The sequence below is a fragment of the Armigeres subalbatus genome, chromosome 2 (assembly GCF_024139115.2).
Source record: "Armigeres subalbatus isolate Guangzhou_Male chromosome 2, GZ_Asu_2, whole genome shotgun sequence".
Lineage (NCBI taxonomy): Eukaryota > Metazoa > Arthropoda > Insecta > Diptera > Culicidae > Armigeres > Armigeres subalbatus.
The window spans coordinates 273845132-273989310 of NC_085140.1; the positions used below are offsets into that span (position 1 = coordinate 273845132).

General features: G+C 40.2%; 2 protein-coding genes and 1 long non-coding RNA gene across 5 annotated transcripts in view; 1 reads left to right on the forward strand and 2 right to left on the reverse strand.

The window, feature by feature from the left end:
* Window positions 1–1736: 1736 nt before the first annotated feature.
* Window positions 1737–120885, reverse strand: LOC134216364 (uncharacterized). Its single transcript, XM_062695270.1, has 2 exons — window positions 119857–120885; window positions 1737–3167 (listed from the first exon to the last, which is right to left on the reverse strand). Exon 2 carries the CDS (start codon window positions 3165–3167, stop codon window positions 2292–2294), a length of 876 nt encoding a protein of 291 aa, XP_062551254.1. The 5' UTR covers window positions 119857–120885; the 3' UTR covers window positions 1737–2291.
* Window positions 73387–74515, reverse strand: LOC134209737 (uncharacterized). Its single transcript, XM_062685752.1, has 3 exons — window positions 74077–74515; window positions 73451–74014; window positions 73387–73400 (listed from the first exon to the last, which is right to left on the reverse strand). The coding sequence occupies exons 1-3, from the start codon at window positions 74393–74395 to the stop codon at window positions 73387–73389; spliced, it is 897 nt and encodes a 298-aa protein (XP_062541736.1). The 5' UTR covers window positions 74396–74515.
* Window positions 120886–139528: 18643 nt separating the features above from the next.
* Window positions 139529–144179, forward strand: part of LOC134216367 (uncharacterized) — a 101561-nt gene continuing 96910 nt past the window's right edge. For 2 of the 3 annotated variants that reach the window (XR_009980634.1, XR_009980635.1), the window contains exon 1: window positions 139529–139673. This is a non-coding gene — a long non-coding RNA (uncharacterized LOC134216367). The remainder of the gene's footprint in view (window positions 139674–144179) is intronic. The other variant, XR_009980636.1, reaches the window with a different exon arrangement.

Consider the following 144179-nt stretch of genomic DNA (forward strand, 5'->3'; position numbering starts at 1 on the left):
CACTGGGACAGAGCCGCCTCGCAGCTTAGTGTTCATTAAGCACTTCCACAGTTTTTAACTGCGAGATTTCTAAGCCAGGTTACCATTTTTGCATTCGTATATCATGTGGCTAGCACGATAATACTTTTATGCCCAGGGAAGTCGAGACAATTTCCAATCCAAAAATTGCCTAGACCGGCAGTGGGAATCGAACCCAGCCATCCTCAGCATGGTCTTGCTTTGTAGCCGCACGTCTCACCGCACGGCTAAGGAGGGCCCCTAATACATACAGACATACATTATCTAAATTTATCGATTAATATTCAGCAGTCGGCTTTCCATGCCTTTGAACCCCTTGATGTCTCGCCAAAATACTCCGATTTGAATCGGAATGTGTCCAACATTTCGTTGTTAGATCAATATAATAAAATTTTCAGTTTTAGCAATCCTGCTGCATTTAAAAAATATTCCAAAATTATTCAATCACTGTTTTGCTTGTATGTTGTATATCTAAAAACCATTTTCTTCGAATGTCCAAAAATTTCATAAATAAAAATGAACAAAAAATATTTTCCTTGAATTTAATTTTTTGGTAGGCACAGCCCTAACATCCCCTAAAATAGGCCAAATGTTACTTTAAAACATTCTATGCCCTCTATATGGGGTCCAGATAAGATAATCTAGTAAAAAAGTGTTGAAATTAGTTTTGGCCAAATTTCGTCTTTTTCCGACCATTGTGCACTGGTTTAAGCTGTGCTACTCGGGCTGACTTACCAGCATCGTCAAAACTTTATCAGCATGGATCGTGTAGAACTGTTCCCGTGGAAGCATCTTATAATCGAATTTCACTCGTGGTTCCTCATCTATAACCTTGTATAACGATCTTCCGCACACAAGTCGTATAACTTATGGGCCCGTGTTTTGACATGCGCGGCTTGTTATTCACTTCTTTTTATCCTTTTCTGCTTCCTGAAAGTCCGGAGTGCATTTTGCATCTTGTTCTGACGACTTTATTCTTCGTTGTTCTCAGTTTTTTCCACATCTTCAACAATAGAACCATTTTTACGGGAAAAGCTTGAAACTTTATGTTCAAATTTCTTCTTGTACCGCAACAAAAATTCATGACAATACTTCCAAATAGCATTACAAACTGCTCCGATGATTATAATATGTATTATATTTTCGCCATTTGGCTAAGTGATTATTGGAAATAATGCACAATTTATGCACAGTCTATTTGGGCTTTTCAGGGAAAGGCTTCGCATTTTTGAATTTTCTATTTGCTTTTTGTCGATTATTCCCATGTAAGAAATGGGCTACCAACTCCGCTAAGTGAGTTCATCAGTTTTGTTCAGTCTACCCATTAGAAATTATTCATCAAGTTCAATTCTATAAAAAATGCTCCCATTACTGAGTTGCGCATAAACAGCTTCCACACGCAACCACAGGGTACCCGCAGCTACGAAATACAAAAAAGAAAACAACCACAGCATGTACTGCGCACAGTCGAGCAAGCAAAAATTACCATTAATTTACACTTCACCACGTTGTTCTTCAACAAACGGTCGACAACGCCACGTGGGATGAAAGCATCCAAACACCGACAGAACACCCCGGCATCCGAGATTCAAGATGACAGTTGAATAATCATGAAGGTGATTTGAGTGGAAGAGCGGAAATAATAGCAACATAGAAGCAGTAAGGGGATAATGGATAGATGGGGTCGATTAACTTAATCTTTGATGCAAATAATTTAATTAAAGTGGCACCAAACATTTGTATAAACACACAACTCAGCGCAAATTTGGATTTAACTTTGAAAGTGTTGAATCAAACCACAACCCTTTTGATCCTAATTTTCTGACTCCCTGTAAAAAAATAATACTATGTCCTAAGATCCGTTTTTAAAGTTGAATAAATAACCACACCGTGCCGTCATGAACCGCCAAAACGTGACACTGTCGGAAATCGTAACTGCAAACACACACATCATTTCTATATGTACTTAAAAACAAAACGACTTAAAACAAAACAGACCTATTAAATATAATTAAAAAATAAAAACCTAAAACAAAATAAAGCCTACTCTCATTCCTGGTTTCGCGCGCGCTTCCTCGCCAGGTCGCCAAGTGCAAGGCGGAAAGAGCGCTCAATCATCCGCACCCACACAAAAATACACATTTACATATTAGGTACCCACACTTTCACGTCGCATCATCATCATCATCAAGCAGCAGCGGCAGCAACCAACCAACGGCAGCGTCGACAACAGAACCAATAATACCAATAATAAGAATACGAATAACAGCTCTCTAATTCAACGGCTCGGCAATGCATTTGCACTGTTTGATGCGTTGGATGCGCTTCCGCCGCAGTTGGGGCACCAGCGAGGGACACCGCAGCGTCACCGTGATCCAGGTGAACTTTTTGGGCTTGCAGAAGGCGCACGAGCGAAACGCCGGCCCGGTCAGGTCTTCGTCTTCAAAGTCCAGATCGACCTCCCGCGCGCGGCCCCCGTGATGGCCGTGGCCACCGCCGTGCCCGTTGCGCCCGCCGCTGCCGCCGACGCCACCGTGACGCCTACGTCTCGGCGACTTTGGAATGTAGAACGAATTGCACTGCCCGTAGCAAAATCGATTGATGATCGTCCGGCTGAGGCATCCCTCCTCCCGGATTCGCTGCACCAAGGGTTCCGTCTTGCACCAGTCCTTCTTCAGGTACTCCTTCCGCGTCACCACCAGGGCATTCTTGCTCGATTTGAGCAACTTGTCTCCCCGGTACGCCTGCAGGTCGGTCAAAATATCTGCGTTGGGGGCGGATCCCGTTGGATGGTACTGAAAGCCGCTTTCGTTGGTAAATGATGTTACCGTCGAGCCGCCACCGCCACCACCTCCACTGGACTGCCGCCGCCCGTTGAAGTCGAAATCGATCGCCACCTCGGGCGTCTGATACGTGAGATCGCCGGTGCTGTCCTCGGTTGCATCGTCGTCTATCAGCTCGTTCTGCTGCACCATCGTGTAGCGTTTGTCGTCCCGCGACGTGGAATTCATTCGCCGCTCCGCCATGATCCGCTCCACGTGTCGGGTGTTGATGATGTCCAGAATCGAATCGGACAGTTGTATCCGGTGGCCGGACGAGTGGATCAGCAGGAATGAGAACAATAACAGCACCTTCATCGTCAGATTCATCTGCAAACGAGACCGGAAAGAAAAGAGAAAGTGGTGTTATTACAGTGTTTTGGCTTCTGCGGTTTACAAGGATGTTGTATTTATTGAGTGTGTCAAGTACAAATGCAAGGAAAACAAAAGCTATGCCGAATGTAATCAAACAGAGTTTGATCCATGATGAATGAAAATAATCGTCATTTGATTCGATGCAACGCCCGTCCGCACTAATCCTGCCACCCTACGAAGATCGCTGGCAGTTGCTTGGAATAGAAACTGTGAATACAAGACGGAAAACGCACAGGTTGTCATTATGGCACAAATCTTATTAGGCGATGTGGACCCCTCGAAAATCGTAGACTTTTTCAATCCATATGACTAAAATAAAAACTTCCCTTAACAAATGAAAATTTTCCCTGAAAAACAGTAATTTGCCAATATAGCGTAGAAACAATAAAAAAAATATAAAATGTCGCTAAACAATGCCAAATCTTCGAGAATCTAAAGAGAATTTTACAAAAACCTATGAGATATAAGCAATTTTAGACGTAAAAATTATGCAAGAAGTAAACAAAATTTCCATAAATAGGGATTGTGCGCAAGTAAAGGAGTACAGTAATTTAAAAAAATTTCGCATAATACCCTTATTTTTATTTATTTTTATTTAAGGCCGTTACAAATATTAAATTTATTTTATGTCCGACAGCTCTTTAAAGGTACGAGGGGGGGGGGGGAATAAAAAAATAACAAGTAAACGAAATAAAAGTCCAAAATGCAATTATTCCATGAAAAATTTGATATTTTAAAGGAAAATGATAGCAATGAATGTTTAGAGAAAGCAAATAATATGAATATTTGTAACATATTTACCCATTAGAGAATTTAGCACAATCTTTATATAACTTAAAAAAATATTGCAACTTATTCCTGTAGAAATTTTTGTTTATTATTTTTGTTGAATAAATAACATTTTTCTAGATTTTTGAAGAACTGCTAGAATAGATAACTTTTGCTTAAGTCAAGTATGAAACTCAAACTGGTTTAATAAAAAGGGACAATAATCAGATGTACTTTTGAAATTACAGATGTGTTGTCTGCACATGGCTGTTTTATGAAGTTCTTGCATACATTCGGAATTGCAGACTTCCCGGACTATAAGGAATACATAGGTTCCTTAAATGATTGGAATGCCCTACTTGTTTGCGTCATAGATATGATCTCGGACAAAACCCTAGAGAGGGGACAATGCTAGCTAGCTTTGACTGACTACATATATCTATAGTAGCTACTCCGTGATTGACCAGAATCAGTGAAATTACACAAAGAATCAACTGAATGATAGTCTGGGGTTGTTCAGGCATTCTCAGTGTGCAAATTTCAGTGGCTCAAATATTCAAATGATCAATAACGGCGCCGGCCACGTCTTTGTAGTCAGTTACGAAGAGGGAAGGAATATTAGTAGGTGGTTTTTGCTATTAGAAGAACGTGTTTACCTCTGCGTCTGCACAAAAATCACAGGAAGGGTTATTAGCCGTCATTTTTTAACACAATTTCAAACGCGTATCAATTGATTTACTTTTCGACCGCACAAAGCCCAACTCAACCAGAGCGTTTCAAGTGTCGATAAACCGAGCATGAACATTCCTTACCATCACTATGTAAAAATAGCTAATAAAAGTTACACAATACATTAGCTATACGGCACTGGGATTGGGATTCTCACACACTCACTCTTGTGTTCTGAGCAGCTTTAGGGGTACATAGAGCTAACGTTGAAGATCTTCATCCTTGACTTGGGACCAAGTCTGATTCCTATCGACTTTGTTCATTTCTCTGTTAGGGTTTCGTCACCAGGAGATCCTAGGTCTGCCTCTCCTGCGATGTCCTGCCGGATTCCAGTACAGCGCTTGCTTACAGATTTCGTCTCCGCTCTAACGTTATGTGTGTCCGGTCTAAGTTCATTCACACTGTGGAGTTGCTGTTGATATCGGATTTCAATGGCATCGTCGTCTAGTTGTGAGGCCACCAGGCCCGAGCTGTAAAACGTAGACGATTGCTCTATGATGGTGGGCTGCTTCAGCGGTCCATGATTACATCGATTACGATGGGCAACAGCAACAGAGATATAATTCAATCATCCTTTCCTCATACTAGCGATTCCACTATGCAAGATACTAGATTTGGTCTAGATCTCCCTTGCTTCTACCGACGCCCTACAGTTTTTCGTCATTCAGGCAACCGAAGGCTTTTCCGAGGTCAATCAGTAGTACGTTTCAGCTGATCAGTTTCTATGGCATCCACGGATTTGTCCTTGCTCCAGGCGTCGTGAAATATCGTAGATGCTTCTCCTGTATGCGGGTATACTCCGTTAGGGGTATGCACGTTAGGCTATACGGTCATTCGGCATAATGGACGTTAGGCATAAAATGTCCCAAAGAACAGCCCACGACATAAAGAAGGCAGAATTATGCCTAAGGTCAATTATGCCCAACGTACTTAGCGTTTGACTTACTTCACTGAAGCCGCTTTTAGTTGGCAGGACTAGTATCTGGCTCGTCTGGAAATGGATCAGCTAAAAATGGAGACGGAGCCTGCTTGAGTCCGTTGACCGTTATAAACGCAGTTCTGACTTCGCATTTGACTATTATCTTCTAATTGGCAAAATACGAAAACGCATTGCTCGGATTCATCCGATCGTCGATCGGTTGTCGGTGGAGGTGTTCAGGGCTGACCCTATGCTGTCTGTGTGAATGTTGTAACAACTATTATGCAATATTTTGCCCCGCTCTACATCATTCTGAAGATTAACAATTTGGAAGTGTATTTGAAGTATTTGCTATTCATTGACTACAGAAGGGATTTCTGTTGTCTGAATCATGAAAATCTGTGTGGCTCCCAGGGGTGCCAGGTATTTTCAGATAGAGTCGAAGCTTTGTCTGACCCCATTCGGAAGTCGCTGATGTGATGTAATGATGCATTTTATCTACGCTGTTACTTCTCAGTGTAATCGATAAGATCTTGGTAGGTGCGATTGACCGAGTACCATACCTTGAGCTTTGGCAGTTAATTATTGTGTAACATCTATACGACTTTGATTTGGCTAATGATCTCGAAACGCTATATTAGCACTGCGACGCTGTTTTATGTTGAGTTTGCTTAACGAGCTAACCGTATGTTGATTTGCGGCGGGTCACCATGATACATCAGCAGGGCCAGCAGGGTGGTTGAATGTCAACGGAAGCACCCTTCAAACTTTGCTATAGCCGGACGATCGCAGGATTTCAATTTCTTGACAGTCTGATATCATCAGATGGCGAAATGAGGGTCGACATGGAAGTACGAGCTAGAAAGGCTGGGGCTATCTTCGCGAGTTTCCGAAATATTTGGAAACCAAACTGGATTGATCCAAACACCAAAATGCGAATGTACTAATTTATGGAGATACATGTAATACACGACAAAGATAACGCAGATGATGTCTAAAATTTATAATTTGGACGGCCTTACAGCTGGACATCGTGTGCCGAGCAAAATAAAAGCCATCAAATACCGATAACAATTGATGTTCGAAAACATGGAAGGAAATGGGTCGGCCACATATTGCAAGGGAGCTTAGACGGAATCTGTTAGCAAGAGTCCCCTTAATATTCGTTACCTGATAAAATATAGAATGCTCGTATTTTCATTTTAAATACTCTTGGTGACGAATTTGTCTTGTAGACAAAGCTAAATCCCGGGTTTGTAGCTTTACTGGTCAGCAAGCTTTACTTTAAGTCAGTTTTACTTTACTAGCAAGACAACGATGTGGCTAGGGCTCCGTTGCATGGCCAAAAACAGTATTACTGTTCTGTTTTCTCAAGAAAGGATTGATTTCCTATTGATAAGGGGCGCGCCTTCAATAGGATTGCTCTCTGTGAAGGGTCTAAATAGCGGGACCTTGTCATAGTGCTCTTAAGAAAACAAAACAACAACTGTATCGAAATCGATACTGCATTGCTTTTTAATAGCACTGCAGTAATTCGACATGCACTTAAACACTAAGGATACGGGTAACGCTACAATAGATCTAATAACTGGTCGCAGTGGCACATTGGGGGCAGCAGCGACTATGTCCAAGGGCTTGACGATTCCTCCCCAGGCCATCTGCGAGTTGTGGGGCTTGCCTAGGATGTGGTGGGGTTTGACAGTGGGCCTTGTTAAATTCCTATAAAAAGCTGCATGTATCCGCAAGTAGGCCCATGTGCCGCTCAAAGCGCACAAGCCCAAGTCCTGGTGTTAGGTGGGACGCTAAACAGCCCTGACACGACGGCCCTCCGACGAGACAGGAGGTTTGCGCAGGCCCAATAAGCCGCCTTTAAAAACAACCATTACGAACGACATAGAAGATAATACGACTCGATACAATCGGCAAAGACCTAGGTGACGAATAAAGGATCACGATTGGAAGCTTGGAACATGGAACTGCAAGTCGCTAGGCTTCGCAGGTTGCGACAGGATAATCTACGATGAATTACATCCCCGCAACTTCGACGTCGTAACGCTGCAGGAAATCTACTAGACAGGACAGAAAGTGTGGAAAAGCGGGCATCGAGCGGCTACCTTCTACCAAAGCTGTGGCAACACCAACGAGCTGGGAACCGGCTTCATAGTGCTGGGAAAGATGCGCCAACGCGTGATTGGGTGGCAGCCAATCAACGCAAGGATGTGCAAGCTGAGGATTAAAGGCTGTTTCTTAAACTATAGCATTATCAACGTGCACTGCCTACTCGAAGGGAGACCCGACGACGAGAAAGAAGCGTTCTACGCGCAGCTGGTGCAGACATACGGCTGGTGCAGACTGCGGGACGTCAAAATCGTCATCGGTGACATGCACGCACAGGTATGAAGGGAGGAAATGTATAGACCAGTCATCGGACCGGATAGTCTGCACGCCGTATCGAATGACAATGGCCAACAATGCATAAACTTCGCAGCCTCCCGCGGAATGGTAGTCCGAAGCACCTTCTTTCCCCGCAATAATATTCACAAGGCCACATGAAGATCACCAAATCAAGAAACGGAAAACCAAATCGACCACGTTCTAATCGACGGAAAATTCTTCTCCGACATCACGAACGTCCGCACTTACCGCAGTGCGAATATTGAATCCGACCACTACCTCGTTGCAGTATGTCTGCGCTCAAAACTCTCGTCGGTGTACAACACGCGTCGAAGTCGGACGCCGCGGCTTAACATTGGGCGGCTACAAGACGGTAGACTAGCCCAAGAATACGCGCAGCAGCTGGAAGTGGCACTCCCAACGGAAGAGCAGCTAGGCGCAGCGTCTCTTGAAGATGGCTGGAGAGATATTCGATCCGCCTTTGGTAGCACCGCAACCGCTGCATTTGAAACGGTGCCCCCGGATCAGAGAAACGACTGGTATGACGGCGAATATGAGCAGTTAGTAGAAGAGAAGAATGCAGCATGGGCGAGATTGCTGCAACACCGCACGAGGGCGAACGAGGCACGATACAAACGGGCGTGGAACAGACAAAACTCGATTTTTCGGAGGAAAAAGTTCTATGAGAAAGTTCTATGAGAAGTTAAACCGTTCACGTAAGGGCCACGTGCCACAGCCTGATATGCTTAAGGACATAAACGGGAACCTTCTTACGAACGAGCGTGAGGTGATCCAAAGGTGGCGGCAGCACTACGAAGAACACCTGAATGGCGATGTGGTAGACGAAGATGGCGGTATGGTGATGGACCTGGCGGAGAACGCGCGCAGGGCATAATTTTACTGGCTCCGGATCTCCAGGATATCCAGGAGGAGATTGGCCGGCTGAAGAACAACAAAGCCTCTGGAGTTGACCAACTACCAGGAGAGCTATTTAAACACGGTGGTGAGGCACTTGCTAGAGCGCTGCACTGGGTCATTACCAAGATTTGGGAGGAGGGAAGTTTTGCCGCAGGAGTGGATGGAAGGTGTCGTGAGCCCCATCTACAAAAAGGGCGATAAGCTGGATTGCTTATTATTGTAGAGTTCGTGGGGCAGTACCAGGCGGGTTTTATGGGTGAACGATCCACCACGAACCAGGTGTTCGCCATTCGCCAAGTACTGCAGAAATGCCGCGAATACAACGTGCCCACACATTATCTATTCATCGACTTCAGAGTCACGATACAATCGATCGGGACCAGCTATGGCAGCTAATGCACGAACACGGATTTCCGGATAAACTGATATGGTTGATCAAGGCGACGATGGATCAGGTGATGTGCGTAGTTCGAGTTTCAGGGGCATTCTCGAGTCCCTTCGAAACCCGCCGAGGGTTACGGCAAGGTTATGGTCGTTCGTGTCTGATATTCAACATCGCTTTGAAAGAGGTAATACGAAGAGCAGGGATTAAAACGAGTGGTACAATTTTCAATAAGTCCGTCCAGCTATTTGGCTTCGCCGATGACATAGATATTATGGCACGTAACTTTGAGAAGATGGAAGAAACCTACATCAGACTGAAGAGGTTAGCGGATTGGACTAGTCATCAACACGTCGAAGACGAAGTACATGATAGGAAGAGGTTCAAGGGAAGACAATGTGAGCCACCCACCGCGAGTTTGCATCGGTGGTGACGAAATCGAGGTGGTAGAAGAATGTGTGTACTTGGGCTCACTGGTGACTGCCAAAAATGATACCAGCAGAGAAATTCGGAGACGCATAGTGGCTGGAAATTAGAGATGGGCAAAATGGCTCACCTTATTGAGCGATCCGGAATCGTTCCGCTCAATAAAGTGAACTAGCTCATCTGAACGGTTCATCCGCTCACTACATTTTATAACGTATATTTAATAAAGCGAAATATAATAGATTTTTTAGTTCAGTTCAGTATATAATAAGAAAGAGATTAATTATTTTCGTTGAGACTTCGCCTCTATCGTATCAACGCATGTTTGTTAATTACCCTAATAAAATTATAATATTTTACCGCATAGGGTAGACCACTAAAGCACTACATGACTACTAAATAAGCTGCAGTGCACCAGAACTCCTTTTAACAACGCCTGTCTGTCTTACTGCCTCTTCTTATGTCTCCATTGACTTTCACTCATATAGAAATTAGACAGATGAAATAATATGAAGGACATATTTATCAAGCAATAATCATTGACGGAAGGTTATTCTTACAAAATTCATTCTTGTTATTCGCTGTTATAAATAACAATAATTTATGCAACGATTTGACAGGGCAAGTCAATTGAACAATTCAGTTCAATTCAATTGACTTGCCAAAAATTAAACTTTTTCAACCTTCTTTTCGTTCAAGTGAGTTGAATGAAGGCGTTTAGACGTTCAATTCAAGCGACTTGTTCCTCACTTCACTGCCTTGTCTAAACATAGCATTAGTCTTATATTGCGACATTTACTCCTATTTAAACTTACCCTGAATAATTTATTATCACAGTCGAATTTCGCACACGATTTCGCAGTCCGTCAAGGTTACTGCATATAAAGGTTATCTAATTTTCTCATACAATATTTATTTTTGAAATACCTAATTTTGATTAGACTTGCATCTTGCAGTGATCAATTTCTAGAATCAACAACAAAAATAGTTTGTGTATACTGTATACTGGAATACACGACAGCACGCTCGCACTCCACTCTCTTTTTTCGTGTGAAAGTATTTCTGTTGGTTCGTTCGTTCATTCAAAGAACCATTTCTTCAGCAAAGTAAGATCTACATTGTGTAAAAAGCGCGCTGCCGCTCCACGCTCTTTCGTTTTGGTTCGTTCGTTCGTTCAAAAAACCCTTTCCACGGCTCAGCCAGACTGCGCTGGGTAAGTAGCTCTTTTTGCGCTCCCGCTCCACGCTCATTCATTCGTTCGTTAGTGTGGCGCAATGAATAAACTACCAGCAGTAAGCAGTTTCAAGCGTTTGTGTGGAAAGAGCGAAAGAACTACCGTTCGTTCAAAAGGAGCGAGCGCTTTCTCAGTCGCGTAGAAGAACTCTAGGAACTTTTTTCAAATGGGCGTACATGATTCTAAGCTTGATTTTTGGAACGGCGACTGTGCTCATAAATTAAACTGTTTTGGTGAACTTATGTGCCTAACAGAAGGAATAGATTCCGATCTATCTGATAGTACCGTTAGCTGAACGAAATATGCTAAATTGAGAGAGTATTCGCCATTTCAAATTTCAAGGTCAAACACAGTTACGCCTATTTGAAAAAAGTTCCTAGAACTAGTTCTTTTGAACCGTTCACGAGCGGGCTGCCCACCTCTACTGGAAATCGTACCTACTTTGGACTCAGCAAGGCGCTCCGATCGAATAGAGTTCGCCGCCGTACCAAACTGTCAATCTACAAAACGCTCATTAGACCGGTAGTCCTCTACGGACACGAGACCTGGACGATGCTCGTGGAGGACCAGCGCGCACTTGGAGTTTTCGAGAGGAAAATGCCGCGTACTATGTATGGTGGTGTGCAGATGGCGGACGGTACGAGGAGGAGGCGAATGGACTACGCGTTGCATGAGCTGCTGGGAGAACCCTCCATCGTTCACACTGCGAAAATCGGACGACTGCGGTGGGCCGGGCACGTAGCCAGAATGTCGGACAGTAACCCAGTGAAAATGGTTCTCGACAACGATCCGACGGGCACAAGAAGGCGAGGTGCGCAGCGGGCAAGGTGGATCGATCAGGTGGAAGATGACTTGCGGACCCTCCGTAGACTGCGTGGTTGGCGACGTGTAGCCATGGACCGAGCCGAATGGAGAAGACTCTTATATACCGCACAGGACACTTCGGCCTTAGTCTGAATAAATAAATAATAGTGGCACACCCGAAGAGTAAAAAAAAGTGCCCTTAAAATAAAGAAGATAAAAAAAACTACACTTAAACATAAAGTACTTAAAAATTAGTCAAAACGGAACTTTTCTACTCACATCACGAAGCACATTTTTCACTTCGAAAGTTATTATTATTATCTTTATTAGTGAGATTTTCGGCTCTGGCTTCGAAAGTCTTCATGGCACATGAATAAAAAATATTTTCATAAATCTATTCTTTCCATCGGGTAGCGAAAGAATAGAATTTTCATATAAGCGTTTTATAATCATATTTTATTGATTGTAACTATCAATACTGAATGATTTTATTCGTAAAAATTGTCTCAAATTCCGAACACCACCTGAAATGCACTAAAAACACAAAATTTAAAAATTTTCACAATGTTGGACAATTATAACACAGACAAACAGACATAACACATTGAACACTTGCTCGTCAAAATCATCGTCGTGTAAACACTAACGACATCTGTTGATTTCAGTTAGTTGGGCAAATCACGAACCAGATGGCGGTAGTGAGCAAACGTCAAACTCGAGCAAATCCGATGCGCGCGCCACGAGTGGTCGATTGGCCAACTAATGATTTTTTAAATTAACCAGTAAACCAGTGAACGATGGAAATTTTACGAGTGTTATGTCTGTTTGTCTGTGTTTCTAATATCCTTTATCTATATCCATGTCGAGAAAATTTCTTTTTTATTTTTGCAATAGTATCGGAATGTTTCAGATTAATCTTTATGTAACTGAGTGATGAACTTCCCATAATAACATAATGTAACAGGTGTTTGTTTTCATATAGTCATATTTTTAAATATTTTCATTTGTTTCATATGGTAATCCATTAAGGATTCTTCTCCGGATATTACGAAAAACTTAAGAAGAAGATGTGATCATATTGATGATGATGATGATGATGATGATGATTGTAGCAAGGCACCTACCGCTGCAATTTTTTGACCGCCCAGCCGGTTGAAATAATTCGGTTTTGAGGGTTCATATTCCTCCCACAATTAGTTAGAAGAAAAATTTAGTTCAAACCGTTATACATTAAAAAAATTTCGGTTGCGCCGCTGATAAAAAAACCTTGTGCATTAAACCTATTTTTACGTCACTTATTAAGAGGATGTAAAACATAAACGATGGAAAAAAATTTGTGTTCATATTAGTTGGTTTTCACTTAATTCATGGATCTTTGGATTGTTCATGATACGCAATTACAGTTATCCAAAAACCCAAATTGGATATGTTATCGCCAAATGTTTCAGGTCTTTCAAGAATTCCCTGGAGTTTAGGCTTCCACAACTCCACGCGTAAACTTATATCTTCCAGCCTGTTGGTACATGCTGTCAGCGGACCATATATCAATATTCATGAATCCAATTGGACATACCCTCAACATGTGTTCAATCCCAGTTAAACCAATTATTCTCTGACGTATAGGCCTTAAAATCTATACACATAACGAAAGATCTATTAGCTCCTTTTGGAAAAAAAAAACATGCTCTTAGCGAGAATTTGAACCAAATTGGATTTGAATTGAATGCATGTTCCATTCCAAGGAATCCAAGAATTGGAGTACAGGCCTTAAAATCAATACACATATCGACTAATCTATTAGCTCTTTTTAGATATGAAACATTCACTTAGTAATCATTTCAACCAAATTCTATTCAAATTGGCCTATCTCGTAAAAACAATTTATTTGCCTAATCGATTCTTTAATTTATTTACGATAAATTTTCCAAAGAATCAATTCTTACGCCTCTAACTATTAAAAAAAATTAAAACAAAAATCGAGAAGGTGCTGTTTTTCAAGTTTGGCCTAATATTTGCCCAATCTTGAACCAACAACACTGCAATTCTTCAGGCCGGTTCATGCAGCACTTTTCATGTTTTGTTTATTTTTAATAGTTGGAGGCAAGGATGTTATCGATCATTTAGTATTTTGCTTTCGATCATTTATTAGTTTTGCAATAACTCATTCTAGAAGCTGAATTTTAAAATGTGTTATATAGTGGACTTCTAGTGCGAAGGTTTTTCTACAATTTTGCCTCATAATTTGTTGTTAGAATTCAACTAATAGCAGAGTTATAGCGCTAGTTGCAGTAGCTTAAACTAAATGATTGGAATTTTGTTATCATTTAGTCTAAGTTACTAATACTATAGCAATAACTCCGTTACTAGTGGAATTCAAACAACGAATTATTTGGCATAGTTGTAGAAAAACCTTCGCTCTAGGACTCTACCATACAAAACGTTTTGAAATTCAGCTTCTGGAATGAGTTATTGACAAACTACTAAATGATCGAACGCAAATTACTAAATGATCGATAACATCCTTGGTTGGAGGCTTCAAAATGTTTGAGTTCCTTGGGAAAGTTGACCTTAAACAAGTCAAAGAATCGGCTGAAGCAATGAAAACATAATTTTTGACGGGAAAGGTCAAATGAATGCCTGTTCCGTTCATCATCGTCTAAGATTTTCTTCAGAAATGCACGTAGTTAGCTATCTAGCTTGGATTCCGCCTTTCAAAAGGCTCGGATGCCTTCTTTTAAGAAGCTCGGAAGTCTCTGTTCAACTTCGCTGTACGAGAAAGGCAAAAACATAAGTTGTGTAGGGGTTATCACGCCTATCTAGCAGAAGAGCGTAGGAGGTTGAGGGTTCGAGTCCCTCCAAGACACGTGGATTCTTTTTCGCAAATTTCATATCAATTTGTCCATTTCGAAACATGTGCTGTGCATATGCATTAGGGTGGCTCAAATTAGTATGGGAAAAACTTTTTTCAATTTTTTTGATGGGCCGCCCTCTCATTCGGTTCTATTTGATGCCTTGATGCTCTGGACAAAATTTCAGCCAAGTCGGTCAACGTTTGGGCGGTGCTAAACTCGTTGGAAGGTTATGTGCAAAAATGTATGCACAAACATCCAAAAACAGTGAATTGCAGTTGGACGGCACAACTTACGATGAAGAACTATGATACTCATTCAGATCTTGAAGAATTTAATACATAATGTTATCCAAAAAACCGCGAGAAGATTACAGTTTGCCCGGCTAAGTTAATAGCATTTCTCTGAAGTGGGGTTTGAGCAAATTTATTTTCTTTTACCTTTGAAAATTTATTTATTCACCCCTACAATATTCCAGTAAAATGCTAATATCTTTTCCTGATAAACTCTAATCTTCTCGCGGTTTTCAGCATAACTTCTGTATTTAATTCTACAATAACTGAATGAGTATCATGGTTCTTGATCGTAAATTGTGCCATCCAACTGCAAATAACTGTTTTTGGATGTTTCTGCATACAATTTTCCATATACACTTCCAACGAGTTTAGCACCGCCCAAACGTTGACCGATTTGGCTGAAAATTTGTCCACAGCATCAGGGCATCAAATAGAACGGAATAAGAGGGCGGCCCATCAAAAAAATTGAAAAAGTATTTTTTTAGCCATCCTAATATGCATAATCAAGATATTTAACCAAAAAATGATTTTCGTACGGCTGAGTTGCCGAATAATATGCAATTAAATGGTAAGTTTTCCATCAGAATTTTTTATGGGCGAATTTCAAGTTTTCCTAAAAAAGGAAAAGAGGTGGAGTTGCGAAATTATTGAGAAGTTTGGAAAGAAACACACTCTGAATGATTTGCCGATATCCAGGAAAGGTAGAGGCCGTGACAACCCGTCAACAACATAGGTATAAATGTCAGGAGCTGTTGAAAATGTTGAAAAATAAATTTAAATGATAATGAACTATAATATTTTCGTAAAAATAATTGAATCAGAAATAATTGAATTTAATTTTTAGAAAGTCAGATGATGTAATCACCATACAAAGAAAAACGATTTCTAATTAGATTAACAGTTTAAAGAATATTTTAAAAATCTCGAGGGTCTAAAAAATAAGGATTTTTTACCATCTATGGAATCAAAACCATTGGAATATATTTTGAAAACGTTAGACAATGACAATGATCTAAATCGGATGGATCTGAGTCAGCACCAAAATCCGAAAAAAAATGTATATCAGAAAATGTGTAAATCTGCAGCGTCCAAAATAATCTAAAATATGCAAAATCAGAAAATCATCAAAATCAGTATCTCGGATTGGTCCAAGAAAAATGTGGTCACTTTTACATAAGTACCTAATCCTTGTTCAATGGCAATGGCCTAAATTTTATCCTGGCTTACCGAATGCACAAGGACTAGGAACGATAGAGCACTTGATTCGGCATCAGGGAATATTTTGATCTATGAAATATGGTTTTTATTCGTGTTAGGAATCAGATTCGCTCACGTCCTAAATAGGTGATGAGATCAGTCGTATTTTGCTACGTCTTTGCAGAAATATCTCTGGAATGCGATTTTTCATCCATCACCATCCATCCATGCATACACGGGGTTAAACCATTTCAACACAGTGTAATCCTTCAAACGCAAACGACCAGCAAGCTGCTGCTTCATCATGCGTGCGAGCACACCAGCAATGCAGTGTTGACTCTTTTGTCTTGTAATCTATACCCGTCCAAATGTTGGCGCTCACCTGACTGAAAACTTCTGCTGATGCTGCGCCGGAGATAAAACCGGCGCGGATTAGCATGTCCCCCTCGCGAACAGCTCTCTTAATACATATATTTGTACAAATACTCATATTTCCATTGTTTGGCGTGCTTGGGCTGTAATTAAAATTCCATACGTGATAATTGAGATAAATTGCGATAATGTGGAGTAGGTATCTATAGGTTTGCTGTCGCGGCTGTCAACTGGAGTCAGTGTGCCCTCACATACCGCATACCAACGTTGGGTTCGCAAATGTGTCGTTAAAATTTATTTGAAATCGTTACGACTTTGACGAGAGGATCAGATATGCAATCGAGACAGGGGACCCTTGAAGAATGTTTGTTTCACTGTCATAAATTGACTTGTTGGGTTAGGTGACAACAGGTTAATGAGGAATTTGAAATGCCCAACGGCGGAATAAGGTTGGAAGTCTGCGAAAAAAATGTCGGAGTTCGGTACAGTTACAATCATTTGCTATAAACGAAATATTATTACAAGTTCGCTGATCTTGATCAATTAATAAAAAACATTACCATTTACAACAATTGCAGTCTATCCACCAAATCCAACCAATTATTTTCATATTGCAAACAATATTTCATCAAATAAAAAGATAATTTCATTGAAAATTCAACTCGTGAATGAAATAATCACGTCATCACTTCCATAACCAGTTAGTGTGGGGTCTCTCATCTTCAAACAAATGCCCACTCAGCGCAAATGTGTCTCCTCCCTCGATCGGTGCCGGCCTCTACGCCATAGGCAATGCGATGTGCAATGCGATGGTGGTGGTCATTACAGCCCACCTATGCCTATTTGCCCGATTCCGACAGTGACGACGCTTTGATCGGATGATTTCCCTCCCATCCACGGCACGACTGTAATGAGCAAAAGGAGGTTTATTACTACCGACGGGATTGGAGCTTATTTGCTTAAATTACTGAAAAAAATAAACCGCACATCGAAAGGACGTCAGACCCCACGACACGTATTCACGCGCCGTATCAACCCACCTAAGCCAACGGCGGCTGCGCCACGGAATTACGAATTCTAATGACCGTACTTTGTAACTTTGATGCAGCGAAAAAGTGTGAAGTTTGCAATTAGCATTAATCATACACTCATTTGCATTACATCAATAAATTAATCCCCCGAAGGGAAAAGTGTAAATTATCTGTCCATGTGCGACGATGATGCGGCGCCGGTACGGTCCCATTGATCGCGGGGCTACTTCGCCCAATTGGCACCGTGTTCTACCTGTACGCGTTCCGTCGTCATCATCGCACAAATCCACCGGAAAGCTGCCTGCCACCCGCCAAGAGCCTCCAATCGGTTTGAGCGCATCGCACGATAGTAAAATTAAACAGGGCCAAAAGCACGTGGGTAACAGGCCAGCAGCGTTGTAATCGCGCAGAATGATGACTCTCCCACACAAGCCGACTTCTACTTACCTACCGTGTCGTCGTCGTCGTTGTCGGGTGATTTTGTTCGGCGACGGCGAATCCGCTGCTGCGGTTCATGCCATCGATCGATTTGAACCAGTCAGTGTTACCCGAACTGCGGAGCGGCGTCTAATGATGCATTGTATAGAGATTTTTCAGGTGTTTCCAGGAAGAATGCAACCATGGAATGTCTTAACCTTTGTCTCCTTTGCCTCCGCATGTGCTTCAATCTACATATTCACAAAGAAAATTTCTTCAAACATTCGCTGTTCGATTATTGTCAATACCTGCTCTACATCTTGATGCTCCATTTAGATCAATGCTGGAATGTTTATTAAGGGTTGTTAAGCCAAGGTCCCATTCTCTTTGACTTGCAATATTTTTACGTCACCGCAGAATTTTAAAATGTTTTGAAATCATCATTTTTTTCTTTGTTCAGGGTGTACCACTGTGTATTTTACAATAAACTTTTGTATATACCCGTATATGCTTCTGCTCAGAACAAATATCTATTGGTAATGGGAATCGACAATTCGATCGTGTACCGTGTGGCAACATCGTCCAAGAGGACTAAGACGACCCTGCCCTGCGGCCCTAGTTTTCTAAAATATGCCGGTTTCATGGTTTTTGGGCCAGGAAAAAATTATATTTTGCAAAACGAAAAATGGTCGACTGATAATTTTTCCTTGAAAAAGGCAGAATACATTCTGCAGAAACGTCGGACAATTCAAAATATAGCCGTTTTGATCAACCAAGAAAGCCATACCCTTTAAGCAAAATTTTTCCAGTTAATTAATAACATCTTCAATAATGCCATTTATCTTTCATCTTTCCTTTTTCGTCTTTCGCCTATCGTGTTTTGTCTTTTGTCTACCGTCTACCGTTTTCTGTCTTTCGTCTTTTGTCTTATTCCTGAATCCCTTATTATTTGTTCCCTTTTTTGATCTTAATTTCCTTATTCCTTACCCCTTACTTCTTACACCTCCTTCTTACTCCTTACTCCTTATTCCTTACTCCTTACTCGTTACTCCTTACTCCTTACTCCTTACTCCTTACTCCTTACTCCTTACTCCTTACTCCTTACTCCTTACTCCTTACTCCTTATTCCTTACTCTTACTCCTTACTTATTACTCCTAATTCATTACTCCTTACTCCTTACTCCTTATTCCTTACTCTTTACTCCTTACTCCTTACTCCCTACTCTTTATTCCTTACTCCTTACTTACTCCTTACTCCTTACTTACTCCTTACTCTTTACGCCTTACTCCTTACTCCTTACTTCTTACTCCTTACTCCTTACTCTTTACTCCTTACTCCTTACTTCTAACTCCTTACTCCTTACTCCTTACTTTTTACTCTTTACTCCTTAGTTCTTATTCCATATTCCTTATTCCTTATTCCTTATTATTTATTCCTTATCCGTTATTCCTTATTCCTTATTCCTTATTCCTTATTATTTATTCCTTATCCCTTATTCCTTATTCCTTATTCCTTATTATTTATTCCTTATTCCTTATTCCTTATTCCTTATTTATTATTCCTTAGTCCAAGGTTCTTAGTCTTTAGTCCTGGGTTCTTAATTTTTAATCTTTAATCCTTACTCCTTGGTCTGGCATTGCGCGGCCGAAAATAAAGTTAATCAGTTCAGTGCGTGTTTTTTCGGAGTAGCTATCGAGCAAGCGTTGTGCAATGCGTGTTTAAGTCGTCGCGAAGTAGTTAAGATATCGAATCAGTCTTCAGTGCGCTCATGGAGATGCAGAGGATTCATCGGTCTCTTGTAACAATGAGTGTCGAACTAATTTTCCTCCCCTTATCATCCTCCCCTACTAAAGAAACTCCGAAGCATGTACAGTGAGAATAGCTTTCTAGTCCCGAGAAAACTATTCAATTGGTGAGCTGTGCATTATTTGTTGTTTCTCGGCCAATCACGACTAGCAACTACCATGGGATCAAGCTAAGCTAAGCTTTAGTTCTTACTCCTTAGTCCTTAGTTTTTAGTCCTTAGTCTTTAGTCCTTAGTCCTTAGTCTTTGGTCCTTAGTCCTTACTCCTTAATCCATAGACCATAGTCCTTATTCCCTAGTCATTAGTCTTTAGATCTTAGTCCTTCGTCCTTAGCCCTTAGGCGTTAATCCTTAGTCCTTATTCCTTAGTCCTTATTCCTTAGTCCATAGTCCTTGTCCTTCATTTCTTTTTTGTCTTGTCTCTTCAAATTTTCTTTCTTTCTTCCTTAATTCTCATTTTTTAATTTTTTTATATTCTCTATTACACCTTCTTTTCTAATATTGTTTTCCTTCGATTATTCTTCTTTATTCTTTATCCCCATTTTTCCACCTCCTATCCTTCTTATTTCTTCTTCACTTTATCTATTTTTTTGTTTTCACTCCTTTCTTCTTTCTCCTCTTTCTACCATTTTTTATCTCCTGCTTTCTGCCTTTTCACCTTCTTTACCGCTTTCAACTTTCTTTTTCAAACTATTTTGCCTTTATCCTCATTATTTCTTCCTTCGTTTATTCTTACTTATTCTCCTTCTATCTTATCCTCCTTTTTTCTTCATGATTTTTTCCTTTGTTTCATCTATTTTCTTTCCTTTCGTGTTTCGATTCTTTCTATTTTTCCTTTTCTCTCATCCCGTTATCCTTTTTTCATCTTTCTGTCTTCAACTTTTCTTATTTTCTCTTGCTTCTGCTAAACTTTCTTCCTTCTTTATCCTCCTTTTCTCTACTTTCTTTCTTTCATATTTTTTCCTATTCCTTTATCATTTCTTGCCCTTTTTCTTTTTCGCATATTTTTCTTTTTTTCTTCTTCCCTCATTATTCCTTTTACTCATACGCTTGCTACCTTCTCTCTCCTACTTTTTGTATTCGTTCCATCTTTCGGTTTCGTCCTCCTTTTTTCTTCATGCTTTTTCCTCCTCTTCTTTATTTTTCCATTTCCTACCTTCTTCCACTTTATTTTTTCTTATTTTTTTCACGCTTCTCCTTTCTTCCACCTTCTCTCTGTCTTCTTTCTTACTTCTCTTGTCTTAATCTATGATTTCTATTCAAGTGGCAAGTTGTTTTTTTAAATCACTTTGACAAAGGGCAAAAAGCATCCGATGTTTTTTTACATTTAATGATTGTTATAAATCACAGATACTGCAAGTAAAATAACGTGTGGGTCAATTCTCAAACATCACGTCCGCAACAAAGGTTTGAAATTATTCGATTTTTACTGTTTTTTGTTCTTCTTATTATTTTTCTTTCATATTGTTTTTATTTTGCCTGCCATCTTATTTCTTTTTTACGCTTATTTTCTTCCTTCATTCACTTCATTTAATTTTACTGCAGAGATACTGCTTACTTCCTTTTGTCTTATTTTCAACTCGTTTCTTCCATTTGCAGCTTCCTTCTCCTCTTTTTTTTTCTTCACCGCCTTTCTCCTCTTCTATTTCTCTTTCTACCTTTGTTCTGTATACTTTTCTCTCTCTTATTTTATCTTCCCAATGAGTATTTCTTTATTTATGCTCCTACTTTTTCTATTATTTTCTGATTTTTTTCTCCTGATCTTATTCTTATTTTTCCGCTTTCTGTACTCCCTATTTCTTTCTTCCCTCATTTTTATTTCTGATATTCTAATGTATTCAATTTCTACGCATTGTCCATGACCGACACAAAAAACTCAATTCCTAATTTTAAAATATCTTGCGCACCATAAAGGATTGACATCACACTTTCTTCTTTCCTATTTAGCGTTGCTCCTACATTCTTCCACTTCCCCCCAATCATTTTCCCTCATTTGATCCTTCTTTCTTCTTCCTATCTCATTTTAATTTCCTTTTTCTTCTCTTCTCTTCCGCTATTTTCCTCATACTTTCTTTTTTCACCAATTTCCTTCATACTTTCGTCTGTCTCCTATTTTCTTCATGCTTTATCTTTTCTCTTCTTTCTTTTCCTACTTTACTCTTTATTGTTTTTCCTAATTGGTTGTTTCTTCGTTTTTTTATTTTCTGCTCTTCTCCTCTTTTTCCGTTTTCTTTACACTTCATATTTCTTTATTTTAAATTCCTATCATCTATTGTAAATGTAAATGTAAAATAAAATGTCTGATGAAATATTTCATCACCAAGCTTCAACTTTCTCCCATTTCATTTCGTTTTTATCTCTCCCTGCTTCTTTTTTCTCCTTTTATCATACTTCCTTCTTTGTTCCGTTTCCTTCTCTATTCTTCTCCTGTTATTCTCATTCTATCTTCATCCTTCTCACTTACTCTTTCGCTATTTTCTCCAATCTTTCCTCTGCCACTTATTTTTTGTACTTTCTTCTTTCACTTATTTTCTATTTTTTTTTCTTTGTCCCATTTTTCCTCATGCGCCTTTTTTCTCCTTCACACTTTTTTCTTTTCCCTTGGTTCCTTCTTAGTTTTTTTGTTCTGTTTTGTTTTGCGTTCTACTGCATTAGATATTTCGACATCGATGGGAAGATAAATGAATAGGGATTGACAGCTTTCTTCTATTTTCTCGTTTGTTTTGTTCTTATCCTGCTTTCTTCAACTATTTTTGGCTATTATCTCTTCCTTATTTGTTCATTTTTACCCTTTTTATCATTATTCCTCCTTTGTTCCATTTCTTTATATTTCTGTTTTCTCGTTAACTTATGTTATATTCCCTTTTATCCTCATAGTTTCCACTATTCTCTTTATACTTTCCTCTTCTATCTTTTTTCTACATTTTTTATTCTTTCTTTCTAATTCGTTTGTTTTTCTTTTTTTTTTCTCCTCCATACTTTATTCTTACTCCTCTTTAGTTCTTTCATCGTCTTTCTTTTTTAAGCTTTTCTCACTTGCTTGCTCTTCTCTTTTTCTTGCTCTTTACTTCATGCTTCTCCATACTTTTACTGTCTTTCCATATTTTCCATTATTTTTACGTCAGATTACGTTTTCACGTCAGATATTTTATCACCAATAATGAAAGGAAAATGAATTCCTTATTCGTTCTCAAATATCGTGCCTACATAAGGAATGAAGAAATAAACATCATTTCTTCTTCTTCTCTTTTTTTCCTTCTTTCTGTCTCTCCTGTTTTCTTCCCTCATTTTATACTTTTATTCTACGTTTTTTTTTCTTTTCAGATTTCAACAGGAAAAAAGATCTGACAGCGTGAAAATAAAAAAATAAAAGTAATACCAATAAGTTTAACAGCAGGTGTGCATGTTTGTTTTGGTCTGGTTTGGTTTTGGAGAGTTCAGTCTGACTCTGGTGATGATATTGTCTATATTTCAAGTATACGGTAGAAAAAAAAGTCTATCCATTATGAGCGACAGATGACATCGGATAACCGAAAGAATCGAAGGAGTAACAAAAGCATTGGGAAACACTGATTTAAACAATAAAAACATCCGAGTTTACGACTGGCTCTTTATTGTGACAAACTCAAGCCACAAAATCTCAAACTGTCATCGCAGTTTTGCAAGCAAGGACCGACCGCCGAAAGACTCCAGCCGATTGGCCTGATTGACCTTTGCGGTGGATGCGTTGTGCCTTGCCAGAATAGATAGACCCCAAAACCTCGCGAAAGGCGGCGTCATTCGTCGCAAACCCGCCACTTCCGCCTCGTTCCAATCCTACTGTCCTACTGAGAGGACTGGCTGAGGAGGAAATCGTCAACCCGCCAGCAGACTGCCGCCGTCGCCGCCGCCGGATCGGGTTTCTGTGGGTTGCAAGTGGTTGGCGTTAACTGCCGTTGCTCTCTCGTGTGGTGGACTAAAATACGATGAAAATAATCCCCGCCATGCTCTGCTGCACCCAGTCTCCCTGGGCTACGAATGGCTTTTATGCTTCGCGCAGTTTGTGCTTCCAAAGGCAGTTGTAGGTCTTTATTTTCATTCATGTCTTCGGCGCAACTCGACCGACGACGATGCGACGAATGGTCGTAGTAAATCCGGCGGAGACGCAAGATAAGACGGGAGAGCCACAGACCACGCGAAGCGACGACGGTTGGGTTGGCGCCTTTCCTTTTCAACGCTGTTGAAGGGGCGCGTGCGCGGCCGTGCAACTCCCCGTGGATCGATTTCCGCTGTGCGGAGGCCGGGCGGAGGATCGGTGAACGAGATCAATTTGTCGCCATTCATAACGATGTCTGCCTGGCGGGGATGTGTCATTACTAATGATCTGTGTCTCTGGCTCTGCGCCGTCAGATGAGGCGAGAATGACTCGGGCGGTTACTTGCAGTACGTACGCAGCGTAATGGGGTGACACCCGCCCGGTGAATTACTATCGAGAAGAACGCAAATGAGCCCAGGTAATATGCGCATTGTTTCCTAACATTGTTTGACGACTGATTATCGTGATGACATGAAGGTTGTAATCACGTGCAATTCAATGTAGATCAATGCACATGTAATCGAAGTTGATGTTTAACTGCGACGGTGGGACGTTTTATCGCTTTTGACGCGGATTGCAATGGGGTCGGTGAAGTTTTAACACATTCTACTGTAAGTTGTGCAACAGTAACGAAAAAAGATCACTTATGAGCGACCCAGAACCGCGCGGGTGCTGCAAGTTATTGTAAGACCGTCTCTGGTGACCCAAATCTCAATTAATAGTCAATAAACCTTGGGGTCCCACAGTGTTCTGTTCTTCAGATCTTCGCTTTTGAATACGCAGCAGTTTGCTTAGTTGTGCAGTGGGGTTCAAACTCTGGAAGCTGTTGAGCTATTCGTTAACACCAGGGTTCGTAATGCTCACTCAATCTCAGGAGCACATGATTTTCCCTCACGAAAGTTTTCGGGGAGAAATCGCTTTTCGGGAAAGAAAAACAGCCTGGAGAGTGATAACAATTTTTCGCTCACTTCGATTGCCGCTAAACGTTGGTTTGCTCTTTTTCTTTCATATTCGAGTCTTTTCGTGGCATCATAAATGCAAATTGTAGTAGCTTATGTGGAACAAATAACTTAATGCTTTCATACAGATAGCGTGGTGGTGTGGCTAGAGTAAGCGCATCCCTAAAGCTATTATTGTTACTATTCTGGGTTCGAATCTTGGCGCATCCATACAATTTTATAATTGTTCTGGGATAATTCTCGCGAAAAGTGAGTAAGAGGTAAAAATGATGAAACAAAAAAGGATTTTCATCTGATAGGCAAGATTTTCGTTTATCTTCCAATGCTAATTCTAGAGAAAAGATTGATGGGTGAAAGATGACCCTCAACATAAACAACGAAACAAGATTTTCCCTTGGCCCGAAAAACGCTTGCTTTGGTCTCATTGAAATGAAAAGTCGAAACCCTGGTTAACACCATTATTGGAAAATGGCATATACGTTAATTATTCAGATTACGGCAGTATTGTTCTCAAAATCAACTTGTTCTATCTGTCTGTTTCGCTATTCAGTGTGAAGCATCTACAAATATTCAAATTAAAACCCTTTTTGTCATTGCAAAAAGTAGCGTCAATTTGTGTCCATTATTACAAATGTGCCATCTATGTAAGAATGTGCCATCTCCGTCTCGACCTTGGCGTTGTTGGTGGATACCACTGTGCAGCGCATCATGAATGACCGCAACAAACACGTGCGATCGATCGAAGAAGCTCCGATAGGTAAACAAACCGATCGAAAATAGCATTACTTAATTCCTGAAATGCTTGACTGACAGTTTGAAGATGTTATTTTTAGTCGGCTGAGGAATCACCATGGAATGGGAAAATAATCTGCATCGACATCAACAATAGCGCTCACAACGACGATGACGACGACGACCGGTGGAAGCGCCACCAGCGGACCAATAATTCCATACCAGACAGGTATTATAGCTAGCTAGAGCAAACTGTGTATTATAGGACCGATTTCCATCAAGCGAACAATCCGTTCCGGCGAATGATTTAGGGAATTGTTTGCATCTCGTTTGGAATGTGCTCGGATAAATAGCAAGCAAAGTGCGTCATAACTTCGGTTGCGATCATTCTTCGTGATCTATGAGCTGGTTGTTGAACCTTCATTCAAAAAGAATTCGATTTTTGAGAAATTGAAATGAACCAGGTTTCACTCCCAAATTGAAACCTATTAACGAAAAATTGTTGCGAAATCGAATCGCACACATTTTATACTCCAACGCATGAATTAAATACAACGTATGGAAACAGGAGAGCGAGGCTGTCGCACAATTTAACAGTCTGTAGATTTGCGATGTCATGTGGACTTTTTTGGGAGAATGTCGAATCATAAACGTCGAACGAAATCAAGCCAAATCTCAAACGCCATGTGAAATATCAAATTTCAAAATTTGCCCACAGTTTTGAAGAACTCTAACAAGACCCGAATGGTGGGATCCCATGAAGCATAATAATACTAACGACTGGCGCGATGTTCGTATTTCCCGTAAAACAACGTTGTGTCGTTGAAAGGCTATTGTTTCACCCCAAAAGAAAACATTTTATATGCATATCTAGGGGTCAAATTTCGTGTGAAACTCAATAAATTTCGATTCAATTCTTCAATACCTATCAGTTTTCAAGAGTAACTTGCAAGAAAAGCAGAATCACTACAAGGTGAACAAATGAGATTTTTTATTTCCGTCTCCAACAGTGGCTGCTAGCTGGAGCGGCGCGACGGAAGCTGATGCCGCGTTCCAGATATTGGACAAATCAACGACCATAAAGCTAAAATATGTCGACATTCGGTAGACGCCAACCAGCCACCGAATCATTTTGGGATGGAACGACGTTCCATTTGGAATTTCGGTGCAGCTGATCATTATCGGGGTTTGAAATACAGTGATCGATGCAGTTCAGAATGCGTGCATACAAGCTGCAGAACAACCGATCGTAGAACATGGTGGTGGGCTTTAACTGTATTTGCCTTTTTCGTACTAAGTATACGAAAAGGCTATAGGATCGCTTCAAAATTGAACTTTTAATGAAAGGTTTGACCAATTAAGATGGTGTTAAAATGTGTGTGTGTGTGCACGAGTACAAAAATGTGGAACACCACTTTTCTGACGTAATCTGACAAAGTACGTGTCAAATTACAGCATGCATGTTTTCTATTTTTCTGTTAAAGAGCTCGTCGACACCATTTTTGGAAAATGGTGGATACGTCACATTCTTCAGATTACGGCATTTTTGGTACTCAGCATTATCCGATTTGCACGCAACAAGTTCAACAGGGAAGGTCTGTTTTATCGCTATTTAAAATCGGCTCGATGCGTTCCGGAGTTATATGGCTTTTTCCTAAACAAAATTCTAAATCGATTTTTTTTATTGCTGCAATGCATTCAAATAACAGTGCAGAAGTCTATAGCAGCACACATATGCAGACCCAGACGTGAATATTATCGAACTTTCATGAACCTTCGTGGTTTTCTCACGAAAAGGATACCGAATGATTATAATCTTTCATTGGTAAAATTTTGAAGACGCTCTATTTTTCAACCAAAAGCTTATTTAACCTTCCTAACGTGTTCGGGTCAATATGACCCGAATCGCACTTTCAAATTGTAATAACTTTTTAACGCAACAATGTGAAGGTCTAAAACTTCTTGACTTTTCCTATTTCGTGGAAAACAATGTTCCTGATGTTCCTGAACGTTGACAAACTTTGTACGACGTTCCTGAAGGGCTCAAATAAAAAACTCACCCGGATTTGGCTTAGCAATAACTCAGGCATGTATCAGCCAAATTCACATGTTTATATACCCAAAATAATCGTCAGCTTAAAAAAATTTCGAAACTAGCCAGATTGATGATCGGCCACACCTATGTCCTGTAATCGTCGCAGGAAGGATCGACGAAAATTGCACATGAATATCACATAGAGGGAATTTAATTTGCTGTTTATTTTCACAAAAATGTACCCAAAACTATTTCAGAGATGACGAATCATGAATGCAGACAATATTTCCACAGATGTTTTTGGTTCTCCAAACCATTCTGGATTTCAGAGCCTTGGTCTACTAGGTCAATTACACTTGGTACGAAACCAATAGCAACCCATGGTGCCCATACAATCCCTTAGACGCCATGTACATGATTTAATATCTAGATATTTCCACACCAGATGTTCTAATTTCTAATAATGTTCTAAGTCTTAATAGCAACCAATGGGGTCCCTAGTAACATTTTAGTTCTATTCTGGTTTTATAGAGCTTTTGTAGTGCAAATAATGGTTTTTAAGGCCGTTATAAGACCAAACATGTTGCTTGGGTTCATACATGCCCTTGGAACCCACGGGCATGATTTAAAAATTGGATATTCTGAAGCTCAGACGAATTGGTCTATCAAGACAACTGGGCGCAATGCAAAGTCAATAGTAACAATACAGACTCTTAGAGGTCATGCGCATGATTTACGATTTAGATATGTTCAAACCGGATGTTCTAAGTTCTCCAAATCGTTCTGGAGTTCAGACGAATTGTTCTACCAAGTCAACTGAGATCGATACAAAATCAACAGCAAGCAATATTTTCCACCCAGGCAAAGACTCACGATTCAGATATGTCCAAGCCGAATGATCTAAGTTCTCCAAATCACCTAGGAGCTCAGACCAGTTGATCTACCAAGTACACTGGGCCCATGGAAGCCATGCGCATAATTTGCGATTAAGTTATGTCCAAATTGAATGTTCGAAGTTCTCCAAATCTTTGTGAAGTTTAAACCAAATGATCTTTCAAGACCACTTGGCTCGGCTTAAAACCAGTAGCAACCAATGATGTCCCCATAGACCCTTAGAGGCCAAGCTATGTCCATATTGGATATTCTAAGTTCTTCAAATCTAGAGTTCAGATCAGTTGTTCTACTAAGTCAATTGGGCTCAGTACAAAATCAAAAACAACCCATGGTACTCATATAGGTCTTGAGTAGCCATGCGATTTACGATTTAAATATGTGCAAAAACGATGATCATAGCTCACAAAATCATTTCGGAGTTCAGAGCAGATAGTTTAGCAGGTCAACTACGCTCGGTACAAAATCTATAGCGACTCCTTGTGATCAATCAGGTCCCTGATTATTATGTGTATGGTTTATGGTTTAGAAATTATCGAATACAACATTCTAAGTTCTCCAAATCTTTGCAGTTAAGACCAATTAGTCCACCATACCAATAACGCTATGTACAGAACCGATAGCAAGTTATTACGTCCATTTAGGTCTCTGAAGACCTGTGAGAGCTCAAAACATCATATTTGGACGAACATAGATCGTAAATCGTAAGCATGGTCGATAGAAGCCTGAATATCAGTTTTGCCTGAGCTATCAGTTTTGTACCGAGTTGACTTTGTGGAACAATTCATCTAAACTCTTGACTGATCTGAAAATTTTGATTTCGATTTTGACATATCTCCCACAAGACTTTAAGTTCTTTTGGAGGCTTCCGAGCCTCCTGAAAGTAGGATTCCGAATCTCTTGACATGAAGTTTTCAATTCTCTTGAAAGGAGGCTTTCGGGCCTCTTGGAAGGAGGCTTTCAAGCCTCTTGAAAGGAGGCTTCCGAGCCTCTTGAAAGGAGGCTTCCGAGCCTCTTGAAAGGAGGCTTCCGAGCTTCTTGAAAGGAGGCTTCCGAGCCTCTTGAAAGGAGGCTTTCGGGCCTCTTGGAAGGAGGCTTCCGAGCCTCTTGAAAGGAGGCTTCCGAGCCTCTTGAAAAAAGGCTTCCGAGCCTCTTGAAAGGAGGCTTCCGAGCCTCTTGAAAGGAGGCTTCCGAGCCTCTTGAAAGGAGGCTTCTGAGCCTCTTGAAAGGAGGCTTTCGAGCCTCTTGAAAGGAGGCTTCTGAGGCCTCTTGAAAGGAGGCTTGAGCCTCTTGAAAGGAGGCTTTGAGCCTCTTGAAAGGAGGCTTCTGAGGCCTCTTGAAAGGAGGCTTCTGAGCCTCTTGAAAGGAGGCTCTGAGCCTCTTGAAAGGAGGCTTCTGAGCCTCTTGAAAGGAGGCTTGAGCCTCTTGAAAGGAGGCTCTGAGGCCTCTTGAAAGGAGGCTTCTGAGCCTCTTGAAAGGAGGCTTCTGAGCCTCTTGAAGGAGGCTTCTGAGCCTCTTGAAAGGAGGCTTCTGAGCCTCTTGAAAGGAGGCTCTGAGCCTCTTGAAAGGAGGCTCTGAGCCTCTTTAAAGGAGGCTTCTGAGCCTCTTGAAAGGAGGCTTCCTGAGCCTCTTGAAAGGAGGCTTCCGAGCCTCTTGAAAGGAGTCTTCTGAGCCTCTTGAAAGGAGGCTTCTGAGCCTCTTGAAAAGGCTTCTGAGGCCTCTTGAAAGGAGGCTTCTGAGCCTCTTGAAAGGAGGCTTCTGAGCCTCTTGAAAGGAGGCTTCCTGAGCCTCTTGAAAGGAGGCTTCCGAGCCTCTTGAAAGGAGGCTTCCGAGCCTCTTGAAAGGAGGCTTCCGAGCCTCTTGAAAGGAGGCTTCCGAGCCTCTTGAAAGGAGGCTTCCGAGCTTCTTGAAAGGAGGCTTCCGAGCCTCTTGAAAGGTGGCTTCCGAGCCTCTTGAAAGGAGGCTTCCGAGCTGCTCCGGATGGAGCCTCTTGAAAAGAGCCTTCAAAGCTTTTTGCAATGAAGCTACTGAGCTTCTCAAATTGAGGTTTTCGTACCTTTAGATTCTAGATTCTAGTCCAGCAGAATATTATTCAACATTTTGCCTCAATCAGGTAGGTTTGGTGTACCAATCGTCGCCATAGTTAAGAGCAACTGCAAATGCACGGGACGATCACAACTACTATCAGCCTAGCCGCTCCTGGGTAGACGTTAGGCGGAATAGCATTTCAATTTCGTGTTGTGTTCTTCAATGGCCCTCTGCTACCTTCTATTGTAGAATAATCTTGCGAGGCAGACTAAATTATGATATGGAAATGCTAATATCATCTTCCAAACTTAGACGTATTAAGACTAAATTATGATGGCCCTTTTGTTCGAATGACTAAAACCGGGAGGGAATTTGAGATAAATTTGCTTACTTCATTCAAAAAAATCCGAAAAAAGATCATGACCGCTTTAGACTCAGCAACATTTCGGATTCCAGCAAACCAGAAACTTATATGATTGGAAATAAGAAGCCAATCCTTCCAATCCTGAATATTCGATGGGTATTCATAGTTTGAATTTATTTTTATTTTTACTGGGGCTTATAATCGTTAAAGAGCTTTGAACGAGGGTGCGTAATTGAAATAATGGCAACTATTTAACATCTTCATCGATAGATTTCGATAACCCTTTGGTTTTCGGTGGCAATTTTGGCCACTCAGAATTGGATTATTTTCTCAACAGTCCACATCTTGGTGACCTAGAAGCTAGCAGCACTTGTCAACGGCTCATTTGATAAGCATCACCCTAATCATTAATAATCTCACCAAAGATTTGTTTCGCTTCCGAAATGTCGTTTGTCACAGTCCAAGCGCAGAATAACGAACTTTAAAATATTTTTTTGTTAAATATCTTGGCTGTGCATATGCACAGCACATGTTTCGAAATGGACAAATTGATATGAAATTTGCGAAAAAGAATCCACGTGTCTTGGAGGGACTCGAACCCTCAACCTCCTACTCTCTAGATAGGCGTGATAACCCCTACACAACAAGACCACTTAAAGGTCACGTTTGCGGAAAAGCCATCAGAATCCGAGTACCAATCTCCACCGCGGGTAGCTCTCTTTTTTGCAAGAGGGCTATCACGCCTATCTAGAGAGCAGGAGGTTGAGGGTTCGAGTCCCTCCAAGACACGTGGATTATTTTTCGCAAATTTCATATCAATTTGTCCATTTCGAAACATGTGCTGTGCATATGCACAGCCAAGATATTTAACAAAAAAAATGGTTTTCGTACGGCCGAGTTGCCGAATAATATGCAATTAATTTTAAAATATTGAAATTTACAACAAAATCAACGTTCCCTCAGAATATGCAAAGCAATCCTCGCCTCGATGAACAACAATGGCATCGAATCTACGGATCGTTTGATTGCTCCTCCTTCTCAGTGAACGATCTCATCTCTATGCGAACAGACGCATCCCGAGCAGAAGAAAATGAATTAATAATACCTAAATCTGTTTTTGATACTCAACACTGTTATAACTTGGTGTGCATAAAAGGTGAAATACGGAAAGAAACAAGAAAACCAAATCGACCACATTCTAATCGACGGCAAATTCTTATCCGACATCACATCACGCACTTACCGCAGTGCGAATATTGAATCCGAGTTAAATTCTTCAGATAGATAAACCCCTCGTCAGTCATACAGGAAATTCCTTTTATGGACCCCTCGATTCTCATTTTGAACTCACTAAAACTCAATCTCTATCTGGAATAAGGGCGAATGTCGCAAGAGAGGATTCTCTTCGTCGACTTCCCCTCTTTTAGATAAAAATGACAAGCAGCGGATTTATTTGTGGTTTATCACCTCAGCACGATAGAAAACATCGCGAACTTACATTCTGAGGTGATACACAGCAAAGAAATCCTTTGCTTGTCACTTTTATTTAAAAGAGGGGAAGTCGACGAAGAAAATTCTCTCTTGCGACATTCGCCCTTTTACCAGATAGAGCTTGATCTGTATAACTCCAACATTTTTCAACCAATCTTAAGCATCACCCTAATCATCCTAATCCTAATTTTGCAATAATAAAAATAAAGGCAGACATATTGAATTTGGCTATCATTTTGGATATATTTTTAAAAACAATTTTTCCGCTAGGTTTGCAACCACCGACTTTGAATTTTAATTCATCGATCGAAAGCTTAGCCTATATTGTTCTTTGTGTCAAAAATTCTCAGACGTATGTATTTTCTATCAAAAGTTATGTACGACTTACCAAATTATTTTTTAAAGCCCATTTGACGAACAAAAAAAATTTTTTTTTTTGGTCTTTATTAAGGAGACTTTCAGCCCTAGGCTGGCTCCCCAAACCACCAAACATTATTTTTATAGTTAATATGATACTACGACGTCAGTTCCATGATTTCATACACTATTCTACGCCAACCATGTTTTAAAAATGAAGAGCATTTCTACAACAGTATTTTATTTGGAAGGCTCAAAAGTTTTGAGCATTACAGAGCTGTATTCAAGTTATTGTATTAAATAATTCAAGAATATTGGTATTGATGATTGAAAAAGTAAGTTTATTTTGATTATTTTGAGCTTATTTTTCCAATCATGTCATCAATGAAAAAAGCGCCTTTCAATGTTATCAGGAAATGCTTTTTCTAGCAGGAATTCGCCTTTCAATGTTTGATTACAAGATAAGTTACGCCCAAATCGATTTTTTCATATTTCAACATATTCCATAAAATAAAATCCTGGAAAAATCTTTTAACATTTTCCATTAGTCTAATAAAATATAGCCACGCCTATACACGCCTTCGGCTAAAATGACTCCCGACGTGACGCTAAAAACGCGGACGGTTGCTGGAGCGGCACAAAACTCTACCTCCAGCAGGTAATATCGGGAAACAACCTTGAACAATAATACTGCACTTCGTATACATACCCTCATTAGTTGAACAGTTTGCGAAAGTAAATAAATTTCTTCTGGAAGTATGAAATTTTCTCATCACGAGTGCTTTTCCAATGAAAGAAGACCAACACGAGGTTTATGACTTTTCCCTTGTTCATGACAGTACTGGCTGTCAGATGTAGTACTTTTTCTGAAAGCTCGGTGAATGAAAATTATCAGTAAATAGTCGCTTTGCTTTGAGATGTTCATTATTTAATATTTACTGAAACAAGTTTTTGGATTTTGGTGTGTATGAAAATGTCAAATGAGAGTTCAATACGGATAATTCTATGTACCACAATAGTTTACTAGATCCCTACTCATCTTACTAATATGGCAATAACCTCAAAAAATTCTTCTGAAAAACCTGTCAAAATCACCTGGCTCCCCCGCGTGCACCCTGCGCCATCGCTGAGTAAGTTCATGTAAGTGTACTGTAGCCAATCCCACGGCTTCTTCCGAAAAAGTTTGCCCATCGATTGTCGCATCTCGAATCAGCCGTCGGAGTCGGAGCGCGCGATCAACCCCACGATCGAACCAAGCGCTAGTAGAAGGGAGCACGCCACACGATCGTAATCGCGCAAACCAATTCAGGTGGGCAGGCGAATCTAAACCGAAACGGCAAACGATGACGACAACGACACAAAGCCGATTTGTTTTTATAAGGTGTCAAAAGCGTTATTTGTTCGGGACCGGCGCGGCGGCGGCAGCAGCGGTGGCCCAACCAGTGCCAGTGGTGATGTGAATGCTTCGCTCTCGGTGCGGTGGGTAGGCGATGATCGAGAGAGTTGTACTCTTCTGTTTTTGAATTGCGACTTGAAAAGTTAATGAATGAAAATTGGTTGTTTGTTGGGTCAGGCGGGCTGGGAGGCGCGGACAGCAGCGGGGACCTTTTCCGGTGATGTTTTGTGGTGAAGGAAAGAGCTTGAGGTGACATTAATCATGCCAGCAGAAGTTGGTGTTGCTGACTGAACATCACAAACATTTTATGAAGGGATCGATAATCCGCACCCAATGGCGGAAATGCTGTGCATGCTTATGATAAATAAGGTCGCAGGTTAGACCCATTTTTCATCTCTAACAGAATGAGATAATGCTGTTCGCGTTTCACCCTATTGGAATTTTAAGCTGAGCTCGCAGGCGGTCGTTTCGCGGCGGGATCGTGACTTTAATTGCGGAGTTCCTGGAATATTAAAACCTGATCGTTGTGGCCATTATTCGATAAAAGGATCGCCGAGCAATAAACACCACAATGCAAGAACAATTACCGCCAATAGTCGAAAGTCCCAAATAAAACAATGCAAAATATCACACTTGAGAGTGAATGAGGAGGCGCTCAGCGCTATAAACGAAACCCTCGGAATATTGGTGGATTGCGTAATCCATTCGAATCCGATGGACGTTGACTGGGTGTTTATTGAGTTCAACCGCTGCCTACCTCAATCGACGTCGGATGGGACACCCCACGGCAGACTCGACGGACTCGAATAGCATTTTGGATCAAGGTGGGAGTTCGGCTCAGCACAGAACGCTGTTTTACCCAAAGCCCTGCTCTAGGCGGTTGGTGAGCCTGAGCAATGTCCACCTGCAGTCAGCCATTCAGAAGAGGTTGTAAACACGCGAAATTATATCATCGCCATTTCTAGCCGCGCACTGTTATGTATGTAGTTTAAGTTATTTAGATTGACACAGCAGGTATTTCCTTGGGGAAACGCTAGTTCTACTGATCGTGGTAGTGTCGCTTACGTGAGATTCAGTGATACATGTTTAGAATTCTCATCAATGCATTGACTACGACTCATCCCAGTTGTCGTCAAATCAAACACCCCAACTTCAATAACGATCGAAATTCTCGGAAATCTCCAGTTACAAAACCCAACTCAAATTCCCCGATTGGATGGCTAATCCGAATCACAAATGGAGATACACGTAAACGGTAACAGGATTAAACAATTGAATGGAAAGAAACGCCCCTGGTACAGTGTTTCCTGACATGAATGCACCTCGATGAGAAACGCATTCCATATCGGCTTAGGACTTATCCATCAATGAATGAATCCCAGAGTTTCGATTGTAGTGACAAATAATGTTGTTTGCTTGTTGTTTTATGTTCGTTCGATCCCTTTTATCTGATGCTGTCTCGCACTCTTGGAACGATCTTTAAAAAAGTGTGATTGCTGGATAACACGTAATCAAATTCTGCTGAGCTCGATTCTGTGCGTAACAAATTTATCGTGTTCGGAATTAGCCCTCTACTACCTGTCCCAGGGCAAAAAAATGAACGGGTCCGTTCGGATGGAATTGTAATCAGATGTTCACACCTTCTCTTGTCGGGCGGTCGGTACGAAAGCAGGTCAAAGCAAAAGGTGCACATGATCTTCCCAGAAAGTGCAATTGTTCCGGATGATACTTCCTGTGCGCTTCGTCACATAATTACCGTAACGAACGTGCCGTTTCTGTTGTTTTCAATGGAAGATTTTATCGGAAGGAAGTGTGCATTTACGTGACAAAGTGGATTGGGAGATTCTCAAGCGCTCAATTCTGAGGACCAGTTTGATCTTTAAAGGTACAAGGTTATAGAACTTAATAATTAATAATTTGGATTATTCAAATTTCTTAGTGGTGAACGGTTCAGTGGATTCAAATGAACTTGAAAATTGATTCAAATGAAATTAAAAATTATATGCATTGTCCACAAACCAGAATTTTACGATTGCTAGGTACTGGTTTTTATCGTCTTCCCAGATGTTTGTGGAACATTATTCTTTATGAAAAACATACGTCCATTTACTTTATGGGAAATTTCGCATCTATTTAATACTTAATTTGATTAATTTATTGAAATATAGCTTTTTGCCTTTCACGTACAACAAAGTTGTACCGAAAGTAGAGTTTCGGTACAACTTTGTTGTACGTGAGAGTCAGTTTTCGGCACGCCGCCGCCGCCGACAATTTTGCATCAGCACGCCACCGTTTGAAATTTGTCACAAATTTGTTAACTCCACTGAAATATTCGTGAAAATATCAATAATTTCCTTCAAGAAAATTATTTCGCTCTTTTTTAGCACTTGCATAATGTTTTCACTGTCATAAGACTAGTTTAGTACAATTCCATTTAATTCCACCACCTCGTATTACTTTTACATATACGTATTTACGAATGATTTCCTTGAAAAAACTAATAAGAACTTCGAGTGCAAATTCTGAAGGATTAACATTGTTTTTAAATTTTAGTAAAAAAACGGCCACTTATTCTTCAGTTAGTGAAACGAGTATGTTATTTACCCAACGTTTCGACACGGGGATTGTGTCTTTCTCAGGGGGAAAATACTGAGGAAGACACAACCCCTGTGTCGAAACGTTGGGTAAATAACAAACTCGTTTTACTAACTGAAGAATGAGTGGCCATTTTTTTTTACTAAAATACAAAAGACAGTCACACAAACAGTTTTTTTAACTTTATTATGGTGTTTTAGGATTTCCGCTTTAATCCAAACAATTTCTCGTTGAAATAGAATTTTTGAACGAAGAAGAGCAGTTTGACAGTAAGACATTTCATGTATGTGACATAGTTCTTACGTTAGCACAATCTTTAAAAAATGAGTGAAATACATTTGGTCGAGACCCAAATGTTGTTTGGCCAAATATGGCATTTGACCGAACGTACCATTAAGCCGAGGCCCATCTAGCCTAAAGTTGTTTCGTCAAAAATGTCGTTTGGTCGAAAGGCACATACTGTCAAAAATCTCATTCGGCCGAACAGTTCCTTTGGCCGGAATAGCTCAATTCTAGAGTGCTTTGAGAATAGGTCGTATGCGCAAAAGGACAATTATTGTCCTAAATGGTCGATTGACAGAAAGGACCATTTGGCCGAAATAGAAATCATGCCTAAAATGTCGGAGTGTTTTTTCGGCTGAATGATCTATTCGGCAACGACATTTTCGGCCAAACTATTATTTCGACCAAACGGCAAATTGCATTTTCGGTCTTCGTTTCGAACAAACGTTTACATAATTCCGCCAAATGGAATTCGGCTCACCGTGTTATTCGGCTAAGCGACATTCGAACAAATGGCTTTTCGCCGAATGACTTTCGCCCAAACGATATGAAAGGTTATTTGGCCGAAAGGTATTTGGCCAAATAAATCATTAGACCTATCTGACCGAAAATGTCATTAAACGAAATGGATATACGACCGAAAATATCGTTTAGTCATTTGACCGAAAAAATCGTTTGGCCGAACACATCATTTGACCAAAAATATCATATTGTGGACGTCATTTTTGAACGATCCCTTGCCTAAAAACTCCTTTGGCCGAAAAGGTCATTTGACCGAAATGGCCGTCTGGCTGAAAGGCCATTTAGTCGTATGATCCGTTCGGCCAAATGGCCCTTTCTGTCAAACAACCATTACGACCAAACGGGCATTTTCGGCCTTTTGACCCATTCAGCCAAACGACCATTTCAGCTAATAACTAGACCTGTGCGCCGCCGCCGACACTTATTGGCCGATCAAGGTGATGGCGGCGCGCCATACGCCGGTTGGCTCCACGCCGCCGAATTTCGTACTTCACGCCGATGATTGGCCAACACAAAAATCACAGTATTGCTGTTCCAGAGATTTTTTTCTTTTTCCGGTTCAATTCTAGACCAACATTTGAAAAGGGCGTAACAGCTAAAATTTATTCCTTCTGATTCCTCGTCCACATATATAGCTATATATGTAGATGAAGAATCAGAAGGAATAAATTCTGGCTGTTACACCCTTTTCAAATGTTAGTCTAGAATTTTCAAACTACCGAAGCTGTCGCTTCATACTTTTTCTCTGCTATTTAGCATGGCATTCTACGATGACAACGCCAATTACCAGGTTTTGTTTCAGTGTATTGAAGATTTGCAGGCTGGCGGTAGAACTTTGACAGCTGCGGTAGAACTTTGCGGAATCCGCAAAATGGAAAATTTTGAAAAGATCTGCAATATGCAGTGCGTTTGCACCTGCCGAACCAAGGCAACCCATCAGGCATTAATTAAATAAATAGCTATTATACCATTACCACATTTTCTTCACTCTCCTTGTACTTAAATAGCTAGAATTGTTTTAAAAATTACGGTTTCGATTTATTTTGATAAACAATTCCCAAAGAAATGTCTTGGTTTTCCTGAAATAATGTCCGAAGGAAGTCCTGGAGGAAGTTCCGAAGGAATACTTGAAGAGAATTCTTGGAGTCTTGAGGAACTTCTGAATTTATCTTCGTCTGGAAGATTTTCTATAGGAATCCCTGGAGAAAATTCCGAAGGAATTCTTGGAGGAATGTCCAAAGAAATTCATCAAAAAATTTAAGCATATCGGTAATTCCTTTAGGAGTTCTTTTGGAAATCTCTCTAGGAATTCGTTCGGAGATATCTGAAAATTCGTCCTAGCATTTTGGAAGGAAATTCCTAGATGATTTTCCGAGGGAATGAAATGTCTTACTTGGAAAAATTCCAATGGAATTGTTAAAATAATGTACGAAGGAATTTTGTAGAAATTTTTAAAAGTTGATGTGTATGTATGTATGTAGTTATCCACCATCCTAACTTGAGTCTTGCTCTGCATACGGCTCCATCCAATATTACAGTCGAATTTAATTACCATTCTGCTTTCTATGTACTGCTGTGTGAAAGGCAAAAAACGGAGGTGGTGGGCCCGTAAGCAGAGATACTAGCGCGAAGCCCGCGGGATAGAGAGAATCTCCTTTCGACAGTGTAATCCAACAGACTAATAAATAGATTCGCAATCTTTTTTGAGCTTTTCAAGAGATGGCTTTTTTGAGGAATGGCGCGTCAAATCCATTGCAACTGAGAGGAAGTGTACCCATCTACAAGGGTAGAAACTTTTAAAGGTATTCTAAAAAGAATTTCTGAAGGAATTTGTGATGGATTTGTCAGAATTATTATTAGGAGAGTTTTTGAAGAATCTCCAGAAAAATTGGTTTCATTTGTGTTGTGGGTTTTTTTAAAGGAATTCTTGGAGAAATTCCTGATCGAATACCTGACGGAATTTTTGAAGGTATACTAGAATGCGTTTCTTGATGACTTACCGAATAAATTCCTGAATGTATTTCGTAAAGAATTATTTAAGGTATTTAAAAAAAATCTGTAGAAATTTTCGAAGGAACTCCTGCAGTAAGTCCTCCCAATCACGTCCCGCAATCACGATATTTTGGGAGTTTGTCTTGGCATGTAGTTTTGTTTCTAGAGTTAAAACTGAGTTTGTTTTACTATTGTCCGGATTTTTTAGGAAATTCCTGGAGAAAATAAAAATTTCTATGTAAATTCTAATAGCTGTTTGGAAAATCCATTTAAAATTCCTTTGTAAATTACTTTAAGAATTCCTTCGAATATTCCTTCAGAAACTCATTTAAATTCCTGTTCGAAAATCTTTTCAGGTTCTTTTTCGGTTATTCCTTCAATAATTGAGTCGGCAATTCCTCCAGGAATTTCTTCGAAAATCTCTTTAGAAAAGCCACCAGGAATTAATTTAGACATTCATCCAGGATTTCTTCAGAAATCCCTCCGGAAAGGCATTTGGAATATTTTCAGAAATTCTTCTGGAACTTCCTCTAGGGAGTCTTTAGAAAATTCCTTCAGTAAACCATACAAAATTACTGCAGGAATAGTTTCGAAAGAATTCGAATTTGGAGAAATTTCTAATGGAATTTTGAAGAAATTTCTAAAGGTATTTGAGTATTAAACTAATTTTCAATTAAAAAACACTTGAACAACGATTGAAAAAATGAAGGAATTCACAAACAAAATTTCCGAAGATTTTCCAATAGAATTTCTGAAGAGATTCCCGAAAGAATTCTTAAAGTAATTAAAAAGAAAATTTTCAAAGGTCTACAGGAATTTCTGGAAGAGTTGCTAAAGGAATATCCGGAGGAATGTCCGAAGGGATTCCTATAAGAAATAAATCAAATTCCGAAGGTTTTCTCCTAAATGGATTTTCGAATGTATTTCTAAAACAGTGTCCGTAGGTATTCGTATAGAACTTCTTGAAGGATTTTTATGGGTATTTTCTAAGGAATTCTTTAATGAATTTTCAAAGGAATCCTTAAATTTACTTAAGAAATTCACAAAAAAAAACTCCGTAAAAGAATTTCCGAAGCAATCCCTAAAGTAGAAGGAAATTCATGAAGGAACTTTTGAAGAAATTTCGGAAATAATTTTCAAGGCAATTCTTGGTGGAAGTTCTGAAGGGATTTATTAGAGAAATTCTAAATTAATTTTTAGAATTCCTTTCTCGAATTTTTTGAGTAATATCTTGAGGAATTTCCACAAGAATTTCTGGATTTATATCCGAAGTACTTTCCAATGAACTCATGTGCTGTGATGCGGAAATGTGCTAGTGGATGATGTAATAATGTACACTTTTGCTATGGAGATACAAGTTATAACTATTAGGATGTTCCCCCCATTAGTCTGACTGTAGCTAGCAATTGTACAAAAAACCCTAAAATTCATAAAAAGCATTAGGGACACGGCAGGTATTTTCGTCTGTTCGTCATAGTCTCGAAAACCAATAAAAAGACGCTTTTTTGTAAAACTCATACGTACCAAATCGTAAACTCAGGAGAAACGTTCTACTATAGTGGAGTTCTAGTAAATGGACGTTGCTTTCGTAGGTTTTAGCCCCTACGACGGAGGACGGAAATACCTGCCGTGTCCCTATATGCCTTGCTGCATGATTTTTTCTCAGCTCAAAATTCTTCACGCCGATTCACGCCATCGCCACCGCGGCCGGTGTAAAAATGGCCTTACGCTGCCGTTAACAAATACTTCGGCGCACAGGTTTCCGGCCGATTGTCGCCTTGGCAAAATGAAATTTTTGATCAAACCGTCCTTCATTTATAACCATTTCGTACGAAATGCCTTTCCGTCGAATAATTTTCAGCCAAACGATCGTTTCCCATTTTTTAGTAATTTTCTGAAGAATTTTAGAAAAATTTCCTATGAGCAAAACAAAGAATGTCCCGTAAAAATCCAAAGAAATTCGTTCAAAATTCTGAAAAACAAAACAGCTATTCGTAGAAATTTAAAAATTGAATGTTTAAATTCTGAAAAGTTTTAGTGGAAATTCCGAAAAATTCCTCGTGGAAATTTTGAAAAGTTTTCTATACACGCAAAAGAATCTTGTACGATTGAAACAACTGTTTCGTTTGTTGCATCAAAAAAGAGGACAAAAAGACTCGAATATGAAAGAAAAAGAGCAAACCAACGTTTGGCGGCAATCGAAGTGAGCGAAAAATGGTTTTCACTCTCCAGGCTGTTTTTCTTTCCCGAAAAGCGATTTCTCCCCGAAAATTTTCGTAAGGGAGCATCATGTGCTCCTGAGATTGAGTGAGCATTACGAACCCTGGAAATTAAAAAAACACATCATGCGCACATCAAAGATTAAGGCTTTCTATGATAGTTTTGTTTTTAATGGACCGCATTTAAACCGATTGGAACCGATGAACGGATTTACCGAGTGCAGGGGTCAATTTTGGGAAATAAGTAAACCGCATCATATGGCACTTCAAACTCAATGATTTCAAAAGTTATGGCATTCTATGATAGTTTTGTATTTCCTGAACCGTATTTTAACCGGTGAACGAATTTATCGAGAACGGTTCAAGGGTCAATTTTCGGAAACATTTGAACCGCTACTCGGTTAATCCTCTTACCGGTTCTAATCGATTCAATATGGCCCCGGAAGTACAAAAATGCCATATAATGCCATAACTTTTGAAATCATGAAGTTTTATGTGACGCATGACGGGCTTTACTCATTTATCAATATTTGCCTTTGAACCGGTACTCGGTAAATCCGTTTACCGGTTCCAATCGATTCAGCTACGGCCCAGGAAGTACAAAACTATCATAGAATACAATAACTTTTAAAATAATGAAGTTTGAAGTGCCACCGATGGATTTTACTTACTTCTCAAGATTGACCTTTGAACCGGTACTCGGTTAATCCGTTTATCGGTTCCGATTGGTTCAAATACGGTCCAGAACGTCCAAAACTATCATGGAATGTGATAACCTTTGAAATAATAAAATTTGATGTGCCGCATGATGTGTTTTACTTATTTCTCAAGATTTACCTTTGAACCGGTACTAGGTAAATCTGTTTACCGGTTCCAATCGGTTCAAATACGGCCCAGGAAGTACAAAACTATCATAGAATGCCATAACTTATTTTTTACTTATTTCCCAAAATTGAACCTTGAACCGGTACTTGATAAATCTGTCTACCGGTTTCAAACGGTTCAAATATGCTTCCTTATTCTTGTTTACGTACAGCAAAATCAAATGGGGAAACGATTCGAGTGAACTGCATTCGTTTGAAAGTTTCGTTCGTCCGTAAACAAGAATAGGGGTGATGGTCTAGGAAGTACAAAATTATCATAGAATGTCATAACTTTTGAAACCATGAAGTTTGATGTGACTTATTTCCCAAGGTTTACCTTTGAACCGGTACTTGATGAATCTGTCTACCGGTTCCAATCGGTTCAAATAAAGTCCAGGAAGTTCAAAACTATCATAAAATGCCATAACTTTTGAAATAATAAAGTTTGATGTGCCGCATGATGGGTTTTACTTATTTCCCATGATTGAACTTTGAACCGGTACTAGGTAAATCTGTATACCGGTTTCAATCGGTTCATATACGGTCCAGGAAGTCCGGAATCCGGAATATAGGCCATATTTTTAACCGATCAAATTCCTGATATGGTATATTTGGTATAGTTTATGCATTATTTCCAATCAAAATATCTAAAATAATAATTTCCGAAGTATGCGTTCTGAGAAATAGCCAAAAGCTAACACCCATTTTAAATCCGGAATAACTCCGGAACCGAGTGGCCAATCCTGAAAATCCATAAAACTCCTAAAACTTGAATAAATTCCGCTTCTTTTGGTGAAAGTTGCGATAAAAAATGTTTAAAGATAAAAGTTACAGCCAAAAAGATTTCTATTTTCGTTTTCAAAAGGGGGGGTTGATAACGGAAGGGTTATTTTTTTATTTTTTTTATTTCTTTGTTAAAGAGGCTTGCAGCCCTAGGCTGGCTCACCTCTGACGAAGGGTTAATGAGAATATCATCAACACAAAAAAAAATCCCACGAACTTGCAAAAACTTCAATTCATCAAGTGAAAGTATTCCCATACCTCTGGTATCGCAGTTCATACCTTGTAGGTGGGTGGGAGCTCGTTACCTTATAGAGAGCAGTGCAACTAGCTTTGATGGGGTTAAGATATTTAATCATCCTAATGTTCAACCCGCCATTGTGCATCGCTTCCAAAACAGCTTCAAAGTGATTTAGGGTTCGCGTCACACTATCCTACACTAGATTCAAAGCCAGGCCATCCCTTTCGACTCGTTCGTTGTATGTATACCGTAAAATGAGGCCACATGATAATACGGCTAAAATTGACCGTACTTGAGAACTTGCATACGATGAATTCTACTGAAATCAATGTTATTTACTTCTTTATAATTATGTAACAATTGTTCAGAGAAAATTGAAACTACTTAGAACAGGTAATGCATCACGCACTTAAGGCTATTTGAATAAAGAAGAAAAATTATTCGATTTGAATATTCAGTAAACCATGAATGATACTCCACCGTACGATTCCAACAATGAGCGATCGTGGTACCACTTAAAATCTGGAATCGATCAGTGCACACAACCGCCCTCTCAATTCATTCAACCTATCCACAATGACGATGATGATGATGATGATGATAATGAGAATAGATCGCAAAATCAGCACGCGCAAATTTATGCGATTCCCCTCATCAAATAATGGCTTACATTATGACTCAATTATTGACGATCGAGCGATCAGTTGGTTGGGTGCTTTAAATAGCTGTTTGTAGACACTTCAAACTGTTTCGCTCGACGCTCATAGCGAAATGAATCAATCTCGCCGTCACCACACCCGCAATACAGCCAGCGCAGACAACTTGGACGTGCCAAATTGCCGTCGACCGCTATCAAATATTGGTGAAACTGAGTCAGATATCTTGGCTTGTCTGCATCAATTGCACAATATTTGTTTTCTTTTCCAAGCGCTGAAACGTATTGAAACCATTGCCGTTGAATCCGTGGATATTGGATTATATTGAAAGATCAGTTAGATAATTGGATCAGACAGTGCACTTATATGATAACGATCCTGGTTACATTGCAACGAATTAGCCCTGACCACACCAGATAAAAGTCAATTAGATGCAATCATATGATCTGTGCACCCTTGCTACTTGAGCGGTTCTGTGAGGGTATCATTGAGCATAGTGGAACTTACATATCAAGCTGGACTTATATGAGAAATATAAAGAAATAATAATTAATTCCACTGATCATGACATATAATTCTGATTCATAGAATATCAGAAAAGAAACTTATAAAATATATTTTTGATAAATAATTAGTTACACGTATCAGTTGCTAAAAAAAAATCTGGAAACAAAATCGTAGTTTTTGATAAATGAGACACAATTAAATTCATAACATAAAATATTTGGAGCTCTTTTGATAAAGAAATTTCATCTTCTAATCTAATCTAATCGTAATTTCCAGTCTATTTTCAGAAAGAAAGAAGAATTTTATGCAACAAATCAAAGACGTTCTTGAAGAAAAAATTAGAGAAAATGGTTACCCTAGCAGCACACATGTTCCACATAGGTTACTGCAATTCATATGTGACCAGATTTAGTCACAATCAAGTCGCTGCAACAATCTTTGTTCTACTTGTGCTGTTCGGGTAAAGTTCTTGTTAATATTTTTAAAAACAGTTTTCGACAAATTCGTTAGCTCAACCGTGTATCTACATGCTTGGAAGATTTTTCATTGGACATTCTGGAGGAGACTGTAAAAAATATGTTTTTGAAATATTTGATTCGATTATTCACATAGATGCTAAATATAAGAAATTTAAGGTTCTTTGAACAAATTTCAGAAACAATTCTTACATGAGATTTGAAAAGTACACAGTTCAAACAAAACCTGTAAATTTCCGTACAAATATATGTAATAAATTGTTATTGATAAAGTTTTGATAATTGTGTTACTTTTTTATTACAAAACTTTGTCTTGTACATAATATGCATGGCATGGTAAATTAAAGCCTATGTAATAGTGCCCTCATAAACTAGCATAGTTTATGAAGGGCTGTGTGACAAATGATCAAAAGGACAAAACGTTGAATGAACAAATTTTAAAAATCTTCAATGCAATCTACCAATCCGAAACAAAACATTGAATAACATGTTAACAACATACTTCTGAACTAAATTCTAAAGTCTGAAGGTAAGGAAGCCTCCATTTGAGAGACATAAAGGCGTTCCAAGAGAATTTGAAGCATCCTTCTACGCTTCTCGGAAGCCTCCATCCAAGCAGCTCGAAGCTTTCTTGATAGAGGCTCGGAAGCCTCTTCTCAAGAGGTTTCGAAAGTCTCATTTTAAGAGGTTTGGAACCCACATTCAAGAGACTCGTAAGCCTCCTTTTAAGTGGCTCGGAAGCCTCTTTTCAAGTGGCTTGGAAGCTTCTTCGAAAGGCGTGGTAGCCTAGTTTCAAGAGGCTCGGAATTATGTTTTCAAGAGGCTTATAAGCGTTCTTTCAAGATGCTGAGGAGCCTCCTTTTAAGTGGATCGAAAGCTGCCTTTCAAGTAGTTTCTGCAGCTTCCCTACAAGATGCTCGGAAGGCTCCCTTCGAGAGGCTCGGAAACCTTTCTTCAAGAGACTCGGAAGCCTCCTTTCAAGAGGCTTGGAAGACTTTTTTTTAAACGCGAGGATTCCTACTTTCAAGAGGCTCGGAAGCTTGCCTTCAATAGGCTCGGAAATTTTCTTTCAAGAGGCTTGGAAGCATACTTTCAAGAGGCTCAGAAGCCTCTTTTCAAAAATCTTAGAAGTCTCAAGTCTCAGAGGCTCTGAAGCCTCCATTCGAGATACTCGGTAGCATTCCTTCGAGCGGCCTGGAAGAATCTCTTCAAGAGGCACGCAAGCCTCCTTTCAAAAGGCTTGAAAGCCTCCTTTCAAGAGTCTCGGAAGCTTCCATTTAAAAGGCACAAAACTCTTCTTCCAAGAGGCATGGAAGTGTACTTTCAAGATACTTGGAAGCCTCCTTTTGAATGGCTCGAAAGCTGCTTCGAAAGAGGCTTTGAAGCATGCATTCAAAATGCTAACAAGCCTCCTTTTAAGCGGCTCGAAAGCCTCATTTCAAGAGGCTCTGAAGCCTGTCTTTAAGGGCTTGGAAGCGTACTTTCAAGATGCTCAGAGGCCTCCTTCTAAGTGGCTTGAAAGCCATTGTCAACAGGTTCTGAAGCCTGCCTTCAGGATGCTCGGAAGCTTCCCTTCAAGAGGATCGGAAGTCTCCTCTCAAGAGGCTCGAAAGTCGCCTTTCAAGAGGCTCGGAAGCCTCCATTCAAGAAGTTGGGAAGCTTCCCTTGAAGAGGCTGAGAATTCTTCTTTCAAGGGGCTTGAAAGCATACTTTCAAAAAGCTCAGAAGCCTCATTTCAAGAGGCTCTGAAGCTTCCCTTCACGATGCTCAAAAGCCTCTCTATTATACACAGTTAAAATTTCTGAAAAATACACGCTATGGAAATATTTAAACCCGTATTTTTGTGTTCAAAAGCCTCTAATTGTACATCTAACTTTCTCTTGTATGCAATATTGAATACACGCACCATAGTAACGACGACCTGTAATTTTAAAAAGTGATGGGAAAATGAGACGAATCAAACGGAGCCTTTTTGTTACATCATGGACTGAGGAAAATGGACGTATGATTTTCAATCAAACGCCTTATGAAAATTTGCCACAAGGAATCGGTATGAATTTCAATATCTACGCTTATTTTTATTTACAGCAGAAAAAAATAGGGGGTACCTCTTTTAATGCAGAAGTTCGAAGGGGTACCTCTCAGGAAAAAGGTGGAGAACCGCTGTCCTATTAGATCCATAAAACCAAATTGGATATGCCTTCAATACTCGTTCAGTTTCAGGTCATCCAAGAACTCCAAGAATGGAGTTTAGGCTTCACGATCTACACGCATACCCAAAGGGTTGTTATCTCTTTTAAAATCAGGTTTATGTCTTGTTTGATCCATACCACAAAATTGGATATGTCTTCAATAACTGTTCAGTCTCAAATCATACAAGAATGTCCTGAAGTGACCAAAGAGTTGATATCTTTTTTCAATTGTGCTTTCCCCGTTTGATCCAGGAAACCAAATTGAATTCGCCTTCAATAACTGTTCCATTTCAGGGCATCCAAGAACTTACTGGAGTATAGGCGTTGAAGTCTACACGCGTAACCAAAGGGCAGTTATCTTGTTTTTAAAATAGTTCATCCCCTATTCGATCTAGTGATCCAAATTGGATACTCTTTCAATAGTTGTTCCTTTCCAGTTCATCCAAGAATTCCCTGGAATATAGGCCTCGAAGTCTACACGCATAACCAAAGGGATGATACCCTTTTTTAAGGGTTGTGCCCTATTTGATGAAGGAAACCAAATTGGATTCTCCTTCAATAACTGTTCGGTTTAAGTTCATCTAAAAATTCCCTGGAGTATAGGCGTTAAGGTCTACACGCGTAACCAAAAAGCTGTTATCTCTTTTTTAATGGTTCATGTCCTATTCGATCTAGTAAACCAAATTGGATACGCCTTCAATAGCTGTTCCTTTCCAGTTCATCCAAGAATTCCCTGGAGTATAGGCCTTGAAGTCTACACGCGTAACCAAAGGGTTTATATCTTCTTTCAAATGGATCATGCCCTATTTTATGCAGGAAACCAAATTGGATTCGCCTTACTTAACTGTTCTGTTTAAGGGCATCCAAGAATTCCTTGGAGTATAGGCGTTAAGGTCTACACGTGTAACAACCCTTCTGTTATCTCTTTTTTAACATTGATTATGTCCTATTCGATCTAGTAAACCAAATTGGTATTCAATAGCTGTTCCTTTCCAGTTCATCCAGCAAATCCTTGAAGTATAGGCCTTAAAGTCTACATGCATTACCAAAGGGCGTTATGTCTTTTTAAAAAATGGTTCATGTCCTATTCGGTCTAGTGAACCAAATTGGATACGCCTTCAATAGCTGTTCCATTTAAGTGCTTTCACCTCCTTGAGAGCTGTTGGCCTTTTTTGATCGTTTATGCTGATTGCGATCCATAGAATTGCATTGGATAAGCGTTCAACAATTATTATTTTTCAGTTCATTCAACTATTCAAAAATTCACTGGAGTTTAGGCCTTGATGTCGTCACGCGTACCCAAAGGGCTGTCTCTTTTGTAAATGGACCATGGACCTTTTGTAAATGGAATCCATAGAACCAAATTGGATAAACATTAAACAAGAAATCGAGTCCTACTTATTGTAAATAATCACTAAAAGCACGCTGAATTCCTTAAAAAAAAAGGAAAATAGATGTTTTATAATGCTTATTAATCATAAGACCTGACTCCAATTCCTGGAATTTTTGGATGGCGTTGAATGGAACATGCATTCAAGTCATATCCAAGTCGGTTCAAATTATCACTAAGAGCCTGTTGCTTTTGTGAAAGAAGGAAACAGATCTTTCGTTACGCGTATTGACTATAAGGCTTGTGTTCCACTTCTTGGAATTTTTAGTATGGTCTGGAATGGAACATGCATTCAATTCATATCCAATTTGATTCAAACGATCTTTAAAAGCATTTTTGATTTCTAAAAGGAACAAACAGATCTTTCGTTACGCGTATTCAGGCCTGAGATCCGATTCTTAGAATTCTTGAATGACCGGGAATGGAACGTGCATTCCATTCATATTCAATCTGGTTCTAATGATTATTAAGAGCATGTTGCAATTCTGAAAGAAGCAAGCGTATCTGTCGTTACGCGTATTCAGGCCTGGCAAGTATTCCTGTACCTGTGTTCTTAGAATTCTTGGATGGCTTGGAATGGAACAAATGTTGAAGGCATGTCCAATTTGGGGAAGGGTCGTTTGGCCAAAAACCATTTGGCCGAAAACTATTTAGCCGAAAGCCATTTGGTCGAAACCCATTCGGCGAAAACCATTTGGCCGAATGCCACTAGACCAAACAAACCATTAAGTCCGAAACCTATCTGGCCGAAAGGGTCATTTGGTCGAAAATGTCATTAGGCCGAAGGGTCATTTGGCCGAAAGGGTCATTTGGCCGAAAAGGTCATCTGGCCGAAAGGGTCATTTGACCGAATAGGTAATTTGAAAAGTGAGAAATTAGAAATGAGAAAAGAGACGTCTCACTTCTCTCTCTCTCTTCATTTCTCTCCTCTCACTGTAAAAAGTGAGAAGCACGAAATGAGTAGTGAGACGTCTCACTACTCACTTTTCGCTGTAGAAATGAGTAGTGCGAAGTGAGTCGTGAGACCCTTCCGGACAAGTGACCCTTTCGGCCAAATGACCCGTTCGGCTAAATCAGTTTCGGCCAGGTGGGTTTCGGCCTGATGGTTTGTTCGGCCTAGTGGCATTCGGCCAAATGGCTTTCGGCCGAATGGGTTTCGGCCAAACGACCTTTCCTCCTTTTAAGTACAATCATGCAGTGCAACTGGTGGAGGCAAGTAAGTGTTTAAAAAATGAAATATATTCCTGTCATTACTATGGAATCGCTTGAAAATGAATCACAAGGTAACATTCTACAAAAAACCATGTCCTTGATGCAGCTAAATAAAAACCAAATAAAATTTGTTCAGCATGTGCTCTACTACAAAATGGCTACAAGGTTGTATACTATTTCGCCGAAAAACATTCCGCGGAATTTTTTTTTCGCGGTGCTACATTCCGCGGAATGTATAAACTCTCCGAAACACGTTTCGCGGAATGCACTTTTTTTTCGAAAGACATTTCGCGGAATGTACCTTTTCACCGAAAATGATTCCGTGGAATGCCATTTGGCGGAATACAGTTAGAATAGGGTAAAACGTCCTATCGTTGTGGTATGCCCTAATGTTGCGGTAGTGTTAAAGTAGTCCATTCTGGATATAATACCATTGAAAACAATTATGGGTACGCTAAAACTCTTCGAATTAACGACTAGAACAGCTTTTGTTTGACAAAATTTCGTTCAAAATGTTGAAAAATCAACATTTTTCGTTAAAAATTTGAATCCCTTGAGCCTATTATTGCGGTAGTGCTAAGGTCCTATCGTTGCGGTATCGCTCTCCATAAGAATTACATGCAATACCGCAACAATAGGACTGACCTTCAAAAAATATCGCAACGATAGGCAACTGCGTCCTATTATTGCGGTAGTTTGTTTTTATTGTGATAAAAACAAAACAACATAAGTTCAGCACAATTCACGTTATATTTACGAAACTATAGTTAACGAGCATCCTATTCAACTACTACAATGTGGAATTCGACCAACAGGTAATTTTTGAAGAATTTTTGTAATCAATTTTATTTTGAAACGGTGCTTAACCCCTCCATAATAGGTCGTTTTACCCTAATTATCATTTAAAATCATTGAAAATATTTAATTATTTTTTTTAATTTCTGCTTAATTACATGCAATCCGAGCTAAATTCGTTTGGATTGTGATTTAAAGAATTAAAGAAGGTAATGCTTACTTTGAATGACCGTATCCGGTCGATAGAACGCAAAGTGAGAAAACAATACCTTCTTGAAATGGACACGTTTGCTCGGTATAAAGAAAAGAAAGGAGGTAATCCCTGGTAATGAATTAACACTTCTGTCCGGTAAAAAAGGGAAAAGATAATGCCTATTTTGAACGGATGCATCTGCCCTAGAAATGGTCGGGTTTCACATTTTACAAACCCGAACCCGACCCGAACCCGATTTGTAAATTTCCTTCAATCCCGGACCCGACCCGTTGGGTTCGGGTTCGATTCGGGTTTCGGGTTTCAAAAAGAATTCGTCTGCTCGGTATGAGGCGAAGGGAGTGGTAATGCCTAATTAAAATAGATGCGTCTGCCCGATGTAAGATGAGAGGAGATGTAAATATATTTTTTTTAAAGAACGCGTCTGTCCAGTATAAGGCGAAGGGAGAGTAACTCTTTCTTTAAATAAGTGCATCTGCCCGATATAAGGCAAAAGAAGATGATAATGCCTGCTTTAAAAAAACGAGTCTGTTGGTATAAGGCGAAGTGAGTTGATAATGCCTGTTTCGAAAGAACGCGTAAGCCCGGTATAAGGCGGAGGAAGGAGTAATTACTCCTACATTTTGAACGAAATTTTGTCAAACAAAAGCTGTTCTAGTCGTTAATTCGAAGAGTTTTAGCGTACCCATAATTGTTTTCAATGGTATTATATCCAGAATGGACTACTTTAACACTACCGCAACATTAGGGCATACCACAACGATAGGACGTTTTACCCTATTCTAACTGTATTCCGCCAGATGGCATTCCACGGAATCATTTTCGGTGAAAAGGTATATTCCGCGAAATATCTTTCGAAAAAAAAGTGCATTACGCGAAACGTTAACGCCTTCTTAGCATGGATGCATCTGCCCGGTCTAAGGTGAAAGGAGTTGGTAATGCCTTCTTTGAGTAGTTGTGTCTGCCCGGTATAAGGCGAAAGGAGTTGATAAAACCTTCTTAAAAAGAACGAATCTGCCCGGTATAAGGTGGAGGAAGGGGTAATGCCTTCTCTAAATGGTACCGTATGCGGAGTTAGGATATGATGCCATATTTGAATGAATACGTTTTCTCGCTATAAGGCGAGAGGAATAAATAACGGATTATTCATAAAAAACGTTTATCCGTAACAAAGTAAAGAGAAAAGATGATCTATTAACTATATCTGGCCCGTCTGCCACATATAATAAAGGATTTGTAAGGGGCAATTAAAATTTTGAAATCTACTTCTACATATTCTGGGAGGCATTCCGTAGCCGTGCGGGAAGATGCGTGGCTGCCAAGTAAGACTACACTGAAGGAGGCTGTATTCAACTTCTGACCCGGTCTAGGAAATTTAACGAAAAACAAATTTTTCGGCTTTTAAGGTATAAAAAATTCAACGTGTAAATCTCGTGTTATACGGATGCAAAAAAAATGCTAACTTGGATTAGAAACTTGGCTTAGGTAATAATTGTGGAAGTGCTGAATGAACACTAAGCTACAATTATTGATGCTTCCCGCGAAATGTTACATACCGCTAAAAGTCTTTCGGCGAAAAGGTACAAACCGCCAAACGTTATTCCACGAAATGTTCAAACGCGAAAATGAATTCCGGGAAATAGTTTTCGGCGAAATGTTATACAATCTGCCTACTATCTTTAATAAAAATCTCGGAAAACTTCAGAATACCTACACCCAAACAACGGATAGCAAATTGTAATACAGCTATGCAGAAGAACCTTTCAGAAACAGCTTATAAAATTTTGGCATATACAATTATGGACATTAATGTCTCCATGACGGCGAAAATCTAATATTTGTTTATTTTTTTTAATTAATGTATAGTTCTCACATGATAAACTAAATTTTTAAATCGTAAAATCATCCTCAGATAGTGAGAGAAATGTAGACTATCGAAGTAAGCATTAATGATTAGTGATATACCCATGGGAGAGGCAAATATTGCACTCAAGACTCGACCGTAATGAGACCGTTCTTCTGTTTTCAAGAGCCATGCTTTATCAGTTTTTGTGAACTTTTGTCTTTTTCACGTCTTGTCTGTCTCAGCGAATCAATGGACGGCATGGCAGCAAATAGTGCTGACGATTGCTGGATTCGATGCCCGGCCCCAGTCCACTTCAATTTGTCCAAGTAGTACCATCGTAAGGTAAACCAAAAATAATGGGTAGCTTCAAATCGCTTATAAAACACCTTAGTGTACATTCCATTTTGGCCACCTAACTATGCTCCCACTATGCTCCGCTCAACACCCCGTAATCCGCTAAATGGAATAATATTTTTGAGTCGATTATCCAATGAAAGAAAAATTTCTCAACCCATTGATTAAGCCCCGTGCGCTGCCATCCGCAATCTGTGTTCGTGGCTGGTTTGGTGCGGTCGGCCGTGTCTGAATGATTCAATCCCAACAGCAACAGCAGCAGGAAGACGGCTCCATCCAGAACTGGGACAACCTGCTCCATCCCCACCACCGACCGTTCACGTAGGTACTGATGACTGACTGACTGACGGACTGGTGCCATGTCTGCTGCAACTTCGCTCTGCGCGCGCTATCAAACCTAATCTCGTCCGCTGCCGCTGGCTGGGGCTGTCCGTCCGATGCTAATGTCCCCAGATTGCGTCCAATCGTCGCACAGTGTCTCAGTCGTGATTTGGAATATTTATTCAAATTGGCAATAAATCACGGCGAATCGCATACAATATAGTGTCTCGCATGGGATCATGTATGTCACCCGAGGTGGGTACTCACATTAATCGCAATTGTGGAAGACCGCCAAGTGCCGGGGACTCTTGTCATGTAAATACAATAAGGACGGAGTGTTTTTCGTTTCCTCGGGCGGTTTGGCCGACAACGGGGGATGGTAGTTCACGACTTTTATCCCAGGAGATGGTGGCGCGGCTGCAGGGCAGACAGATATGAAAATGGCGATTGACTGTTGTTTGTCAAAACTTGCTCGGGAAATGGTAATAAATAAAATATTGATGGGTTACATTTGCACTGCGTATGGGGAATACTGTGGGTAAGCATATTGCGATTAGCAATCCACCAAGGGATAGCCGGTGGTGGTTTATTGTGTCATTTCTATTTTTTACAGTTTGAGGTCATACATTCCGTAATCCGGATTGTAATATAAAAGTTGTTTTCGTGCAGTGCAATTGTATTTGTATTCCAATCATAAAGATGTGTAGCAAAACTTCTTATTTGCTAGTTTAGATAATACAACAATTAAAATGATTCCATCGTACAGCTTAAAATAAACTCACCACCTGTACAAAAAAAAACAATTTATCATATAGGTAGAGTCATCATCTGGAGCAACTGCATTACCAATATTCATTCCAGTTCTATTATAACAAACCAAAATGTAAATTTTGAAGTCCTAACAAAAAACCTTTTCCTGAATTTTAAAATCTGTGCCGTCGGTTAAACTAATGCTGAAAACTGATGCCGTCACCCTACATCGACAGTTGCTTGATGCCAGTGGAAGTTCATCTATGCCAACATTGTTTGTTTGCTTACTCTGGAATTCAGCTACATGCTTTGCACTACTCTTCTTTGGCGCAATTTCATTCACATCACGCCGTCTAGGCACCACGGTTGCGTGGAATGTGAATAAACTCGCAGTCAATTAGGAAAGCATCCAAAAACAATCAATTTTGGCGCCAGAAGCGATGCATTTTATTTCACTACCGATTCTTTTGTGATCGACAGTTTAAAAACAAAAACGAATATATTGAATGTTAGAAGGATTTGAACGTCTAAGGAGTTGGAAGTAAAACCGACACAGCGGATCAATTTTTGTTGCAGGCGGTATTGCATAACAATCGAGATAAACAACTTTACATAATGAGATCCGCAAAACGTGGTAATATATTTTTATATCGTATTATTAATTTGATTTTAGCTTGCTAGATTATTGGCTTATTGCTAACGGATGGTCACTAAAAAGCGGGAATGGAAAGAATGACTAGGGATGAAAACTACAAATCAGTACAGTTCAATATGATATACGTATAAAGAGTTGGCCTTAGTCTTTCAATCAGATTAATTAATAATAGGATATGGTCCGTGGTCCGCCGTGTGGCGTAGTTTAATCTTGCAGGTATCACATGACCACTGGACAGCTGCCATTGCCGGATGATTTAATTCTGCTTATGATCTTATTGAAGAGCTGCTTCATGTCATTGGCCTTCCCATATACAACGGAGCTCAGTTGACCAAAAATCCTTTAACAGTTTTCGAAACATTTTCACGTTTAAAATTTTCCACTGTGTACTTTTCCCACGATTTTTCATCGCTTGAAAAAAATATGCAATGCACGCCGCAGTACTTTCCGTTTTGACGACATGTTTAAAAAAACAGAACATGTTGGAGTGAAAGTGTATGGGCGACATTTTCTGAATATTCTAAGGATTCATTCACATAAGAAAATATTTCTCAGAAAGCATTAAGGTTCTCAAAGAAAAGTATTTAAGTATTGAAATTCCCGTTTTTAGTGGCCACCCGTTATTTGACTTCATAACGTGAAACCATGTCAATAAAACGCGAAAAAAAATTGGAGCGCAAATTGCTTTGATTATTATTTTTGTGATTTTTTTAAACGGTTAGCACGCATGATAGCAAGAAAATGGCACAGATTGAGCCGAAATCGTCTTTTTGGTACATAATATTGATTTAGTAACATGTTATTAATAATCTTCCTTAGCCGTGTGGTAAGATGCATGGCTACAAAGCTGAAAGTGGCTGGGTCTAGGAAATTTTCGGGTTGGAAATTTTCTCGACTTCCCTGGGCATAAAAGTATCTTCGTGTTAGATTCATGATATACGAATGCAAAAATGGAAGCTTGGCTCAGGAACCTCGCAGTTAATAACTGTGGAAGTGCATAATGAACACTAAGCTGCAAGGCGGATATATCCCACCCAACAAACATTGAAGAACAAATACAGCCAAATGTAGGCTTCTTCAGATCAAAAACAAGCTTATTCAGCTGAAATTGTTTGTAGGGCAGTGGGTGTGTAATGCCAATAAGAAGAAGAAGAAGATGTTATTAATTCTCAAGGACTCGCACTGTTGTTAAAAGTACAACACTAGCGAAAAAACGAGAAGCAAGACTCGAATATAGGTTGCGAAACGTAAATTTTCAAATTTGAGACCGTCACGAAATAAGTAGAGATTTCAATCGTTAATAGCGTCTTTATCTTTCGATGGATTTTCGAGATTTTCTCATCAATCCATTCAGAAACTCTCCAGCATGCCAATTCCATCGATACTCTTGATTATCAACGTTAAACTATTGAAAATGTTATTTTTTCCAAACCCGGTAAAAATTAGAATTAATCAATCCCGTTCATGCATCCCCAACACGGACATCAGATTGATGTAAGGTATGGGCCTTTTAGCTCACTGCTTCGTTTCTCCTGTGTATGAAAAGACCCGTGTTCGCGTGTGCGCGTCATTTTGAATCAGGATTTAACGGAGAGAGGACCAGGGCGTCCAGAAGTGGTCCTAACGACAATGACTGTCGCAGCGGTGGTTGAGAATTTTTTGGCAGCAGCAGCACATCCTTTACATCCGTGTTCCAATCATCATCTTCGGCGTATCTGGCAATCAACTGGATTTATTTTTCCAAAGTGCAACCACTTCTTCTTCTTCTTCTTCTTCTTAATGGCATTACATCCCCACACTGGGACAGAGCCGCCTCGCAGCTTAGTGTTCATTAAGCACTTCCACAGTTATTAACTGCGAGGTTTTTAAATTCGAAAACTGCCTATACCGGCACCGGGAATCTAACCCAGCCTCCCTCAGCATGGTTTTGCTTTGTAGCCGCGCGTCTTACCACACAACTAAGGAGGGCTTCAAGTGCAACCACTTGTGACCATCAAATTATAGGCGTCCAGCGAAATTCTAGCAAGATTCTGAGCTTGGTTATGTGCTGTCTGTTAGTTATTTGAAAAGCGTAATATAGAAAAGATATACTATAGAACAGCGGTTCTCACTTGGGGTACATGTACCCCTCAGGAGTACCTTCACTGGCCCCAGGAGGTACTTCGAACAAAAATGCCCAATTGCGTATGTATTACAATTTCAATAAAAATTTATTGAAAAAGTTTTAAAATTTCTTATTCCAAAACTTTGTATTGTGCATAATATGCATGGCGATCAGTAAATCAAAGACTTTTAAATCCTGTTTACCCCAAGCAATACAGTGCACTGCAGTGTATGAAGGGCTGTGAGACAAAAGATCATATGGACAAAACGTCGAATTAACAAATTTTTAAAATCATCAATGTAATCACCTGATCGAGACTAAATATTGAATAATATGCTTCCGAACTAAAATCAAGAATCTAAAGGTTTGGAAGCCTCCAGCTGAGAGACATGAAGGCATTTTTCCGAAAAGCTAAGCAGCTTCGTTTTAAGAAGCTTGGAAGCCTCCTTCCAAACCAGCTCGTAAACCTTCCTTGAAAAAGCTTGAAAGCATCCTGCCAATACACAGAAAAAAATAATGAAAAATAAACAGCGCGTAAAACTTGACATGCAAAAATTTACGCCATTCTACGCTGAAATGCTCCTCTTGCTAACAAGTTTGCTTACAACTTGTATGCAATATTGACGATTCACGTCGAATATTGTATACATTTAGGCTATAACCCGTATGAAATTACGCTAATAATGGCGTTCCATTTATGTGCATGAATTTTAGCGTAAATTTCAGTGGATTTTTCTATCTGTGTAGGCTTGGAATCCTACTGCTCGAAAGCCTCGTTTTAAGCGGCTTGAAAGCCTCATTTAAGACGCTTGGAAGCCTTCGTTCAAAACGCTTGGAAGCCTCGGATACCTCGTTTCAAGAATTACTCGAAATTAATCTTTCAAGGTTTTCTTTTAATATATTTTTGTGATCTTTCAAGGAGCTTGGAAGCCTCCTTTCAAAAGGCTCGGGAGCCTCATTTCAAAAAGCTCGGAAGCCTCCTTTCCTTTAAAGAAGTTCGGAACTCTCTCAAGAGTCTTTCTTTCAAGATGCTGAGAAGCGTCCTTTCAAGATGCTCGGAAGCCTCCCTTTTAGGGACTCGTAAGCTTCTTTTTTAGAGACTCGGAAGCCCTCTATCAACCGGCTCGTAAGTCGTAATCCTACTTTCACGAGGCTTGGATGCTTCCCGCCAATAGGCTCGAAAGCCTCAGAAAGTTCTGTGGGAAGCTTGATGTATAACAATAATTTGAATCGGAAATTGCTCTGAATAACGAAAACTTCAGACAGACAGACTGTTAGTTTTGTGGTTCGTTTTTAATATATCTTATGAAATACGCTTATTTTCATTTACAGCGAAAATAAAATAGAGGGTACCTCAATAAAAGCATAAGTTTGAAGGGTACCTCTCAAGAAAAAGTTGAGAACTGCTGCTATACAATAGAAAATTGACTCAAGCTGAACTTAGTTCTAAGTAAGAAAAACAATTTCTTGGCATCAGTAGCGGAATCATTGCGTCAGTATTGGTTCTAGAGACGGTCGTTGGTGGCCCAAAAAAGTGCCGTAGGTAATAGCGTCCCGGATAACATTTTCAAGGAACACTTGCAGCACACCGCGGGTTTGCTCGTAGTTGAACCCGAAGATTCACTTGACTCCTCCACGCCGAGCCAGCCGACAGATTGCGGGTTAAGAAATGTCTTGTATGTTGTCGTGCAACACCTACCGATGTCGCTTCGCCTTTGCCGAGTCCCTTGCCTCCTTTGCCACGGCCAACCAATATGATGTTGGTGATCTGGTGGGTGTGCGTGTTTGTCTATGTGTTTGATCTATCTCTAAGACTCCCAGCAGACCGCGCGCGATGCTATAGTGCGAACTGAAGTAGCGTGCGCGTACCAGACAACAGATTTCTTGTTTGCAATAACCATTAATTCCGCCCCTTTGGTAACCGTTACAGGTGCACATTTTAATTCACTGTTAAAGTTTAAAAATTTTAAAAAAATAAAAATTTAAAAATTTAAAAACTTAAAACCTCATTTAAGTTATTATTTTATTAATTAATTTAATTTAATTAATTGAAACTTAAAAACTAACTAACTAATAATTAAAAACTACTTAATTTAAAAATAATTTGAAAATTTAAAAATCTCTAAATGAATCTCTAATTGAATTTTCAAAACTTTAAAATTTAGAAATTTAAAAATATAAAATTTAAAATTTAAAATTAAAAAAAATGAAAATTAAAAAAAAAATTAAAAATTTAAAGATTTAAAAACTTAAAAATTTAAAAATTTAAAAATTTAAAAATTTAAAAATTTAAAAATTTAAAAAATTAATAATTTAAAGATTTAAAAACTTAAAAATTTAAAAATTTCAGGATTTAAAAATTTAAAAATTTCATTTCAAAATTTCAAAATGTCCAGATTTCCAAATTTCAAAATTTCAAAATTTCATAATTTCAAAATTTCAAAATTTCAAAATTTCAAAATTTCAAAACTTCAAAATTTTAAAATTTCAAAAATTCAAAATTTCAAAATTTCAAAATTTCAAAATTTCAAAACTTCAAAATTTCAAAATTTCAAAATTTTAAAATTTTAAAATTTCAAAATTTCAAAATTTCAAAATTTCAAAATTTTAAAATTTCAAAATTTCAAAATTTCAAAATTTCAAAATTTCAAAATTTCAAAATTTCAAAATTTCAAAATTTCAAAATTTCAAAATTTCAAAATTTCAAAATTTCAAAATTTCAAAATTTCAAAATTTCAAAATTTCAAAATTTCAAAATTTCAAAATATTAAAATTTCAAAATTTCAAAATTTCAAAATTTCAAAATTTCAAAATTTCAAAATTTCAAAATTTCAAAATTTCAAAATTTCAAAATTTCAAAATTCAAAATTTCAAAATTTCAAAATTTCAAAATTTCAAAATTTCAAAATTTCAAAATGTCAAAATTTCAAAATTTCAAAATTTCAAGATTTCTAAATTTCAAAATTTCAAAATTTCAAAATCTCAAAATTTCAAAATTTCAAAATTTCAAAATTTTAAAATTTTAAAATCTAAAAATTGAAAAATTCCAAATTTTAATAAATTTCAAAACTTAAAAATTTAAAAATTTAAAAATTTAAAAATTTAAAAATTTAAATATTTAAAAATTTAAAAATTTAAAAATTTAAAAATTTAAAAACTTAAAAATAAATTTAAAAACTTAAAAATTTAAAAACTTAAAAATTTAAAAATTTAAACATTTAAAAGATTAATAATTTAAAAATTTAAAAATTTAAAAACTAAAAAATTTAAAAATTTAAAAATTAAAAAATTTAAAAATCTAAAAATTTAAAAATTTTGAAATTTTAAAATTTAAAAAATGTTTAAAGATTATAAAATACAAAAATTTTAAAATTTTGGGATTTAAAAATTTTAAAAATTTTAAATTTACTTTACCCTATAATAAAAATCAAAAAGATTAAAAAAACCCAGATTAATCCACCTAGCGGTGATGGTGCCTTTCTCGCTCGTTCAAAAGGTTTGGAAAAATCTCAAATAACACCAATATGTGGATTGGTCTTATTTTTCATATTTTCAATTGAAAACAACGGGACAGGATTCTACGTCAAATGCAACTTGTTGTGAGCAAATCGGTTAAGGATATGTGCCCGAAAAATGAGTGACATTTTTTACGCGATGTTTTTGTATGAATTTGTATTTTGGCCATAACTTTCGATCCCATAGTTCGATCTGGCCAATTTCAAATAGGAAACAATGGGACAGGATTCTGCGTGGAATGCAACTTGTTAAGGATAAGTGCCCGAAAAATGAGTGACATTTTTTACGCGATTTTTTCGTATGAATTTATATTTTGGCTATAACTTTCGATCCCATAGTTCGATCTTGCCAATTTCAAATAGGAAACAATGGGACAGGATTCTGCGTCGAATGCAACTTGTTGCGAGCAAATTGGTTGAGGATAAGTGCCCGAAAAATGAATGACATTTTTTTCGCGATTTTTTTGTATGAATTTGTATTTTGGCCATAACTTTGATCCTATAGTCCGATCTGCCCAAATTTAAAAAAGGAAGTAATAGGACAGGATTCTGCGTCGAATGCAACTTGTTGCGAGCAAATCGGTTGAGGATAAGTGCCCGAAAAATGAGTGACATTTTTTACGCGATTTTTTTGTATGAATTTGTATTTTGGCCATAACTTTGATCCCATAGTCCGATCTGCCCAATTTCAAATAGGAAATAATGGGACAGGATTCTGCGTCGAATGCAACTTGTTGCGAGCAAATTGGTTGAGGATAAGTGCCCGAAAAATGAGTGACATTTTTTACGCGATTTTTTCGTATGAATTTGTATTTTGGCCATAACTCTCGATCCTATAGTCCGATCTGGCCAATTTCAAATAGGAAACAATGAGACAGGATTCTGCGTCTAATGCAACTTGTTGCGAGCAAATCGGTTGAGGATAAGTGCCCGAAAAATGAGTGACATTTTTTGAGTAGTTTTGCGCACACACACATACACACACACACACACACACACACACACACACACACACACACACACACACACACACACACACACACACACACACACAGACATCACCTCAATTCGTCGAACTGAGTCGATTGGTATATAACACTATGGGTCTCCGAGCCTTCTATAAAAAGTTTGTTTTTGGAGCGATCATATAGCCTTTACCGTATACTTAGTATACGAGAAAGGCAAAAAAGAAATTCTTAAAACCTAGAAACATAAGAATGCATATTTCTAAAACTAAACGAAATCCAAAAAACCTAAAGTTTTGAAATCTTATAGTTTATTAATTGTAAAATCAGAAAAATTTAAAAAAAATGGAGAAAAATCCAAACATTGAAAAATCTAGAAATCTTAAAATTGTGAAACCAAACTTTAAAATCTAAATATTTTAATTCTCAAAATTTACAAATCTCAAGAAAATTAAAATTGAAAATAAAAGAATAAAGTAGTCCATATAATTTTAATATTCCGAAGCTCCGAAGCTTCTTCTGAATGTGGATCAAAGAAGGTTAAAATCATACATACAGCGTTGGTTGTTTAGTTCAGCATATGCGTTCGGTCCGCATCGATTACCTGAAAATGTAGAGAAAAAATTACATTGTTATAATCGATTTTTTTTTATTTTGTGATAACATTTTTATTATTACACGCTTTATTAAATGAAAAGAATGTTTTATTTTGTGGTACATCTTTTCATTGCTATTCACTTATTGCCTTTCTAGTATACTAAAAGAGCGTTAATTTAAACGATATTATCGTCTGAATGTATGCAATTTCCACTGCATTATGTCAGTTTTTATTTGATTCATGCTATGGGAATTGACATAATGCTATAGAAATTGCATACATTTAGGGCGTACTTGTTGGAAAAGATCCATGTCCGCCCGGAATAGTGTAATTTTCCGCGTCTATATTTTTACGCGCTAATTAGTTTTCAGATTTTTTTGCCTTTCTCGTATACTAAGTATACGGTAAAGGCTATATGATCGCTCCAAAAACAAACTTTTTATAGAAGGCCCGGAGACCCATAGTGTTATATACCAATCGACTCAGTTCGACGAATCGAGGTGATGTCTGTGTGTGTGTGTGTGTGTGTGTGTGTATGTGTGTGTGTGTGTGTGCGCAAAATTCCTTAACAAAATGTCACTCATTTTTCGGGCACTTATCCTCAACCGATTTGCTCGCAACAAGTTGCATTCGACGCAGAATCCTGTCCCATTGTTTCCTATTTGAAATTGGCCAGATCGGACTATGGGATCAAGAGTTATGGCCAAAATACAAATTCATTTGAAAAAATCGCGTAAAAAATGTCACTCATTTTTCGGGCACTTATCCTCAACCGATTTGCTCGCAACAAGTTGCATTCGACGCAGAATCCTGTCCCATTGTTTCCTATTTGAAATTGGCCAGATCGGACTATGGGATCGAGAGTTATGGCCAAAATACAAATTCATTTGAAAAAATCGCGTAAAAATGTCACTCATTTTTCGGGCACTTATCCTCAACCGATTTGCTCGCAACAAGTTGCATTCGACGCAGAATCCTGTCCCATTGTTTCCTATTTGAAATTGGCCAGATCGGACTATGGGATCGAAAGTTATGGCCAAAATACAAAATCAAACGAAAAAATCGCGTAAAAAATGTCACTCATTTTTCGGGCACTTATCCTCAACCGATTTGCTCGCAACAAATTGCATTCGACGCAGAATCCTGTCCCATTGTTTCCTATTTGAAATTGGCCAGATCGGACTATGGGATCAAAAGTTATGGCCAAAACACAAAATCATACGAAAAAATCGTGTAAAAAATGTCACTCACTTTTCGAGCACTTATCCTCAACCGATTTGCTCGCAACAAGTTGCATTCGACGCAGAATCCTGTCCCATTGTTTCCTATTTGAAATTGGCCCGATCGGACTATGGGATCAAAAGTTATGGCCAAAACACAAAATCATACGAAAAAATCGTGTAAAAAATGTCACTCATTTTTCGGGCACTTATCCTCAACCTATTTGCTCGCAACAAGTTGCATTCGACGCAGAATCCTGTCCCATTGTTTCCTATTTGAAATTGGCCAGATCGGACTATGGGATCGAAAGTTATGGCCAAAATACAAATTCATACAAAAAAATCGCGTAAAAAATGTCACTCATTTTCGGACACTTATCCTCAACCGATTTGCTCGCAACAAGTTGCATTCGACGCAGAATCCTGTCCCATTATTTTCTATTTGAAATTGGCTAGATCGGACTATGGGATCGAGAGTTATGACCAAAATACAAATTCATACGAAAATATTGCATAAGAAATGTCACTCATTTTTCAGGCACTTATTCTCAACCGATTTGCTCGCAACAAATTGCATTCGATGCAAAATCCTTTCCCATTGTTTCCTATTGAAAATTGGACAGGTCGGACTATGGGATTGGAAGTTACCTTTTTTCATAAAAATCACAAAAAATGTCACCTATTTTTCGGACACCTAACCTTAATCGATTCACACGAAACAAGTTGCATTCGACGCAGAATCCTGTCCCATTGTTTGCCATTAAAAATTGGCTAAATTGGATTATGGGATCGGAAGTTATGGCCGAAACACCATTTTAGCCTTTTTATACGAAAAGGCTGTATGTAACCAAACTTTTACAGAAGGCCTGGAGACCCATAGTGTTATATACCAATCGATTCAGCTCGACGAACTGAGATGATGTCTCTGTCTCTCCCACTTCATACGGGAGTTTGGCAGAAAGACGGTCATGATATTTATATCATAACAAATGTTGCCCTCCGCTCGCGTGATGGGAATGACATTTTCGTTTTCTTTTGTGTAGTCGGAGCTTCAGTTCAACTAACATCCAAAAGTGATATCCTTAAAATATATGGCTGGGTGAAATAAAACAGGGTTATGTACGTCAAAAGATTGGAAAAGGAAACAAAATGTCGATATTCTTCTTATCATATTGTAGGTCAAGCTGAAAACCGAACCGAGGTCCCGCGAAATCGCATTTTCTCGCATTTCCGGATGTTGCAACTGCATCGCGAGTAGTGCGCAACTGTGCCATAGTCGGGCACCACTCGCGATGCAGTTGCGACATCCGGAAATGGGACAAAATATGATTTTCGGTTTTCAACTGGATCTACAATATCTTTGCCATAAATAATCTGATTTTCATAGAACGGACAAAGAAATTTGTTTTTTTACTCCTAGCCACTAGCTCATCTTTTTTCAAGCACACACATTTTACGAAGGTCGAGAAAGGCACCATCACCGCTAGGTGGATTAATCTGGGTTTTTCTGTGTATACTAAGTAACCGAACCGAATTTTTGATAATACTCAGCTATGAATTGATGGAAATAACTGAATCTATCTCCCTAAAGTGTAATTTAGACCTCTCTTAAGTGCTTTTCTCCTTACATTTTATAATACAGAAGAAAGGCACCATCACCGCTAGGTGGATTATTTTGGTACTCTTTGAATACCACCGTCTATCACTACCGAAGGCGAAACTATTTTGTTTTCTTTCTTTCGTTTCTGCCTTACTCGTAACCGAACTTTTGATAGAAGACTCGGAGACCCATAGTGTTATATATCGACTCAGCACGAAGAATTGAGGTGATGTCTGTATGTGTGTGTGTGTACAAAAAATGTGAGACACAATTTTCTGTACTTATCATTATCCGATTTACTTGCAACAAGTTGCATTCCACGCGATATCTCTTTTTTTTTTGCTATTAAAAATTGGCCCAATCGGCCATTGCGTTTCGGACTTATTAAAAAAACCCAGATCAATCCACCTAGCGTTGGTGGTGCCTTTCTCGCGCATTAAAAAAATAATAAAAACACATAAGAGAGGTCAAAATAGCACTTTAGGGGGATAGATTTTACTTTTTACATCAATTCATATGCATTTGCGGTCATTTGAATGCATTGCTGCAATCCTTGAAAAAAAAATTTCGTTTAATTTTTTTCCTAAGGGGACCCTTGGCAGAAAAACAATGATTTTCAATAACTTTGGAACGCAATGACCGATCGGGCCAATTTTCAATAGGAAACAACTAGACCACAATCCACGTCGACTGCAACTTGTTGCGAGCTATTCGAATAATGCTAAGTACCAAAAAGTGTGTCTCACATTTTGTACACACATATACACACATACATACACACATACAGACATCACCTCAATTCGTCGAACTGAGTCGATTGGTATATAACACTATGGGTCTCCGAGCCTTCTATCAAAAGTTCGGTTTTGGAGTGATCCTATAGCCTTTACGTATACTTTGTATACGAGAAAGGCAAAAATGGTATAATTTTCGATCCCATAGTCCGATATGGCCAATTTTCAATAGGAAACAACAGGACAGGATTCTGCGTCGAATGCAACTTGTTGCGAGCAAATCGGTTGAAGATAAGTGCCCGAAAAATGAGTGACATTTTTTACGCGATTTTTTCGTATGAATTTGTATTTTGGCCGTAACTTCTGATCCCATAGTCCGATCTGGCCAATTTCAAATAGGAAACAATGGGACAGGATTCTGCGTCGAATGCAACTTGTTGCGAGCAAATCGGTTGAGGATAAGTGCCCGAAAAATGAGTGACATTTTTTACGCGATTTTTTCGTATGAATTTGTATTTTGGCCATAACTTTTGATCCCATAGTCCGATCTGGCCAATTTAAAATAGGAAACAATGGGACAGGATTCTGCGTCGAATGCAACTTGTTGCAAGCAAATCGGTTGAGGATAAGTGCCCGAAAAATGAGTGACATTTTTTACGCGATTTTTTCGTATGAATTTGTATTTTGGCCATAACTTTTGATCCCATAGTCCGATCTGGCCAATTTCAAATAGGAAACAATGGGACAGAATTCTGCGTCGAATGCAACTTGTTGCGAGCAAATCGGTTGAGGGTAAGTGCCCGAAAAATGAGTCACTATTTTTGAGTAGTTTTGCGCACACACACACACACACACACACACACACACACACATACACACACACACACACACACAGACATCACCTCAATTCGTCGAACTGAGTCGATTGGTATATAACACTATGGGTCTCCGGGCCTTCTATAAAAAGTTTGTTTTTGGAGCGATCATATAGCCTTTACCGTATACTTAGTATACGAGAAAGGCAAAAATGGTATAATTTTCGATCCCATAGTCCGATATGGCCAATTTTCAATAGGAAACAGCAGGACAGGATTCTACGTCGAATGCAACTTGTTGTGAGCAAATCGGTTAAGGATATGTGCCCGAAAAATGAGTGACATTTTTTACGCGATTTTTTCGTATGAATTTGTATTTTGGCCATAACTTCTGATCCCATAGTCCGATCTGGCCAATTTCAAATAGGAAACAATGGGACAGGATTCTGCGTCGAATGCAACTTGTTGCGAGCAAATCGGTTGAAGATAAGTGCCCGAAAATGAGTGACATTTTTACGCGATTTTCGTATGAATTTGTATTTTGGCCGTAACTTCTGATCCCATAGTCCGATCTGGCCAATTTCAAATAGGAAACAATGGGACAGGATTCTGCGTCGAATGCAACTTGTTGCGAGCAAATCGGTTGAGGATAAGTGCCCGAAAAATGAGTGACATTTTTTACGCGATTTTTTCGTATGAATTTGTATTTTGGCCATAACTTTTGATCCCATAGTCCGATCTGGCCAATTTAAAATAGGAAACAATGGGACAGAATTCTGCGTCGAATGCAACTTGTTGTGAGCAAATCAGTTGAGGATAAGTGCCAGAAAAATGAGTGACATTTTTTACGCGATTTTTTCGTATGAATTTGTATTTTGGCCATAGCTTTTGATCCCATAGTCCGATCTGGCCAATTTCAAATAGAAAACAATGGGACAGGATTCTGCGTTGAATGCAAATTGTTGCGAGCAAATCGGTTAAGGATAAATGGCCGAAAAATGAGTGACATTTTTTTAGTAGTTTTGCGCGCACACACACACACACATACACACACACATACACACACACACACACACACACACACACAGACATCACCTCAATTCGTCGAACTGAGTCGATTGGTATATAACACTATGGGTCTCCGGGCCTTCTATAAAAAGTTTGTTTTTGGAGCGATCATATAGCCTTTACCGTATACTTAGTATACGAGAAAGGCAAAACATTGTTTATTTTCTACATTTTTCCTTTGGAAAAAAAATCAAAATCGTACATTTAAAAAAAACTGATGTCATGCATTTAAATGAATGCAAATAAATGTGAATTGATGGAAATAACTGAAACCATCTTCCTAAAGTGCAATTTTCACCTATCTTAAGTGCTTTTCTCTTTACATTTTATAATACAAGGGAAAGGCACTATCACCACTGGGTGAATTATTTTAGTTTTTGCCTTTTTGCCTTTCTCGTATATTTATCCTACATTTCACACCTAATTAGGAGTATTTTAACGTATACGGTATATGTAACCAACCCTATCCGCTTCAAATCACAAGGAACGCAAAAGAGAACATTCTAACGCCCGTTCGACGCCATTCCAACTCAGGTGGGTCAGTCAGATGGGTCTTCATCAGCCCGTACATAGGACCAGCAGCAAGTCGTCGTTGCTGTTTTTGATCCGTTTCGTTTTTGGACTCTTTTCTTTGTATCGAAACCGGGTAGCCGGCTGGCGTCGCGTCGCGTCTTCACATTTGGCATTGATCCCAGGTCTGCTACATTCACGGCTATCATCTCGCACGCGCACGAGATGAACCCGTGACAGCGGCGAAGACTTACTCACGTCGATCGCCGTTGCCAGAGGCTTAGCTGGTCGCCATCGCATCAACAACATTGTAGACACGATCCACGGCTCGTATAGCCATCCACCCATCCCACTCTCAAGAAGACTGTGTGCTGTCGCCGGCTATTGGATTTTCCTGCAGAGCGCAAGCACAACTTCTCTGTGGAAGATGTCGTCCGATCGACCCACAGTGTTCATTTATTAAAATCGCTCTTATGCAAATTCACGAAAAACTTTATAACTTTCTGAGTTATTAGAACTAATAGAACAACATCATAAACGATTTATGCGAGATAGGTTAGGATTCATTCAGTTAGGCCAGTTTACTAGAAACAAAACTTCTAATAGAAAGTCGATACAAGTCAAACAGGTGACATTAGACCACGAATTTCATGCAAGACAAAACTTCTCAATAAAAGTAGAATTCTAAAAAACATAGCTACTATTGTATTCTCATGATCTACTCGAGCTTGATTTGATCATCGGACCATCACTGGGGAACCACAACAGAAAAAAAGGGAGTGTGCGGAAGAATCGTGGCGCGGCTTTTCGACGCAGCGTGACTTGCCATGGCGACGACAGCAGACGCCGCAGTCGGCTTCTAAAGTACCTTGTAGAGAGGCACAGTGGCGTCGCTTTATACCTACAAGTATATAAGCGAATTTATAGAAAAAAAATCGTTAACTTTCGAGATAAGTCAGATAAAAAATATATTTTATCATTTTTTAGCGTCAATATTGTGAAAACAAAATCGCGTTAAACCAAATTTCTATAAATCGTGTAGAAATCAGATGATTCTTTTCAACTTGATTTTTTCAGATACAAATTTCTGCAAAAATGTAACCTTGCTAAATACAGCTAATGATTTCGAGACATTAAAAAAAGTAAACATACCTGTTTAGAAAAATATAAAAAAATAGAAACAATGGGACAATAATTTTTATCATCTCCATGCGCCACTGTACCAAGACGACTTTGGTTGGCTTAATACCGCACGATTGCCCACTCCCCAGCCACAGCACAGTCCGGCAGTTAGTCATTTGGCAGTGTGTGCATTTATGAGCATGATATCAGAAATTAATTTTCCATTTTCGATTACAATTATTTTATAAATAAATAATGGAAATGTATGCGAAATGGAGCTTTCGCGGGGAGACCGGCGACACCGGTGGATGATTCGAAGTTCGCGTGATGAAGTGGTCAAAATCACCGACGGCGACGATAATGACGGCAGTGAGGGTTCCAATGCGATTGAGCATTTTCATTCGTTACGTACACATGTAGTTATATCGAGATCTGTGATGCGTTGGGGTGAAGTGAAGTCGGGGGTGAAGTCGAATCAGTGTGTAAGATATTGGGGCTTTTGGGAACGGGAATGAGCGAAGACCATCGCGGGATCAACAGATGCTACGACGAAAGTATTCTGTTTTAATCACAAACAGACATTGTCTGTCGGTTGATGTCTGGTGTCTGGCGGAAGACTACACAACAGTGAGCGAGATACTGATGAGTGATGATTCAAACCGTAGATCATAGTTCTACAGACAGATGTAATGAAAGATGTATGCTTTTGGATTTCAATTTGAAATCGGTTTGGGATTAAAATCTTAATCTCATCAGTTGCCAAAATGCAACTTTCAGAGCTGACCAAAATCTCCTGGATGGCGATAAACATCCGCTTTTTATTCCTTACAGCGAACTTAATACGATAATCATGCACATGCTCATTTATTCCTTTTCCGTCAGGTCCGCTGCCGCGCCACCCAACCCATGTGAAGTGTCAGACAAAAATAAATCTACGTTCGCTGACTGAAATCGAAAAAAGGGAAGCCCTCATGTTGGCGTATAGAGAATCCGCCTGCAACGAGAATAAGAATGTGCATCGAAAACAACTTGTTAAGCGCCACCGGGCTCGGTGGTGTCTCATTCGACGCGGTGATGTGGAGTGCAGTGGAAGGCGATCGATGACGGACGGCGACAGGTCACCCAACCAACCAACCACAGTGCCGCCGTCATCATCATAAACGGTTGTTGGCGCTTTCGTCTCCACTGAGCGGGCAAGATCCGGGAAAAGATGCTTAATCAAATTACATGTGATGGGAAATAAATGCACTTTGTTTCAGTGGTGTACGATGGTAGGTATAATGGACATTAGGCCTAATTGACGTTACGGATTATACGAATAATTACCCCAAATAACTATCAAGAAGATACAGTAGGGGTATTCACGTAGCGCTTGGTATTCAGGGTATTTCTTGTATACGTGGTATATTTAGCCAAATATTTACGAGCTGGTATTTCTTTCAAAGGAAATCAGACTTACGCGACTGTATGCCGATACACTTCGATTTTGATGTGTATTCGTTTACACCGATTTACAATACCATGTTCAAGGGTATTGATATGATATTTTTCAGAAAATAAATAACAAACGTGGAATCTTGCTCTTAATAATCGAGGTTCGTCAAGTTCCTATGTGCGTACCGGTTTGGGTTGTACATGACATTTGAGCGAGGCTGCTTTTCTCATTCTTATATGCTGCGTTTCAACAGGGCAAGTGAATTAAACAACTCAGTTGAGTTCAATTGACTTGCCAAAAGTTGAACATATTCAGCTTTCTTTTCGTTCAAGTGAATTAAATGAAGGTGCTTACACGTTCAATTCGCGTTTAATTTACGCGACTTGCTTAATTCACATGTCTTATCTAAACTTAGAATTACGGATAGCGCTAAATAATAGTCTAAATATATGTTGCATGCATGCATATTCATCAGTGCGCCCGGGGCTGATTGGGGAGATTGAAATTATCGTTGACAAGAAAAGAGAATGACCCATTTTCACGCTATGGGAGATATAGGCGAGAAAGTGAGAAGCGAGCAAATACTATCTTCTCACAACACTTTTCATGAGAATAAGATTCCCGATACAATATTTTCGTTGATCAAGAGCAAGTGATAAATCGTTTGTTTATCTGTGAAAATAACAACCCGATAATTAATTTTCATTGTTTTCATCGGTTTGATCTTTGACTTTATCGCACACTGTGGGAAGTGTAAAGCATAATAGGAACATTGAACAGATGTAATTTTTTTTAGTTTAGTTTATTAAATTTATTTCAAGTAATACACTGCCGTTCTACGCATAACTGTTCCATTGATAATGAAAATCAAGCTAGCGTCAATTTGTTCAACTTATTTTAGAATTGATTGGATCTGAAAAATCTACCAAAATTTCTGGAACGTGATAAGCGTAGGCAACACTTTTCTAGAGCGTACCACTGACTACTACTTATGTAAACGTCTTTCAGTCTTCATTATCATCAAACGACAACTTTTTTTTTTTCAGTGGAACAAATCTACTCGAGTTTGTCATCAAAGATAACATAGGACAATTATGCGTAGAACGGAAGTACACTACCTGTAATTGCATATCTGTCCTATATGAATAGGAGTCCCAGCAAAGATAAGACAGATATGCGATTACAGGCAGTAAGCTCATCACTAGTTTGGCGGGCCAATAATGGGGAAGAAAAACATCCCGAGACGGAACTTGAAAATCATTTTTTTACAGGGGGTCTAGTACAGGACATATTCAGTCCGACTTTCAGATGTAAATATCAACGAACAACGCCATGAATTTGAGCTTTTTATGGATATACCATGCAGGGGAGAAGCAGAACATGTTATAAACTTAGCGAAATAAATTTGTTGGAAATTTTTTTGGTTTATGGTATAGCAAGTGCAAAGTTCTGCTACTAGGGAACCACTATTGGTCATTTCAACCTAGTTCAGATGGCAAAAACAGGGATAGACAAATAGGTCTCACTTTTTTTTCTATTACTGCTTGTTCAGATATGTACATATTTACTGCTACAGGTATAATCAAACAAATAATTGGAAAGTTTTAAAAATTCATTTAATAACAAAACCTTCAAAGATATTCAGCAATGCAATGTTCAATACAATTTTGTTTAGAATATTGCTTATTGTGCTCTCTGTACCTCCCTCCGTAAGCCGTAAAAATCCATTAAATCGGTGAACTCCCCCTTATTCTGTATCATTGGCGAGTGATCTGGCGAGAGCCTTCGGAATAATACTCTTATTTGATCGTATTTTCAAAATATTTTCCAGGTTGGCTGCACTAATGCGATTTCTGGACTTTGTAAACACCAAATTGTATTGGCTAAAATCTCGCTCAACACTACATTGTGTGGGTGCCGCTCCAAGAATGACTTGAACTAATTTCCAAAGCTCAGGATCTTCAAAACGTTGCTTCGCCCAATGATCAATGACACTGAAGCCTTTTTGATCAGCATCCTTGCGTGACTGATTTGCAATGTTCCTGATGCGCTGCTCTAATGAAGAGATTTCTGTCGAAGTTTGAATACTTTGCCCAATTTTTCTTGATATGAAATCATTCAAACTGAATTGGCTTGTTGATGCCGATGATACTGGTTCACTTGATGTGCTTGGAGGCGATGGATCAGAAGAAATGTCATCAAAGGCTTGCTTCGAGGCTGCTGTTATTTTCTGGTTTACTTTAATCAAAAAATTCTGAAAATGAGAAAATTGAATTTGTGTAGACAGTTAAAAACACGTGACCTAATAAAGCGACTAGGAGATACTACGTACTACAATATTTTCTTTCTGCTGTGGAGAAAATAATCCAGACCCACGGAAAGAAAAGCGTGGATCAACGTAAAGTGCAGCTTGCATGGCATAATTACTGAACAAATATGCTTCTCTTTTCTCCATCGATTCCAGAATTGTCTTCACAAACATGTTGCTCTGCACCGACGCTACTTGCCCATAAGCTGTCATCCAGTGGCCAAAAAAGTCGCTCAAAGTGCAATTGAGCTTTTGAATTGCAATGGTGCAATCGTAGAGTGAAAGCTTAAAATGCTTCCACATAAGCTTCGACAAATTCCCACTGATTTGATAAATCTGAATGAAACAAATTGAGGAACATGAACAATAATTAATCGATCGGTATGAAATACTCGTCTTAGTCAAATATAACTTTAAAAATCACAAAAATAAAACAATATGTATAGTAATTGTTAAGTAGTAGTAACTGTTGAGAAAAAAAAACACATTCTTTTAATTAGTTTTATTATAACTTACCAAGTTCCTTGAATTCTTGACCAAGTTTGTCAAAAAAATCTTTTTGATCGAGAAGTGATACAGCCATTAAGTAGTTTGAGTTCCAACGAGTTGCCACCGGCGTTGGTGGATACCTTCCCCCAGATACATCAAAAAAGTTTTTGTACTTGACATTTTGGTAGGATACAGTTAACTTTGATAGCTTTTTGAGTTCGGGTTGGTACTCTTTACAGGCATCTGAAACCACGAGTTGCACGGTATGTGCTCCGCATCTGACAGTCACAGCTGTGTGGGATACTATCGATTCTAATTCCTGCAGCATACCTTCCACAACGAGATCTCGCTCATCTTCATCGTGATTCCCATCGACAATCTCTTCTCCCTCAAGGTCCTCTTCGAATTCATAAGTTCCAGTATCTTCTAAGGTCTCTTTAGCCATAAGAGATGCCATTTTGACCATATTGCTCCCATTATCGATTGAAATGCTATAAATCTGCTGCGGTCGAATTCCGAGATGATCGAGGATCCGAAACACTTCATCTTTAAGATAAGCCCCAGTGTGTCTTTCGGCAAGCTCAGCGACAGCTGCATGAAAATTGTGAAATAGTCAATTTATTGTTATTTATGTTTACAATATTGCTACTTACCAAGTGTACGTTTCTGCAATTCACCTTTACTGTCCACAAACTGCGCATTTAAGCCAAGAACACTCCGACGCATTTTGGATGCAATATCGGCTTTGAGGGACAACAATCTGCCCTCTACTTCCATAGAAATCTCTTTGTCAATTCCAGCTGCAACTTTTGACACATATTGACGCATGTTGTGGCTATTGACAGTCAAATTCATGGCTTCGCAGAGAGGTTGAATAACATCTTGCATTCCTTCCCAGTCAATTCCTATTAACGGTAATCCATTGACAGATATCATCTTCACAAGGCCACCCAACAACCGCTTCGGAGACATCCGTACAGGAATTACTGGATCTCGCTCTTTCTCACACTTGATAGAATCCACCTCTCCTAGACCAAGGAGTTGGAATTCCTTCGGATGATGCGTTTGTATGTGCCTCTTGAAATTCCCGACAACAAGCTTATTTTGCATGTAAACACAATCAGGAACAATAACACAACGATGCTCACCGGTGGGCAAGATTGTCTTTGCTTTATTAATAATTTCAGCAATACTTCGCCGTTTTTTCGGAGCAGAAGAATCTGCAACACCAGTTTTTTCGGAACTCATTATAAAAAAGACACTTCACTGCACAAAACTGTAATTTTAATTGTTGCACTTCACCACATCAAAATATGGCAAATAAGACTATGTTTACTTTCCTGTCATTTCTCAATACGTGAGAAAAATATAAAGAGCGCCAAATGAGAGATGAGAGAAGAGAGGTTTGCTACAAAGGATTGCACTGGTGTATACATAACCGACATAACCACATATTTTGACAGTTCCATAGTGGCGTTACATATTGAAATCATGTTTTATTTTTGAACTTACAAGTTCGGTAAAATGTTTCAGAATTTCATTTAATTTCTCTGAAAAATTTACTTTCGATTAACATTAATTCAATCCCAATTAGTTTGATTTGTAATCTCCAGGTTCATCGAGCGACGTCATCGTGCAACGCGATTGCTGCACTCTCTTTCGAGTTTTCTCTTACGACCGTGGATAAGTGTCATTATTATTATATATGAACATTCTTGGGCTGCAAAATGGTGGGTTGACATCAAGGAAGGAGCGCCCAACAGAGCTCTGGTCCCCACAAGTCCCTATCTCACGCTTCCACGGGTCGTCCGATGACAAAAGACCGCCAGCTAAGGGTTGTGTACTTAGCTGGTAGTGCAGCCTGGGCACTGTTGTCCTTCTGACATCAGCTAGAGTGAGAAGGTACGCCTCGAGCGTCTGTTCACCAGGAGGTGCGGCTCAAACAGCGTCTGCCTGGTACCCAGCGGCTGATTAACGAAATGCTGTATCGCGTCAGCTATACCTAAGGTGGCAGCCCCATCATCGCGATGTAGGTAACGCGACCCCGGTAAGGTAGCTTACTGAAGCCTCTCAAATACCACGAAAAATGGAGATAGAAGAAAAAGAGAACGTTATTTTTGGCAACCGACCCGGCAACGAAATAAGGACTATGATTGGAAACTCGGTACCTGGAATGTCAGGACCCTAAATGAACCTGGACGAGTGAGCCTTCTGGCTCGTGAACTGCAGAAGGTTGGAGTGAACGTGGCTGCTATACAAGAAGTCCGATGGCCTAGATCCGGAGAACGTGAATTCCGAGCCGTGGACCCCACGACCAATACTGCATTCAAGTATAGCATCTATCACAGCGGCGGTGAAAAAGCAGAGCATGGAGTTGGTTTCGTAGTGATGGGCAAGCAGATGAAGCGAGTGATGCTGTGGAAACCCATTAGCGAACGAATCTGTGTGTTGAGGATACGGGGCAAATTCTTCAATTACAGCCTAATCAACGTGTACGCACCGACAAACGATAAATCCGACGACGTGAAGGACACGTTTTATGAATGTTTTGATAAAGCCTATGGAGAGTGCCCAAAGTATGACGTGGAATTTTTTATCGGAGACGCTAACGCTCAGGTCGGTAGAGAGGACTTTTTCCGTCCCATAATTTGTACGGAGAGCCTTCATTTCGCTACCAATGACAACAACCTACGGCAAGTAAATTTCGCTGCTGCCAGAGGGATGACCATCAGTAGTACCTACTTCGCACGAAAGAACATCCGAAAGCACACCTGGAGACACCCAAATGGTGAAACTTGCAACCAGATAGACCATGTTCTGGTGGATGGGTGCCATTTCTCGGATGTTATCGATGTGCGGACATTCAGAGGTCCGAACATTGACTCTGATCACTACCTCGTTGTCAGTAAAATTCGATCACGGTTGTCAACTGTATCGAACGAAAGATCACAGCGAACGATGCGTTACAATATCCAGCGATTGTCGGCGGAAGGAGTATCGGCTGAGTACCGCCAGAAGCTCGACGAACGGATAAGTGCAATCAACGTTAGCGACAACATCAACGATCTATGGGAGTCGATCCATGGAGCGGTGAGCACAACAGCACGAGAAGTGGTAGGCACTGCACAGAGGCGACCCAGGACGGGATGGTTCGATGTGGAGTGCCAGAGAGTGACAGACGAGAAGAACGTTGCCAGAAGCCGGATGTTGGTGTCAGGTACCCGATCGAATAGAGATCGGTACAAGGAAGCAAGAGCAACCGAAAAACGAACCCACCGCAGGAAGAAAAAAGAGTACGAAGAACAAGTGATTAGTGAGGCGCAGGAAAAAATGGAGCAGAACGATATGCGGAGGTTTTATGAGTCTGTCAATGGCGTGCGGAGAAAGACAGCGCCATCTCCCGTCATGTGCAACGACCAACAAGGGAATTTGCTGACAGATAAAACTGAAGTGGCTGCCAGGTGGAAGCAACACTTCGAGACTTTGTTGAATGGAGGTAGTGACGGTGCATCGGTGAACAGAATAAATATTAGCGACGATGGACAAGCTGTGGAGTCACCTACACTAGATGAGGTTAAAAAAGCTGTCAAAGAGCTGAAAAACAATAAGGCTGCGGGGAAGGAACAGCTCCCGGCTGAACTTCTCAAACATGGCAGTGAGCAGCTTTATGAAGTTCTGCACCATATTATGTCGAAAATATGGGAAGACGAGGAAATGCCTGCTAGCTGGTTGGACGGCCTCATTTGCCCTCTCTTTAAGAAAGGGCACAGACTGGAGTGCGCCAATTACCGAGGAATAACCCTCCTTAATTCGGCGTACAAAATTATGTCCCGTATTCTGTTCAACAGATTGAGACCGCTTGAAGAGTTCTTCGTCGGCGAATACCAAGCAGGTTTTCGTGAGGGCCAATCAACGACGGATCAAATGTTTACCCTGAGACAAATCCTTGATAAATTCCGGGAGTACAACTTGCAGACACATCATCTGTTTATTGATTTCAAGGCGGCGTACGATTCAGTGAAACGGAATGAATTATGGCAAATTATGCTTGAACATGGTTTTCCGGCGAAACTGATACGGCTGATTCGTATAACGTTGGACGGATCGAAATCAAGTGTAAGGGTTGCGGATGAAATATCGACGTCATTTGTTACCTTAGATGGATTAAAGCAGGGTGATGCACTCTCGAACCTACTGTTCAATATAGCGCTCGAGGGAGCGATTAGGAGGGCTGGTGTGCAAAGAAGCGGTACCATTATCACAAAATCGCATATGCTCCTGGGATTTGCGGACGATATCGATATTATCGGAATTGATCGCCGTGCCGTGGAAGAGGCTTTTGCGCCTTTTAAGAGGGAGACAGCGATCAATACCAGCAAAACGAAGTACATGGTCGCTGGCAATCAACGTGGGTTCATTAGTGGTGGTGGTAGCGAAATAGTGCTGGATGGTGAAAAATTTGAAGTGGTAGAAGAATTTGTGTATCTTGGAACATTAGTGACGTGCGATAATGATGTTACCCGCGAGGTGAAAAGGCGTATTGCAGCTGCAAATAGGGCTTATTACGGACTTCGTAACCAGCTTAAGTCCCGTAGTCTGCAAACGAAAACAAAACTCGCGCTGTATACTACTCTGATTCTTCCGGTGGCTTTATACGGCCATGAGACATGGACGTTAAAGGAGGCTGATCGGAGAGCTTTCGGTGTTTGAGCGTGAGGTGCTGCGGACAATACTCGGCGGTAAACAAGAGAACGGTATCTGCCGGCGTCGCATGAATCACGAATTATACCAGGTGTATAAAGGGCTGGATATTATTAAGCTTATGCAACACGGCAGACTACGGTGGGCTGGTCACGTTGTTCGTATGCCGGAAGAACGACAAGCGAAGATAATATTTAGTAGAGAACCCGGAAGAGGCCGCAGGCTTCGTGGAAGGCCGCGTACACGATGGCTTTTTGCAGTTGAAGAGGACCTGAGGGCGCTCAATGTTCAGGGCGACTGGAAGCGATTGGCCCAGGATCGAGTCCAGTGGAGAAGGATACTCCATTCGGCGTAGGTTCATCGAAGAGCTGTAGCCCATCAAGTATCAAGTAAGTATGAACATTCTTTCTAGAATTATCGGTGAAACCATCTAGTTGAACACTGTTTCTCACTAAGTCTGCGAGAGAGATATTTTCAGCTAGCACTAGTGAGAAGATAAGTTATGATCAATTTGGCCTGAGTTACGAAAATATTCCTTTCTCATCGATCAGCGATAGGGAGCCATAACGATGAACTGTTGATAATGAAAATGAGTGATAATTTCTTTCCCGTGGCGCTAGTGCACATAAGATTTTGGAATCCTTTGAATATCTCGAAATCTGTCTGATAATAACAGACAGATTCCATAATGGAAATTTGTCGTGTTTCACAAAGTTATTCTAAAATTCAAAAACATCTGCGAGACGACGCGACACTAGTGTACGTGGCAGAGCTTTAAATATTCGATTATTTTTTATGAAGCCCATCGGCCTTCTTTGTCACTTCACTTCTAAACATATTCATTCATATTCGGCTCTGTACCGTCAATTTTCAGAATGAATATAGGTCAGTGAGTATTTATTTGAATATCACAAATTATTAAATAATCGTAAAACTAAACACATGTTTGATGATTTAAATAAAGACACGCATAGATCTATTCCCGATGTTCAATTGATGGGCATTTTTAGCGCCAAATGAAAATATAATCAAGGCAAATTTTGTTTTTTTTCCGCGCGCAGTTACCATACTCAGTGGTAATCAATTGAATGAATTTATGAAGAAGTAAACTGAGTAGGTAAGTCATTCATGGCGTTGTTCGTTGATATTTACATCTGAAAGTCGGACTGAATATGTCCTGTACTAGACCCCTGTAAAAAATGATTTTCAAGTTCCGTCTCAGGATGTTTTTCTTCCCCATTATGGGCCCGCCAAACTAGTGATGAGCTTACTGCCTGTAATCGCATATCTGTCTTATCTTTGCTGGGACTCCTATTCATATAGGACAGATATGCAATTACAGGTAGTGTACTTCCGTTCTACGCATAATTGTCCTATGTTATCTTTGATGACAAACTCGAGTAGATTTGTTCCACTGAAAAAAAAAAGTTGTCGTTTGATGATAATGAAGACTGAAAGACGTTTACATAAGTAGTAGTCAATGGTACGCTCTAGAAAAGTGTTGCCTACGCTTATCACGTTCCAGAAATTTTGGTAGATTTTTCAGATCCAATCAATTCTAAAATAAGTTGAACAAATTGACGCTAGCTTGATTTTCATTATCAATGCAACAGTTATGCGTAGAACGGCAGTTTATTACTTGAAATAAATTTAATAAACTAAACTAAAAAAAATTACATCTGTTCAATGTTCCTATTATGCTTTACACTTCCCACAGTGTGCGATAAAGTCAAAGATCAAACCGATGAAAACAATGAAAATTAATTATCGGGTTGTTATTTTCACAGATAAACAAACGATTTATCACTTGCTCTTGATCAACGAAAATATTGTATCGGGAATCTTATTCTCATGAAAAGTGTTGTGAGAAGATAGTATTTGCTCGCTTCTCACTTTCTCGCCTCCCATAGCATGAAAATGGGTCATTCTCTTTTCTTGTCAACGATAATTTCAATCTCTGCTAGTGAGAAGATAAGTTATGATCAATTTGGCCTGAGTTACGAAAATATTCCTTTCTCATCGATCGATAGGGAGCCATAACGATGAACTGTTGATAATGAAAATGAGTGATAATTTCTTTCCTGTGCGCCCCTTACATCTAGAAATATTTTGAAAACTTCCATCTTTCATTCTCAAATAGGCTACAACAAATCGTCCCAGACCATTTGAACAATATGCAATTATTCTCTCTTTTCGCTATACTTTGATATAGAACAGATAATTTTGTCCATTTACACATCAATATACCGAGTACACTGCGTGGAGCATTCACATGAAAGCAGTGGTAAACATTTAGCAAATACGCCTTGTTAAAAATACCACCCTACATGAATACCCCTAGTGACTATATTTTTTTCAAGACATGTATATTGGACATGTATAGATAGCCTAGTCTAGCCTAGAATCGAATCCGGAACATCAACAGTATTGAACACTTGCCTAGCCCATATGCTTGTTGAATTTGTGTAAAACAATGTAAAAAAATCATTTATCAAAATATATGAATTCTGTTGATGTTTCTTTTTATATACCACTTGTTGTGGATATTTTATGCCAAACAACCTTATGCCCAATGGGATAACCCAAAGTACTTCTAGTGACGGTTGGTGGGATGCGTTCTTCCATTGTTGTAACGAGAGCCGGTCTATTTATGCTGGGCCTGCTGGCTGCATGTGTAGTGCGATACCGACGAAAACAGTCCAGGAAGGATGAGTAAGAAACCGGAGCACTACGCGTCCATCATACCGTAAACATTCCACGCCCTGTTGATCGGCACTTGACGGGGCGCCCCGGTAGGAACAGATAGCAGCAATAAATTCGACGCAGACGATGAGGATTTCTGCGATTGCGTGTGGCAGTGATTTTCTCATGGCAACTTGTTGACATTTTAGCGAGTGAAACAACGATTGAAGTTGGGAACAGAGGGGTGTGTCACAGAAGAGAAAGCCTCCACGAGCTCGTCCTTCTGTGGCCAATGATGGGCAAGGCTCCCCATCAGTGGAAACTGATGGATGGGAAACAATTCCGATACACTGCTGTCTGTCGGACGGAGTCCCCGGCCGGGGTGCGTGTGAGCTGAATGAAGATGAGATTGTGTGGGAAAATATTACGATATCGTACCCAGGATTCCAGAAGCAACGTTGTTCCATCGCTTCAATCGCGTTCATTACGTAAAAGTACGGTCTTTAGAATATAAAATATTAAATTATGTATCATGTACTATCCTCCTAACAAACTGAGTTGATGAGGGTGAGCCATTCCTGAATTCATTTGTTGAGACCTGGAACTATGTCATTTGATCGGAAACCTTTTCTAGGGGAATGTTGTTTGTTCTTCTTGAATAATTTTCAAAAATCCTTGTCTTCTCAACTTTTCTTCCTCTTTTTACATCTTCATCCTTTTCATTATAACATCTTCTGCTTTTGTGTTCTCTTCCATCCTTTCTCTCGTCTTGTTCTTTTATATAATTCTTTCTTCTAATTGCCTTTTTCTCATGATTGTATCATTTTGCATTATTGAGTGGTATGGGCGTTTTGCATCATATTCTCCTGTAAAAAATGTAAACATTCAAAATTTGTGCAATACTATTGCGCAATAAATCAGTATTGGGGTAATTTGACACTGGAGGATAAATTTAGCACTTAAAAAGAGCGTCAAAATCCACAGTGAAAAAATTGGGTGTCGGTGCCGTAGTTAGAGTAAAATCAGTAGTGATTATGTTTCATTCCAAATTTTCGACCACTATTCTAGTTTGAATCTGGAGCAAAATAGAACAAAATTGCTGTTTCCCCACCATTCATACTAAATTTTCAATTAACCTTTGCATTCCCAACCTCTTTTGTTCATCAAAATTTTGATGATGTTTTTGTTCTAATTCATTAAATTTTTGATCGATTTGTTTGAAATTTTCAGACATGAACCAGAAACTAACATAGATTTAGAGGATCGATCGATTGTATATATCGGTCCAACGGTACCGGATATATACGAAATCCCTGTGGGGTCTGTCGGGTGGCCATTTAGGACATTTTTGACTTTTATTTTTGTTATTCGTACCAATATCGTCTTTTTGTCCCCGTATCGTGATGAAAACTTATTTGCGATGCTTCTGAACAAATTTGGAAGCATGATGGCCACACTGGAACCGGTTTCGGAGCTCTCACTGGGGACATATATCAGAATACTTCGAAATGTATCATGAGTAGGGTGGCTCAAATTAGTATGGGAAAAACTTTTTTCAACTTTTTTGACGGGCCGCCCTTTTATTCAGTTCTATTTGATACCCTAATGCTCTGGACAAAATTTCAGCCAAATCGGTCAACGTTTGGGCGGTGCTAAACTCGTTGGAAGTCTATATGCAAAAATGTATGCAGAAACATCTAAAAACAGTGAATTGCAGTTGGACGGCACAACTTACGATGGAGAACTATGATACTCATTCAGATCTTGAAGAATTTAATACAGAATGTTATGCAGAAAACCGCGAGAAGATTAGAGTTTGCCCGGCTTAGTTATTAGCATTTCTCTGAAGAGGGGTTTGAGCAAATTTCGTTTCTTTTACCTTTTGAAAAGAAATAAATTCACCTCTACAACACTCCAGTAAAATGCTAATATCGTTGCCTAATAAACTCTAATCTTCTCGCGGTTTTCAACATAACATTCTGTATTTAATTTTACAAGAATAAGTATCATGATTCTTGATCGTAAATTGTGCCGTCCAACTGCAAATCACTGTTTTTGGATGTTTCTGCATACGTTTTTCCATATCAACTTCCAACGAGTTAAGCACCGCCCAAACATTGACCGATTTGGCTGAAATTTTGTCGAGAGCATCATGGCATCAAATATAACCGAATAAGAGGGCGGCCCATCAAAAAATTTGAAAAAGTGTTTTTTGAGCCACCCTAATCATGAGGCATATCAATCATCGGCATTTTTTGGCGAAAGTTGTTTTGAAACCAATTTTAGATTTCTACTATCAATTTTGATTCTTTTGATCCAGTTGATCCAAACATCCCGGGACACCTGGAACCAATTCCGGAGACCCTGTGGAAGACTTGAATCCGGGTTTTGAAAAGAACATAGCATGCGACATATGAAACCTAATGCTTCTCCATGACAAAAATGTAGGATAACAGTTTTTAGATCTTGATTCTACCTTTAGCCACTTCCGGGAAAATCCGGAAGTCGAAGGAAGCGGTTTCGAAGTTTGTTTCATAAGTTGAAGTTCGCTACCAAAGCTCTTAATTGTACGCACATTTCAACTTTTTGAAATCAGATCGAGAAAAATACAATCATAGGTTTGCCTCTAATATAATTTTGAACCTTATTGGTCATGTTTCGGGCACCAGGAACCGGTTCCGGGATAGACCTGTGCGCCGCGGCGATCGACGATCGGCGCGCCGATTGCAATTTAACTGGCGGCGGCGTGATGAATAATTTTGAGTTAGCGATAGCGGCGTGACGACGTCCCACCATTGGTGATTGGAGGAAGCGGTGCGGAATTTACTGCATCATTTCGTTCGGAAGTTTTCAGGAATTCCACCGAAGTTCCTTTAGGCATTCCTCCGGAAGTTCTTTCAGAAATTCCTCCAGAAATTCTTTCAGGAATTCCTCCGGAAAATTTATCAATAATTCCTCCGGAAAATTTTTCAATAATTTTTCTGGAAACTCCTTCAGGTATTCATCCTGAAGTTTCTCCAGGAATTCGTCCAGAAGTTCCTTCGGAATTTCCTTCAGGGACATCCGGAAATTTCTTCAGCAATTGCTCCAAAAATTCCTTTAAGAACTCCTCCGAAAGTTTCTTCAGTATTTCTTTCGAAAGTTTTTTCAGCAATACCTCTGACAGCTCCTTCATGAATACCACAGGAGGAACTTCCGAAGGAATTCCTTAACCCGTTTCGGTCTGACCTAGAAATCAAAATTGAAATAACCCGTGTAGGCTCATTTTTCGTCCGATTGCCATGAAATTTTCAGGGAAGAAGCGTCATCATGTCTATTTTTTGGTACATGACTTGATTTGACCATGGTGCCAATCTGGCCGGATTTATTAAGGGGGGGTCCTGGGTCAGATGCAGTAAAAACGGGTCATTTTTTTAAAACCATTGATAAATGAACGAAAGTGACTAGAATGCTGATGCAAACGTGGTCAATCATCATTGACCAGCATCAGAAGTTAGTTTTGATACATTTGAATCACCAGGACATGGTTCCGGATGTTCCGGGAACCTGGTTCCTTGGGGTATCCCTGGGGTGATGGACACTTTTCAAGTGGACACAACCCAGTCTTGCGACATATCAAACCTCATGGTTTTGGAAGAGAATCCTAATAGATGAGTTTTTGGGAGATTTTGGACACATTGGCCACATCCGGAAGTGTTCCCGAGAGCCTGGTTCCCTCAAGGAAGTGGACAAATTTCGATTAGCACCGAAACCCATCTTGTGACATATCAAACTCCATGATTTTGAAATACAAGCTCAATAGATGAGTTTTTGAGAGGTTTTGGACAAAGTGGCCACGTTCGGAAGTGTTCCCGGGAACCTGGTTCCCTCAAGGAAGTGGACAAATTTCGATTAGCACCGAAACCCATCTTGCGACACACCAAACTCCATGATTTTGAAAGACAAGCTCAATAGATGAGTTTTTGAGAGGTTTTGGGCACATTGGCCACATCCGGAAGTGTTCCCGGGATCCTGGTTCCCTCAAGGAAGTGGACAAATTTCGATTAGCACCGAAACCCATCTTGCGACACACCAAACTTCATGATTTTGAAAGACAAGCTCAATAGATGAGTTTTTGAGAGGTTTTGGGCACATTGGCCACATCCGGAAGTGTTCCCGGGATCCTGGTTCCCTCAAGGAAGTGGACAAATTTCGATTAGCACCGAAACCCATCTTGCGACACACCAAACTCCATGATTTTGAAAGACAAGCTCAATAGATGTTTTTTTAGAGATTTTGGACACATTGGCCACATCCGGAAATGTTCCCGGGAACCTGGTTCCCTCAAGAAAGTGGACAAATCTTGCCTAGCACCAAAACCCATCTTGCGACATATCAAACTCCATGATTTTGAAAGACAAGCTCAATAGATGAGTTTTTGAGAGATTTTGAACACATTGGCCACGTTCGGAAGTGTTCCCGGGAGCCTGGTTCCCTCAGGGAAGCGGACAAATTTCGATAAGCACCGAAACTCATCTTGCGACACATCAAACTTCATGATTTTGAAAGACAAGCTCAATAGAAGTTTTTTTAGAGATTTTGGTCATTTGGTCATTGGTCATTTGCACATTGGTCACGTCCGGAAGTGTTTCCGGGAAATTGGTTCCCCCAAGAAAGTGGACAAATCTTGCCTAGCACCAAGACCCATCTTGCGATATATCAAACTCCATGATTTTTAAAAACAAGCACAATACATGATTTTTTGACAGATTTTGGACACGTTGATCACGTCCGGAAGTATTCCCAGGAGCCCGGTTCCTTCAGGGAAGCGGACAAATTTCGATTATCACCGAAACCCATCTTGCGACCCATCAAACTCCATGATTTTGAAAAACAAGCACAAATGATGAGTTTTTGAGAGGTTTTGGACACATTGGCCACGACCGGATATGTTCCCGAAAGCCTGGCTCCCTCAGGGAAGCGGACAAATTTCGATAAGCACCGAAACCCATCTTGCGACACATAAAACTCCATGGTTTTGAAAGACAACCTCAATAGATGGGTTTTCGAGAGGTATTGGACACATTGGTCACGTCCGGAAGTGTTTCCGGGAAATTGGTTCCCCCAAGAAAGTGGACAAATCTTGCCTAGCACCAAAACCCATCTTGCGATATATCAAACTCTGATTTTTAAAAACAAGCACAATACATGATTTTTTGACAGGTTTTGGACACGTTGATCACGTCTGAAAGTGTTCCAGGAGCCAGCTCCCTCAAGGAAGTGGACAAATTTTGATTATCACAGAAACCCATCGTGCGACCCATCAAACTCCATGATTTTGGAAAACGAGCTCAATAGATGAGTTTTTGAGAGGTTTTGGACACATTGACCACATCCGGAAGTGTTCCCGGGAGCCTGATTCCCTCAGGGACCGTACAAATTTCGATTAGCAACGAAACCCATTTTGCGGCATGTTCAACTCCACGATTTTGAAAGACAAGCACAATACATGAATTTTTGAGAGATTTGGGACACACTGGCCACGTCCGGGAGTGTTCCCGGGAGCCTGGTTCCCTCAGCGAAGCGGTCAAATTTTAATTGGCTCCAAAACCCATCTTGCGACATATCAAACTTCATTATTTTGCTTGACTTTCAAAATCATGGAGTTTGTTACGTCACAAGATGAGTTTCGGTACTAATCTTAATTTGTTTACTTCCTTGATTCCTCCCTCCCTCCCTTGAACCAGGTTCCCAAGAAAACTTCCGGTCGTTGCCAATGTGTCCAAAATCTCAAAAAAAAAATTCATATGTTCAATTTGTCTTTCAAAATCATGGAGTTTGATATGTCGCAAGATGGGTTTCGGTGCTAATCGAAATTTGTCCGCTTCCCTGAGAGAACCAGGCTCCCGTGAACACTTACGGACGAGGCCAATGTGTCCAATACCTCTCAAAAAATCATGTGTTGTGCGTGTCTTTCAAAATAATGCAGTTTGATATGAGTTTGAGATGGGTTTCGGTGCTAATCAAAATTTGTTCGCTTCCCTGAACGAAACAGATTACCTGGAACACTTCCAAACGTGGTCAATGTGTCCAAAATATCTCAAGAATTCCTGTATTGAGCTTATCTTTCAAAATCATGGAGTGATATGTCGCAAGATGAGTTTTGGTGCAAGGCGAGCTTGCATTTAAAAACCATGGAGTTTGATGTGTCGCAAGATGGGTTTCGGTGCTTATCGAAATTTGTCCGCTTCCCTGAGGGAGCCAGGCTCCCGGGAACACTTCCGAACTTGGCCAATGTGTCCAAAATCTCTCAAAAACTCATCTATTGAGCTTGTCTTTCAAAATCATTTAGTTTGATATGTCGCAAGATGGGTTTTGGTGCTAGGCAAGATTTGTCCACTTTCTTGAGGGAACCAGGTTCCCGGGAACTCTTCCGGATGTGGTCAATGTGTCCAAAACCACTCGAAAACTAATATATTGAGCTTGTGCTAATCGAAATTTGTCCACTTTCTTGAGGGAACCAGGTTCCCGGAAACACTTGCGGATGGGCCAATGTGTCAAAAATCTCGCAAAAACTCATCTATTGAGCTTGTCTTCCAAAATCATGGAGTTTGATATGTAGCAAGATGAGTTTCGGTGCTAATCGAAATTTGTCCACTTGCTTGAGGGAACCAAGCTCCCGGGAACACTTCCGAACGTGGCCAATGTGTCCAAAATCTCTAAAAAAACATGTGTTGTGCGTGTCTTTCAAAATCACGGAGCTTGATATGTCGCAAGATGGGTTTCGGTGCTAATCAAAATTTGTCCATTTCCCTGAGAGAACCAGGCTCCCGGGAACACTTCCGAACGTGGCCACTTTGTCCAAAACCTCTCAAAAACTCATCTATTGAGCTTGTATTTCAAAATCATGGAGTTTGATATGTCACAAGATGGGTTTCGGTGCTAATCGAAATTTGTCCACTTCCTTGAGGGAACCAGGCTCCCGGGATCACTTCCGGACGTGGCCAATGTGTCCAAAACCTCTCAAAAACTCATCTATTGAGCTTGTTTTTCAAAATCATGGAGTTTGATATGTCTCAAGATGGATTTCGGTGCTAGGCAGGATTTGTCCACTTTCTTGGGGGAACCAGGTTCCCGGGATCACTTCCGGACGTGGCCGATGTGTCCAAAATCTCTCAAAAACTTATCTATTGAGCTTGTTTTTCAAAATCATGGAGTTTGATATGTCGCAAGATGGGTTTCGGTGCTAATCAAAATTTGTCCACTTCCTTGAGGGAACCAGGCTCCCTGGAACACTTCCGGATGTGGCCAATGTGTCCAAAACCTCCCAAAAACTCATCTATTAGGATTCTCTTCCAAAACCATGAAGTTTGATATGTCGCAAGACTGGGTTGTGTCCACTTGAAAAGTGTCCACCACCCCAGGGAACCAGGTTCCCGGAACATCCGGAACCATGTCCTGGTGATTCAAATGTATCAAAACTAACTTCTGATGCTGGTCAATGATGATTGACCACGTTTGCATCAGCATTCTAGTCACTTTCGTTCATTTATCAATGGTTTTAAAAAAATGACCCGTTTTTGACTGCATCTGACCCAGGACCCCCCCTTAATAAATCCGGCCGGATTGGCACCATGGTCAAATCAAGTGATGTACCAAAAAATAGACATGATAACGCTTCTTCCCTGAAAATTTCAAGGCAATCGGACGAAAAATGAGCCTGCACGGGTTATTTCAATTTTGATTTCTAAGTCAGACCGAAACGGGTTAAAGAATTTCCGGAGGAATTCCTGGAGGAATTTCCGGAGGAACTCCTGGAGGACTTTCCGGAGGAATTCCTGGAGTAATTTCCGGAGGAATTCCTGGAGGAACTTCCGGAGGAATTCCTGGAGGAACTTCCGGAGGAATTCCCGGAGGAATTCCTGGAGGAACTTCCGGAGGAATTCCCGGAGGAACTTCCGGAGGAATTCTTGGAGGAACTTCCGGAGGAATTCCTGGAGGAACTTCCGGAGGAATTCCTGGAGGAACTTCCGGAGGAATTCCTGGAGGAACTTCCGGAGGAATTCCTGGAGGAACTTCCGGAGGAATTCCTGGAGGAACTTCCGGAGGAATTCCTGGAGGAACTTCCGGAGGAATTCCTGGAGGAACTTCCGGAGGAATTCCTGGAGGAACTTCAGGAGGAATTCCTGGAGGAACTTCCGGAGGAATTCCTGGAGGAACTTCCGGAGGAATTCCTGGAGGAACTTCCGGAGGAATTCCTGGAGGAACTTCCGGAGGAATTCCTGGAGGAACTTTAGGAGGAATTCCTGGAGGAACTTCAGGAGGAGCTTCCGGAGGAATTCCTGGAGGAACTTCCGGAGGAATTTTCGGTGGAACTTCCGTAGCAATACCTTCCGGAGAAATTTCTATGCCGGCGCACCGCATCCATCCGTAGCCAACGGTGTTACGCTACCACGATTACATTTTATTCGGCGCACCTTCGACATCCGGATTTTCCCGGAAGTGGTCAGAAGAAGAATCGAGATCTAAAAAATGTTATCCTACATTTTTGTCATGGAGAGTCATGAAGTTTGATATGTCGCTATGTTCTTTTCAAAAACCGGATTCAAGTCTTCCACAGGATCTCCGGAATTGGTTCCAGGTGTCCCGGGATGTTTGGATCAACTGAATCAACTGGATCAAAATTGATAGTAGAAATCTAATATTGGTTTCAAAACAATTTTCGCCAAAAACTGCCTCATGATACATTTCGAAGTATTCTGATATATGTCCCCAGTTAGAGCCCCGGAACCGGTTCCAGTGTGGTCATCATGCTTCCAAATTTGTTCAGAAGCATCGCAAATAAGTTTTCATCTCGATACGGGTATAAAAAACGATATTGGTAGGTACGAATAACAAACATAAAAGCCAAAAATGTCCTAAATGGCCACCCGACAGACCCCACTGGGATTCCGTATAAATCCGGAACTGGTGGACCGACCGGTGGACATCGATCCTCTAAATCTATGATAATTTCTGGTTCATGTCTGAAAATTTCAAACAAATCGGTCAAAATTTGAATGAATTAGAGCAAAAACATCACCAAAATTTTGATGAACAAAAGAGGTTGGGGATGCGAAGGTTAAGGATTTTGGCGATGAATGCTGCTCTGCCGTAATCTGGAAAAGTGACGTGACAGCCATTTTACAACATGCATGTTTTCCATTTTTCTGTTAAAGAGCTCGATGAGTAGTACTCGTTAACACCATTTTTGGAAAATGGCGTATACTTCACTTTTTCAGATTACGGCAGTGCTGCTCATAAACATTTCTCGGGTACTTATTCAAAAGGACGTATGTGATTTTGTAAACAAAGATTCAAACGTCGATTTGTCCAATCTGATAGCACTCCCACGCAAACCAACACCACCAACAGGTAGCCGAAGGCTTCCCCTACCTGCCTGTGGTGATGGTTTGCGTGGGAGTGCTATCAGATTGGACAAATCGACGTTTGAATCTTTGTTTACAAAATCACATACGTCCTTTTGAATAAGTACCCGAGATTTGCATTACATATTTGCATCATCATTTTCTGCAACTCGGCAACGAGCGCAGCGAGGTGAGCAATTGTGCTGGATATGGAGGCTACATCGACTTCCGGGTTTGGCTGTGAGCCATTGGAGTTTGATGCAGGATGCGAGTGATGCAATCTGTTCTGATGCCAACTAAAGCCCGGAGGAATACCACCGAGGACGGCTGTTGATTACGAGCGGTCGCGTTGCCGGTTAGGCTCGCGGACTGAACGCTGCTGCCGCTAGGGAGAGGCAGGTCTGGAAATCGATCGAGATCGATGAGTTGTTCCTTTTTCTTCCTGTTTTGCTGCTGGTTGGGCTGGTTCCTCGTGGTAGCTTGCATCCGGAATTTTTGGTACTCCTCACGCTTGGGGCATCCCTTGTCCGTCGACATATGTTTGCCAGCGCAGTTTGCACACTTCAACTCACAGGCTCCTTCGATTGGGCAGTTTTCAGTCCAGTTCCCCTCGGAGCACCAGGCACTTTGATTTCATGTTGCAGTTGCGGGTACCGTGTCCGTAGTTCAGGCACCGCATGCACTGCGTGACGCTTCGGTCCATTGTATGCTTCCCACTTGATGATGACTTGGTCGATCGAGCGGACAGCTTTTAGGGCGCCGAGAGTGACACTGACGAAATGGACCAGATACAAACAGTCCCAATAACGTGTCCACGGCATACAAAAAACGATGCTCTACGGTCGCAGCATGCTTACTTTTGTACTCCAACATGTGGCGATAAAATATGCGTCACATTCGAAGTGACATTTTTCTAACGAGCCTACCTTGTTTTCTGTATACCGTGAACCTGTCGTTTGATTCCGTCTGCTGATGGAGAAAGCCGCCAGCGCTTTCAGCTTGTAGTCCTCCCGCAGTTCGTTCACGGTGTTATCCACTTCCTTGTTTAGCAAACCGCGGATCACTGCCTTGAACGGCTTCTCCGCCGCTACGTCATGTGTGTAGAACTCGGTACCTGCCTTGATTAGGTACGCTTTCGCCTTGTTGTAGTCCTTCTCTGACGTGATGATGAGTTTGGAGCCCATTCCGGTGAGCTGATAGTCAACTTGGATCTTGAGCGCCCGCATCGTTTTCTTCAGTTCTTCGAGTTGAGGAGATTTACCCACCAGGGGCGGAAGCTTCACTTTCGGTAGGAGCGATTTTTCTGGGTGACCATCGCCGCTGTTGTTGTTCCCTTTCGCGTCAACCTTGGGGGGATTTTGTTTTTCGGCGTGACCGATGATTGAACCGACGAATGGTCATCGTCGATGGTGTTGACCCCATACAGCGGATCGTAGAAGTTGGCCTTGTATTGTTGGCCTTTTGACTTGTCAACAATATTGTTGACTAGCAAGGTTTGTATTCCGAGAGGCATTCTTTTGAACTTCTCTTAAGACTTAAGGCTTGTCCTTACGGGCCAAACACAATTGGTACGTTTGCGCACGCAAACGTATCAATTGTGTTTGGCCCATTAAGAAAGTTGGCAAAACAAGCTAACATTGACGTGAAAACGATGCGTACTGCGATCCTACCGTACCGTGGGAGACCAAAATCCGTACAGCACCAAAATTGTGTCCACCTCATGATATATAAATAAAGGGTTTCAAGGTGATAATTTATAAAAATGTATCTTATCCTCTTCATATACTTGACAGCAGAACTTTAAATATTCGATTATTTTTTATGATGCCCATCGGCCTTCTTTGTCACTTCACATCAAACATATTCATTCCGTCGATTTTCGGAATGAATATAGGGGAACTGTTCCGATCTCCATCTCACTGTACATATATCCATCTCATCGCTAAATAAAGAAATACGGCACCAAATTCGTCGCTTCTTTTTGTCAACACGCGTGCTCACTGCTGAAAAAAATCACAAAAATAATAAACAAACCAAATTCCTTTCCATTGCTTTGTTTTTGATGGGATGGAAATAGGAGCTATGAGATGAAGTGGCGAACCGTTCCCCTAGGTCAATGAGTATTTATTTGAATATCATAAATAATGGTAAAACTGAACACATGTTTGATGTTTTAAATAAATACACGCATAGGTCTAATCTCGACGTTCAATTGAAGGGCATTTTGTATCAAGTCCCACGTTATAAATATTTTATATGTACAAACATAAATGCACGCAATGAACAAAAAACAAATAACAAATTAAAATAATGCACTTTCTCTCTTGGTACCCTAAGAGAGACGGCAAAGTGGTGCCCATTACGGGATATGACGAGGATTCATATGAGATTTCGGTCTATCAGTCAAATCCCGCAAATATATTTTATTGTGTTTTGCGCTTTTTGTATACAGCAGTTAGTTTGCTGTATACATAGCTGAGCCTTTGTATAAGATTCTTATCCTATTTGGGCACCTCGAAGTAATTTGTGCCATTTGGAAATAATTGGTAACAATTTTTAGCGCCAAATGTCAGTATCATCAAGGCTATTTATGATTTTATTTTGCGCGGTTACCATACTCAGTGGTAATTATAATCAATTAAATGAATTTATGAAGAAGTAAACTGAGTAAGTCGTTCTATGTTATGAATAATCAAAACACGATTGTCAAAACTCGGAGCGAATGTGCTTCGTGAAATTGAATATTTCTCGCTAAACTTTTCAAAAGGACCTAAGTAACATTTTTTTCATGATTTAGTTTGAGTATTGCAATCAAAAGCTTTCATGTTATTCTGTTGATTGCGCTATTCAAATTAATTCATGAAATTTATTCATGTTACTTAGGACCTTTTGAAAAGTTAAGCGAGATTTTATGCTCTGCTTAACAGTAAGCTTTGAAGCCATAAAAATGAAAAGTAGCCTTTAAAATTAAAACAACACAGCTCAAAAACAAATCGCCACCCAGCAAAGGCGGATTTTCAAGTGTTTTTGTTTGCGTGTTAAGATTAACACTTAGGTACCTATAGTTAAAATTTTGGTTTAAATTTTTGTAAATCGCAATGAATACAGTTAGATCAGTGAAATATAAATCAGAGGGAGCGTTTTTCAAGGTGCTTCTTGAACTATTCTGCTTTAATTTGAATACATATTTAGTCTGATTTTTATCCTTTGATTCGAAATCCAATCCAATCCGTCCACGGTGAACGGATTTGATTCAGTAGGTGTCAATTCTGTTCAAAATGTTATCATGTTTTGAGTAGAATTGGAATGCTTCGAATATGGATGAAAGGATGAATCACCAACTCGGTGAACCCAGTAGATTAGAATATAGTTTTATTAGTTTTAATTTCCGAATACCTTTGTACAGACTCTTTCTTTGTGTACACTACATTTTTGTCGTCATACAATTCTCAAATCTCTGAATTCACATTTTTCTTGTGTTACAACAAATCATTCCCTTGCTGTACATACTGCAGATAAGAACACGTCAGATCACTTGTTTGATACACTTGTCATATAATCCATATTATCCATTGGCAAGCTTACGTCTTCATGCATGCAAAGTGTAGACAAGGGAGCTATCACCGGCAACTGCAACAATTAACAGTCAGTCGAACAATTCAATTAATCACCGCCAGAATATGTTAACGAGCGCCTAACGAGCTGTTAAATGCCACCTGTCAGCTTAGTCTGGGACACGATCGGGCTTTTCCCGCCACATAGGCATATGCAGGGAATCCCTCGAAGATTCAGAATATAATCTAAATATCTTTCCGTAAGTTGTACCAATTACCTAGGAAAAAAACCAAAATCATACATTCAAAACATACGCAAAACATCACTTGAACAGCGTGCGATTCTCTTCAATTCTGATACCGTCCCGATTTGAAGCATCTCTTCCCGGCTGTCCACCCGGCTCTCGTGAATGCAACACACAGTCCACTGACCGATACGGTCCACTTCAAATTGATTCGGATTTTATAAGCAAAAAGTGGCCACAAGATAAAGAGGGTCCACGTCGTCGTAATGGCAGGACGGAAAGTTCAACCACTAAAACCTCAAACCACAACAGGTCGGGAAGGAAGGACAACGGCAGCAAGCAGGCCGGCGCCCCCCATCAAGGCGCGCGAGCGAGCGCGTAAAATTTGTGGTGGCGCCATCAAGAGTTTCGCTCAACCGGCCAAAGCCAAGCCAGAGCCGCCGCCGCACTGCTCGCTGACAGAGTGCTCCTCCTGGCTGCTGTGGCCGCCGCGCAGCGTGTGTGCGAGGTTCCTCCCGAGCGCTAGGTAGGTATAATATAATGTAAGAAATAAAATATGAGAGAAAACATGACTGAATGTTTAAATATCATGAAAAGTCAATCAAAACGAGCGCCATAGCGCCAGGCATCAGCAGTCGTCTCGGTCGGTCGCCGGCCGGGACGTGCCTCTCTCTCGGCTGGCCGCGGTAAACATCTTCAATTAGGTTGAAGGGTCGGTCGCCGGGAACAGTTCGGTGGGAGCTATAGAGCACAGGCAATAAAATTATGACGGCGGCTAGCGGCGGCGGCGGGTATGGAGCAGGTCGCCACGGTTTTACGTCTGCCGCCGGTTTTTTCGGTGATCTCTTTTTGGTCGTACGGCTGATCTGTGATGGGCCAAGTCTAGCGTGAAATTTGTGGCACGATCGTGTGAAGAACTGTCGCACTTTTTTTGGCGGAAACCAATAAATATCGTTGAACTGGTATGACTTCAATGAGAGATTTGTCTTCTTGGGTCAGAAGGTAATTTACAAAATGCAATTAAGGGAATTGAAGGAGTTTTTTAGAAAATAATCATCTACAGGGTGTCTGCAATTTATAGGTACAACAAGGTTTTTAAATATTTTTTGGAATAAATTAAAGAACCAGCATGCATTGCATGTTATTATAATAGGACTACATAAACCAAGTTGAATTTGTTCACATTAAAATGACCCCTGTATCCTGCGTTGTACGCCTTCGATCGTGTTGGCAAAAAATCACGATGGCCGCACGTTTCTATACAGATACTTTTCACACATTTTTGACGATTGTGACATGATTTCAATTGTCTCGATAATATGTTCGGTGTTTTGATGGCTGTTGATTTCAAGATAGACCATACCGAATGATAAATTCAATCCAAATCGGAAAAAAAGCATTCACAAAGAATTTTTTTTATACATGAAAAGACGCTCAGTGTTCTCAGAATATACATTTGTTACAGCCTGCTGAATTGTTATGCCCATATAGCTACCAATTCAGTCCATAATTGTCTGTTTTTTATTTGTAGAAGCAAACTATCAAAATCTCTAAGGATAATTTGCAGACACCCTGTATATTGTTTAATCTAAAAGTATTGTTTTCCTGCGGGTATGTGCTCATGAAGAATTATTGTCTAATTTGTTACAATTAATTTTTCCTATGTATCTTGTTCAACAATTCGAAACATCATTGTGAGCTTTAAATTGGCGATTACGATAACAGTAGAGTAGTAACTACAATGATGATCCAATAGAAAGATTGTCGGCGAATACCAAAGCGGTTCTCGAGAAAGACGATCAACATCAAACCAGATGTTTCATCTGCGAGTTGTCCGCGGTCAAGTCCTTGACCAATTCCGGAAATACAACTTAGGGACTCATAATATGTTTGTGGACATTAAGACAGCGGACGACTCAATGAAACAGAACGAACTGTGGCAGATAATGCTAGAACATGGCTTTCCGGCAAAGCTTATTAGACTAATTCGTGCGACGCTGGATGGGTCCAAATCTAGCGTTAGAATATCTAGCATTGGATTCGTTCGTGACGTTAGATGGATTGAAGCAAAGCGATGCGCTCTCTAATCTGCTATTCAACATAGCTCTGGAAGGTACAATTCGAAAATCTGGTGGACAAAGAAACGGAACCATCATCAACAAGTCTTACATGCTTCTTGGTTTTGCGGATGACATCGACATCATTGGTGTAGAACGCAGAGCAGAGAAGGAAGAGACTTTCGTGCCTTTCAAACGGGAGACTGAAAGAATAGGACTGATCATAAAGCTCTGTCAAAACTAAGTACTTGGTGGCTGGCAGAGAACGTGGCAGTCCAAATGATGTTGGCTTCTAGGTGGAAATGGATGGGACGCGATTTGAGGGTGTTGACGAATTCATGACTTCGAACACTCGTTGATGTTAGCCGCGAGTTGGAAAGACGTGTTGCGGCTGCAAGTAGAACATTCACTAGTTTGCTTAGTCAGCTGAAGTTTCGCAGCTTACAGACACGGACAAAATTAGAACATCGTTGACATGAAAAAAAAATCGAATGTCGCAAACGCATGAATCGCGAGTTGTACCAAGGATACAAAAATGCTGACTAATGGCCCAAGACCGAGCTGCCTGATATATTATTCAACATTTGGTTTTGCTCTGACCAACACGGAGTGTACGACTATCATAGGTATAGGAAACAATTTGTAAGAAATTATATCTGAGTCTGTGTAAGAAATGATTTTTTTTTTCCTTGTCGGGCATTTTACAACTGCGACCATTTTTATGATCTATTGTTATATATTCCCCTTTTTTTCTAGCTACACAGATAGAAAAGTTGTTGAAATTTACATGAAAGTAATGCACATAGGGGAGAACGGTTCAAAATGCACCCCTGGGGCAAAATGGCCTCACTAATAAAATCACTCATATAATCTGTTGTAGTACATTTATGACTAATGTGTCATTTTCCACGTCTTAATTTTTTACGCGCTGATTAGTTTTCATTATTTTTTTTCTGTGTATGTCATTATGGCGTATCGCTATTGGAATGAGCGCCGTTGTTTGACTAACAGCTTCTCCCGAACACAGTTCAGCTTTTCGAATGAAATGCACCACCGAATTGGGATTTGTTCTACCAACCTCAAGTGACAATGTAAGCCCCTTGGTGAATAATTTTCGTCTTGTTCAAAAACTTGCAGAACAACGGCATAATGAATAAATTGTATGTAATTTAATGGAAAATTTATAATTTTTTTTTCAACTGTATTACTATTTATTATTGTTTTTTTTTTCAAAATGTCCTGAGTGAGCTCTTTTGAAAAATCTCCTTATATTTCTTCAAAATACCTTTAAGTAATTTTACAATACATTTTTATAATTATTCCAAATTTTTTCGATAAAATTTGAAAACCGGTTACTGAGCAGTGATGGAAATCGATAAAATTGTCGTAATGCCTCTAAGAATTGTTATTTTTCTTTATCATTCAGATGCAAAAAAAAAACTAGTCTAAGAATTACCTAACCTAAGAATTGTTTAAAAAAAACTTTGTGCGTTTTTTAGTTTTGCTCTAAAATTTTGTCCTCGATGTCTTAACCTTCGGGGACTCGTTGTAAAAAGTACAACAGGTTTGAAAAAAGCACGCTTCTCGTTCACAACACATGCGGGACTGCGTGAGCGGTCAAGAATGAAGCGAGTCCCGGAATGTTAAGGTCAGTGAATTCTTATAACTTCTTCCAGGTATACATCGAAAAGTTCTCTAAAAGTTTTGTCAAGTTCTGCAAAGGAATCATAGCACCAGAGGATTCCACCAGAAGTTCCTTAAAAATTCCATTGTATGTATCTGCTAAAAGCTCCAAGAATACCCTTCTTCTTTCGTTTATCCCAACTGAAATTGTAATCCTAAAAACAATTTGAAAATATAAAGGAATTGAAATTTATTCTCCTTTATCCCTAAACTTCCTCCAGAAATTCTTCCTGGAATCATAATGGAATTCCTACAGGAATACCTCGTGAAACCCTCTCCGAGCTAATTCAATAATTTCGTTCAACATTATTAGGAAATTCTTAAAGGATTTTCTACGCCAATTACTCAATATAGTGCATGGAAAATCATTCGGAAGTTCCTCCAGGAATTTCTCCGGAAGTTCCTCCAGGGACTCCTCCCGAAGTTCCTCCAGGGATTCCCCAGGAAGTTCCTCCAGGAATTCCTCAGGAAGATCCTGCACAAATTAATTCGAAAGTTCCTCCAGAAACTCCTTCGGAAGTTCCTTCAGGAAATTCCCCCAGGAAGTTCCTCCAGAATGTTCATTCAGGAAGTTTCTCCAGGAAGTTCCTCCGTAAGTTACCCCGGAAGTTCCTCCGGAAGATCCTCCAGAAGTTCTTCCAGGAAGTTCCCCCGAAAGTTCCTCCAGGAAGTTCCCCCGGAAGTTCCTCCAGGTAGTTCCTCCATGTGGTTCCTTCCGGAAGTTCCTCCAGAAGTTCCTCCGAAAGTTCCTCTACGAAGTTCCTCCAAAAAGTTCCTTCAGGAAGTTCCTCCAGGAAGTTCCTCCAGGAAGTTCCTCCTGGAAGTTCCTCCAGGAAGTTCCTCCTGGAAGTTCCTCCAGGAAGTTCCTCCAGGAAGTTCCTCCAGGAAGTTCCTCTAGGAAGTTCCTAAAGGAAGTTCCTTCAGGAAGTTCCTCCAGAAAATTCCTTCAGGAAGTTCCTTCAGGAAGTTCCTCCAGGAAGTTCCTCCAGGAAGTTCCTTCAGGAAGTTCCTTCAGGAAGTTCCTTCAGGAAGTTCCTTCAGGAAGTTCCTCCAGAAAGTTCCTCCGGAAGTTCTTCCAGGAAGTTCCTCCAAGAAGTTCCCCCAGGAAGTTTCTCCAAGAAGTTCCTCAAGAAACTTCCTCCGGGAAGTTTTTCCAGGAAGTTCCTCCTGGTAGTTCCTCCAGGAAGTTCCTCCGGAAGTTCCTCCAGGAAGTTCCTCCAGGAAATTCCTCCAGGAAGTTCCTCCAGGAAATTCCTCCAGGAAGTTCCTCCAGGAAGCTCCTCCAGGAAGTTCCTCCGGAAGTTCCTCCAGGAATTTCCTCCGGAAGTTCTTCCAGGAAGTTCCTCCAAGAAGTTCCTTCAGGAAGTTCCTCCGGAATTCCTCCAAAAAGTTCCCCCGGAAGTTTCTCCAGGAAGTTCCTCCGGAAGTTCCTCCAGTTTCTTTTTTTTTTTGAAAAAGTCAGGTGCTTTATTGCACAAGGATTGTTTGCCTCCTTCTACGCTTCTCAGATGCCTCCTTGAAAGCTGCTTGGAAGCCTCTTTTCAAAAGACTTCGTTTCAAAAGGCTAGGATCCTACCCTTTCAGAGGCTTGGATTCCTCTTTTCAAGAGGCCCGGAAGCCTCCTTTCAAGAGGCCCGGAAGCCTCATTTGAAGAGGCCCGGAAGCCTTCTTTCGAGAGTCCCGAAAGCCTCCTTCCAAGAGGCCCGGAAGCCTCCTTTCAAGAGGCCCGGAATCCTCCTTTTAAGAGGCCCGGAAGTCTCCTTTCAAGAGGCCCGGAAGCCTCCTTTCAAGAGGCCCGGAAGCCTCCTTTCAAGATGCCCGGAAGCCTCCTTTCAAAAGGCCCGGATACCCCTTTCAAGAGGCCCGGAAGCCTCCTTTCAAGAGGCCCGGAAGCCTCCTTTCAAGAGGCCCGGAAGCCTCCTTTCAAGATGCCCGGAAGCTTCCTTTCAAGAGGCCCGGAAGCCTCTTTCAACGTGCCCGGAAGCTTCTTTACAAAAGGCCTGGAAACCTCCCTACAAGATGCCCGGAAGCCTTTTTTCAAGAGGCCCGGAAGCCTCCTTTGAAAAGGCCTGGAAGCCTCCTTTCAAGAGGCCCGGAAGCCTCCTTTCAAGATGCCCGGAAGCTGCCTTTCAGAGGCCCAGAAGCCTCCATTCAAAGGCCTGGAAACCTCCTTACAAGATGCCCGGAAGCCTCCTTTCAAGAGGCCCGGAAGCCTCCTTTCAAGAGGCCCGGAAGCCTCCTTTCAAGAGGCCAGGAAGCCTCCTTTCAAGAGGCCCGGAAGCCTCCTTTCAAGAGGCCCGGAAGCCTCCTTTCAAGAGGCCCGGAAGCCTCCTTTCAAGAGGCCCGGAAGCCTCCTTTCAAGAGACCTGGAAGCCTCCTTTCAAGAGGCCCGGAAGCCTCCTTTCAAGAGGCCCGGAAGCCTCCTTTCAAGAGGCCCGGAAGCCTCCTTTCAAGAGGCTCGGAGGCCTTCTTTCAAGAGGCCTGGAAGCCTCCTTCAAGTGGATCGGAACCTTCCTGGTAGGATAATACTTAACTTAAATTTGTATTGGGAAGCTTCACGGAATAATGGAAATTTCAACCAACTTCATGGAAAAAGCTCGTTAGGCCCGTTAGTTTTAAGGTCCATTTTTCATGTCTCTTATAAGTTACGCTTATTTTTATTCACAGAAAAAAGGGGGTACCTCAAATAATGCAAAAGCTTCAAGGAGTACCTCTCAAGATAAAGGTTGAGAACCGCTGCTTTAGATGATTCTCCAGGAATTCCTCCGGATCTTTCTATAAGAATATTTCCGAAAACTCGTCCAGTAGTTCTTCCGAAAATACCTCCAGGAATTACACCACAAGTTCCTCTAGCAATTCCTCCGTGGATTCTTCCAGAGATTCCAACACATGTTTCTCTAAGAATTCCTTCAAATTTTCCACCCGAAGTTCTTCAAAGAATTTCTCCAGAAATTCCTCAAGAAATTTCACTGGAACTTCATCCAGCAATGTTTTCGAAAATTCTTACAGAAATACCTCCATAAACTCCCCCAGAAATGTTTACGGAAATTTCATTCAGAAGTAAAAAAAAATTTCTCCAGGAATTTTTCTGGAAACTCCCCAGGAATTCCTCCTGAAATATCTCCAGAAGGACAAACTTCTCCAGGAACTCCAAATCATTTTTTTTACTGTTCAGAGTTTCTGGAAAAAATCACAAAGAAATGATCTCCAGAAAATCTCCAAAAGTGCCTCCAGGAATTCTTTTGGAAGTCCTCCAGGAATGCCTCCCGAAACTTCTACTGAATACCTCTAGAAAAAAAATGTATGTAAATGTAGAAGGGACTGGAATTCCTCCAATAACTCTCCACGATTTTCTTCAGAAATTTCTTTAAAATATCCTCCAGTTTTTTTTACAAAGTTCTTGCATGAATTTCTTCCAAAGAGTAGTTCTTCCATGAATTTCTCCGGAAATGAGAGATTCCAACACATGTTTCTCTAAGAATTCCTTCAAGATTTCCACCCGAAGTTCTTCAAAGAATTTCTCCAGAAATTCCTCAAGAAATTTCACTGGAACTTCATCCAGCAATGTTTTCGAAAATTCTTACAGAAATACCTCCATAAACTCCCCCAGAAATGTTTACGGAAATTTCCTTCGAAATTTCATTCAGAAGTAAAATAAAATTCCTCCAGGATTTTTTCTGGAAACTCCCCAGGAATTCCTCCTGAAATATCTCCAGAAGGACAAACTTCATCATTTTTTTTTACTCTTCAGAATTTCTGGAAAAATTCACAAAGAAATGTTTGGAAATTTCTCCAGAAAATCTCCAAAAGTGCCTCCAGGAATTCTTTTGGAAGTCCTCCAGGAATGCCTCCCGAAACTTCTACTGAATACCTTTAGAAAAAAAATGTATGTAAATTTAGAAGGGACTGGAATTCCTCCAATAACTCTCCACGATTTTCTTCATAAATTTCTTTAAAATATCCTCCAGTTTTTTTTACAAAGTTCTTCCATGAATTTCTTCCAAAGAGTTCTTCCATGAATTTCTCCGGAAAGTCCTACGGATATTCCTCTGGAAATTCATCTATCATCTATTCCTTCAGAAGTTCCTCAGAGTTTCTGGTGGAATTCACGAAGAAAGTTAAGTCTGATGACAATGTCAAAGGATTGTTTTGAGGAACCCTGGAGAAATTACCGAGCGAGTTCCGAGACCAATAACAGGAGGACATCCCAAAAGAATTTTGGAAGAAATTCTGAAGGAATTCCTGGAATGCTTAGTTTCCTAATTATTTTTTTAGAATAGTTTCTATAGAAAGGCCAGGACAAAATCCCAAAGGTATAACTGAAGGTTACATTCCAGAGGGTATCCTAACATTCCTAAAGATTACCTGTAGAAATCCCGAAGAAATCACTGGAATAATTTTCAAACAAATACCGGAAGACATTTCCTAAGGCGAAAAACTATCTAATTCACTTTCGGACCATCTTAGAATCACGCACAAACAAAACGTGACGCGGGACTGGACACAACACATGGTGGTTATAACAATCGATGGAGGATTTTCAAAATTTACATTCTGTCGATCGGTTTCGTGATCGATGCCAGCCATCTACATGTCCTGTAGATGACCAGTATCGAGGCTGAAACCGGTTGACAAAAAGGCATAATTTAAGGTCCTGTTTTCGATTGCATGAACCACAAGTGTTACATCACGTTCTGTGCGTGGATATAATAACTATGCAAGATTTCCTAGACACACCGGGACACATTCCCTGAAGAAATTATGGAATCTAAAGTGTCATTGAGAATAAATAAAACTGAAATTAAATTGAGCATTTCTATAGAAAATTATTCAGGAATTGTTTTTAGAATCTTCAAGAGAACTACTCCAATAGTTTAGTCTCAGAATATTTATAAATCGCACGAAATATTCTTTCACGGCTTTTCGAAATTCAGCCTTAAATATCATCTAAAAATTTCATTAATATTTTTAGTATAATTCATGCCACCATCCTGAGATGGGTTGTACATGTCATGGATAAAGCATTTGAGCTGTCGTAAAATTTGTAAACAAGGCCATATTGAAACTATTTTTTTTTTTTTTTTTCTAAAATATGTTACTTCACAAGCTTCCTAATTCTTGAGCTCAAAGACATCAACGTTTATGTTCCACTAGCAGACCCGACGAACTTCGTTTCGCCTAAAATTGATTTATTCTGTGATTAGTTATCGAGTTACGGGCGAGGGGGCTTCGCACCACCACAGAATTATATCTTTCTTTCCAAAACCTCCACATGCCAGATTTAGTTCCTTGATTAATTCTCGCGTTATGAAGAAATTGATGTTTCATTTGTATGGGATCCCCTCTTTCCAAAGGGGGGCGGTTCTTGAATCATCTTAAGAACCTTAACTGGCCCCAAAAACCCTTGCATACAATTTTTTTACCGGTCGGTTCAATGGTTTCCGAGTCTATAAGAGTCAGACAGACAGAAATTCATTTTTATGTATTTAGATTTAACCATTTTATTGAAGCTGTTTGAATCGATACTATGAACAATCTCGAATATCTATATATTTGGACAAGCCGTCTCATTCCAACGGCTCCAGATTCTACCAACTCAAACGGTACTACAAAAGCATACCTACTTTTGTAATCAGAATCACAACTTAGGATTCAAAATGATGTGTTTTGTGTCGTGTTGTTTATTAACCTGTGAAATGTGTATTAATTACCACTTGTTTGATCATTGTTAAATATGTTACCTACTATAGTATATTACATATAAATTGTTTAAATCTGACTTCTGAGAAGCTTTCTATCCAGTGAAGAATAGTGCCATCAATCTTCTTCAATCAATACAGCAAGTCAAAATCAAATTCGCAGATTGACATTGACACTGCAATTAATAAGCTTATGTTTATCAAGCCAAATAATAGAACCGGATTCGGCACGCATTCATCACAAAACCAACGTCCATTCACAACCATTTGGACTTACCGCATGAATCAACTTCGCAGCACCGCACCGTGCCTCGATATGTCAATAAACCACCGTGTGTCCCTTGCAGCTCCCATGTCCATCGTTCCACAGTTCTAAAGGCATCTATTGGTTTGTTTTCAAAATAAATTTCATGATTCTGTGAAACGGTTCCGTTCCTAAGCGCATGATCGCGCAACGCCTAGTCAAACCCGCCGCGGCGAATCGGACCCGCGAAACCGTCCATCAGCACATTTCAACACACATCGTCGACGCTGGAAGGAACCCAGCCAGCGGAGTGAGTGCAGTGATGTGACAAAACCAGTATATAGATTCTTAATACATGGTGCGGTGGCGACCGTAGTAAAGGTGGAGAAAGGATGAAAAAATCAGAAGAGTGGGAGACTGTTAAGTGTAGCACACTACACAATATTTGTCTCGCGATCACTTTTATGAATGAATCAACAGTTGTTTATACGTTAATTTTTCTCAATCCCGATTCGGTGTACTGCGGCAGGGATTCTCAACATGCTGAAAAATTACAATTGCAGCATTGAGTTACTAATCGTAAGAACTAAGAAATCGTAGTAAATAAAATAATAATTACGCTGGAAAAATAATTTTAAAAAAAGTTACTGGAAACCACCATCTGATGGTTTTAATAAAGCAATAAAGGTGTAATTGTCAATGCAATCAAACCGAGTCAAAATACCAGACGCGCTGAATTGAGAAACACTTGTTTGAATGGCAAATGAAAAAAACTTCCGATCATTCGGTGAGTTTTCTTCAGCACATTGAACCAGTTGTGTTGCTATACCAATCTCTTGAACCCATTAATAAATGGGTAAATGGGCGATCCAACGAGGGTTGTCGTTTTGTAAGTGGGAGCACGCGCCTCCCCAACTTGCACAAGAACTGACGAAATTGAGCTGTTAAAAGTGGTCATTCCCCGCCGATCTGGACGGCTCGGAAAGGAGCCGAGAGAAGCTGCGCGGCAAGATGGAGATAATTATAATCGAAGCTCCCCCATCCAACAGCCTTATGCGGAGCACGTGGAGGCGCACGGCGTATCGTAAAAAGCATTACCTCATACCACCAAAACTCCGAGAGCGCGAACAAAAAAAAGCTGACTTGGGACTTGGGGCAAGGTAATACACACATCTACCTCCACATCTTCAGCGATAATTTAATGAAGCTTTCTTTTTTCCTATCCTAGCCGAGCAGACCGCTCTGTAGCCTCAATCGGGTTAGTAATTAATGTGCCAAAACAAGATCCACCCGCCTCGCCACATGGCAACACTCACAACCCGCCCCAACGAGGAGGGTCTTATTGATCGATGACACTATTAAGATCCCATTTGCGGTTTTCGGTTCGGGAAGAAATAAAGATGATTAATGGAGCTTTTCCGGGAGCGGAGCTGCCAAACAGAAAATGAATTGCGATTTTTGTTTTGGCAGCATCCGGTTCTTGCGATGGAAGCCACGCAATGGTGTGGTGGTGCATCGGCGGCGCATATCAAATTCACAAACCGCAAATGCCAGTTTTGTCGTGCAAAGTTCGCGATAATGTTTGAAGGATAAGGACCGGGCTTGAATATTCGACATTGAAAGTTAAATCGATTAACTATAATTGGACCTCCTAGAAAGCAGGGGATGAAACTACCAAACAATTGCAATCTGAAGTTAAGGAGTTCTGATTGATTAATTAATTAGATCAAGTAGATTAGTGAAGTTAAACGCAGCTTACAATTACATGAAAATGCTGATCATCTTCTCAACATTGATATACATTTTCATGACAATATTAGAGGTGATTGTATAAATTTGATGTTCCGTTAGGATACGGTAGTCATGAAGAATTTTTAATGAAGTGGACGATATAAATCGACCAACCTTCTACCAAGCTTCCACTTCAAGAGGAATCATCTCTCATAAAAATGTGCGTCTAAGTATGGAAGCAGATATTAGCATTTCCATATTATTTGCTTCTTCTCGATGCTGTTTTGTGTGAAGATTTCTAGTTATTTGAATAAAATTTGTAAGAATTGTATATTTGGAATTTCCATTACCTTGTTTAATAGTACTTTGATTTTGGTTTTGGAATTATATTTTTACATTTGGTCTTTGGATTCGAAATTATCTGTTGGTAAAGTTAAATATTTTTCGATTATGGGTTTGCTAATAGGCTATCATTCAATATCACGGCGTAACAAATTCGAAATCTTTTTTAACAATGTTGTAACTTGATAGAAAAGAAATTCTTTCAATAGTCCATGAATTCCCGAAACTCATTTACAAATCCAGAAGTCATTTTGATTAGCCATATTTCCTTTATAGACAAATGGCCACCAATAAATAGCTTGGTGAAACACTATCCAAATATTTGAAATCAACAACCAAACACACCGAATAACGCCATGCGTCAGCGATTTTTTTCCGCGCCAATAACAGAATGTAAGGTGGTTCAGCTTATGTGCGCGGCTAGTCGGCTAGCATAAACTACAAGACTCCGGACTGCGTGTGAAAGTTTTGCCAAATCAATAGAACACGCGTTTTTGCTTTCATCCTGGGTAAGTAAGTGATAGGCTCCAAATAAATATGAAAAACGCGAGCGGCGTGATTCCGTCCCGCCGCCCGGTAGCACGCCTAACCTGATTTCCAGTAAGGGGCGATAAAAGCCGAACAGTTGAGAACATAAAAATAATAAACAAAATAAACAAACCATCATAACCGGTACTGGGATGCGGTCGTGGGTGCGGGACCCTTATACTGTATTCAGTATATGACGACGACGCTTTGAGTCGACGAACTGGATGGGCATGCCAAACATCCGCCAAAAATAAGCGTCTAACCTAAGTTGAGAGAATAGCAATTGATCTTTTTCATAAAACAAAAATATTGCTAAAAAAATGCTTCTCAAAAAATATTTTGAAAATTCATTAATTTTTTATTGTAATTAGGCCGATACCAATGTAAAATATTGGCCGATACAAGCATCGCAGCAAAGATAGCACTCGCGTTGCCGTTCCATTTCCGCTTTTTCTAAAGATTGATAAAATAAGCTTTCGTTTCATTACATGTAGAAAATAAACAACAGTTACGCTTGTTAGAACGCCCAAATTACCAAACTGTCACGTTTTTCTTCGTTACAATAATACCTCCGCGATTTGAACTCTTAGCTTAACGGCATATGAGCCGCGAATGATGGTATGTGTCATTTCGAATCCGATTTCAAAAGCATTAGATATTTGGATGCTTGTTGAAAATACGAAAATGAGCATTTTTGCATTATGCTCTAAAAGCTTCGCGTGGAATATTAAAATAAGAGGAGGAATATTAAAATAGGAGCAGGAGCATGATTGCCGTACATTTCGTAGTTGCTCCTCCGTAATGCACAGGAAAGCAAAACATGAGAGCATGAGTTTTGCATTCCAACCTCAATGTGCACCATTCGAGAACTCTTCAATCTTAAATGTTCAATAACGACGCTGGATATTGTATAGGATTTTCCGAGGATTTTAAAAAAAAAACAGGGAAAATTTCTAAGAATTTCTACGAGAAAATTTCGAAAAATTACCGTGTAAATTTCGGAAACTTTCCTTAGAACAACATCCCGAAAAAAATCCGGAGAATATTCTGAAACAATTCCAAAGAATTTCCCGGAGAAATTTCATAGAATTTTTTGCACAAATTCCAAAAAAATCCCCGTGGATTTTTCAGTAATTAGAAAGAATTCCACGATTATTACTTATTTATTCAGACTATGGCCGAAATGGCCTATGCGGTATATAAGAGTCTTCTCCATTCGGCTCGGTTCATGGCTACACGTCGCCAACCACGCAGTCTACGGAGGGTCCGCAAGTCATCTTCCACCTTGTCCGCTGCGCACCTCGCCTTCTTGTGCCCGTCGGATCGTTGTCGAGAACCATTTTCACCGGCTACGTGCCCGGCCCACCGCAGTCGTCCGATTTTCGCGGTGTGAACGATGGATGGTTCTCCCAACCAGGCTTGTAAAATGTCATCTGCATGTCATTTGACTAATTTGTTAATAACTTTCTTCAGAAGTAAAATTCACATCATAATTTTAGATGTACTCATAAAGCTTGAGTAAGGCTATATTTTTGGTCAAGGGTACATTACTCTAAATATAACATCTAAGGCAGGAGAGTGAAAACTCTCCAAAATGTCACGTGTCATTTGACATAATGTCATTTGAATGACATTTTGCCTCCCACGCCCCAGATTACATATTTACAGCAATGTCTTGTTAGACAAAGTTGTAGCCACATTTAAGCGCTATAAGTTCGTCATACATCAAGAATCAATAGCTAACTTCTGAAAAAAGTTCTGGGAAAATTATACAAACGAATGCAAATGACATTTTACAACACTGCTCCCAACAGCTGATGCAACTCGTGGTTCAGTCGCCTCCTCCACGTACCGTCCGCCATCTGCACCCCACCATAGATGGTACGCAGCACTTTCCTTTCGAAAACTCCAAGTGCGCGTTGGTCCTCCACGAGCATCGTCCAGGTCTCGTGTCCGTAGAGGACTACCGGTCTAATTAGCGTTTTGTAGATTGTCAGTTTGGTACGGCGGCGAACTCTGTTCGATCGGAGCGTCTTGCGGAGTCCAAAGTACGTACGATTTCCAGCCACTATGCGTCTCCGAATTTCTCTGCTGGTGTCATTTTCGGCAGTCACCAGTGAGCCCAAGTACCCAAATTCTTCTACCACCTCGATTTCGTCACCACCGATGCCAACTCTCGGTGGGTGGCTTACATTGTCTTCTCTTGAACCTCTTCCTATCATGTACTTCGTCTTCGACGTGTTGATGACTAGTCCGATCCGCTTGGCTTCCCTCTTCAGTCTGATGTAGGCTTCCTCCATCTTCTCAAAGTTACGTGCCATAATATCAATGTCGTCGGCGAAGCCATATAGCTGGATGGACTTATTAAAAATTGTACCACTCGTGTTAATCCCTGCTCTTCGTATTACCCCTTCCAAAGCGATGTTGAATACAGACACGAAAGATCATCACCTTTCCGTAACCCTCAGCGCGTTTCAAAGGGACTCGAGAATGCCCCTGAAAGTCGAACTACGCACATCACCCGATCCATCGTCGCTTTGATCAACCGTGTCAGTTTATCCGGAAATCCGTTTTCGTGCATTAGCTGCCATAGCTGGTCCCGATCGATTGTATCATATGCGGCTTTGAAGTCAATGAATAGATGATGTGTGGGCACGTTGTATTCGCGGCATTTCTGCAGTACTTGGCGAATGGCGAACACCTGTTCCGTGGTGGAGCGTGTAATTTTCGCTTTGCTAGCCGGCGGCCATTTCTCTCAGGGTCGGCACTCTGTTTGCTTCGGATTACTTACCCTTACCTTTACCTAGAAACAACATGGACTTAAGACAGCCAAATGAAGGGAAACCAGGTCTATCTTTGCATAGAATAAGTGGCACGAACACATGAGAGTAGGCTTTACATTATGTTTTTATTTAAACATTAGGTTTGGGTTAGTAGAGGAAGGAAGGAGGAAGCATCGTTGCGGCCGTACCAAAGCACCTTAACTCAACTGAGCAGAAGAGGATCGTCATACTTGCGTCGTTGTAGGCAGCCACCACGAGTGGCCTTCGATGGAGTGCTTCGAGAACAGCGAGCAGGGTCGCCGGTTCGCTGTTTACTTGTTGGCCCACAGGAGGCCCTCCACGGCCGGTTGGAATGGTCTCGAGTATCTCGGTGAACTGGTTCGGCAGGGTAGCAGTATTCGGTGGTCTTTTCGGTGTCCAGGAGTAGCCTGACACGGCTCGATGGGATTCGGTGGATTACTTCGGACATGCAGGTAGCGTCGTTGGTTTTGTGGTTCTTTGTTGGCGGACGAGTGGCTTCGGAACGTCGAGGATGACAGGCAGCTTAGCTGGTCCGATGGTCACACACCATCTCACGGGTGACTGGATCGTTTGATTCGTAGCGGAGAGAACCCTAAGTGGTTCTGGGCGCCAGCCGTTGCTAAACGGCCACTTCACATGGAGTGTTTTTGCCACAAAATCGATGACGGCTGGGCTACCGCGTGTTTCGAGGGCGGATTGCGCTAGTTGCTTCTTCGGTCGACCTTCCGAGGATGAATCCAGCCAGTCTTCTTCTTATTCGACGTCTCTCGGGCTCACAGACGGGGCGGCAACGCATCGGATATTGAACTCTAGCAAGCGGGGCGAACCCGCGGACCTCACTAGAGCCCTCACCTCCAAGACTGTGGTTGCCGCTTACCGTTGCGTGTGGCTCGACGATAACGAAAGCTCGTCGATCACCAGCCCGGAGCTCGCCGATTCTTCCTTCTTTCGCCTCCAGAAAGGAACCACGCTGTGGCGATACGAATGGCGAATTCTGCGCAACACCGACTATTCTTCGAACGTTCTTCACAATTTACTGAGAAGCCTATCACCCGTCACTTCAACGCACTTCGAACTCTTACCACGAGGCCCACAAAAAGGGCTATCTTTCGAAAAACTTTTTCTGCTTGCCTTATCACGTCTATATTTCTTGACTAGCAGACGCGGACTCCTTTTTTTCGTCTCCTAGACCAATCTGCTCTTTCTCTCCCTCTCTTCATTATCTCCGGAACTAAAGCAGGAATACCACCATTGTAGATGGTGAACTACGTAGATAGAGATGCTAGACGTATCCTCAGAAACATGGGCGGTTTCAGGGGAGGAGATGAAGGGATTTTAAGGTTAATGTCTAAATAATTGCTTAAATCTGAAATAACTAATTTGCCACAACCTATATATATTTTTTTCCATATTTTTCTTAAAAATATTTTATTCTACGAGATAAACCGGGTTCCCAATATTAGGAAAAAGGTATTGGTTCCAGTTGTACGGTAACAAGCGTTCGCCCATAAAACCCGCCTGGTACTGCCCCACGAACTCCCTTGCAATTGGTGCTAGTCGACGGCATAAAATTTGGGAGAGTACCTTGTAGGCGGCGTTCAGCAATATGATTGTGCGGTAGTAGCTACAATCCAGCTTATCGCCCTTTTTGTAGATGGGACACATGACACCTTCCATCCACTCCTGCGGCAAAGCTTCCTCCTCCCAAATCTTGGTAATGACTAGGTAATAGCTCTCCTGATAGTTGGTCAACCGCAAGGGCTTTGTTGTTCTTCAGCCAGCCAATCTCCTCCTGGATTTTCTGGAGATCCGGAGCCGGTAAAATTATGTCCTGCGCGCGTTCTTCCAGGTCCATCACCATACCGCCATCTTCGTCTGCCTCATTGCCATTCAGGTGTTCTTCATAGTGCTGCCGCCACCTTTGGATCACCTCACGCTCGTTCGTAAGAAGGTTCCCGTTTATGTCCTTACACATATCAGGCTGTGGCACGTGGCCCTTACGTGAACGGTTTAACTTCTCATAGAACTTTCGTGTGTTATTAGCGCGGTACAGTTGCTCCGTCTCTTCACGGTCTCGATCTTCCTGCTGGCGCTTTTTCCTCTGCAAAATCGAGTTTTTTCTGTTCCACGCCCGTTTATATCGTGCCTCGTTCGCCCTCGTGCAGTGTTGCAGCAATATCACCCATGCTGCATTCTTCTTTTCCATTTACTGTTCACATTCGCCGTCGTACCAGTCGTTTCTCTGATCCAGAGGCACCGTGCCAAGTGCAGCGATTGCGGTGCTACCAATGGTGGATCGAATATCTCTCCAACCATCTTCAAGAGACGCTGCGCCTAGCTGCTCTTCCGTTGGGAGTGCCACTTCCAGCTGCTGCGCGCATTCTTGGGCTAGTCTTCCGTCTTGTAGCCACCCAATGTTAAGCCGCGGCGTCCGACTTCGACGGGTGTTGTACACCGTCGAGAGGTTTGAGCGCAGGCATACTGCAATGAGGTTGTGGTCGGATTCAATATTCGCACTGCGGTAAGTGCGTACGTTCGTGATGTCGGAGATGAATTTACCGTCGATTATAACGTGGTCGATTTGGTTTTCCGTTTCTTGGTTGGGTGATCTCTATGTGACCTTGTGGATATTTTTGCAGGGAAATAAGGTGCTTCGGACTACCATTCCGCGGGAGGCTGCGAAGTTTATACATCGTTGGCCATTGTCATTCGATACGGTGTGCAGACTATCCGGTTCGATGACCGGTCTATACATTTCCTCCCTTCCTACCTGTGAGTTCATGGCACCGATGACGATTTTGACGTCCCGCAGTGGGCATCCATCGTATGTCTCTGCTCCAGCTGTGCGTAGAACGCTTCTTTTTCCTCGTCGGGTCTCCCTTCGTGTGGGCAGTGCACGTTGATGATGCTATAGTTGAAAAAACGGCCTTTTATACTCAGCTTTCCTTTCCTTTTCCTCAAGTTCCGAAATATTTCTAGAGGAAATTCCGAAGAATTTCCCGAAGAAATGCCAAAGAATTTCTCGAAGAAACTCCGAAACATTTCCCGAGGAAATTCCGAAGAATTTCCAAAAGAAAATCCGAAAAATTTTCCGAGGAAAATCTGAATAATTTTCAGAGGGAATTCCGAAGAATTTCCCGATGAAATTCCGAAGAAATTTCCCTGGAATTTTCGAAGAATTTCCTAAGGAAACATAATTTCCGAAAATCCGAAGAATTTTCAGAAGAAAAAAAATTTCAGGGACTTTCGAAGAATTCCCGAAAGAAATTCCGAAGAATTTCCTAAAGAAATAAATTCCGAAGAATTTTCCTAGGAAAGTCCGGAGAATTTTCTAAAAAAATCCGTCGAAATACCCGAAGAAATTCCGAAGAATTTTCCTAAGAATTTTCGAATAATTTCCCAAAGAAATTCCGAAGAATTTGCCATGGACATTCCGAAGAATTTCCCTAGGAAATCCTGAACAATAATTTTCTGATGAATTTCCGAAGAGGAAATTCCGAAAAAATTTCCGAGGAAACTCCGAAGAAATTTTCGAGGAAATTCTGATAAAAATCCCAAAGAAAATCCGAAGAATTTTCAAAGGGAATTTCGCAAGGGAATCAAAAAAAATCCAGGAATTTCTGAAGAATTTCCCAAAGAAATTCCTGAGAAAATTTTGAAGAATTTCCCAATGAAATTACGAACAGTTTCCGAAGAATTTCTCGAGGAAAATCCGAAGAATTTTCCGAGGGAATTCCGAAAAATTAAGCGAGGGAATCCCGAAGATTTTTTCTAGGAGTTTTCGAAGAATTTCCCAAAGGAATTCCAAAGAATTTCCCAAAAGAAATTTCGAAGCATTTTCCAAAAAAAATCCGAAGAATTTCCCAAAGAAGCTCAACGACTTTTCCGAGCAAATTCCGTAGAATTCCCCGAAGAAATTCCGAAGAATTCCCGAGGAAAATCCAAAGATGTTTTTGAGGAAATTCCGAAAAAAAAAATTCCCGAGGAAATCCCGAAAAATTTCCCAAGGACATTCCGAAGAATTTCCCAAGGAAATCCCGAACAAGGAACGGAAAATTTTCCGAAGAGTTTCCCGAGGAAAATCTGAAGAATTTTGCCAAAAAAAATCCAAAGAATTTTCCCGTGGAAATTCCGAAGATTTTCCCGAGGAAATTACGAAGAATTTTCCAAAGAAATTCTGAATAATTTCCTATGGAAATTTTGAAGAATTTCCCAAGGAAATCACGAACATTTTTCCAAAGAATTTTCCGAGGAAAATCCGATGATTTTTCCGAGGAAATTCCGAAGATTTTTCAGAGAAAATCCGAAGAATATTCAGAGGAATCACGAAAAATGTCGCGAGGAAATTTCGAAGAATTTCGAAAAAATCCGAGGATTTTTCCAAGAATTTTTGAAGAATTTCCCAAAGAAAAACCTCACTCCCTCGTGAGGGCCGATCAACGACGGATCAAATGTTTACCCTGAGACAAATCCTTGATAAATTCCGGGAGTATAACTTGCAGACACATCATCTGTTTATTGATTTCAAGGCGGCGTACGATTCAGTGAAACGGAATGAATTATGGTAAATTATGCTTGAACATGGCTTTCCGGCGAAACTGATACAGCTGATTCGTATAACGTTGGACGGATCGAAATCAAGTGTAAGGGTTGCGGATGAAATATCGACGTCATTTGTTACCTTAGATGGATTAAAGCAGGGTGATTCACTCTCGAATCTACTGTTCAATATAGCGCTCGAGGGAGCGATTAGGAGAGCTGGTGTGCAAAGAAGCGGTACCATTATCACAAAATCGCATATGCTCCTGGGATTTACGGACGATATCGATATTATCGGGATTGATCGCCGTGCCGTGGAAGAGGCTTTTAAGAGGGAGACAGCGAGGATTGGACTCACGATCAATACCAGCAAAACGAAGTATTTGGTCGCTGGCAATCAACGTGGGTTCATTGGTGGTGGTGGTAGCGAAATGGTGCTGGATGGTGAAAAGTTTGAAGTGGTAGAAGAATTTGTGTATCTTGGAACATTAGTGACGTGCGATAATGATGTTACCCGCGAGGTGAAAAGGTGTATTGCAGCTACAAATAGGGCTTAAGCTAACCAGCTTAAGTCCCGTAGCCTGCAAACGAAAACAATACTCGCGCTGTATACTATTCTGATTCTTCCGGTGGATTTATACGGCGATGAGACATGGACGTTAAAGGAGGCTGATCGGAGAGCTTTCGGAGTGCTTGAGCGTAAGGTGCTGCGGACAATACTCGGCGGTAAACAGAAGAACGGTATCTGGCGGCGCCGCATGAATCACGAATTGTACCAGGTGTATAAATGGCTGGTTATTATTAAGCTTATTCAACACGGCAGACTACGGTGGGCTGGTCACGTTGTTCGTATGCCAGAAGAACGTCAAGCGAAGAAAATATTTAGTAGAGAACCCGGAAGAGGCCGCAGGCTTCGTGGAAGGCCGCGTACACGATGGCGTTTTGCAGTCGAAGAGGACCTGAGGGCGCTCAATGTTCAGGGCGACTGGAAGCGATTGGCCCAGGATCGAGTCCAGTGGAGAAGAATGCTCCATTCGGCGTAGGTTCATCGAAGAGCTGTAGCCCATCAAGTATCAAGTAAGTATGTTTGGGGCGGGATTTATAGGATTCTGTTATAGAAAATTAGAAGTTCGGCCCGATTTAAAATACAATCCGGCAGAAATCTCCGAGAGTTCGAGTCGTAAAGCAGTCTATATATTAGCCATTTGTTTTACTTTTCGCGGCGAAATTGCGCGAGTTCCGCCTTTTTGGAAGCACGTGTGAACAAACTCAATGGACTAGATTCCCGAGGTGTGAGGCTACTTTTAGCGTCATATAAATCAATTTCGATCAAAAATATCTGTGAATTTATTAGATTTGTCATTTATAGGATGTCTCAGAAAGTATTAGCAAGATTTTGATGCACTCCTATTGTTTTCAGATAAATTTTAAATGACAGGTAATTACTGAGTATCATTGTTTACGTTATAATTTGTTGCTCTGTAATTCATAAGTGCCATTTGATTACGTGTTTATGGGATTGCGAAGCTTTTTCCTTGAAAAGCGCAAACAGACTTTGCACAAATGATGCACTATTCCCAACATTTACTGAGTCAGAGTCAGACGAAAATAGAAAATTAGAGCATAGGAGCAGTTTGCAATGCGATTCGGAAGTATGGTGTGCATTTCAGGGCATCAAAAAATCTGAACGTAAATCGGTCCCTATGAGCCATATGTTCGATCGGAAAATTTTTCAATCTTTTCCGATAAAAATGGTTCTGTTGTTCAATATTTGAAAAAAAAACCTAAGAACATCGAAGAATAAAGTCGGCCGAACATAACACAAAACTACGGACTTTCAGGACGCAGAAAAAGATAAAAAAAGAAGTGAATAGCATGCTGCATATGTCCGAATATGGGCCCATAAGTTATACGATAAACATTTGTGTGAAAGATCGTTATGCAAGGCGATGATGATGATGATAAACCTTGAGTGAAGATTGGTTATAAAATACTTCCATGGAACCATTTCGACATGGTCCGTACTGGTAAAGTATTGACGATGTTGATAAGCATGTTTATTAAGGAAAATTCTATAAAAAGGCGATGATTTTGTAAGCAATTTGTAAGTGTGTAATTCTTTCAAATCCATTTGAATCGATCGATGCAATAACAGTTGATGTGTACATTCAAGAATTCTTGTAGCGGCAGTTACTTTACTTTATCCGAAAGCATCATAATCCAGCACTATTTTGAACGGTTTTGATTTCAGTGAATTACGCGATAAACACGGTAATCTGGTACAAAGTAAAAAGTGTCGAATCCGTACTCAAGGAAATAAGTTCTCTAAACCACTCCCAGGAAATTCCTATTATAACTTTTTGTACTTTGACAAAGGCACATTTGTGAAATCATGTCAAGGAAGCGGACCCCATCATAACTTTGTAAAAAAGATTGAAAATGTAGCCTAAATCATTGACAAATGGTCCGTGCAGAAGCTAATGAGTACCATCTAATCAATATCCAACTCCTTAGCGTATGATCAAAAGGATCTGGGAAAAGTGATACTGAACAGCAGCAAAGCATAGTAAAAGACATAAAAGCGAAACAATAATCAATAATTCTTAAAAACAAAGTCATAATATTATTTTTAAATCGTGCTTATACTTTCTGGGACACCCTATATTCACATACGCCAACCATATTCTTGGAAATAATTAAAATTACTTTTTATTAATGTTCTTTCCTTGTTGAGATTCTTGTTATTCTTATCCACAAATTTTCCCTCACTTATATTCGTGGAAAAGGATTTTAGCACGGGAAATCAATTCCCACCCTATTACTCTTTCCGCATTTGTATTTTGACATTTTTTTTCCTTAAAACAATTTTTTCTTATCTCTAATGCCCAGTCCGGCTTTAGGCAGGGCACTTTGACTATTTTTTAGTGTCTGTGGTGAAACAGCAGAGCTACCAATAATGTTCGCAGATATTCAGGCAATAGCAGTGGCCGCTTTGGCAGGTTTGTCCTATTATTGTCCAATGTTTTTTTAATACCTTCAATGCTTTTTGATTCGATTCCCGAACAGACTCATATTCCGAAGACACGTTTGTATTTTGCGATATTTCTGAAATACTTAATTCGAATATTTTATAACAGATCTTGATGGAAAACAGATTTTAGGTCTTTATTATGCGATCATTACAACTGTCTTACAACAAATACTCGCAAAACTTTTGCAATTATATGCGTTCTAGGTGCTGTTCGGCATTTCAAGCAAAGTTTGACTGGAAAAAAAAGTGTTAAAGTCAGGATCATTAAAGTACGACAATCAAGCACTCGCCTGAAAGATCTTTTTTATTTCGAATGGAAGAATTCTCATTTCAAATAGGTATTTCATTCATCTGCTTTAAATATAAAATGTGTTCAAGCGGACGTACAAGAATAAAAATGGTTTATCCTTCAAAGTTGACCAGAAGATTCTATGAACTAAAAAAAGTCGTCGAGTATAAGAATAGTTCATGATAGGAATATTTTGACGATAATAGAAGAGAATTTCTCGAAGCCGTCGTTATCCAAAAACTGAAAAAAAAAATACGGATACAACCTGAAAGTTTTTGAAAAAATATTGAAAAGAAGCACATAGTGGAGCTCATCAGGACACTGCAGATCTTACTCTTAAGCAAGAGCAGATGCTGATACTTATGACATGGCGAACGTTTTGTAGAAGGAGTTAGGCTTTTCGAACTGGACAAAAACTTTCTCAGGCTTTCAACAACTCTTTCATCATTTGAGGACAAAATAGCAAGCCTCCCTGATGTCGAATGTATATTTTCAAAATCATATTTTACGACAAAATTCAAACTACGATTTTGAATTAGTTTCGAGAGTTTTTTTATTTCCCGGGATCCCGGGAAATTATTACTTCATTTCCCGTGCCCGGGAAGTTGATTCCCGGGAAAAATGGAAGCCTTTTAAGCCCATACGTTTTGAAATTTCCACAGCTCTTGGATTTTGTCACAAGGTTTTTTGACATGTCCCATTTTGCATGTGTGTTTGTCCCGTTTTTTCACCGAAATGATCTGGTCAGCCTAGGCTTTATACTTGTTTTGAACTTGGTAACACAACATGTTTTAAACTTGTTGTTCTTCCGTGCTCGGAGTGACATCTCACCTGGACTTACCCGGATATTGCCCAAAACGCATATTTGTCCCATATGAATAGGAAATCCAGAAATGAGGAACTCATATACGATCATAGGTAGTATACGATGGCCAAACTTATCAAAGGCAGTTTTAAGGTCTGTTTACTCGATCTGTAAACCCTCGATCTGTGTCATGTACGTTGATGTGAATTTCATCAAGGTTGTAGAAACTGATCTACCAGGCATAAATCCATGCTGGTTAATGGAAATGTCAGAGTGTATGTAATTACGAGTGGCGACACTGTCAGAATTGGAACAAAATTCATCTGTCATTCCCATACAAAATCGTGTTCCAAACGAGCAGGAGACCTGTCAAATGCGGCACATGTCGCCACTCTTAATTACATACACTCTGGGAAATGTAACTTCGAGTGTCTTCGAAAATCCCACTTAATGATTAAAGGATCATACCAACTGTAGAGCACGAAAAAAGGCATAGATCGGGATTTGTTTTTTTTTTTTGGCTATACAAAGGAGTAATTGAAATTATGTAAAAAGTGTTTTGTTATAAAAATCTTGAAACACAAAAATGTTGAGAAATTCCAAATCGAAATCGTGGCACTGAACCTTTTTCCTCAGTGTGTTTTCATTCGCTTCGGTCCACGGCCGGAAACCTGACAATTTCAGACTATGCGTCCAATTTGGGAATCTCAGCTCATTCAGTAGCCACTAGGTTTCGAAGGCAAACGGAGGTCCTTCGTAGCTTAGTCGTGCGTACTGAGGGTCGTGGCGTAGTGGGTTCGAGTCCCATTGAAGGGAAAGTGGTTACATCCAATACATTTTTAAATCAATATTTTCCACATAATGTACATATTCACATATGAGTTTTCACAACATTGTAAATTAATGTCCAAGTCGGGTAGTTTAATCCCCGGAATATAGGCAATTAACTTTAATTGAACTGAATGACCTTCAACAAAAACAATCATTTTTCTATTTCATAGTTCAGAAGCATAAGACGTACACATAAAAAAAAAGATTCTGACTACGGAAAATCATTTCACCGATTCAGATCTGGATTCTTGTAAATGATCGATTATTGGCAATTTAAATATTTAACCAGATGAGAACTGTAAACAAAATTACAAAATATCGGTAATTCTAAACGGATTTACCTAAACCAGTAAACGTTTAACCGATTTTTTTAAAAAAGCAGGGTAAATACCGATTTTGGCAACCAATTTAGCTGAAATTTCGGTAAACTGTGATCAGTAGATAACATCAGTCACGCCATATTGCATGCCCTTTCAGTTCGATCCTGTTAAAAAAAAACGTGATTGTCATTTTCTTCTGAAATTGTAGATAAATGATAATTTATTTTTCAATATGTGCTTAGCGCGTAGGTGCTATAAAATACGAACACGGAATTGCTCGGAAAAATAGTCACAGAAGGTTCACATCTTTTTCTTCATATAAAATATGGATACATAAGTATTTTAAAAAATTGTGCAAGTTATATTCGAACCAAAGAAAAACCCGTTTCCTGTAAAAAAAAATGTCTTCGGTAATTTGTTTTCTAAACTAATACAGTTCTATGATCATCACGAGTACATGAAAAGCAATTTTTCTTCAGTGAATGTTACCGATCCCTCAGTTAAACTGACAATTCATTCCTCTATTGCAATTTACAGATTTTTTGGTAATTTTATCTGTTCAACGCAATTTACAATTTGTCTCATCTTTTTTACAATTCGTTGCAAAACTCGATCCAGCGCTCGTAGTATTTATGCAATGTACAGCTTATAAAAACTATATATGTTTGCAACTATGTAGTTGCATAGAAAACTGTTTTATTATTATCATTCTCGATAAATTATTTATTAGAATTAACTCAAATAAATGTAAAATCTTTTTCAATATTATTCATATAATCTTGCTCAGACCAATAAATATTCCTCAATTCACCTCAAAAATAGCATTTATATCAATTCTTCCTACATTTACAACAATTTTAAAATTGTTAGTGCTTAAAGGGGACAATTTAAATATTTCCCACGTCACTGCTAAAAATATAAAATTATTTCATCATCTTCTAATCCAGTGCTATAAATCTTACCTTTTCGTTTTTCTGATCCGGAAATGTATTCAAACGATGATCATCAATCGTTAGGTGCTTTACCTAATTTAACACATATACTTCAAAAAATCACTTTCCACAATAACAATCCCCGCTCTAGGCTGACTATTTCCCCTTTCAAACAGTTTTTTTTTTCTTCACATCAAGCACAGATGGCAATTAAATCATTCACTATTAGTTAGCACGTGAATCGCTAATCCATCATATCGCCGATCATAATGCTTTCATTAGCTTTGCTATAATTGTTTTGCTATTCTGCGATTCCCTTTCGGGCAGTCGTTTTCACTTGAGGAAAATCCCACCAGTCGATTAAGATTTAAACTATAAATTTGCTCTATTTATGTTTCCCAATAAATAGCAAATTATCACTCCGATCATGATAAGTTCCACCGGGCGTTCGTTTTTTTTTTTCGTTTCCTCCTCGTTTCCGACAAGATCGATTAAAATGTTTTAAAATGTTACCAACTGGAATCACTGAAGTGGAGGTCTATTCGATTGGATCGGGATTTTCGATTTCAATGTACATCAGAACTTCATCTCCGTCGTCAGCCAATAGAACGTTGGCGCTGCTTATTTCTTCGAAATTACATTAATAAGCAAAACATTGCTTTTCCGAGCTTCCTCCGAACGATTCACTGGGGCAGTTCGATCGCACTTTGCACAGAAACCGCAGATCGCAAATGTGTTTCATCCCGAATCAAATTGTATTATTTATTTTGAATCAATCGCCGCTTTCTTCGCGCAATTAGGACCGATGAAATTGATCCAACAACGACCGGCGCTTTCCTTATAATCTGCGAGCTATGCTTCGCGCACTATGGTCTGCCTCGGGCAACAAAGTTTTTTTTTTATTCGGTCGAATATACTAGAGTAAGATCTCACTCTTTGATCATCGATCGATCCTAGCTGATCTCTTCAAGAACTTTAACCAAATCGCGTACAGAATCACACTTTCCACCAGAACCAAAACACACCAACCTGACTGACTGGAAATCGAGCACCAACTGCCAAAACGATGCTTGCCGTTCCGAGCTCGGAAGACTAATGATTCGAAGGAGCCAGCGGTGATTCTGTTTTTCCATGTTTGTTGTTCACGCGCTTCGAGAGAGCAACGGCGGCGTCGTCATCGCCGCCACCATCATCATCAGAGTGTATCTAGCCGGGAGTAGAAGTCGTCGTCGTCGTCGGTGGTATACCTTTTTGCTGCTACATCCATCGTCGATTTCCACAGTAACCCCGGTTCTCTGGATCCGGTACCAGGACGCTTGTAGCGAGAGAAAATTTGCTTCCACGAGAGAAGATGCTGAATTTTGAATTCTTTTGGAAAATGGGTTTAGATTATGCTCCTACGTTGTGTTGATGCAATCAAGGTGTGATTATGATAACCATACAATATGCAAAACAACGGATTGATTCACCTAGTAGTGCAGATGGAGTCTTTCTCATTTGAAAAGTTGTACTAGGGGAACGCAACAGTGCGTAACCTTCATAAAATGATTACCTCACAATTGTTCGAGTCGACTAATGAAAACTGACCGACAGATTTGAGATGTAAAGCGTGTGCAGAATCGAATTGCCTAGGTCGTAGCCGATTGTATTGAGTCGTATTATCTTCTATGTCGTTCGTAATGGTTGTTTTTAAAGGCGGCTTATTGGGCCTGCGCAAACCTCCTGTCTCGTCGGAGGCCCATCGTGTCAGATCTGTTTAACGTCCCACTTAACACCAGGACTTGGGCTGCGGTGGGCCGGGCACGTAGCCAGAATGTCGGACAGTAATCCGGTGAAAATGGTTCTCGACAACGATCCGACGGGAACAAGAAGGCGAAGTGCACAGCGAGCAAGGTGGATCGATCAGGTGGAGAACGATTTGCGGACCCTCCGCCGTTTGCGTGGTTGGCGACGCGCAGCCATGGACCGAGCTGAATGGAGAATACTAATTGTAGCACAGGCCACTCCGGCCTTAGTCTAATAATACAAAAAAGAATCAAAGTGCATCACCTCCAAAAGTCGATAACATTTCGTCTCCTGGGTTGATTATAATGAAATTATATGTACGACGGCTACAGCATGTATTAATTACACTGCGTTCAGACCGCATAGTGCTTTCGTGCTGTGCGGTTCTTTCTCTCTTTGCGGAAGGAAGTTTTTAATACTACCCGAAGCTATTTTAATTTCAACAGTGCTTCTCAGTGCTATTTGTACCCACTGATCCCGTTACGATCTTTGCAAGGACCCGTGCCTTCGTTTTACGTTGGACCCGTTTGCGGAAGTAAAATTCCGACAAGCGGTGGTAATCCTGCAGGGACACCGTTCTGGGAAAAAAAACCTCTTAGAAAGTCACGTCTCCACGCTCAGCAATGAGCATTAATAAAAACAAGAGGAAGGGGGAGTCTCTGAATTCTCCACTTCCTTCAAAGAAACAAGGTTTCAAGACCGTCCTGCCCAAGCGCGGAAAAAAATAGAAGGAAGCTGGAGACTTCAGATATTCCTTCTAAATCTAATGTTGACATTGTTTCTTCTCCTATCGAACTGAGCAATCAGTTCGATTTGATTAATGATGAAATTAAGCAAATCGAATCTACCTTTAGCCCAGGTGATTCGATTCATGCGAAGAAACAAAGGATTCCGCCAATTGTGGTATCTGTTGCCGAGTTTTCTGGCTTTCGGAATGAAATCTTGAGTAACCTTCAGGGGATTAGGGTTTCATTCCAGATTGCTAGGAAGGGTGACTGCCGCGTTTTGCCGGGATCTTTTGACGATCGCAAACGTCTTCTTCAGTATTTAACTGAGAAGCGCCATAAATTCTTCACATACGACGACAAAACTGAGCGATTGTTCAAAGTCGTTTTGAAAGGTCTCCCCAGTGATGACAAATCACTGGATGAGATTAAAATTGAAATTTCTCAATTACTTGGATTTTTACCGGTCCAAGTAATTAAGATGAAAAAGAAATCCCACTCTGGTCCTTCCCAGAGGGGCATTTCTCAAGAATTTTATTTAGTTCATTTTAACAAAAGTGAACTAAATAATATGAAAAGTTTGGAAAAGGCCTGTATTATGTCTCATGTCCGTGTTACATGGGAACATTTCCGCAGGCCTGGGGGAAATTTCCAAAACCCCACCCAGTGCCGTAAGTGCCAAAAGTGGGGTCATGGAACCAAACATTGTCACATGGATGCTAAATGCATGATTTGTGGTGGAACCTCTCACGCCTGGTATAAAGTACACACAAAAAATTGTTATCGGACTCCGTTTCAATGGATCCAAATAATTGTGTGAAAGTTCTAAATTGGAATGCCCGCTCTCTAAAGGGTAAGGAAGATGAATTATTCAACTTCCTAACAGTTCATAATGTGCATATTGCCATTATAACAGAAACTTATTTAAAACCAGGACTCTCCATTAAAAGAGATCCAAATTATTTTATCTACAGAAATGATCGTCTTGACAGCGCCTGTGGTGGGGTCGCCATTGTCATTAATAGACGTATCAAATATAAATTATTTTCTTCATTCGAAACCAAAGTTTTTGAAACCTTGGGAGTTTCTGTTGAAACAAATTTTGGACAATTTTCCTTCATTGCAGCCTACTTGCCTTTTCAATGCAATGGGCAGCAAAAGAATTTGTTGAAAGCTGATCTTCAAATTCTGACTCGCAACAAATCAAAATTCTTCATAATTGGTGACTTCAATGCCAAACACCGTTCATGGAATAATGCTCAAAGCAATTCCAATGGTAAAATTTTATTTGAAGATTGTTCTGCGGGATATTATACTATTCAATATCCCAATGGACCAACTTGTTTTTCTTCCAGTCGAAATCCTTCTACAATTGATTTAGTTTTAACGGATTCAAGTCAGCTGTGTGGCCAATTGATAACTAACTCATGCTGACTTTGACTCTGATCACCTTCCTGTGACGTTTGAAATCTCACAAGAAGCCATTTATAATCCAATCGGCTCTACTTTTTTTAATTATCATAGAGCTGATTGGGATTTATATAAAACGTATATCGATAGGAATTTTGATGTTGATATTCCTCTCGATACCAAAAGTGACATTGATAATGCTCTCGTATCTTTGACAAATTTAATTGTCGAAGCCAGAGGCATTGCAATTCCGAAATGTGAAGTAAAATTCAACTCCGTTATTATTGACGACGATCTTCAGCTACTGATCCGTCTTAAAAATGTGAGAAGAAGGCAATACCAAAGAACTCGCGATCCCGCGTTGAAAGTTATTTGGCGTGATTTGCAAAATGAAATTAAAAGACGTTTCGCTATTCTGAGAAATACCAACTTTGAGAATAATGTCTCGAAGTTGGATCCCAGTTCGAAACCCTTTTGGAAATTAACGAAAATTCTTAAAAAACCTCAAAAGCCAATTCCAGCGCTTAAAGAGGGAAAAAAAATTATTAACAAATGGCGAAAAGGCTCAAAAACTTGCTCAGCAGTTCGAGAGTGCCCATAATTTTAGTCTAGGTCTCACTAGTCCAATTGAGGATCAGGTTACACGGAGCTTCGAAGACATTCTCAATCAAGAGAATGTTTTTGACCCTTCGTTGGGAACTAATTTGGATGAAGTGAGATCTATTACTAGAAAATTTAAAAATATGAAAGTCCCGGGTGATGATGGTATTTTCTACATACTCATCAAAAAACTTCCTGAGAGCTCTTTATCCTTTTTGGTTAATTTATTTAACAAATGTTTTCAATTGGCATACTTTCCAGATAAATGGAAAAACGCCAAGCTGTTCCAATTTTGAAGCCGGACAAAAATCCAGCTGAGGCTTCTAGTTATCGCCCAATCAGTTTGCTTTCTTCAATAAGCAAACTGTTTGAAAAGATTATTTTAAATAGAATGATGGTTCATATTAATGACAATTCCATTTTTGCTGATGAGCAATTTGGTTTTCGCCATGGGCATTCAACCACTCATCAGTTATTAAGAGTTACGAACTTAATTCGGCTCAACAAATCTGAAGGATATTCGACTGGAGTTGCTCTTCTTGATATAGAGAAAGCATTTGACAGTGTTTGGCATGAAGGTTTGTTTGTAAAATTGATGAATTTTAATTTTCACATTAGTACATTATTAAACTGATCCAAAATTATTTATCAAATCGCTCACTGCAGGTAAACTATCAGAATTCTAAATCTGATAGATTACCTGTTAGAGCTGGTGTTCCCCAAGGCAGCATACTGGGGCCCATATTGTATAACATATTTACTTCTGACTTACCTGATTTACCACCAGGGCACAATGGTCGGTTTCGTCAAATTTCACGACATAAATCGATAACTCGAAAACCATCAGTGCTAGAGTTTTGACGTCTTCAGAAGAAATGATCTGCAAGAAAAGATCTATTTTTGGTGTAAATTGCCATTAGGGTGGCCCTTTTGTGAAATTTTTTTGGGGATTTATTTTTTTAATCATTTAAGTTAGGAGATCATTTTATTCTACAAAGTTGTAGAGAATTTAATTCTAAGCGTTTTTGCTTCATAAACATTTATTTTATCTCATATAGGTAATGTTTTATGACAAAATTACTTAATTTAGATAGGGTGGTCCTGAAAAAAATAGTTTTTAGCTTCCACTTTCATCAATTCAAAATATTTTCAAAAACTGTCTTAGCATCGCTTCGCGGTCTTTGGATAGCGCATCTTTTGGTTACATAAGATGGTTGATAGCTTCATTTTCAAGCATATTATAAGCGTTTTTTCATAAAAAAGTAATATTTTTCTGAGCATTCTACTGCAGTTAGTAGCAAATATTAGCAAAAATTTCAATCGTGGTCTGAAAGTATACATTCAGGCCCATCAACTCCATGATATTTCATTTGTCCATCTTTGTCCACTTTTGTTTGATAATCATATTAATTTTTGTATGAAAAATCAGCTATTCCATGGGAAACGCATATACCGTATCTCTGATTTTCGCAATATTTGGTAGAATAAAAGACAGGAACACTGTCTTCGACCAGAGGTAGTACAGACTGAACACTTAACATCTAGACAACGGAGAGGACACATAACACCCAGTGGTGGAGAATTTTCCGATCACGGAAAGTTTTCTTCTTACCGGGGCGGGAATCAAACCCACGATCCAAAGCCCATGCGTCTCGACGATTGACGTCGTTAACCGCACGGCCACAAAGCCCACAAAGAATCATTCTTTATCTAAAATATTCAAATCAAAAGTGGAAAAGTAGTCGAAAAAATCAGTTATTTTCGAACGTGAAATTTGAGCTACTGGACCGATTTTCAAGGTATTCTCAAGAAATAAATGCTTAAGAGCGCTACTTTTGTGGCGCAATACGAAACCATAAAATTCATGTTGATTTTTCATGACTAATTCGCAAAACAATTTAAATTTCGCAGTTTATCCAAAGACTGCCTGCTAAAATTTCTTAAATTGATCTTAAAATTTAACTAATATATAAAAAACAAGAGATGTTTTACAACCTGCTCCAATGATAAAGTTTTTGAAGTGTAAGTTAAAGGCTTTGAAGCATCATACAACCCGATGGTGAATAACCATGTGATACCATGAACATTGATAATCGGTCCATTAGTTCAAAAATTATGTTAAAAAAAATGTTTTTTAAACTTTGATTTTTTCGACTACTTTGGATAGAAATTAATGTATGGGAGAGAATAAAAATATGAGTTTATTCATTTTCGAAAAAGAATGATGCTTTTAAATTTTGCAAAAAAACAGAGATACGGTATATGCGTTTCCCATGAAATAGCTGATTTTTCAAACAAAAATTATTATGATTATCAAACAAAAGTGGACAAAGATGGACAAATGAAATATCATGGAGTTGATGGGCCTGAATGTATACTTTCAGAGCACGATTGAAATTTTTGCTAATATTTGCTACTAACTGCAGTAGAATGCTCAGAAAAATATTACTTTTTTATGAAAAAACGGTTATAATATGCTTGAAAATGAAGCTATCAACCATCTTATGTAACCAAAAGATGCGCTATCCAAAGACCGTGAAGCGATGCTATTACAGTTGCACAGTTGGAAACATTTTGTATTGATGAAAGTGGAAGCTAAAAACTATTTTTTCGGGACCACCCTAACTAAATTTAGTAATTTTGTCATAAAACATTACCTATATGAGATAAAATAAATGTTTATTAAACAAAAGCGCTTAGAATTAAATTCTCTACAACTTTGTAGAATAAAATGATCTCCTAACTTAAATGATTAAAAAAATAAATCCCCAAAAAATTCCACAAAAGGGCCACCCTAATGGCAATTTACACCAAAAATAGATTTCTTCTTGCAGATCATTTCTTCTGAAGACGTCAAAACTCTAGCACTGATGGTTTTTGAGTTATCGATTTATGTCGTGAAATTTGACGAAACCGACCATTGTGCGACGCGCTAACCAAATCCAAATTATGGAAGCGAGTGGCGGTGGGTGACTGGACTTGCTTACTTATTTCCTTGCATGAAGGGGAAATGTGAGTCATCTTCGTGATTTCAAAATTTCCAGTTGCGGTAGGCCATGCTTTTGCAAGTTACATAAAGGGGAAATGTGACTCGTCTCTAGAAATTTCAATTTTTCGGATGGTACAGTCGACTCTCTACATCTCGATGTTCTACATCTCGATATCTTTCTCTATGTCGATGGTTTCCTTGGTCCCTTCAATATACATACATTTGGGTATTCTACTTCTCGATAACCTCCCTATCTCGATATCTCTCTATCTCGATGTGTTCTGATCATATTTTGTTCTGGATTCACTCTCCTTAAATATGTCGATATGTTCAAATTTTTTAGGCTACTAGATCATCTTTGGTCAATAACAAACAGATCAACAACAAGAAATGGCATTTGTTTTGTAGTCGTTTTTCATAGCAACGAGCTTTTTTGGATCTAGTATCCATTTCAATTTTCCTTCCATTCAGAATTTATTATAAGCATTTTAAAATGATCTCCCTATGCTGTGCTGTAGGATCTGTCAAAGTTAACACCGTCGTGTGTCTTCTTCTTATTTTTACTTGGATTCGTCTATCAAACAGCTAAATATTCATTGATCACTTCCAAAATTATTTATACATGAATTTTGAATATGACATCCTCAAGGTATTTCGATGTTTGAGCCAATATCAACTTAAATTCCGAATCATTTGATACAAGATGCGAATGTAAAATTTAGAATACTAGTTGAATTCCTGAACCTATTCAACTCGATAATGAATAACTAAAGGGAGGGAAACCATTATCCGTTATTAACCATTATTATTCACATAGTTAATAATATTATATTTATTCTTCGTTGGCATTACATTCTCCACTGGGACATTGCCGCCTCGCAGCTTAGGCTTTGGTCCGATTCGTAAATCAAAATCGAATTAAACTTAAAAGTGACAGTTCTAAAATTTCCAAATAACCCTGCTCGCAGAGCAAGATTACTTTCGACAGATATTGAATCGTTTTTGATAGATGTTTTGTTGGTCTTGCTGGGTAGCACCAGCCATTCTTATGGGCGGGGGATTTCATAATTTCCGTACTGTCACTTTTAAGTTTAATTCGATTTTAATTCACGATTCGGACCAAAGCCTTAGTGTTCATTATGTGGAGAGTATACAATCCAGCAGGCCATGCGTAACCATAGCAACGTGCCATGCACAATCATAGCATTCCATGGCCTCACAAATTTTATCATAACTTACTAAAGAGATTCTTAGCAAGTACATCTAGACTCTAGAGATTGCTTCTGACATTCAATCAAAAATTCGTTTAGTAATTCAATCGGAAATTCCTTCAGGTGTTCCTTCAAAAATGCTCTAGGGATTCCTTTGAAAAATCCCTCAGAAATGAATAAGGAAATTTCTTCAAATAGGATATCCTAGGAATTGCTTCGAAATTTCCTTCAGAAATGCCTTCAGAACACCCTCCATGATTTCATTCAGAAATTCCTTTAGGGTCTCCTTCGAAAAATTTCTCAAGAAAATCCCTCGGAAATATCGTCGTAAAATACTTTGAAGATTTCTCGCTTAACTTTTCAAAAGGACCTAAGTAACATTTTTTTCATGAATTAATTGGAGTACTGCAATCAAAAGCTTTCATGTTGTTCTGTTGATTCCCGGATAAAAATGTACTATTGGTTCAATAGTGTAAACAATTGAATTATCATACAATATACGGTATACAATAGGATACATTGTTTCTTGATGGTTGCACAGATTATATCAACACTGAGGATACAATACATCAACATATTTCTCTATTGTAAGAACATTTTCAATTGTTTTTGAAACCTTTACATTGCATATGAATTATATAACAATATTGGCCTCATAGCGCCAAATATTGCTTTGTTAAACAGTAAAGCTATCACAATTGAGAAATCAAAAATCGTATTGTTTTACTGTACAAATACAATACAATCCATTGTATTTTGAACAGTTTTGTTCGGATATTTCAACAATATATTAACCATACACTCTATTGTGTGACGAAAAAAATGTATGGAAAAATCTCATATTTTGAATTGTTACGATACTTAACAACCCGTACATTTTATTACGAAAACTTCATTCACATTTGAGTAAATGGTTCATAACAATGCATTCTAATGTGTTTCTATGGTTTCATTTACAATATAATCTATTGCCAATTTAACGTTATTAATAGTAGTGTTACAATAAATTGAATTGTTATTCTACTGGATTTTTATTCGGGTTGCGCTATTCAAATTAATTCATGAAAAAAATGTTACTTAGGTCCTTTTGAAAAGTTAAGCGAGATTTCTTCAAATATTCTTTTGAAATACCTTTGAGAATTTGTTATTTAAGAATTCTTTTGGAAATCACTTTAGAAATTTCTTTGGATTTTAATTCGGTAATTGAAACCAGAAGAAACCAGAAATTAGTTTGGAAATTTGTTTGGAAATTCCTTCATAACTATAGTTTGCAGTAGCCATCAAGCAAGTAAGAACAATGCGGGTTTTAATCGTCGCGAAAATGATAAAGCATTTCTTCGGTGTTCAGTGGCTGATGCACATGTATTGCTTTTTGCTCCGGTCGAAACAAGCGCGATCTTCAATAGTTTGCAGTAGCCATCGAGTAAGTACCGTGCGGAATTCGAGAATGAACATGTTACGTATCGGACGCGGATTCGGGTGTTTAGTTTATATTTAAAAGACAGAATCACCGTCTTCGACCAGAGGTCGCACAGACTGAACACTTAACATCTAGCATGAGACAACGGACAGGACATTTACACAACACCCAGTGAACCAGTGGAGAGCTTTTCGCTTTACGAAAAGTTTTCTCTTTACCGGGGCGGGAATCGAACCCACACACTCCGCAGCACATGCGTCTAGACGATTGACGTCGCTAACCGCACGGCCACGAAGCCCACGATATTTGTGCGGTCGAACAGTAAATCGGTAGATAATACCCCTCAGAACTTTCGCGGGATCCTAGAATTTAGTTCTAAGATGATTACGCGATTGCGCCACTTCCACGATGAAGCTTCCTTGGCACAAAGATTTTCGCGATTAGAATGATTTTCTTTGCGATGAAACTTTTCACCTGCGATTAGCGCGATTAATCGCGATGAAAGCGCGATAATGATGCGATAAACGCGTTAACAGCACGAAACTGCTCGAAAATCGTGACTGTCAAAAAGGTCAAAAATGATGACATTTCTTGCTGTTCGATATTCGATCAGTATATTTTCACAACAATTTCGCTTGTCAACAACAATTTTATTTGAGTTGACGGAGTTTCGGGTCCTTCCGGTGTGTTCTGTGCTGCTTGTCTGCAGTTCCGCGTTTCGTTAGTCCCTTGTTTGGCTCTCTACGGAAAATGCGAGCTTCTGACAGTGTCCATGTTCCAGTTCCCTGCTCGCCGTAGCGTTCCATTTGGATATTCGGTAGACTGTACAGAAGACCTAAGATTATGAAAGTGTTTGTGTTCCAGATTTTAATCGAAGTGTTCTCCACACTGATCACCTGCTTCGGCGTTCCAGTTGGTCACTTGGTTGGGCATCTATGATAGATCTGTGCGGAACCTTATAGACGAATCCAAGTAAAAATAAGAAGAAGACACACGACGGTGTTAACTTTGACAGATCCTACAGCACAGCATAGGGAGATAATTTTAAAATGCTTATAATAAATTCTAGACAAAATGTAATTAACATCTGATTGATGTACGGTATGGAAAAAGTTCTGAATTACATATCTGGAAGCTTATCTCAATTTTTTGAATATTTTCCAAAAATGTATCTATCATACAGTTCGGAACTTTTTTCGTACCATACATCAATCAGATTTTAATTAAATTTTGTATAGAATTTATTATAAACATTTTAAAATGATCCCTCTATGCTGTCCTGTAGGATCTGTCAAAGTTAACACCGTCGTGTGTCTTCTTCTTATTTTTACTTGGATTCGTCTATACCAACACAGGCTGTTCAAGAAATCTTACCTAACACGACATCCGACATGGATAATCCGAAGGTAATGATTGTTGATTATGTTTCTCAAATGGATGATAATAAACAGTAATATAACACCGGCAGACTATTTTTTAAAGAATATGGAATGGTACACTCCAGTACCATACCATCCCATCGAAAAGAATTCTAGAGAAGACTGGCTTCGTAAACCCAGCCTTGGAAGACCTCACCAGATCGAGGCTGATGTTCGTCAGCTGTTGGAACTCGCAAACCTCTCTGTGGGGGACCTACTGCTACGAAAATATTTTAGGAACTTAAGGAAATTAATAAATCAATGGAACTACTGTTGAAGATAGCGGGGCCGTAAATAGTTTGCTGCCATTTTTGGAATGGTTGGAAGCTTCAAAAAGAAGGGGTTCTTTTGGCAAGTTTACCTAAGATTAGTCCAAGATTTTAAATGGGAAAAGGACAATTTGTAGTTCTGTGGAAAATACGAATGATTTACAGTGGAAATTTTGAGAAATTACCGAAGAACTTCTTGAAAATCATTTGGAGAATTTCCCGCGTAAATTGGAAAACAAATGTCCGAGCTCACTTAACATACTGTTTATTCCATACCATCACGTAAACTACATTGTTAATTTATTAGATCGTTTTTCGCTAATCGTCCGTGTTCTGAAATATGATTCACTCGTACGAGATCCACCGGAACATCTTTTGACATTGTGACGTTTGTGGCCAGTCCATATCACCGACGATTACGAAAGCGCTTCCGAAGCCGAATTTTCTTATCTCCATGCTGCTCCATTTGTACTTCGCGTACCTGAAGGAATAAAATAGACCCCATCTCGCGGTCCTTAGCCTCTTACCCAGCTACTCCTACTACCTCCCCGTGGTGATACAAGCAACCTTAGGGAAGATCGGGTAACCAACCCCGGTGGGAACTATGGTCGTATGCTGACAGGGAAGGGGGGTTTGCTCCTCTCCGGAGGTGCAAATCTTACTGAGCGTCTGTTCTCCATATCAGGATCGGTTCACAACAGCGTCTGTTCTTCATGTTAGGGGCGGCTGATCATCGTCCGAGTACCAGCGAGGGACTCTAAGTGAAACTGTGCACCATGGTCCACCGGGAATAGGGAGGAATGGTTGTAACAAGTACGTTTTCTTATTTAATTTAATCCCATGGAAAATCTATAATAGAATTTCATAAGTTAGAAAGTATTGCATGAATATTCGTTTTGCTTAATAAGATCCCTAAAGTTAGTCTCCACACAATCGCACACCTCACGCCTTCGAAATGGTTGCATCTGGCATACAAGCTAATCAAGTGAGTTCCCATTACCAGTTACACACGCTAAACATGAGACCCAAACCAACCGCGCGTCATTTCGCTATGCAAATTAGCTTGAATAGAGGGACAACGACCCGCAAATGCGCCATTCAAAATACATTGACCTTCCTTATTCGACTTTGGACTCTACTTCCAAGATCGGAGAGGATTTGACTGGATGTTTGAAAGCCGTCAGAAAGAGATGTCGCGATGCCCGCTAAATCCTTTATGTCCAATTGCGAGAATTAGCGTTCGTGATATTATCTTCGGGTAATATCACGGCAACCGGGATTATTTTACAGATTCGCAGTTAATCTGAGGCAATTTCCAACTCTAATCGATCACTTCGATTCGATCAGTGGAAGAGGCAAAAGTGGTCCGTATTTGTTTCGCGTCGTGGTGTAATTTAAAATGTTAGTTTGTGACATGGTAGCTCTTTGTATGATGTGTTAACTTTTCCCTTTGTTCCCCTAGTTGATCGTCAATCAGTAATTTGTTCGATCTAAGTTTCGGCCGTGCGTGTTACTAGTTTAGAAAAGGTAAAAGTGCGATATAATTGCAACCTAGTTAGGTCCCCAACCAAAAGTGCGTGTGCGTTTCTTTTAATTAGGTGCGAGGCAGCGAAGCCATTTGCCGTTACACCACCATCCCATTAGAGACCGCTTTTGACCCCACTCGTCGGCGTCGAGGTAATCCCGGGGCACACGTTGCCGGAAGAGGGCCGCGTCACGTTCCTTTTACGCGCCCTAGACAGGCAGGCTCATCCAACCCATCAGCGTCCAACCGACAGCAGCGAGAACTATTGTTCGACGAACGGACGCATGTGCCGCGTTCAAGCGTAAGACCACGCGCCAGGTGAGAGAGTCATCAACGATCGACACGTAAAGCCGTCGACATCGGGCCGGAGTAGTGCGCAAGCAGCTCTGTGTGCTCAGCCGCCGACTCATCACCATCCAACCATCCACGTAAAACCTAGGTAGTGAGTATTTGCATGCATTTTGTACTGTGAACGTCCATGCGCATGAGGCAATAAATTTCAAGTACTTAATTGCCTCCGTTAAATGATTGGTACATGATCAGCGAGTGAATGAACGGGTAACGCACAAACAACACGCACGATACACTGAGGTTGATGGGGATTAGATAGTATGCGATAGTGTAGCAATATGTTAAAAAGGGGAAGAAGAAAGGCCTAGGCAAAGGAATAAACGAGATGTAATAAAGCTCTTTGTTTGACTGTATTAAAGCTTCGTGTTATACTTGATGTGTGTGAATGTAGAAATTATAGCGTACAGCATACTGCTATTCGTCTCGAACTTGATGAAGTAGATTCCCGTAAATGTAGACAAACAGTTAGTCATCTTCCCATGTCTTTTCGCGGACGAATCATCAATTTCAATTTGTAGTCGTTATAACTTTTCATTCTAAAGCGTGATTTATTCGTTTGATTGTGGAGAGCTGGGCCAGTGATGAAAACTTATTGTGAACGGTTAATTGTCTTTGGAGCGGTTCTGGTAGTTGCACGTACGTGATTTAGAGTCTTGCGGCGTCGATACGCTCACGCTAAGTACGACGGTTTTGACACAACCAGTCACTTCCCTCCCCGATTTCGGGAAACATTGACCCTATCCTCTGGATAGTCTCAGGCCGGGCAAACCTTAAACTGGTGGGTGGTCTCCTTCACGGAGTGGCGCTTAAGCCATCCATTTAACCGGGGAACGTGACGGGTTGGCGGGTTATATGGTCCTACGGAAATTTAGGGGGTTTGGTGTCAGGCCCTGCAAGCCAACCTTTAAAAAACATAAATAACGAACAATCAACAAGAGAGTACGGACCGGAACCATCGGCGAAGACCACCGCGACGAAAAAGGACTACCGATTGGAAACTCGGTTCGTGGAACTGCAAATCTCTCAACTTCATCGGGAGCACACGCCTACTCGCCGATGTGCTCAAGGACCGTGGATTCGGCATCGTAGTGCTGCAGGAGGTTTGTTGGAAGGGATCAATGTTGCGAACGTTTAGAGGTAATCATACCATCTACCAGAGCTGCGGCAACACACACGAGCTGGGAACAGCTTTCATAGTGATGGGTGATATGCAAAGGCGCGTGATCGGGTGGTGGCCGATCAATGAAAGAATGTGCAGGTTGAGGATCAAAGGTCGGTTCTTCAACTTCAGCATAATCAACATCCATGATAAGAACGCATTCTACGCACAGCTGGATCGAGAGTACGACAGCTGCCAAGCCACGACGTCAAAATCATCATAGGAGATTTGAACGCTCAGGTTGGCCAAGAGGAATTTAGACCGATTATTGGAAAGTTCAGCACGCATCGGCTGACGAACGAAAACGGCCTACGACTAATTGATTTCGCCGCCGAACCTACTTCTGACACAGCCTTCCATATCGGTACACCTGGAGATCACCACTGCAAACAGAATCACAAATCAACCACGTTCTGATTGATGGACGCACTTTAGCGACATCAGAACATATCGTGGCGCTAACATCGACTCTGACCACTATCTGATGATGGTTTAACTGCGCCCAAAACTATCCGTCATCAACAATGTTCGGTACCGACGACCGCCGTGGTACGACCTAGAGCGACTGAAGCAACCTGATGTCGCCACTGCATACGCGCAGCATCTCGAGGCAGCGTTGCCGGAAGAGGGTGAACTCGATGGAGGCCCTCTTTGGGACTGCTGGAATACAGTCAAAGCAGCCATTAACGACGCAGCGGAGAACAACGTCTGGTATGTGGGACGAAATCGATGGAACGATTGGTTCGACGAAGAGTGCAGACAGATTCTGGAGGAGAAGGACGCAGAGCGGGCGGTCGCGCTGCAGGCAGGTACCCTACAGAACATGGAACGTTATAGACGGAAGCGGAGACAGCAGACCCGCCTTTTTCAGGAGAAGAAACGCCGCCTGAAAGAAGCGGAGTGCGAGGAGATGGAACAGCTGCTCCGTTCTCAAGATACACGCAAGTTTTATCAGAAGCTCAACGCATCCCGCAAAGGCTTCGTGCCGCGAGCAGAAATGTGCAGGGATAAGGATGGGACCATCTTGACGGACGAACGTGTAGTGGTCAAAGGTGAAAGCATCACTACGAGGAACATATAAATGGCGCTGCAAGTACAGGCAGTGAAAGTGAAGGCAGCGGATAATGACTATGTCAATTCAGCGGACGATGGAAGCCAACAAGCCCCCACCTTGAGGGAAGTTAAGGGTGTCATCCAACAGGTAAATACCAACAAAGCAGCTGGTAAGGATATCGGAGCTGAGCTCATTAAGAAGGGCCCGGAAAAGCTTGCCACTTGCCTGCACAAACTGATAGTCAGAATCTGGGAAACTGAACAGCTACTGGAGCAGTGAAAGGAAGGGGTTATACGCTCTTTCTACAAGAAAGGCGACAAGCTGGACTGTGAGAACTTTCGAGCGATCACCATCCTTAATGCCGCCTACAAAGTGATATCCCAGATCATCTTCCGACGTCTGTCACCATTAGTAAATAAGTTCGTGGGAAGTTATCAAGCCGGCTTCATTGACGGTCGCTCGACAACGAGCCAGATCTTTACTGTACACTAATAAAAATCCAAACGTAAATTATATTTGGTTGCTACCAGTACATTTTATTAGGTACTGAAAACATATTTTTTATTCGTGCAATTATAAAGATCATTATATGCCCATTGTTCAATATAGGGTAATACATAATCTATATATGAGTAAAATATCTTGGTCATGTTTGTTACACATAGAAATACTACAATAAGAGATCGGCGAAGACGCCATCTTGTTTCCAATCGAACCGACAAAAGCGGTTCCAATTCGACTTGTTTACTTTTTGCATCCATAAGAAGCAAGCAAAAAGTTCAAGTGATGCCGGTATTATTTTCACTATTTCATGCATTTTCATACGTTGCCATTTCGACAGTTTTTCACTCCGCCGGTCTCTGGTTATAGGGTGGCTAGTTACACATAAACATTATTGGTCGATCTGCATAGTCAAAAATTATATTCCTTACCCACATATGGTTTATGTTTGGGATTGTTTGAGATTGAATTTGAAAGTGAACGCTATAAACTGCCCAGAAGCCATTCGATTTACTGGTGAGTAATCGTTAAATGTTCAATTAATTTGCTCAATTCTCAATTTTCTGCTTATTTCTAGTCTATTTCCTGATGAAAAGGACGGACAACAAATTAAGTTGCATGAAGAACCATTCGAATACGAAGAAAATGAAAGCAGCAGGAAACACGAGAAAGCGTAATGCAGCTTCCAACATGGATGACCACAGACTTGGAGACCAAAAACGATGGTACTTCGCGGAAAGGTATCGGTCACGTACTTCCGTCGGAGACACACGAGCAAGAATGCAGCTATCATTGTGTTGAGCACCCGTATCTGATCCACTGAGAATGGGAGTGATTGTGAGGTTTTCGTCTGTGTATTTACGGATCCGTACGTCAAACCAGGAAGCAGCTATACATCCGGTATCATGAGGTGGGTGATGGTGGACTTGTCGGACAGAATTATGACCATCTTTATTCAATGTCTAGCTTGGCTTTTCATCTCTGTTTTTCTCACAATGAACAATCAATGTTTTTTTTTGTTTTCTTCTAATAAAGTTGAAAAAATGAAAAAAAATATTTCTTTTAATTATAAATAATCCCACAGTCATTATGCATAATATACAAATGAATTTCATGATCTAGAAATATATCTATTATTTTGCATCGACAAATAAATAATATTAGTCATCCTTATGAATTGTATTTGAATCAACAACATAGACTTTATATGACGGAAACCTAATAACTTTTATGTTCCCACACATAAGCTTTATTTGCAACTACAAATTGCAAAAATCTATGTAGTTTCACACATAACATATATGCGGAAATTTTCCTCGGTGTACGGCAAATCCTTCAAAAATGCCGTGAAATCAGATCCCAACGCACTATCTGTTCATTGATTTCATGGCGGCATACGACAGTATAGACCGCGTAGAGCTTTGGAAAGTTATGGACGAGAACAGCTTTCCTGGGAAGCTTACCAGACTGATCATCTGTGAAAGTCGGGACTACTACGGGCTTCACAAGAAACTGCGGTAAAAAAAGTTTCACCACCGCACCAAATTTGTTATGTACAAGATACTGATAAGACCGGTAGTCCTCTACGGCGAACCCAGTATCCAGAAGGTAGCTAAAGCCGGAAGGGTCCGATGGGCAGGGCATGTTGCAAGAATGCCGGACATCAACCCTGCAAAGATGGTGTTCGCTTCCGATCCGACAGGTCCGAGTAATGTGGGCAGACCAAGTACAGAACGACGTGGCGAGTGTGGGCGCATTCGAGGATGGAGAGATGCGGCCTCGAATCGTGTATTGTGGCGTCAAATCGTTGATTCAGTGTTATTTGTTAAGGTGTAAACTAAATAGGGGAACAGACGGCTTTGGCAGGTTTCGTTCTATTATTGTCAGAGGCGTTTTTGTCGACCGAATTTTATGAAATTTGGCCACAATATTCTTTGATATGCAAAGAATGTTTAGGCCAAATTTGAGCATAATCAAACCATAACCTCGTTTCAATTATCTGATTGTGTCGGTCTACATCAAATCATCAAAACAAAAGCTTTGGTCCGATTCGCGAATTACAATCGAATTAAACTTAAAAATGATCTGTCAATAATTTCCATATAACCCTGCTCGCAGAGCAAGGTTACTTTTGACCAGGGTAGAAATATTTCACAGTCAATGCAGTGAAAAACATGGATCTCAGTAAAATCTGCAGTCGCCTTCATCGCCGCCGTGGTGAGTGCGATTAGGTGCTGCCGAAAAATCATTTCCAACACCGACCATTCAATTTCGCATTCAGCCACTCACAAGTCGCTCTGACAGGCTGCTCAGTTCGCGCCTTACCGTATGACTGTGAGTGGCCCATTTGAACGCTTGGTGAATTTTTTCAATTTGCTGGGTGAATGTGTACATTTTGCTGTGGTAAATTTCATCTTCGCGGCGCAGTGCGTGATGTGAGTTCTGTTGTTTACTTTTCGCCTCTCTGGGAATGTGAGGTTGATTTCAAAGCAGAAAGAAAATAAAACAATGATATAAAAAAACATCACCTTCATCCAGTGCTGCCGAATATTTACAACCCTGCTTTTGACAGATAAAATTTTTGATAGATGTTTCGTTGGTCTTGCTGGGGGATTTGTTGGTCTTGCTTGGGAAGCGAATTGTCACTTTTTAGTTTAATTTGATTAATTCGCGAATCGGACGAAGCAAAACATATTTTAGTTACGTTTAGTTAGTTAGTTTTAGTTTAGTTTAATTACTAAAATATCTTTTGACGTTAGGCTTCGTTATTGTCAACGTTATTGTGTTAAATTACTAGCGTTATGAGTTACTTCCCCAGCCATAACGCCCTGTAGCGTAGACACATTCACGAATTCTTTGCGCAAACCTTCCGCAAACGCTCCTGATGCGTCTGCACACAACGGAGTCGCGAACGTCACAAAAGCAGTAAACGCTTCCGCTAACGGTTCTGTCAGTCTCTGACACTGACATGCCTTTACCGTTTGTCGCTTTCTCTCTCTCTCTCGATCTGTTCGCACTCGACTTTGACAGTTCAAAACACGCCTTTGCTCGCGCAAGAAGCATTCGTTGAATCCCGTTCCGCGTTGTCGTTTTTCCATCAGCTCTGCTGCATCGCCGTCGCCTTCGCCTGGCTGCTGTCTGGTAGATTATACGCCGCGCAGTTAGTGGAACAAAGAGGAAAGAAATAAAAAACTAGGATAAAAAAGAGCGATCTTTCACTCCACCGCCCGCTGAAAGGTTCGCCCGTGGCGTAGTTGAGTCGATTCGTTCACACTTCAAGTCAGTTCCATTTTAAACCGTGGCTCAGTCGCTTGTTCACAATCAACAGCAGAATATTTAGTAGGTACTGAAAGTGACCATAAGTAAACCGAGTTTCGGAGTTTAGTGAGGAAATTAGCTTCGTTGCTGTGCATCTGGATAAATTGTACGGGTTAGTTGGATAATAGTTAGGATTCCGGTTGGAGTGGGGATGCGCTATCGTGACCGCAAGGATTCTGCTTGATAGATGTGCCCCGAATTGGAAAAGTGGATGATTTTTCCTGCCGTAGTGATACCTTTCGGAGCCTAAGCTCCGAGAAAGAAAGTTCAAAGCAGTGATGAGAAAAAAATGTGGAAAGGAAGAAAATCCTGCTAACAGAGCCCCGAAATCGAGTGAAGATTTTTCTGCTTGCCTTTGCCTGGTGTGTGTCCGTCCGGCCCCGTGTGTAAACGTGTGAGAAAAAGAAATGGATTGCATCGGGCCATAATGTCGAAAAAAGTTTCTCCCTGATGAAAAGTGATGATATTTTGTGATTAGGCATCGAACAGTGTGAATCGAGAAGTTCGCGATAGTTTGCAAGTGGGCAGACCAGCAAATGTCTTCCGGGTCGGTATGGCAATAAAAGGATTATAATCGAAGGATTCTCCTGTGGATACTTCTCGGCGGAAGGAAGGTGGAAATACGAGACACGCAACTTGATCTAAAAAGGTTCTATGTACTGCACTGTGGGTGAGAGAGTAAGAGGGAAAATAAGTCGCGAAAGGGAATGATCGCATAAAAAACATCACAGGCAGAATCACTCCCTTCGAGGGAAGTGTTGCCGAACTGTCCGACAATTTTAGATGTTTCGTAATTTGAGTTAATTAAGGTTGCCTAATTATAAACCAAAAATATGATAAAGCGTTCAATTTCGAACGAATTAGTTAATATTGGATCAGGATTACTTCTTCTTCTTATTGGCATTACATCCTCCACTGCAACATTACCGCCTCGCTGCTTAGTGTTCATTCAGCACTTCTACAGTTATTAACCGCGAGGTTTCTACAAGTTACCATTTTTGAATTCCTATATCATGAGGCTAACACGATGATACTTTTATGCCCAGGGAGTCGACACAATTTTCAAACCAATAATTTCTTAGACCGGCACCGGGAATCGAACCCACTTTAAATACCTTATTTGTTTTCAATCAATAAATAATACTTTTGTTCATGTTTTGCAAATGGGGTTTGTAAAATCATTAAAAGATCAGTAGAGAACATTTTCTAATTATTGTAATGTATGAATTATTTGTAATTTGTTTACTATTTTGGAAGATCATTATTCACACTTCAACATCTTTTCTCCAAACTGACATTTCACTAAATACATTTATAAAATCCGTCATATCACGTAACATATAATAAGGGGTGAATCGAACCAAATTAATGATTTTTGTCTTTGTATCATAAAGGATTCCCTTGTAAATGATTCTTTATGCTAGGTAAAACCTTGTTCTGGATATTTCTCAAGAAACACATTCATTGTGTATCTTTATTATCATCGTTTGTACATAATTAATAATTATTTCAAGATGTCACTCACGCCATAATAAAAACGGAACAGTCCTGTTGTTATACAGTGACTATTACTACTAGTGCATTAAAATTCATTTATTTAGTCTACATCTAAACAGATAACACTGACGCATCTAAACAGATAATTTGACGCCACAATACACGGTTCGAGGCCGCATCTCTCCATCCTCGTATACGCCCCACGCTCGCCAAGTCGTTTTGCACCTGGTCTGCCCATCTCGCTCGCTGCGCTCCACGTCGTCTCGTACCTGCCGGATCGGAAGCGAACACCATCTTTGCAGGGTTGCTGTACGGAATTCTTGCAACATGCCCTGCCCATCGTACCCTTCCAGCTTTAGCTACCTTCTGGATACTGGGTTCGCTGTAGAGCTGGGCGAGCTCATGATTCATTCTTCGCCGCCACACACCGTCTTCTTGCACACCGCCAAAGATGGTCCTAAGCACCCGTCTCTCGAATACTCCGAGTGCTTGCAAGTCCTCCTCGAGCATTGTTCATGTTTCATGTCCGTAGAGGACAACCGGTCATATTAGCGTCTTGTACATGACACATTTTGTGCGGTGACGAATCTTTTTTGACCGCAATTTCTTCTGGAGCCCGTAGTAGACTCGACTTTCACAGATGATGCGCCTCCGTATTTCACGACTAACATTGTTGTCAGTCCTAGTTGTAGGGGCCCTCCTTAGCCGTGTGGTAAGACGCACGGCTACAAAGCAAGACCATGCTGAGGGTGGCTGGGTGCGATTCCCGGTGCCGGTCTAGGCAATTTTCGGATTGGAAATTGTCTCGACTTCCCTGGGCATAAAAGTATCATCGTTTTAGCCTCATGATATACGAATGCAAAAATGGTAACTTGGCTTAGAAACCTCGCAGTTAATAACTGTGGAAGTGCTAGATGAACACTAAGCTGCGAGGCGGCTCTGTCCCAGTGTGGGGAAGTAATGCCAATAAGAAGAAGATTGTTGTCAGCCGTTAGCAAGGATCCGAGGTAGACGAATTCCTCAACCACCTCGACGGTATCCACGTCTATCGTAACACTGCTTCCCAGGCGGGCCCTGTCGCGCTCGGTTCCGCCCACAAGCATGTACTTTTTCTTTGACGTATTCACCATCAGTCCAACTTTTGTTGCTTCACGTTTCAGGCGGGTGTACAGTTCTGCTACCTTTGCAAATGTTCGGCCGACAGTGTCTATGTCATCCGCGAAACAAATAAATTGACTGGATCTGTTGAAAATCGTACCCCGGCTGTTTCACCCGGCTCTAAGCATGACACCTTCTAGCGCAATGTTGAACAACAGGCACGAAAGTCCATCACCTTGTCTTAGTCCCCGGCGCGATTCGAACGAACTGGAGTGTTCGCCCGAAATCTTCACACAGTTTTGCACACCATCCACCGTTGCTCAGTCTGATAAGCTTCCCAGGGAAGCTGTTCTCGTCCATAATTTTCCATAGCTCTATGCGGTCTATACTGTCGTATGCCGCCCTGAAATCAACGAACAGATGATGCGTTGGGACCTGGTATTCACGGCATTTTTGAAGGATTTGCCGTACAGTAAAGATCTGGTCCGTTGTCGAGCGGCCGTCAACGAAGCCGGCCTGATAACTTCCCACGAACTCATTCACTAATGGTGACAGACGACGGTAGATGATCTGGGATATCACTTTGTAGGCGGCATTAAGGATGGTGATCGCTCGAAAGTTCTCACACTCCAGCTTGTCGCCTTTCTTGTAGATGGGGCATATAACCCCTTCCTTCCACTCCTCCGGTAGCTGTTCAGTTTCCCAGATTCTGACTATCAATTTGTGCAGGCAAATGGCTAGCTTTTCCGGGCCCATCTTGATGAGCTCAGCTCTGATACCATCCTTACCAGCTGCTTTATTGGTCTTTAGCTGTTGGATGGCATCTTTAACTTCCCTCTAGGTGGGGGCTGGTTGGCTTCCATCGTCCGCTGAACTGACGTGGCCATCTATTCCGCTGCCTTGACTTTCACTGCCTGTAATCTCAGCGCCATTCAAATGTTTCTCATAGTGCTGCTTCCACCTTTCGATCACCACACGTTCGTCCGTCAAGATACTCCCATCCTTATCCCTGCAAATTTCGGCTCGCGGCACGAAGCCTTTGCGGGATGCGTTGAGCTTACGGTAGAACTTGCGTGTATCTTGAGAACGGCACAGCTGTTCCATCTCCTCGCACTCCGCTTCTTTCAGGCGGCGTTTCTTCTCCTGAAAAAGGCGGGTCTGCTGTCTCCGCTTCCGTCTATAACGTTCCACGTTCTGCCGGGTACCTTGCTGCAGCGCGACTGCCCGCACTGCGTTTTTCTCCTCCACAATCGTTCCGTCGACTTCGTCCAGCTTCTTCCAGCATTCTCTAAAATATCAGAGAGTGGCACGATTCCCGACCATCATTTAACTTGCCTTTAAAAAGATACTCATTACCATCAATCTTCAGAACAAATGATCTCGTGCAGTGAACGTTGTCGTATGGTCTTCGTCAGCACGAGCATCGTTCACTTTGGTTGTTTTGGTACTCTTTGTGCAATGATGGTTATCCATATGGAAGGACCGTCAATTTTGAGTCTTCTATCAATGTACATAGTTCGGATACAGCTCTGATCATTACATTTGCCTCACACTTTGTATTTAGAACAATGATCTGTTTAACAAATTTCTAGCATCTTCTAAGCATTGCAAGTAATGTGGCCAGCAAGCGTTCTGCGAAACCCCAGAAGTTCTTGGTCCACCTCATCTTTAGTATTGTAGGGTGCTGTCAATATGATACACCGCGCGGCAGTTGTAATGTTTCCAAAAGCGCATTTGCACAAGATTCCACGCGGCGTTTCACATTCGAAAGGAACAACAGCACTCTAGGAAACGCCGCAATGTTATCTCCCCATAAGAATCGAGTATTAAATTCATCCAGGTTTCTTCAACCCGTATAGGCCTTTCTTTCGATAGCACTCCTTGTTCGGTGTGACATTCGGGTCAACGCATGCAGAATATCCCTGAGTAAATCCTTCAAAATTAAGGACGTCGGTGCCTGATTTGCCCAACTGCTCCTCAACGGAGCAAACTTCAGGGTTGACGACAAACTTATCAGTGATCA

Bases quoted from the DNA above. Each gene is read 5' to 3' on its own strand.
- LOC134209737 (XM_062685752.1), bottom strand. From the start codon at position 74,395: ATGTCTCCGAAGCGGTTGTTGGGTGGCCTTGTGAAGATGATATCTGTC. The intron at 74,015-74,076 runs GTAAGTAGCAAT...ATTTTCATGCAG, and splicing joins ATTGCAGAAACGTACACTTG to CTGTCGCTGAGCTTGCCGAA.
- LOC134216364 (XM_062695270.1), bottom strand. From the start codon at position 3,167: ATGAATCTGACGATGAAGGTGCTGTTATTGTTCTCATTCCTGCTGATC.